Below are 118881 nucleotides of genomic sequence, written 5' to 3'. Positions count from 1 at the left end.
AATGGCCCCCTCAAAGGACCAAGACAGAGTGAATTGGGAGACTACAATACTATCCCATTGGGTTTTGAATATTACCATCTCTATTGTTAGATTTGATATCCATACATTTTGTTCTGGTACAGCTGTACCAGGAGCTCCAATTTTATTTGCTTTGTATTAAATGTTTGATTGCAGCCCTAAGTTTCAGGGACTCTGCAGATAGGTGGCTTCTTTTGGTTGCAGTCATAGGGCAAGTCATCTGTCCATCATCGTTAAGTTTGGTTCCGTCCCTTGCTCAGGGCAATTGGGAAGGGAGCCATTTTTTGTTAATCTCAGCAAGGAAAGCTAATGTATAGGATGCGTGCAAGCTTCCCCTGTACTAAAGCTTCAACCCTCAAGATTTCCGGGGGGAAACAGTTTTAAGAGCATCCAAGAATTTCCAGGAAAACAGCCCTAAAGACTAAAGAACTCCAGCTGGAGAACATCTAAGCCTTTACTGGTAGGTCCACTCGGCATTCAAGAAGCAGTTTGACCCGGTAGCGGAGCCCACATCAGTAAGGGTTAGATTACAGTCAGCCTGGGAGAAATTAAAAAGGGGATTTTCCTTTAAAGAAGAAGTTATTGAAGACAGTTGCCTGTCCTTCGTGGGCAAGATTAGGAATTCACCAGTTGCCTAAAAGCTTAGAATCATTTGCTTAACTTTACAGAAGACAAGAGAAGTTTCTGTTTGATTGTTCATTAATAAAAGACTTTGTTGTACTTCACAAGCCCTCTAAAGACTGTTTGTGGTGGAAAATTCCTAAGAGCTTCTCTTTGGGGCCCCTGGCTTCCCGCTGGGCAAAGGTTGCACGTCCTGTTCTAAAGGAAATTCTTTACAGGCCCAGCGCGCAACAGAACACATTTTTATATCCAAAAGGTGACCTGTTTATCTTACTAAAATTTACTTGTGGAGTTGGCTAAAATAGTTACCTTTTATGTATTCTCCATACAAACAGATCAAATATCATTAAGAGTAGTTCATCATTTTGATTGACAGGTATTTTATTTATATTTATTGATTGATCCACCAACTGTAACACATTGTTATTCATTTTATTTCAGCCACCATCTTGATGACAGCCTTAAAGTATCAGGTGTCATTTGGGAATTACTGTTAGTTTTACAAAACCTTTTCAACCTTGAAGTCAATAATAATTTTCTTCAGTGAGGAAATATTTAAAACATGGATTATGTAAAAGCGTCCTGTGATAAAAGCAGTGTTAGGAAAATATTTACAAAAATTTTGCTACCACAACATTAGCAGGTTGTTCTGTGTAATCCTCTCAGTAGAATTTACAGATTAATTCATTTGAATGATTATTTACTCACCAGTTCTGTTTCTTCCCACATATGTAAGCTGTTTTTTAAGTGCTGCATTTACATTGGTAAACATTCATTTGTCATCTTAGAAAATAGTAATTTGTTTCATTTTGCAAAACTGGCCTAGAGGTGAATTCATAGTGCCATAAAGCCAGTTTCCTGAATCTGACTTGAAAGAAGGAATGAAATTGGAAATTATTGCTCTCCCCTGATATTTTGTGTTGGAAGTAAAAGCTACCATGTGCTGTATCAGACCGTGCCTACACACTGCTTAAGCCCACTTAATTTTTTAAAAAATAGCACCATGATACTTTAGCTATTTATTTTTCATATCTTAATGTTTGGAAACAAGGGCTTACTCATGACTCTTTGCACATTTGTAACTATTGATTGGTCTGGCATTACTCCCAGTTTCTCTTGAGACCTCAGAATCAAGCCCAGCAAGTGCAGATGACTAATTCAATGGAGTGAATGAATCAGGGGCTAATTATGTAAATAAGCTACTGTGCTATTATGTGTTTCTGTGATCATTTTTATGCATGAGTGAATGACTAACACATCTATTCAACACACCATACATTTGTGTGGTCCTCTCATCAGCTTCAGAGATTGTGAGATAAATTATTATGTATCATATTGTGAACTATGGAACTAAGGGCAGCTTTCATAAAACTGTATATTTGATCTTCTCACTCATCCTGCATTGATAAAAGATTTTAATTTGGTTTCCCCAATTCAAAACCAACCTTTGCCACATTGTCAAGTGCCTCTACTACTAAACTATCTAAAGTTATAGCCCAGACTACAGTTCTAAGCATATTCACATAGGAAGAATTCTCATTAAATATTTTAGCAGTGGGATATACACTTTCAAGATACATTAGACCAGGAGTCCACAAACTTTTTAAACAGAGGGCCAGATCACAGTCCCTCAAACTGTTGGAGGGCCAGATTATAATTTGGAAAAAACATGAATGAATTCCTATGCACACTGCACATATTTTATTTGTAGTGAGAGAAAAAAACACTTAAATGCAATACAATAATTAAACTGAAGAACAATTTAAACAAATATAAACTTATTAGTATTTCAATGGGAAATGTGGGCCTGCTTTTGGCTAATGCGTTAGGATTGTTGTTGTTGTGTGCTTTCAAGTCGTTTCAGACTTAGGTTGACCCTGAGCGAGGGCCGGGTAAATGACCTTGGAGGGCCGTATCCGGGCCCCGGACCTTAGTTTGAGGACCCCTGCACTAGACTCTCAATTAACTGGCAACAATGGGAGTTGATAGATACCAGATGTAATTTCTGGTTGCTTGAGCGTTATTAAAATAAGCCTAATTAATACTGTACTATAACATAAATTCTGTACTAACTTGATATGAATATTGAAACAGAGCCCCTATGACCCACTCTACATCCCGGTGCTGTTTGGAGGAGGATGGACGATGGATGATGGGACTTGCAGTACCTTCAGTCACTTCCTGAAACCACAGCAACATTCATCCAATGACTTATCAAGACCAAACTTGGCACACAGAGCCCCCATGACCCACTCTTCATTAACCTTCATTAACTTCCTGAGACCACTGCAAGCCATATAAATAACTGATAAAGACCAACCTTGATACACAATTCCTTTCTCAAATAACCCGGGCAGCACCAGGTCCCCAAGCTAGTTTTAAATATAAACCAGGGAAATTCCTTTGTTCATCATCTTGTTTCCTGAAATAACAGCAGGGTCCATATCCGGTTGGCGCCAACCGAGAATAAATCGTGCTTTTACAGACCTCAAGAACTCTCTTTTGTCTCTTTTCATCAAACCACCTCCCTGCCATTTCAAAACCACAAAGTTTTTCAAGAGTGAGGAACATCCATTCTAGCTCAAGGGAAGCCCCCTTCCCAGCAACCCAAGTCACAGAACTTAGGCCATTCCAGAAGCCCAGTTTTCACCCACAAGGTCTTGGACATGAAAATTTTGAAGCCTTTTCTGCTAATGTTAATGTATTATCCTGTTGCTTGCTGTTTCCTGTATGTATGTATGTTTTGGTATGCAGCTTCCTTTACTCCTTGGTTCCTGAGAAGTTATAAAAGGGGTTGCAGACCATATGATCGCTATAGCAGACCACTTAAGACCTCAGATCACACGCTTGCTGTTTTGCTGTGAGAGACGCCCTGGCCAGACGGCACAGAGAATTATCTCAAACATATCTGAAATTGGACTGATAAGTTTTGGGTTTGAACACATGAAAGTTGTGAGTAAACCAAATATGTTATTTTTTTATCAAAGTCTACTTCATTTTTGCCTCTTGAGTGATATCAAACAAGTTGTTTTATGGGATAGTATATATTTTGAAAAAACACTTATCATCAGCTGTTGTAATTTTAGGTAGAAAAGTAGAATTTTTTAAGTAGAAACGCTCCTATTGAAAATGATTAGACTGCATTAAAACAAATTGCCAGATATCTAAAGACCATAGACTTACCATTAAGACTACTAGCAAATAGTGATCAGAAGTTGATTTGCTGCACTGATGCCGATTGGACAAATGATGAACGTGAACAGCTATTGAATAATTTCAGAACTGACGAATAAAAACCAATTAAAGTTTATGAAGATAGTTAGAGCTGTATGAAATTCAGTGGAAGCAAAAAGATGATGTTACGAACAAAACACATCAAAATCAAATACCACAATGTACACTAACTCCATGGCTGAGTTTGCCGGATTGCTCCTTAAGTTGGTAGCCACCTCTTCCTTTGCGGAAGTAGCAGAAGGAATGAGGCACTATACAGATTGCATATTCATGCTTGTGCCTATAGGTTTCCTTGCTGCAGCTATCCTGCATACTGAATTCCAAGCAGCCCTTACTGTGTCCCCTGAAGGCCTACTAAAAATTCCTGCATCTTGGATTTGGAATATATCCATTTTTCATATCATGGACTCTTGAGGTCTTTTCTGTGTACTCTAATGCCCTTAATCTTTATCTGAGATTCAGTTTTTGCTAGGCTTATACAAGGCACCAATATAGGCAGTCCCTGAGTTACAAATATCTGAATTACAAAGAATGGGGGTGAGACAACAAGAAATGAGAGAGATCTACTCTTCTGAAGGGAAATTCACTCCTGAAAGAGTTATCATGGGGAAAAGGTGTCTCTACTGAAGCTTTCTTGCCAGTGATTGCTTTCACAGCAAGCCATGTTTTTCAAAATTCAATTCTCACAGGGACGGAAAGTGAAGTGAAATCTTCTGAACAGGGGCACAGATAGCAAAACAGGGGTGTTAACCATTCCCTATGCCAGGGGTCCTCATACTTTTTAAACAGAGGGCCAGGTCACAGTCCCTCAAACTATTGGATTATAATTTGAAAAAAACATGAATGAATTCCTATGCACGCTTCACATATCTTATTTGTAATGGAAAAGACACATAAAAACAATGCAATAATTAAAATGAAGAACAATTTAAAAAAATATAAACTTATTAGTATTTCAATGGAAAGTTTGGGCCTACTTTTGGCTGATGAAATAGGATTGTTGTTGTGTGCTTTCAAGTAGTTTCAGACTTTGGTTGACACTGAGCGAGGGCCGGGTAAATGACCTTGGAGGGCCGCATCCGGCCCCCAGGCCTTAGTTTGAGGACCCCTGCCCTATGCTATCCAAAGCTTATGGGGAGGGAGAGGCTGGGGTTGCACTTAAAAATGTACCTGTTCCGACTTACAAACAAAGGAACTTGGGGACTACATATGATTATAATTCTCAGTACTTGGTTAGTATTTTGGTGAGAAGCCAAGTGCCAGAACAAATGATCTCGAGGGCCATATACAGCCATATACAGCTCACAGACCAGATAGTCCCTACCTTTTTAATATCAACATGAAACTGCTGGGTGAGGTCATCTGGAGTTTTGGAGTGTGTTGCCATCTCTATGCAGATGACACACAACTCTATTACTCCTTTCCACCAAAATCCAAGGAAGCCCCTCAGTCTTGGACCAGTGTCTGGCCGCTGTGATGGGCTGGATAAGGGCTAACAGGTTGAAATTGAATTCTGTCAAGACAGAGGTCCTCCAGGTCAGTCGTTCGGCCGAACAGTGTATAGGGTGGCAACCTGTGTTTGATGGGGTTACACTCCCCCTGCATCTTGGGGGTCCTCCTGGACTCAGCGCTGACGCTTGATACTCAGGTGTCAGTGATGGCCGGGAGGGCCTTTGTACAGTTAAGACTTGTGTGCCAGCTGTGACCACACCTTGAGAAGTCTGACTTGACCATGGTGGTCCACACCTTAGTTACCTCAAGATTGGACTACTGTAATGCACTCTATGTAGGGCTGCCCTTGAAGACGGTTCGGAAACTACAGCTGATGCAAAGGTCGGGGCCAGATTGTTAACTGGAGCAAGTTTCAGGGAGTGGTCAACCCTCCTGTTTAAACAGCTCCACTGGCTGCCAGTAAGTTTCCGGTCCCAATTCAAAGTGCAGGTGATTACCTATAAAGCTCTAAACCAGCGGCTCTCAACCTGGGGCTCGCGACCCCCAGAGAGGTCTATTGGCCATTTCCAAGGGGTCGTGATGCCACCTCCTTTGGCCCCACCCCCTCCGCCTCCTTGCAATGGCTGCCAGGCCCCAAGGGGCAATGCAGGAGGACCCAGGCCTGGGGGGGAGGCGAATCTGGTGGCGAGGAGGAGGAAGAAGAGGAGGCCATGCCCCCGCAGCAAGGCCTGTATCTCCAATTGGGGGCACCGCCAAAGGAGAATGGAGAGGAGAAAAGGCCTTTCTGCTGGTTCCCTGCCCTACACTCCTCGCGCTGCCCTTCGAGGCCTCCACTTTTTGTAGAAGCCTGGAAGAGCAGCGAGAGGAGCGCGGAGCAGCAGCAGCAGGGAAGCCTGCTTTTCTCCCTCTCCTCTGGCCTCTTCTTCCTCCTCCTCTCTGTTTGGGCATTCCAAACAGAAGAGGAGGAGGAAGACGCTGATGGGGAACTCCCAAATGTCAGGGTCTATTTTTCCCAGACTCCACTAGTGTTCAAATTTGGGCATATATGAGTAGTCCTGCCAAGTTTGATTCAGGCCCATAGTTATTTGGGTTTGCTCTCCAGATGTAGGTGAACTACATCTCCCCTAAATCACTGTTAATGTCTTCCAAACCCCTCCTGTATTTTCTGTTGGTCATGGGGGTTCTCTGTTCCAAGTTTGGTCCAGGTCTATAATTTGTGGGGGTCTTAGTGGTATGTGAAAGTCAGATCTGAATCAGTTGAAGGTATTGCAAATCCCATCATCTATTGTTCATACTCCCCCAAGCATATTGTTTTTGTGATGAATCACTATGCTTTAAGTATGTTCAATTTGTAACAGTAAAAATACATATCAGATATTTACATTACAATTCATAACAGTAGTAAAAGTAGCAACAAAAATAATGTTATGTTTGGGGGTCACCACAACATGAGGAACTGTATTTAGGGGTCACGGCATTAGAAAGGTTGAGAACCACTGCTCTAAACGGTTCAGGGCCTACCTATCTGCGTGACCGCCTCCTCTCTTACCAGCCCACATGATCCTTAAGATCTTTCTGGGATGCTCTTCTCTCGCTCCCGCCCCCGTCTCAGGCACGGCTGGTGGGGAAAGGGCATTCTCGGTGGTAGCCCTCCATCTCTGGAACTCCCTCTCTAGGGAGATTAGGCTGGCACCCTCCCTAGCCATATTCCGCAATGAATTAAAGACGTGGATATTTCGTTCTGCTTTCAACTGACGACTCCTATGACAAACAACCTGTATCGTGACTTGAATCATTATTTAATTTGAGTTCCTATATTACATTACTATTCATATTTTGTAAGTTAAACTGAATTGATCCTGATCCTGTTCAATTGCTCTGTTTCCATGATATTTCCTATGTTATAATATGTTTCTCTCCACCATTTTGAACCACTTATTCGTCAATCAGTTCGCATATTGGCCTTCTTCCCCCTTCCAAAACTAGTCTGCTGTTGCTTGATGCTTGTTTACTATTGCCATGCTGTTTTATGCTATTTTAATTTGTAATTTGTTATTGCTTTGCTTTTAATTGTATGTTGCCTGGGCTTGGCCCCTTGTAAGCCACCCCGAGTCCCTTCGGGGAGATGGAGGCGGGGTAGAAAAATAAAGTCCTTTTTCTTCCTCCTCCTCCTCCTCATCTTCTTCTTCTTCTGTACTAAATGATAGCATGTAATAAAAGAGTTCAGTAATCTAGATGATTTAAATGAGTGGAGAAACAGAAATACTATATAGATATGTATTGTTCAGTCACTAAATTACCACAAAGACATGTTGATTCTATTTTTAGATTTCTAACAACATACAAACGGATTGTTATAAACCAATGCATATTATTTAAGATCTTGCTTATTTGATCCACATACATAAAAGCATTCATATTCAGCTCTGCTGTTTTACATTGCTTCTCACTGGCCACAGAATGGAAGTATATTTGAATTTAAATTAAAGTCAGTATAAATTACATGACTTGCTCTACACCGTGGTTCAACTGGATTTTCTAGTTTTCACAGGAGCCACCCATCCGAACTGTAAAAGTCAGGAAAGGGCATGAATCATATCTTTAGATCATACATAAAAGCTGAAAATACCATCATTACAAAACTATAAGCTAGGCCAAATGTTATACGATTATTTCCATCCAATTACTATAGATTTTAGTGTATAGGTCATTCCACCAATACACACACTCAAGTGTGTGTTGTTATGTATTGTGTTCTGCAGTTGATGGTGGTTGGTGCTGGAAGGGTTAATGTAAGTATTAGTTCTAAAGGGTTGAGTAATCTGTAAGTAAGATTTAATGGGTAAAAGCAATTAAGGGTGGAGGTATACAAGATATAGGTTGCAGCTGGGTGTTTCTGGATATAAGGAGCGAGCCTTGGAACTGATCTTTGGGAGAAAAGTATTTGTCTTATTTTGGTGGTAGATGCTGCTGGTTTCCCCCCAGGTTTGTGGGTTTTTGGTATCCTGACCTGTCTCTTGAACCCTTGGAACCCTGGAACCTTGAATATTTGGACTGGCTTTTGACTACGGTATAGACTTTTGATCCCTGGACTTCGCTTATTGAACTCTCGGCATCTGACACTGGACTGGAACTTTTTACTACGGTGTTATCTTGAACTTGCAACAATGTTTGCTGTCAGCTTTGTTTTATATTCTGTGGCTGAGTGCTATCTTTATGTTTTATGTTTTGGGCTGAGAGTGGCGGTTAATAAGTGCAAATAATAAATAATAATAATAAATAAAACAGCCAGAAAGTAAGTGCTGCTTTAATTAAACTGTTTGATACAAACTTGGTGATTGTTTGGTTCATCTCTACCTGAATAAGGCAGAGCCCTGGCAATATGACACTGTGATTCCTTGAGACACTGCCACTTTTGTGTTGCATTTTAGGCTGAGATTGCACATTACATACCTATTTGGATAATAAATACTAACAGCTGCTGTTTCTTTGTAAAGCAATGTTTGGAGAGAGTAGCTGCGGTGGAAAATATTGAGAGGAAGCAGGCACTTTTGCAGGAAATGCATTCAGATACCCATAATGTGAGTTGTAAGAAGAAAGTAGTGAGTGGGGGAAGAAGTCATTTCCCTCCTTGTTGCCATCTGAGGGATAACATCTAGCTCCTTGGATGTTAAAGAAGAACAGAAAGAGCCATAGCCATAGGATTTAAAAGGGTACCACTTTCACCTCCCTGAAGGCTTTGGTCATTCCCCCTGATGTCACTTTGTAGAGATAGTACAGCTATCACTACAAAGCATTTTGTTTCATGTGCCATGAGTTAAAAAATAAATAAATAGATTGTCAGAATCAGTTTTCAATTATTACTGTATATACTCATGTATAAGTCAACCTCATGTATAAGTCAAGGGAAAATTTGGGCCAAAATTATGGATCTTGATATGGCCCATGGATAAATTGAGAGACATTTCATGGGAAGGGGAAAATGTTAGTGCCATTTTTGTGGGCTAGTTGCCCTTGTCCGACACCTCCATATTGCCAACCAGGAGTATTTAGAAAGGCCAGAAGTAGCACTACGGCAGAGAGAGTAAAGGGTGTCTTGGCTCCTTTTAGGTTCTCCTTTGACAGACAAAGCTCTCACTTTTCACCACTCTACTCAGGGGTTGGTTCCTTTCCTTTGACAAGAGTCACACTGTCTCATGGAGAACCTGATTCAATTTGGTGGGGTGGGGGGGTATATTTTGACGTAAAATTCTACACCAGGGGTCCTCAAACTTTTTAAACTGGGGGCCAGGTCACAGCCCCTCAAACTGATACAATTTGAAAAGAATATGAATGAATTCCTATGCACACTGTACTTATCTTATTTGTAGTGCAAAAAAAAATGTAATAATTAAAATGAAGAACAATTTTAACAAATATAAACTTATTAGTATTAGTATTTCAATGTGAAATATGGGCCTGCTTTTGGCTGATTAGATAGGGTTGTTGTTGTGTGCTTTCAATTCGTTTCAGACTTAGGTTGGCCTTGAGCGAGGGCCGGGTAAATGACCTTGGAGGGCCGGATCCGGCCCTCGGGTCTTAGTTCGAGGACCCCTGTTCTAGACTTATGCATAAGTATATACATTAAACTACTTAAATCATATTGAAACTAAGTTAGAATTATGTAGGGACTCTGAAGTAATTCCATTGCTCAAGGCTGTTTGATGTTTGCAACAAAATGCAGATAGAGTTTCAGAAAGTACTCCTCATTTTGCAGAAGCACATTAATCATGTTACCCAACAATCTTCCTTTTACACAGCCATATGTTGGTGAATATCATTTACCGAACATCCTCTGCATAAGAAAATGAAACCACCTACTTCTGTTTCTGTGCAGTATAATTAAAAAAAAAAAACCCCGAAGGCATTCAGAATTTAGTCTGATTAATCAAAACAGATTAATCAGCCTAAATTTATCGATTTTGTGTTCTATTATTTCTTAAAAGAGACTTCTATTCATAGCAGCTCAATAATGCAAAAATAATATTTCCATTCTGAAAAAAAATTACCTGCTTGAATTAGCAATAACCATTCAGGGTTGTTGTAGGTTTTTCAGGCTGTATTGTCATGTTCTAGAAACATTCTCTCCTGATATTTTGCCTGCATTTTTAGCGGGCATCCTCAGAGGTGGTGAGGACCTCACCACCTCTAAGGATGCCTGCCATAGATGCAGGAGAAACATCAGAAGAGAATGCTTCTAGAACATGGCCATACAGCCCGAAAAATCTTCAACAACGCAGTGATTCTGGCCATAAAAGCCTTCGACAATACAAATAACCATTTTGTAATCTGAGACTGAATCTATACCTTCAAAATAATCTTGGTCGTGATTGAATACATTATATTCCTCTGGTTTCAAAGTGAAAGCACTTCTTTTGGACACCTATTGGCTTCAATGCACGGGAGGAAAAGCCTTGTCAGAGCTCTAGAGCAAGTTCTGTTGCCGATATCTAATAGCTTTTAGTTTATTTTAAACTTTCAATTTAAACTTTTAAACTAAAAGGTTTTGTGAAGACTGTTCACCTGTAGCTTACTACTTTGTTGATGCAGGTTATGGAAAATTGACTCATAAGTAAACTTGAACAGCCATGTGGAACATATTATCAGGTAAAGTCATGAAATTTATTACAAGTGAATGATTTGTGATTTGTCAGATAGCTTACTTAGTCACCATCAAGAATTCCTGTTTATAATGCAACTATGGATTAATACGTAGTTCAAAATAATTATCTTTCCAGAAGAAAGATATTTCTCACCTCCATTTACTCTTTCATATCAGTGGTATTGTCCTCTCAAGGAGATACCAAATATGGAACAAGTTCTTTTTTTTCTGTAACTTGAAACCCTGTTTGCTAAGTGATTATCAATTCTGACTCATAGATGAGTCAGTACATCTATAAGGAGCAATCATTTCAATACTAGCACCTGAAATTGACCGTAACCCACAATTTTCTTTTTTAACACACTAGCAAATGAATAGAAATATAAAAATGCCCCTATTTAAGTTTCAAACCAAACCCACATAAAACGAGAAAATAAGTAATCCACAAACCTTTGAAAGGTTTGGAAGAACAATTGAGTAGATATCAGACACTCAGGCTTTGTGTTACTTTCGGTTTTAACTAAATTTATTGAGTCGAAATACAAATTTTGCTTGGTACTTTGAAGTTAAGAAGAAAATACAGGACCGACCACCTTGTCCAGATGCCCAACCACCGTCTCCCAAAGCAGTTGCTCTACTCCAAACTCAGCATGCTGGAAGAAGCAAAGACCACCAGCATTGAAGCGATGCTTCTCCGCCATCAACTCCGCTGGACCAGATGCCCGACTACCAGTTGCTCTACTCTGAACTCAGCATGCTGGAAGAAGCAAAGACCACCAGCATTGAAGTGATGCTTCTCCGTCATCAACTCCGCTGGACCAGATGCCCGACCACCGGCTCCCAAAGCAGTTGCTCTACTCCGAACTCAGCATGCTGGAAGAAGCAAAGACCACCAGCATTGAAGCGATGCTTCTCCGTCATCAACTCCGCTGGACCAGATGCCCGACCACCGGCTCCCAAAGCAGTTGCTCTACTCCGAATTCATGCACTGGGAAGCCCTGGCCCTTGAGTGCTCCAGCTGGAGGTCAGCTGTGACTAGCAGTGCTGCAGAATTTGAAGAGGCATGAATGGAGGGCGAAAGAGAGAAATGTGCCAAGAGGAAAGCGCATCAAGCCAACCCCGACCAGGACCGTCTTCCACCTGGAAACCAGTGCCCTCACTGGGGGAGAAGATGCAGATCAAAAATAGGGCTCCACATTCACCTACGGACCCACCAGTACACTGATCTTGGAAGATTATCCTACTCAGACAACAAGGGATTGCCTAAGTAAATATCCCTGATGGCTGGGGCTTACTGCTGCCTTTGCTGGTGCTCTACTGCCACCCATGATTTCAGGTATTCCCAGTCGTCCATGGGGGGAAAGGCTTTCACGACCTTAGACCAGGAAAACACTGGAATTCTCCATGCCTAAGAACTGGAAATAGTCTAAGCAAGGTCTTCCTGCTGAAGCAGAAATTTCTGTCTATAGCTGTGCAACACAATCTGTATAACAAGCTATTTATTTTATTTATTTATCGTGTCAGGAGCAACCAGACAGTTGTACTACATTTTTAACAAAACAAACAAACAGACAAAACACAAAGTTTGCAAGCTTGGTAGTTGATTAAATGTCCTTTGACCAGTAACTGGCCACTTGGAGTGCTTCTGGTGTTGCTGCAAGAAGGTCCTCCATTGTGCATGTGGCAGGGCTCAGGTTGCATTGCAGCAGGTGGTCAGTGGTTTGCTCTTCTCCGCACTCGCATGTCGTGGATTCCACTTAGTAGCCCCATTTCTTAAGGTTGGCTCTGCATCTCGTGGTGCCAGAGCGCAGTCTGTTCAGCGCCTTCTAAGTCGCCCAGTTTTCTGTGTGCCCAGGAGGGAGTCTCTTGTTTGGTATCAACCATTGGTTGAGGTTCTGGGTTTGAGCCTGCCACTTTTGAACTCTCGCTTGCTGGGGTGTTCCAGCGAATGTCTCTGTAGATCTTAAAAAACTATTTCTTGATTTAAGTCGTTGACGTGCTGGCTGATACCCAAACAAGGGATGGGCTTGAGATGTCACTGCCTTGGTCCTTTCACTGTTGGCTGCTACTACCCGGCAGATGTCAGGTGATGCTAGACAGTGTAATTTTTCCAGTGGTGTAGGGTGCAGACACCCCGTGATAATGCGGCATGTCTCATTAAGAGCCACATCCACTATTTTAGCGTGGTGAGATGTGTTCCACACTGGGCATGCATACTCAGCAACAGAGTAGCATTGCGCAAGGGCAGATGTCTTCACTGTGTCTGGTTGTGATCCCTAGGTTGTGCCAGTCAGCTTTCGTATGATATTGTCTCTAGCACCCACTTTTTGCTTTATATTTTGGCAATGCTTCTTGTAGGTCAGGGCAAGCTATAATAGCAAGGCATTGGATTTTCTTTGTACATTACTGCCATCTACTGTTTATTGACATCAGTAACTATATGGTGTCATAACTAGTGGAGATAGACGCATCCAGCTTCTGACAGGCAACATTTGGGATGAGAAAATGCAAAGTAAAAGAAAAAGACATCACATATGTTTTAGATTGCCATCATTTACTATTTATTTAATTTGGCAGCAGTCTTTGTTCCATTATCTGTAGAAATATTTCAACACATAAAAGCGAAGAGAAACTGCTGCTCAGGAACTCGCTTACATTTCCCATCATGCAAGTTTCTAAAACACAAATCCCTTTCTGTTTCTTGATTTTTACTAGTAAATGCAATCTAATCCAGTCAGTAGGCTGAGTGTCTGACACATTGTGAAAATCTTCCCAACCAATGCTACTTCCAATTGGCGTGCTACAAATTAATCATTATAACATTACAAAAACTCCATTTGCAAGCTATATATACAAGCCAAGCAAATTTTCCTCCTGGCTGGTCCGAAAGTAGTGGGTTACCACAGAAATTATTACAGTTAGTTTCACTAACCTTTCTAAGTTCCACCCCACTGCTAACCTTGACTGGTCTCCTTTTTTAAATCATTTTCCTCCTGTGTACACTTGGTTTTTTCCTGCCACTCTTGCTTGAAACCTAAGCTAGAATCAAACAAGTCAAACAAGTATAGTATATTATAAGTACAGGTTTTCCCTGTTTGATATAATATGCTTGGGGAGAATATATCTTTGATGCAAAAGGAGCTCTTGTGATGCAGAAAGTCTTGATTCTTCCCAGGCAAAGCTGTCATGGGTTTAATAAGTCACGATTTTTCATGTTCACAATACTGGTACATTTTTTTTCTTTGCATAAGGGTTTGTTGCACTCCAGGACAGGAATAACCCTCTGACTTTAAAACGCCACATGTTGAGTAGGGAAAAACAATCCTTTTATTGAAGATAAGTAAAAGCAGCAAAATAAAAAGCACTTTAAAGGTATAGGTAAATTCAATTAGGTAAGAAGATAAGCAGGAGCAAATTAGTCCAAGTTAAAGTCCAAAAACAAAGTCCACACTTCTCTAACAAAATCCGAAGAACCAGGAAACATTGATCCAAGGCATGAGTATGTAATCACAAGAGACAAAAAGCCAAACCAAGAAACAAGAAATCCTTTAGCACGAATCTTCTAAGCAAGGCTTCCATGAAACAAGGACAAGAACTTAGCAGGATTCTAAACAATGCTTCATCTGCCTATATTTCCCATGCTTGGAACTTTTCTCCCCTCATTAAGCCATTCCAAGCACTAGAATGATAGAATCAAAGAGTTGGAAGAGATCTCATGGGCTATCCAGTCCAACCCCCTGCCAAGAAGCAGGAATATTGCATTCAAACCACCCCTGACAGATGGCCATCCAGCCTCTGTTTAAAAGCTTCCAAAGAAGGAGCCTCCACCACACTCCGGAGTAGAGAGTTCCACTTCTGATCAGCTCTCACAGTCAGGAAATTCTTCCTCATGTTCAGATGGAATCTCCTTTCTTGTAGTTTGAAGCCATTGTTTCGTGTCCTAGTCTCCAGGGAAGCAGAAAACAATCTTGCTCCCTCCTCCCTGTGGCTTCCTCTCACATATTTATACATGGCTATCATATCTCCTCTCAGCCTTCTCTTCTTCTGGCTAAACATGCCCAGCTCCTTAAGCCGTTCCTCATAGGGCTTGTTCTCCAGACCCTTTATCATTTTAGTCGCCCTCCTCTGGACACATTCCAGCTTGTCAATATCTCTCTTGAATTGTGGTGCCCGGAATTGGACACAATATTCCAGGTGTGGTCTAACCAAAGCAGAATAGAGGGGTAGCATTACTTCCCTGGACCTAGACACTATGCTCCTATTGATGCAGGCCAAAATCCCATTGGCTTTTTTTGTCACCACATCACATTGTTGGCTCATGTTTAACTTGTTGTCCACGAAGACTCCAAGATCTTTTTCACACATACTGCTCTCAAGCCAGGCATTGTCCCCCATTGTGTATCTTTGCATTTTGTTTTTTCTGCCTAAGTGGAGTATCTTGCATTTGTCCCTGTTGAACTTCATTTTGTTAGTTTTGGCCTATCTCTAATCTGTCAAGATCGTTTTGAATTCTGCTCCTGTCCTCTGGAGTATTGGCTATCCCTCCCAATTTGGTGTCGTCTGCAAACTTGATGATCCTGCCTTCTAGCCCTTCATCTAAGTCATTAATAAAGATGTTGAACAGGACCGGGCCCAGGACGGAACCCTGCGGCACTCCACTTGTCACTCCTTTCCAGGATGAAGAGGAAGCATTGGTGAACACCCTCTGGGTTCGTCCATTTAACCAATTACAGATCCACCTCACCGTAGATTTGCCTAGCCCACATTGGACTAGTTTCTTTGCCAGAAGGTCATGGGGGACCTTGTCGAAGGCCTTACTGAAATCCAGGTACGCTACATCCACAGCATTCCCCGCATCTACCCAGAATAACCCTCTGACTTTAAAACGCCACATGTTGAGTAGGAAAAAACAATCATTTTATTGAAGATAAGTAAAAGGAGCAAAGTAAAAAAGCACTTTAAAGTAATAGGTAAATCCAATTAGGTAAGAAGATAAGCAGGAGCAAATTAGTCCGAGGTAAAGTCCAAAAACAAAGTCCACACTTCTCTGACAAAATCCGAAGAACCAGGAAACGTTGATCCAAGGCATGAGTATGTAATCACAAGAGACAAAAAGGCAAACCAAGAAACAAGAAGTCCTTTAGCATGAATCTTCTAAGCAAGGCTTCCATGAAACGAGGACAAGAACTTAGCAGGATTCTAAACAATGCTTCATCTGGCTATATTTCCCATGCTTGGAACTTTTATCCCCTCGTTAAGCCATTCCAAGCACTCAGGAACTGGTTTCTCTTTCCTTGGAACTGGTTTCACTTTCCTAATCTATATAATTAAAAATGTAATGTTTGTTGTGGTATTCACAGAACTCAAAAACCATTGGGGCAATTGGCACCAAATTTGGACAGCATACACCTAACAACCCAATGTATGTCCTTCACTCAAAAATTTTGGATTTTGTCATTTGGGAATTGTAGTTGCTGGGATTTATAGTTCACCTACAATCAAAGAACATTCTGAACTCCACCAATGATGGAATTCAATCAAACATGTGTCACAGGACTCCCATCACCAATAGATTCGAACCTGCGACCTTTTGGTCAACTAGCTCAGCAGCACAGTTCTTTAACCCACTGCGCCACCGGGCGTTCCTTTTGGATATGTAGATGATACTATACTACTGGCAGAAAATAACAAAGAAACTGCCTACGGAAGAAAGTCAAGGAACACGGATTTCCAGCTGAACCTTAAGAAAAGAAAGAATAACGATCACAGACTATTTACATAACTTTAAAACAGACAATGAAGACATTGGACCAGTTCGTGATTTTCTGTATCTTGGCTCAGTCATGAATCGGAATGAAGACTGTAATTATGAAATCTGAAAAAGACTCGAACTGGGAAGGGAAGCTGCGACGAGATCCTGAAGTGTTAAAGAGATATGATTGAATATTACAATTAGGATTGTCGAAGGCTTTCATGGCCGGAATCACTGGGTTGTTGTAGGTTTTTTTCGGGCTGTATGGCCATGGTCTAGAGGCATTCTCTCCTGACGTTTCGCCTGCATCTATGGCAAGCATCTCATCTCACTACCTCTGAGGATGCTTGCCATAGATCCAGGCGAAACGTCAGGAGAGAATGCCTCTAGACCATGGCCATACAGCCCGAAAAACCCTACAACAACCCACAATTAGGATTGTTCATGCTGCCGTATTTCCATTTCTCTGTATGGTTGTGAAATCTGGACAGAGAAGTGGGTAGCTCATTTGAAATGTGATGCTGGAGAAGGTTCCTGCAGGCATTAGGGACTTCTAAGAAAGACAAACCAATGAGCCCTAGAGCAAATCAATCCTAAACTCCCCTAATTTGAGACTAATTTGGCCACATCAGGAGAAAAAAGGACTCATCAGTTAACAATAACAAGTTGGATTCTCAGTTCAGAATCCAATGCAGGAAGTAAGGATGGGTTTAGGCTTCTGGCTGTCGCTCATTAGCATAGAATGTACCCACAATGCAGTGTGGTTTTGTTGTCGTTTCAGGAATTAATATGCAATCAAAAGGATTTATTTTTGTAATGACCAGCTATTATTCTTTAATACTTATAAGAAATCATCACAATTTTATTACATTTAAAAAATACCTACCATAACCTTAAAGAATTTTGTTTTTGCAGTGTTATATACCTGCTGAGAGATGTTAGGAGACTGGCTGGTCCGATTGCAGTGGTACTTATAATTAATTGATCACAGTCAGTTACAGGTTTCTTTGTTCTTTCTCCACTCCCACTGCTTCACTTGACTAGTCTTTTGCTTAACATGTCAATTCCTGGCTGTTAGAAATGCTTTAAAGCCATAAATGCTGGAGTTATTTTTTTTATAATGCTTTATAAAGATAAACATATAAAGATAAACTCTACCTTATATTTTTAATTTCTGTTTTTAAAGAACTGAAAATGAGTATTATTAATACAAAGAATGTATTGTCATTTCTTCAATCTATATAAATAAAAATGTCATGTTTGTTTGTGGGATTAACAGAACTCAAAAACCACTGGACGAATTGACACCAAATTTGGACACAAGACACCTATTGGGCCAACAAGTGACCACCACTCATAAAAACACTGAAAAACACAGCAAAAAGGACTTAAAGAGCCAAAAAACAAAAAGAAATTACAACGCACGCACAAAACCACATATATACACACAAACACACACATATACACACATATATGCATATACACATACAAAACACATACACAGGAAGGAAGGAGGGAGAGAAGGAAGGAAAGAAAGGTAGAGAAGGAAAGAGGGAGAGAAGAAGGGAAAGGCGGGAAGCAGAGAAGGAAGGAAAAAAGAAGGATAGAGAAGGAAGGAAGGAGAGAAGGAGGGAGAGAAAGAGGGAAGGAGAGAAGGAAGGAAAGAAAAAAGGGGAGAGAAGGAAGGAGAGAGGGAGGAGAAAGAAGGAGAGAAGGAAAGAAAGGTAGAGAAGGAAGGAGAGAAGGAGGGAGAGAAAGAGGGAAAAAAGGAGGGAAGGAGAGAAAGAAGGAAAGAAAGACGGGTAGAGACGGAAAGAAGGAGAGAAGGAGGGAGAGAAAGAGGGAAGAAGGAAGGAAGGAGATAAAAAAGGAAAGAAGGGTAGAGAAGTAAGGAAGGAGAGAGAGGGGGAGAAAAAAGGAGAGGAAAGAAAGAAAGGAAGGAAGGAGAGAAGGAGGGAGGGAAGGAGAGAAAGAAGGGAAGAAAGAAAGGTAAAGACGGAAGGAAGGAGAGAAGGAGGGAAAGACGGAAGGAGAGAAGGAAGAAAAGAAAAAGGTAGAGATGGAAGGAAGGAAGGAGGGAAGGAGATAAAAAGAAAAGAAAGAAGGGTAGAGAAGGAAGGAAAGAAGGAGAGAGAGGGGGAGAAAGAAGGAGAGAAGGAAAGAAAGAAAGGTAGAAAAGGAAGGAAAGAGAGAAGGAGGGAGAGAAAGAGGGAAAGAAGGAGGGAAGGAGAGAAAGAAGGGAAGAAAGAAGGGTAGAGATGGAAGGAATGAGAGAAGGAGGGAGAGAATGAAATTAAAAAGTGAAAGAGGGAAGGAAGGAGAGAAGGAATGAGGGAGGGAGGGAAGGAAGGAAAGAGACAAGGAAGGATGGAACCAAAGAGCAAAGAAAGCGAGAAAAGAAACAGGTAGAGAAGGAAGGAAGAAGAGGGAAAGAAAAAGAGGGAAGGAAGGAGAGAAAGAAAGAAGGAGAGAAAGAGGGAGGGAAGGTTAGCCACAGCAATGTGTGATGGGTACAGCTAGTTAAAAATAAAAATAAAAAAACCCTGTTATGGCTCATTGCTACGGATATTTTGTAAATACAATCTGATTGAAATTTTGAAATTGTTCACATTTCATTGTTCATCCCGATCATGATAGTAATCCTCTAAATGTTGCTATTCCCAACATTTAAAGTGTTTATACCCTATTTTCAAGGCAAAAAGTCTCCCAGAACAGCTTGCTAATGATGAATTGATTTCCAAGGAAATGTTTATTGAACATATGTTTGCTGATTGCAAGTTGGCACAAACAATTATATTAAGGCCATATTATCAATAATAGCAGTAGTAGTAGTTGCATGCTGATTGCCAATTTACGGTCTAGCAATTTTAGAAATATGGGTAGGAAAATTTAAATATGGGCATGTGGGCATTTCAGGCAAAAACAGCCAGCAATCGTGCACTGGCCACTACAGGCAATCCCCAAGTTATGAACAAGATAGGTACTGTAAGTTTGTTCTTAAGTTTAATTTGTATGGAAGTCAGAACAGGTAAATTTTTAAGTGTAATTTCAACCTCTCTCTCTCTCTCTCTCTCTCTCTCTCTCGCTCTCTCTCTAATATATATATCTCAGTTTTGGATAGCATGTTGTTACTTATTCGTTCAGTCATTTCCGACTCTTCGTGACCTCATGGACCAGCCCACGCCAGAGCTCCCTGTCGGCTGTCACCACCCCCAGCTCCTTCAAGGTCAGTCCAGTCACTTCAAGGATCCCATCCATCCATCTTGCCCTTGGTTGGCCCCTCTTCCTTTTTCCTTCCTTTTCCTCCAGCATCGTCTTCTCTAAGCTTTCCTTTCTTCTCACTATGTGTTCAAAATACTTCATCTTTGCCTCTACTATCCTTCCCTCCAATGAGCACTCAGGCTTTATTTCCTTAAGTATGGACTGGTTGGATCTTCTGGCGGTCCAAGGCAGTCTCAGAACTTTCCTCCAACACCACAGTTCAAAAGCATCTATCCTAACAACCCAATGTAGGCCCTTCACTAAAAAAATGATTTTGTCATTTGGGAGTTGTAGTTGCTGGGATTTATAGTTCACCTACAATCAAAGAGAATTCTGAACCCCACCAACGATGGAATTGAACCAAACTTGGCACACAGTTCTTCCATAACCAACAGAAAATACTGGGTTTGGTGGGCAGTGTCCTTTGGTTTTGGAGTTGTAGTTCACTTACATCCAGAGATCACTGTGGATTCAAACAATGATGGATCTGGACCAAACTCTACAAGAATACTCAATATGCCCAAATGTGAACACTGGTGGAGTTTGGGGAAAATAGAATTTTGACATTTGGGAGTTGTAGTTGCTGGGATTTATAGTTCACCTACAATCTAAGAGCATTCTGAACCCCACCAACGATAGCATTGGGCCAAACCTCCCACACAGAACCTCCATGTGGGCCACAGCAACGCATGGGAGGGGGCGGCTAGTATTTAAATCCTATAAGAGGGTTTTGTTCCAACACTGTAGCAACGATGAGATCACAGATCATATTTCAGTTCTTGCAGACCACTGGTGATCCATGGACTACAGGTAGGGCAATACTACCCACATAGTAGCAGAGGAGGGTGCCGTAATCTAGGAGAGAACAAGTGATCTTCCATTATGAAAGCTTACTTTCAGTTATTTACTTCCAAGTGACCACTACTCACCTCAAACTGCAATTTCATTCTGACTAGGCTGTTTTGCCAACCGCATAAAGACCTTCCACTATTTCTGTGTTCTACAAACGATTAGGTTTTATTGAGTTTACTTTTTAATGTAAAAATGGTAGATTAGGCGAAGACAGAGGTACGACATTAAAGACCTGAGGCATATAGCATTTAAGAGACTTGAAGTATTAATCTCAGTGAAGAGACGTAAGTATTAATCTCGGTCTGCCTCAGGGGATCATGCTTGCTCCATCCATGTTCAACATCTACACAAATGACCAGCCACTGCCAGAAGGGACAGAGAGTTTCATCTATGCTGATGATCGTGCCGTTACTGCTCAAACTGGGAGCTTTGAGATGGTTGAACAGCTCTCTGAAGCTCTAGGTGCTCATAGTGTCTTAGTTATAGAAGATGTGACAAGCTACAATATGCTTTTACAACTTGCACAGACACCCCTCACAACAAGGAGAAATATAAATGAATAAGCTTTCAAGACTCCAAAGTTCTTCATTCGGATATTGTTGAATGACAAAACAAACATTTCAAAAAAGACAGAAAACTAAGATAATAGGTTTAAGCCAGTGTTTCTCAACCTGGGGATTGGGACCCCTGGAGGGGTCATGAGATGGTATCAGAGGGGTCACCAAAGACCACCAGAAAACACAGTATTTTCTGTTGGTCATGGAGGTTCTGTGTGGGAAGTTTGTCCCAATAATAATAATAATGAACCTTTATTTGTACCCCGCTACCATCTCCCGAAGGACTCGGTGCGGCTTACAAGAAGCCGAGCCCAAATACAACAATTAAAACAGCAGCAACAATAACTCAAAAAACAAAGCAATAACATTAAACAACACCCAATGACACAATTAAAAACAATGGCCGGGCCAAGTGTAATAATTAAAATTAAAAGTGCTGGGCATGACAAGGTGGGGTGTTTGGAGGGTGATGGGCATGCAGATATCCTGGTCCAGAGTCGAGGGGCCACCACCGAGAAAGCCCTATCCCTCGTCCCCACCAATCGTGCTTGCGATGCCAATGGGATCGTAAGCAGGGCCTCTCCAGATGAACGAAGAGATCGTGTGGGTTCATACACAGAGATGCGGTCACGCAGGTAGGTGGGTCCCAAACCGTTTAGGGCTTTGTAGGTAAGCACCCCACCAGTGTTTACATTTGGGCATATTGAGACTTCGTGCCTTTGATTGTAGGTGAACTATAAATCCCAGCACTTACAACTCTCAAATGTCAAGGTCTATTTTCCCCAAACTCCGCCAGTGTTCACATTTGGGCATATTGAAAATTCGTTCCTTTGATTGTAGGTGAACTATAAATTCCAGCACTTACAACTTACAAACTTACCCTTCCTTCAAAGTAAAACACTTCTTCCCTCTAGCACAGTATTTCTCAACCTGGGGGTTGGGACCCCTGGTGGGGTCGCGATGGGGTGTCAGAGGGGTCACAAAAGACCACCAGAAAACCCAGTATTTTCTGTGGGTCATAGGGGTTCTGTGTGGGAAGTTTGCCCCAATTCAATCGTTGGTAGGGTTCAGAATGCTCTTTGATTGTAGGTGAACTATAAATCCCAGCAACTAGAACTCCCACAGGACAAAATCAATACCCTCCCCCAATCCCACCAGTATTCAAATTTGGATGTATTGGGTATTTGTGCCAAATTTGGTCCATTGACTGAAAATACATCCTGCATATCAGATTACATTACTATTCATACTAATTTTATGGTTGGGGGTCACCATAACATGAGAAAGCATATTAAGGGATCGTGGCATTAGGAAGATCGAGAATCACTGGTTTAAGCAGTAAACGTAGGAAGTTTTACTGTGAATCAATACTGATTCATTCACATAAAATATCTGCATTGTAATATCCAACAACCAACCTGCTCTTGTTGAGCTACTCAAAACAGATGGGAGATACAGTAAAAACAGATATTGTGATTGCTATGAAATCAGTGATTAAAATAAGGCACAAACACCATTTTCATTTACAATTTCTTCTTTTGTTTTACCAAAAAACATACAAAATGCCAGATCTGAAACCATCAGTTCATATCTAGGGTCAAAAACAAGAGAAGTCATCTTTCTTTCTAGAATACAAAAACAAAAATATTTTTGGAGGAAAACTCTCAAAGCATTTTAATCTGTAGAGTGGGAAGAATCAAGCTATTAAACTAATAAAAAAAGCATTCACATCAAAAGTTCAGTGTTCAGACTTGTTTGGTAATACAAAAAAAAATCCATACTGCATTGTTTTACTCTCCCAAATTTGCTCCAAATGCTTCCGATTCCTTTGCAATGATCTTTTAATTGGATTCAATAATTGTTCACTGTGTGTAACCTCTATCTTTCCCTTAAAGTTCTTCTTTTCTCCTACTTAGTTTAGTGGCATGTTCTTCTACAAATTTGCTCAAGTTCTCCAGATCTCGTTCTCCACTTTCAAATTTAATAGGATTCTTCTTGTTGTTGCTGGGAGCAAAATAGATGGTAGGGAATCCTTCCACTTTGTAATTCTCGCCGGGAACATCATTGGCGGTGGAATCCATTTTGGCGATGACCAGATTTTTCTGATTTTTGTACTTTTTCCCCAGCTCAGTATAGATGGGCTCAAGTTTCTTGCAGTGTCCACACCAGGGAGCATAAAACTCAATGAGGACATCCTTTTTGGGATCCATCACTATAGACTCAAATGTTTTTCCAACTACAATCTTCACCGCACCCTTGTTATTTTTTGGTACAGGCTGCGATTTCACAATGGGTTTCAGTTTTCCTAAAGGAATGAATAAGATAAAAAAGCATTATTATATACAGTTGTTTTTGTGGTTTCACCCACCTATGATATTGGCAACAGGAGTCCTTCCTCATCATTTGTTCAGCTATAAAAAGGGCTAAATTATAAGCTCTTTGACTGAAAATGCTTTTCACAAGATTTGACATATAAAATTTCTTGATATGCCAATCCTTAAATCAGGGGTCCTCAAACTACGGCCCGAGGGCCGGATACGGCCCTCCAAGGCCATTTACCCGGCCCTTGCACAGGATCAACCTAAGTCTGAAATGACTTGAAAACACACCACAACAACAATCCTATCTCATCAGTCAAAAGCAGGCCCACACTTGCCACTGAAATACTAATAAGCTTATATTTGTTAAAATTATTCATTTTAATTATTGTATTGTTTTAAAGTGTTTTTGAACTACAAATAAGATTTGTGCAGTGTGCATAGGAATTCATTCATTTTTTTTTCAAATTATAATCTGGCCCTCCAACAGTTTGAGGGAATGTGATCTGGCTCTCTGAGGCGAGGGAGAGAGATTATTTCCTCTGTAAAAACCTCTTTGCTGCCTTATACTGATTCAGTTTCTTCTTTTATATTGGTTGGGACCTTCTGTGTGCTGTTTAACCTTTGTACTTTATATCGCAGGCAATGAAACACTCTTGTGTATAACCAAGTAACACAGTTTATTTATAACTTCTGGCTCCAACGCTTGTGGTTACATTTGTGTTTTGCTGCAATCTTGAGGCTTACAGTCAGTGTTAACTTTTCTGAATAAACTATCAATGTTTCAAATTCACAAACATGTTACTTGCTTCACACACTCTTGGCTGAATTATATTCTGAACTAAGGCAACTAGCCTTCTTTATGTTCCTTAAAACTCGAGCTCTATTTAACTAACTGCTTCTCTATATTAGAAGTCTTTAACACATCTTCATAACTGCTTATTTCTATCAGGTACTCAAAAACCAACTCTCCTCTTCACACACAGATTCCTAACTCTCATTTTTAAACTCCCTTACTCTAACTGCCTCTTTCAGAACCTTGGCTCTGCCCCCTTGGAATGTTCAGCTCTGCTCTCCCCAACTGTCATTTTGGCCTAGCAGCCTTTTCAAATCCTGGGCCTACACTAATCTGCATATGACCAATCGGCTTCACATATTCAAATGAATCCTATCTCTGCTGTTACTACCCTGTCTGTGCCTATTCTTCCCTATCTGCCATATGTAAGCATAAAGCTGTACACCAAACTTTAACATAGAGTAGCAATTTCACTACACCCTCTGTTTAAAAAGTTTGAGGATGCCTGCCCTAAATCGTGGCGTTTCCCACCTTCTGCTCAATATCCAGCCCAGTGAAGAATTGCAAAGAACTAAAAAGTGTGCCCAGTATTTTATGAAATTTTACCTAGCTGCCTTGAAAGATCTCTCCACCGACGTCAAAGATAACTACCTGAAGCCTAACTCTGCCAAGACACAAGTGTGTGCTTTCCACCTATGTAACCGTGAAGCCAACAGGAAATTGAAAGTTGGAAGAGCTCGAACACTGTTTCCTAAATATTTTGGTGTCACCTCATGAACACTATCATTTAGGAAACACTGTATGAACACCAAGCACAAATAGCTGCACGCAATAACACCCTGAGGAAACTTACTCACAGCACATGGGGTGTAGACCCAAAATTAATAAGAACATCAGCCCTGGCCTTGTCTTACTTGACTGTTGAGTATGTCTGTCCTGTTTGGCACAATTCTGCCCACGTGAAACAAGTAAACACAGCATTGAATGAAACATGCAGAATAATTACAGGATGTCTGAAACCTACAACTATTGATAAACTCTACAAGCTAGCTGGCAAGGGGCTATATCTGTTTGAGTTTGTTTATGTTTTCATCTCTGCTGAGTGAAGAGTAAAGATTTTTCTGTTCACTTTTACTCTGGTCTGTGAGTCTTTTGCATTTGGGTTTTGGGCGCTGGGCAAAATACGTCGCTGAGTAATAGAGTGTTTCTACATATATTTTCACAAAACCTAATATACTCCATCTGATACTCAAGAGTTAGTACCCTTGTCACATGGTGTTACATGTGTTTCATTTAACTTTTTGGAAAGAATGTACATCTTAACACTCAAATCTAAGAAATCTAAGAAAGACTTCCCCACCACCCCAGCCATTTACCTTTTTTGAATGACAAAACAAATTGCCTCAACACATCAGAATCAAATTCTTCTGGTTCCATTGCGTATTTCTTGCCACCTTCATCAAAGATGGCAACGTTAACATCCTCTCCACTATCAATCAGTTCAAGGTCCTTTAGCTCTGAGGAATAATCTTCTTCGTCAGCTACTGCAAAAGTATATTCTGGGAAGTCCTTAGCTACTTCTAAAACTTTATTTCGCCAGTACTGTGTAGCTGAAGACAAATACATAACAAAGTTAAGACATTCCTTGTTCTTCTGTAGCATCTCTTTAAAATACAACAGTTTGTTACCTATGCTTACCAACTCGATAATCAAAGCTGAAGTCTACTGCATAATAAACTACCACCAAGGGTTTCTTATTGTACTTCTTAGCATCATTAGCAGTCTTGCGATGGCCTACAAGAGGCAAAGCATGTTTCACCACATGGCTTTTCACTTCCTCAATATCAGTTGATTCCTGTTTAGAGCAACAAAAAATAGAGAATGTGATGCTTGGAAGACTTTGCACTGAGAAAAAGATAATTGATGCACAGAGCCTAACTAAAAGAACATCTGAAGAACCTTACAATCTATGCAGAATACTGAAAATATTATACAATGAACTTTAGGAATCCTGAGTGGTTATAATAGACTCCAAGCAAATTTTCACACAATCTTACATTGATTATATAATGCAGTTTGAAGCTAACTTGAGGCCATTTTGGCCACAAAATGCACACTGCCAATACGCTCTGTAGCATAGATTAAACAAGAAGTGGCACATTTAAGCCCTCCAATGTGCTGCAGCTGATCCAAGAATATCCCAGATTCAAGGCAAAATCAACTGTATAAAATATGGAGCAAGGTGTAGACACCCAACCTTGCTGCTGCACAGTGAAGAATCTTGAATGGAGGATACTAAAAAAGGAGGATACTAAAAAGAATCTCAAATGGGGGGTACCAAAAACTGAAAGGAAAGAGGTAGAGAACGAAGAAAGGAGAGAAAGAGGTAGGAAAAGAAAAAGGGAGAAGGAAGGAAAGTTAGAGAAGGGAAAGAAGGAGAGAAGGAAAGAAAAAAGGGAAAGAAGGAAGGAAAGAGGGAGTGAAGGAAGGGGGGAAGATGTAGAGAAAGAGGGAGGGAAGGAAAGAGAGAGGGAAGAAAAGAGAGACAGCAGAAGAGAAAGAAAAAGGGGGGAGGAAGGAAAGAGATAGAGAAGGAAGAAGAGAAGGAAGAAGAAAGGAAAGACAGGAAGGAAGGAAAGAGGGAGTGGAGGAAGGAGGAAAAGAAGGAGAGAAAGAGGGAAAGTTGGCCACAGCAACGCATGGGAGGTACAGCTAGTTTTAAATATATTTGCCTATCTTTAACAGAAGCTGAAATGCAATTAAATAGAATCAAAATAGAATAGTTTTGATAGTTGCATTTGCTTGATGAGAGGAGAAGTCAATCAGGTTTTTAATATTAATGTTAATTTATATTTTTTTTAGGAAAAGGGGAGATAAGGGTTTGTTAATTTTAATTGGCAGGGGTGGGGGAATGTAATAGAGTGGGAATACTATAGGGTAATTTAGTAATTGACTCTTTTGTTTTGTTTTTTGTTTAGTTTCTGTGTTTTTTATTTTGTCAGTTTTAAATTACATTTTTGAAAATCTAATAAAAAATCAAATCAAAATGCCAATGAAGTGGGTTGTTAGAGCTTCCCTACCTGCGTGACCTAAACGGTTTGGGACCCGCCTACCTGCATCTCTGTTTATGAACCCCCACGATCTCTTCGATCATCTGGAGAGGCCTTGCTCATGATCCCACCTGCATCGCAGGCGCGATTGGTGGGGACGAGGGACAGGGCCTTCTCGGTGGTGGCCCCTCGACTCTGGAACTCTCTCCCTAAGGACATCAGCCATGCCCCAACGCTGGCAGTTTTTAAGAGGAGCTTGAAAACATGGTTGTTCCAGTGTGCCTTCCCAGAATAAGGAAACTCCAAGCAAGATGTCCCCAAATGCACTTTACTAGAGATCTGGGATATCTGCATGCCCCATCCCCCCTCCAAACACCTATCCTATTCACCTGGTCATGCCCAGCATATTTTTAAATTTTAATTATTACATTTGGCCCTGCCATAGATTTTAATGCGTCGTGGTATGTTGTTAATGTTTATTGCTTTGTTTTGAGTTCATTCATTGTTGTATTGTTGTCGTCGTTATTTTTACTGATGTATGTGGGCTCGGCCTCTTGTAAGCCACACCGAGTCCTCCGGGAGATGGTAGCAGGGTATAAATAAATGTTTATTATTATTAATATTATTATTATTATTATTATTATTATTTTATTTTTTTCAAGGAGGAGCCAGGAATTAATGCAACACACCCTGATAGCAGGCATTCCGCATACATTGAATATTAGAGTCTTTTGATTGAGTACTTATTTTTTCCTCATATCCACGCAGAATACTTTCATTTAAATTATAGATCAAGTCAGCCCAATTTCATCAAGGAACTTATGCATATATACAGTTCAGACACAGGATACATGACAGTTCAACATGTAAATCAATTCAACTAAGGTCATTAATTAGGATCTGGATCGCTATAAACAAATTTCTATACTTAAACAGAAAGTCCTCTAAATTTAAAATGCAATCTGAAATATCAAGTAGCAACAGGCAAAATGGCACGCAGAAAGAATAAAGGTGACCTATTTGTTTCCAATCTAGCTTTGACACAACTCACTTTAATATCCAAAAGATGCATTTTAGGTTCATATTTTGACTGAAATTTCTCAGGTTGCATCACTACCACGTTCCCAGGATCCACTTTCAGAAAGCTCGAAATTTCTTTGCTGAAAGTATGGTAGAACTTGTAATCTTCTCTTAGATTGTTAGCTGTAAGACAAGCAAAAAAGTGAGAAAGCGGGATTTCTGATCCAGCAATTTGTTTGCACAGCACCTTTAGCCTAAAGCAATGTAAGACATTACAAAACAAAGCTTTTCAATATGTATTTATAAATGCAAAAGAATACCAGTGGTTTGTTCCTAACATTAGTGATCAGAGATCTTAATCAGAATGTTGATTAATTATTTTAAAGAAAGCAATTTGTTAATCCTTGCCTGCTGGTTTTTAGTAACTCATTAGTTTTGTTTGTTTTAAGAGTGGTATGCTGATAAAACATTACTATGTTTTTGGACAACGAGATTAACAGCGAAGACATTAATTTTTATATTATTTTAAAGCTCTTTGTAGGGTTTTTATAATTTTGTTTTAAATGTTTTTAAAGTGTATATTGTTAAGGCATTGAACAACTCTTGGTTGTAAGCCACCTTGAGTCACGTTCGGCTTCGAGAAAGGCAGGATAATAATAATAATAATAATACTTTATTTATACCCCGCTACCATCTCCCCAAGGGACTCGTTGCGGCTTACATGAGGTTGAGCCCGCAATACAACAATACAAGCAATAACAATAACAACACATGCAATTAAAATAAATCACATAGACAATGACATAAGCATCGACAATAGTACAGAACACTTTAAAATCTATGGCTGGGATAAAAATATTGTAAATAAATAAATAATAATAAATACTAATACATTATTTTTCATACACAAATGGCTAAAAATCTACCTCCAAGGAAAAGTAACACTACAAACAGAGGTTATCTTCATTTGCAAAAACAAAGGAGAAAAACATGGCTGTACCCTCAGTATCTCTAAAAGTAAAGCATTTGTGGTTCTCTGCCTAGAGCTATTAAGAGATGTGGGTAACACAAAAAAGTTGTTGTTGTTGTTTTTGTTTTTGTTGCGATTATTATTGGTAATGTTGGGTTAATATATAATAAGTGAAAATATGTTTGTTTGTATGTTTCTACCAATTTTTGCATGGCTCCTACTTCTAGAGGGGGGAATGGCAGAGGATGATGGGAGTTATAGTTCACCTATATGTGAACCCCATTAATGATAGATCTGAACCAAACTTAACACACATACACAACATGACCAATGAAAAAAATTCTCGCAGGACTTCAGGAGTATAGACCCTGGGTGATGGGAGTTACAGTTCACCCACATCCAAAGACCGTGAACCCCAATGTGATTGATCTGAACCAAACCTGGCACCTATATGTGATTTATTTAATTGTATTGTTGTTATTTTTTGTTATTGCTTTCTTGTTTATTGATGTGTTGTTGGGCTTGGCCTCATGTAAGCCGCTCCGAGTCCCTTGGGGAGATGGAGGCGAGGTATAAAGTTTTTATTATTATTATTATTATTATTATTATTATTATTATTTTTATTATATACCCATCATGACCAACTTTAACTACCAATGCGATTTGGGGGAATGACCAACTTTACATACAGATGATCAAAGGGATTGCAATTTACCTTAACAATTTTCCAATGGGACCATTCATAATATCCAAAATTAAATAATGATTTCTAATAATTAACATTACAGAATCCCTAACCCAGCCATCCCCGGGTACCTAAGCTAGTCTAATAATGAAGAAAAGGCTCACCAGCATCTTGATAAAGTTGGTAGGCTGGATCTTGGTTTCCTTGGAACACTCCTATGATGATGACATCATCTCCATCTTTCACAAACTCTTGTACCTGTTTGATAGCCTGTATTTGTTTGGATGGAGGACCAGCCTGTTCGATCATGTAGTCAACAATTCCTGTTAACAAAAGAAACCGTTTCCAGATATTGATGGGGGGAAAGAGGATAATAGGTCACAGTTTAAAATTAAATAATATTTACTGCTTTTATAAGAAGGGGAATTAATTCCCATCAACTGAAACTTGCATTTGTTCTTCTAGAAAAGCGATTACCATATATACTCAAGTAGAAGCTGACTCAAATATAAGCCGAGGGACCTAATTTTACCACAAAAAACTGGGAAAACGTATTGACTCGAGTATAAGCCGAGGGTGAGAAATGTAATCGTCAGTAGGTTGAATGTTTTTGAGTATTTACCCAAAACTGTAATTTAAGATAAGACTGCCCAACTCTGATTCAACCATTATTCTAACCTCCTTCAATGTAAATGTGCTTACCTATTACCTATAATGATAGAATAAAATAAATGTAATAACATGTAATAAAAATAATAATAATGGAAATAAATAAATGGAAAATAAATAATGGAAATTTAATAATAGTAATAATAATAAAGTAATAAATGTAATAATAACAATAGTATAGTAAAATAATAAATGCAATAAATACGAGGGGTATTTTTTAAGCAAGGTCCGTTTTGTTGTAGACACTAGTAGTTCGCGCGCATACTGCAATGAGCGCATGCGTCGTGTACCGGCATGCCTCGGGAACAACTATGCTCAGTTTCCGGTCTGTAGCTAACCTGTACGGTTCTGTTCTGTGCTTTAAAAATGTTTAAGACTATCAACTCATCCGCCGCATGTGAGGTTCGCTCAGTGATATGGTTTTTGTCAGCAAGGAACCTGCCTGCTGCAGAAATTCATCGGCGGGTGAGTTGATAGTCTTAAATATTTTTAAAGCACAGAACAGAACCGTACAGATTAGCTACAGAGCGGAAACTGAGCACAGTTGTTCCCAAGGCATGCCGGTACACGACGCATGCACTCGTTGCGGTATGCGCACGAACTACTAGTGTCTACAACAACATGGAACTTACTTTAAAAATACCCCTCGTATAATAATACAGTAAAATAATGTAAATGTAATAATAATAGAGTAAAATATAGTTGTAATAAAAGTAATAATAGAGTAAAATAATGTAAATGTAATAATAATAATAATAATAATAATAATAATAAAGTAAAATAATAAATGTAATAAAAATAATACTAATAGCAGAATAAAATGATAAATAACCTTGACTCGAGTATATGCCAAGGGGATTTTTTCAGCCTAAAAAAGGGGCTGAAAAACTAGGCTTATACTCGAGTATATACAGTACTTACAGAACTGAATTTACTCTATTATTATTTTATGGAATGAAGCATTCCCAGAATAATGGCTGAGACTGATTACAGACCAAAGTGAGTGACCACATATGCAGACTGAGTTAAACATGATTTTACTTTGGCGATTTGGTTTATATGTATTTTACCTATATGTATTTTAATCTTGTATTTATTTATTTATTTGCTTTATTTCTATACCACATTTTTCAGCCCAAACAGGCGACTCAATGCGGTGTATTGTTGTATGATGTTTTAACTTGTATTAGTAGCATTGAATACTTGCTGTAAGCCGGTCTGAATTCCTCTACGGAGGTGAGAAGATTGGTATACAAAAGTTTTAAATAAATAAATAAAGGACATTCCTTTCATTTGAATGGTCATGTATGTTTTCATGCTCTTGTCGTCTCAGAAAAATGTCAACTGAGTCTACATACATCAAGTCAGGTAGCTGAATAGGGTTTTTTGCATGCCTCGCTGTGACTTTTGTTATGTTGATGACACGTTAAGGTAAAGTATGGTTATGTACATAATACATGCAATTAATATAATAGGCAAGTGATCAATTGGGAAGTATCCCAATTGATGGGATAAACTGGCTGAATGTTTGGATGAGATTTTTTAAAGGCAAGGTTCACATCAGTCAGAGAACCTCTGTTTAATAAATTAATTTTGTACCATATATTTGTGCCTTTGAGAATGCGACAATAGGGTGTTGGTTGGATGAGTTTAGACACATGACATCTGTGGTTAAGGGGTGGCAGTATCCAGGGGCGATATTATACAAATGAAGTCTTGCACTGGAATGACTAGGTCATCTAGAAGAAGTAACAAATGCTTCTGTTGTCCACAAAAATGACAACCATTGGGATTAGCAGAGGTGCCTCCTGAAATTCTTCTGGTGAGCAATGAAGGCCCACAACCCTGACATGGCTGTTTCTGTCTTTTAAACACAATTCAGTGACTTCTGATTTACTGGGCCTTTTCAACTGTAGAATTAGTTTCACATTTACTGTCCAACTCTTGATTAAATGATTATTTACCTTCTTCAATGTAAATGTGCTTAAGTATCCTTCCAATAATAATAGAGTAACATAATAAATGTAATAATAACAATAATAAAAAAGAGTAAAATAATGAATGTAGCAATGACAACAATTATACAGTAAAATAATAAATGTATAATAGAGTAAAATGATAAATGTAATAATAATAAATAGAATAAAATAATAAATGAAATGAAAATAATAATAATAATAATAATAATAACAGAGTAAAATAATAAGTAACCTTGACTCGAGTATAAGCCGAGGGGGAATTTTTCAGCCTAAAAAAAGGAAATGAAAAACTAGGCTTATACTCGAGTATATACAGTAATACTACTACTAATAATATGATATTATAATTATATATTTATATTACATGTAACATAACTAATAATATTATGATATAGTGGTATGGTGCAATATTCCAATGTTTAATTTTGATATTGTACTATGCTAATGATGTAATGCATTGTACGTATATATACCTTGTAAGCCGCTCTGAGTCCCCTTTGGGGTGGGAAGGGCGGCATATAGATGTCGTAAATAATAAATAAAAAATTCTCATAGAAAAGATTTCTGGAAAAAGATGAGTATCTGAATGCAAGAGTATATTCTGTCAATCATTCTAATATTGTGTTAAGGAGAAATCTGGTATCCTTTTAAAACAAACTTCAGCATATCGCAATGAGAAAACCAGCTGTTGGTGGATCAATTTCTCAGAAAATGCGAACATATTCCTGTTCAAGCCTTATTAAAAATATTATAAAGAAAGGCACTTCACCATACCATACTTTTCTCTTGGACCATTGTACTCGTACGGTTTGCCTTTGCGGAAAATCTTGAGAGTCGGATATCCTGACACATCAAACCTCTTTGCAAGATCTGTTTCAGCAATAGCATCAACTTTTGCAAGGGAAATAGGGGGAGAATGCTTCTTAAGCTCCTTAGCTGCTTTCTCATATTCTGGAGCCAATCGTTTGCAGTGTCCACACCTACATTGGGGAAGAGGGAGAAGAGAAGGAGATTAAATGAATAGTTTTGGTATTGTATATCCAAATAAAAGAACAAAAAAGAGAACAAAAAACAGCAGGGAATTGAAACTAATAAACCAAGTGATGTCGACTATAATTTTGGATCCATACTAAGAAAGAATGAGTAACAGGAAATCACCTTTCTGAAGGTAAGAGATTATGAGAGTTAGCCCAAAACATTAAGCCATTCAAAGTTTTCCCAATTCAATCTTCATATTTGCATGAATGTATTTTCATGCTTCTTTATCAAAGGAACCAATACATGGAAAGTGCGAAAAGTCAGAAGGATAGGCCGTTCCATATTACCATGGAGCATAAAATTCAACCAGAATTATGTCAGCCTCATTCACTGTTTCATCAAAGTTTTCTTTGGTCAACACTAATGTTGCATCTGGTGGAGGGATCCAATCGGGATTTGAGACTTCTTTCACCTTTGCAACCATTTCTAAAAAAGAGAGTGTGAAGAGAGAGTCAGAGAGAATTAATATTAACAGCATCCACCCAAACATCCAATTCACCATGGAAAAAGAAAATGAAGGAAGACTGCGTATTGTCAAAGGCTTTCATGGCCGGAATCACTGGGTTGTTGTAGGTTTTTTCGGGCTATATAGCCAATGGTCTAGAGGCATTATCTCCTGACGTTTCGCCTGCATCTATGGCAAGCATCCTCAGAGGTAGTGAGGTCTGTTGGAACTAGGCAAAAGGGTTTATATATCTGTGTAATGACCAGGGTGAGACAAAGAACTCTTCTCTGCTGGAGCTAGGTGTGAATGTTTCAGCTCACCACCTTGATTAGCATACAATTCCCAGAGATTCCCAGAAGACATCACAGCTCTGTTTCACCATTGCCTCACCACCAGCTACTTTCAGTGGGACAATGGGTTCTACGAACAGAAAGATGGAGTAGCTATGGGGAGCCCTCTCAGCCCGGTCATAGCTAATTTCTACATGGAACACTTTGAAAAACAAGCCCTGGAGACAGCAGCAAAAAAGCCCACGATATGGTTCAGATATGTGGATGACACTTTCACCATTTGGAGCCACGGAGAAGAAGAACTCAACAGGTTCCTGGACCATCTTAACAGCATCCACCCAAACATCCAATTCACCATGAAAAAAAAATGAAGGAAGACTGCCTTTTCTAGATGTCCTAGTCATCCGCAAACCAGATCAACAGTTGGGTCACACCGTTTACAGAAAACCCACACACAGAGATAGATATCTACATAAAAACTCCAACCATCACCCAAGTCAAAAAAGAAGCACCATTAAAGCCTTGGCAGACCGTGCAAAAAGAATCTGTAAACCCCACCTTCTCCAAGATGGACCGAACCACCTAAACTGGGCTCTACAGGCCAATGGATACTCAGACATCAGAAGAGCTGCAAGACCGAGAACAAGCCACGAGAGTAAAGATGAAGATCCACCCAGAGGAAAAGTGTTCTTGCCATACATTAAGGGAACCACTGACCGCATAGGGAAGCTGATGAGGAAACACAACATACAAACTACCTACAGATCCACCAAGAAAATCCAACAAATGCTACGTTCAGCAAAGGACAAGAGGGATCCTCTCACCTCTGCAGGAGTCTACCGTATACCATGCAGCTGTGGACAGGTCTACATAGGGACCACCAAACGCAGCATTGCCCAAACACAAATCAAGGAACATGAAAGGCACTGCAGACTACTTCAACCAGAGAAGTCAGCCATAGCAGAGCACCTGATGAACCAACCTGGACACAGCATTTTATTTGAGAACACAGAAATGCTGGATCACTCCAACAACCACCATGTCAGACTACACAGAGAAGCCACTGAAATCCACAAGCATGTGGACAATTTCAACGGAAAGGAGGAAACCATGAAAATGAACAAAATCTGGCTACCAGTATTAAAGCTCTAAAATTACAACAGCAAAACAACAGAGAGGAAACAATCAGAGACAGCAAATCACCTCTCAACAAAAGACTGCCCCAGGCACTGCCAGGCCATCAAATGCTAATGAAGGTGGTCAGTTGAAACATTCACACCTAGCTCCAGCAGACAAGAGTTCTTTGTCCCACCCTGGTCATTCCACAGATATATAAACCCTTTTTCCTAGTTCCAACAGACCTCACTACCGCTGAGGATGCTTGCCATAGATGCAGGCGAAACTCAGGAGAGAATGCCTCTAGAACATGGCCATATATCCCAAAAATACCTACAACAACCCAGAATTAATATTTGTTTTCAACTAGAAAAAAATTCATCCCACCCCACAAACTTCAGGAAAGCAGAGTCGAAGTCATCCTTTGGCAGGTTTGGCATAACCATTAATGTGATCTCAAAGGGAGAACTTCTCACTCCAATGAGACAATAATTGAACAACTGTTCACTTATGTGGAGGTAGAAGGATGTCACTGGCTTTGGGAAACAGCTGTTTGGTGACTTTGCAGTGCAGCTTCCCTTTTCTCATAAAAAGAGCCACTCAAATTTTTCAAACACTTTCGAAACCATCTTTTTTTCAGAAATAAACATCATTTAAAATATAAAAATTGAGTCTGCATTTTGTTTATGATATGTAGATAAAATTGATCAGGGTGGATATATTTTAAAGATACAAGATATATTTGTTTCAGAAAATAGCACTCAAGAAAGCCTTATGAATGAGGATTAAATACAGGCTAAATCCATGTTGCAGCACAAAAAGTACAAAAATAGCTATTTGTATTTAAAGTAGAAAATCAGTATATCTCCATTTCACCTCTTACAAAGATATACAATATATATATTTTATATATGTAGCACTGCTTGCCTGCTTCTGTTCTTGAGCCTTCATAATCCACAGGTTGCCCCTTCTTCAAGATTTTGATGGTTGGGTAACCACTAACATCAAAGCGACCAGATACAGTGGAAGCTGATGTAGCATCTATCTTAGCAACTGGGATGGGAGGATCATTTTCACTCAGTGTTTTGGCTATTTTTTCATATTCTGGAGCAAATTGCTTGCAGTGCCCACACCTGGGAGGGTGGAGAGAAAGAAAATTCAGTTAAGCTTTCAACTTTACTACTCAGTTTCTACATCAGAGAAAGGAAGGAGATGAACATGACTGATTTTATTTCGATACTAGCCGTCTCCTGCCACGCGTTGCTGTGGCTCGGTCTGTGTATATGTGTTTTGTGTGTGTATATATGCGTCTATGTGTGTGTGTATATTTGTGTGATTGCGTATATATATGTGTGTGTGTGTTTTTGTGTGTGTATATATATGTGTACATATATTTGTGTATTTATATGTGTACGTGCATATTGTGTATATGTGTGTGATTGTCTATATGCATATTTGTGTGTATATATTTATGTGTGCATGTGTATATGTAGCTATGTGTGTATGTATATGTATGTGTGTATATGTGTATATTTGTGTGTGTTTGTGCATACATATAAGTGTGTGTGTATGAATGTGTGCATGTTCATATGTATATGAGGGTATGTGTATATGTATATATAGTGTATTTTTTGGGCTTTTAAGTTTATGCCGCTGGGGTTTTGTGTGTGTGTGTGTGTGTGTGTTTATGGGTGATGGACACTCATTGGACTGTTAGGTGTATTGTGTCCAAATTTTGTGTCAATTCGTCCAGTGGTTTTTGAGTTATGTTAACCCCCCAAACGAACATTACATTTTATTTATATAGATACACTGTTTGACTATATTGTTAACTCAGGGGTCCTCAAACTACAGCCCGAGGACCGGATACAGCCCTCCAAGGTCATTTACCTGGCCCTGGCTCAGGGTCAACCTAAGTCTGAAATGACTTGAAGGCACACAACAACAATCCTATCTCATCAGCCAAAAGTTGGCCCACACTTCCCACTGAAATACTAATAAGCTTATATTTGTTAAATTAATCTTCATTTTAATTATTGTATTGTTTTTAAGTGTTTTTGCACTACAAATAACATATGTGCAGTGTGCATACGAATTCATTCATGTTTTTTTCAACTTACAATCCGGCCCTGCAACAGTTTGAGGGACTATGACCTGGCCCCCTGTTTAGAATATTTGTGGACCCCTGGTCTATCTACTCCAAAGGTATGTCTTGGGGTCAAATATTTACATTGCAGGTGCCCAATGTTATTTATGTTTCATGTACCTCTACATCTGTTAGACCTGTCCCCCTATATCCCCCATTGCAGGTGCCCAATGTTATTTATGTTTCATGTACCTCTACATCTGTTAGACCTGTCCCCCTATATCTCAAGCATTTGGACATGATTGGAACAGAAGTTGCGTGCTTCTAGTTCTGGAGAGCAGCCAAAACAGATTTCCACTCAGACACTGCCACATTCCTACACATGATCAACTACACAGCTACATGAAGCAAAGCATGGGTGCAAGTAGATTTTCAGTTTTTAAAATGAATGCAAACTGAACTCTTGAGGTGAGCTATCAATCATTTCTTGTGACTACGAGTGCTGGAAACAGTGGAATCCTGATTCTTATCATTCTTTTTTTTTTAAAGCGAGGAGAACAAAAACTGTGTGAGTTGGCATAGATGCCTAACGGTAACTAACACAAGTCCTCTCAGATACGGCCTGCACAATCGGAAGAGTCATGTGGTACAGACTTCTTGGGACTCAATTGCTTCCAAAAAGTGCAATACAATGTGTGATTGTTCCCCACTCAAAGGTACCTTGCTTCAGAAAGGATCGTTTGTCAAGGACCCAGAAAACAAATCAGGCAGACATTATCTTACTAGTTTGATTGCAGGACCGTGTGCATAAATTTCCCCCACTACTGTCTTTTTTTCTTGATAGGCTGTAATATTACAAAGGTGCAAACCATTACAGATAATCATCATCATCATCTTTATTTATACCCCGCCACCATCTCCCCATTGGGGACTCGGAGCGGCTTACATGAGGCCAAGCCCAAACAACAATTACAATAAAGAAAAACCGAAAATGCAAATAATAAACAACAACATCATAGTTACATAAAACAAATCAGAAAACAAGACATGTGGATACATAACAATGCAAAATTACGCTAAGCACAAGTTCAAGGACAATGGGACAATGAACAATATCATACGAAAGCTGACTGGCACAACCTGGGGATCACAACCAGATATAGTGAAGACATCTGCCCTTGCGCTGTGCCACTCTGCTGTTGAGTATGCATGCCCAGTGTGGAACACATCTCACCACACTAAAGCAGTGGATGTGGCTCTTAATGAGACATGCCGTATTATCACGGGGTGTCTGCGCCCTACACCACTGGAGAAATTACACTGCTTAGCCGGTATTGCACCACCTGACATCCGCCGGGAAGTAGCAGCCAATAGTGAAAGGACCAAGGCAGAGACATCTCCAGCTCATCCCCTGTTTGGGTATCAGCCAGCACGTCAACGACTTAAATCTAGAAATTGTTTTCTAAGATCTACAGAGACACTCGCTGGAACACCTCAGCAAGCGAGAGTCCAAAAGTGGCAGGCTCAAACCCTCAACCAATGGCTGATACCAAATGAGAGACTCCCCCCTGGGCACACAGAAAACTGGGCAACTTGGAAGGTGTTGAACTGACTGCGCTCTGACACCACGAGATGCAGAGCCAACCTTCAGAAATGGGGCTACGAAGTGGGATCCACGACATGCGAGTGTGGAGAAGAGCAAACCACTGACCACCTGCTGCAATGCACCCTGAGCCCTGCCACATGCACAATGGAGGACCTTCTTGCAGCAACACCAGAAGCACTCCAAGTGGCCAGATACTGGTCAAAGGACATTTAATCAACTACCAAACTCACAAATTTTGTATTTTGTCTGTTTGTTTGCTTTGTTGTGTTAGAAATGTAATATAATTTGACTGGTTATCCTGACACGACAAATAAATAAATGGGCGGGCTACATGTAATGATTAAAAGATGAACTGATTAAAACTAATTGAAACTCAGGTGAGATAAAAGAATCTTATTTGCGGGGGAGGGCTAATGTATATGTGTAAATGACTGAATAACCTGTGGCTATATAAACATATATCATTTTGGGGATGTTGTGGAAAGAAGCATTAATTACCTTATTATGCAACACACACACACACAGGCCACACACTGGAAGGCAGCCTCATAGGGTTGTAAAGATAGATAGAAATAATTAAATAAAGGATCGCTATAGGATGGACTTGTGTGGCCTGTCAAACACACATATGCCAAGAAATGTGACCTACTAATTATTGATGTAGTTGTTATGGATTATGGTATGCTTTGTAATTTATATACATAAATGATGCAGAATGGGATATTGATCAGATTGCAGGTAGATATGGGAAGGATGAGAGACATGACAGTGAGAAATGAGGAAAAATGGAATGGGTTTGGGGGAGCCAGACATTATTAAATAGGTATAAGTGTGTGATCGAAATGTATCGTAATAAAGGTCTACTTGTTATTCTTTTTACAATGATATGCTTACTACAGCAAATTCACCAATCCACGTATTTACTGATCCATACTATATGGGGACAAGAGACAGGGCCTTCTTGGCAATGGCCCCCGTCTGTGGAACTCTCTCCCCAAGGACATCAGATTGGCCACCTCTCTCTTATCCTTCGGAAGACAACTGAACACCTGGCTCTGGGGCCAGGCGTTTGACCAGAGGACAGAGACAATAGGAAAAGGAATTTTTGAATTTTTGCGACATTGGATTCTCCCGGCTTGGTTTTGGTTTTACTGGCACATTAATTTATTGTTAAATGAATTTATTGATAATTTTGTATGTTTTAAAAATGATTTTACTGCTTTAATTGTAATTCTTATGGTGTATATGTTGTTAGTATCATCTGATACTTATGTGAGGCCGCCCTGAGTCCCTTTGGGGAACTCTGGGGAAAAGGGTGGGGTAGAAATGTATGAAATAAATAAATAAATATATTGGGGGCCCTGGTGGTGCAGTGGGTTAAACCCCTGTGCCGGCAGGACTGAAGACTGACAGGTCGCAGGTTCGAATCCGGGGAGAGGCGGATGAGCTCCCTCTATCAGCTCCAGCTCCTCATGCGGGGACATGAGAGAAGCCTCCCATAAGGATGATAAGAACATCAAATCATCCGGGCGTGCCCTGGGCAACGTCCTTGCAGACGGCCAATTCTCTCAAACCAGAAGCGACTTGCAGTTTCTCAAGTCTATCCTGACACGATTAAAAAAAAAACCTTATTAATTTATTTATGATATTTATAGCCCGCCTTTCTCAGCCATACAGTGACTCAAAGCGGGTTACAGATTGGCACAATTCGATGTCAGGCATTCATAAAAGTTCCATTAAAACAACCAACATTAGAATATAAAACATAAATAAAAACCGTTAAGGCATATAATCATCGGTGTCATACTGTTAAAAACGTTATCCAGTAACATCGTCTGGCCATTCCATGTTCATCATTCATAGTTCTGTGTTTTCTATTCTGCTGTATTCTCAAAAGCTTGTTCTAAGAGCCGGGTCTTTACTTTTTTTTGGAAAGTCAGGAGGGAGTGGGCCGATCTAATATCCCTGGGAAGGGAGTTCCATAGCCGGGGGGCCACCACTGAGAAGGCCCTGTCCTTCGTCTCTGTCAATCGCACTTGCAAGGCAGGTGGGATCGAGGGCAGGGCCTCCCCACATGATCTTAAGCTCCTAGATGGTTCACAGGAGGAGATACGTTTGGACAGGTAAGCTTTGAGGCCCAAGTACTTGTTCTAGAGAGGGATCCTGAAGTAAGTGACAGGAACTCAAGTGTTTGGTACTTCAGGGTCATCATAGTCATCACAAGAGACTACAATATGCCTTCTGATGGAGATGTGCAACAACATAAGCAACCACAGGAAGGGTCACACTCTCCCCTTAGAGTACAGGATTACATCCATATTATACTGATTCAAAAATCTCAGCAACATCATACTTTGCTAATGTTGAAAGAAAATCTATAAAATATAACTGATGCAACGAAAGTATACCAATGACTCAGAACACAGTACATCCTTATGCATTACAGATGCATCCGTCTTCAGTATATATTTATCAAAAAATCAAAGTTTACTCTAAATCAAGATTTAAAAATAGAGCCTGAAATAAATTAGGAAAACCCAAGAAAGAAAAAAACCAGATTATGTAAACCTTGACAGTGTTGATACCATCGTTACCTGTGCTTAGGTTGACGGGAATTCATAATGAGGATAAGAGAAAATGATGCCCAATATTCACCAATGTGCAGATATCTCTTCAACAATATGTGTAAATCCTTTTCAAGATAAAGGATGAAAATTCGGGAATTATTAGGCTTACCAAGGAGCATAGAACTCCAGGAGCACCGTATCTTTGCCCTCAACAAATGTATCAAAGTTTGCATCATTCAGCACCAATACACCATTTTCCTCTTTTACTTCTGTATCATCGTCGTCGTCATCATCGTCATCATCATCTTCTAAATCAGACTCTGTTGAAAGGAAAGGAATCACACTTGATACATGAAATCTGACATTGCAATATACAAGAATTGCACTAAAATCAGCCTATTTTAATAAAACCCAAAGATCTGGAAGGAAACTATCTATATAAATAAAAATGTAAAGTTCGTTTGTGGGATTAACAGAACTCAAAAACCAGTGGGCCAATTGACACCAAATTTGGAAAGCATACACCTAACAACTCAATGTATGTCCTTCACTCAATTTTTTTTAAATTTTCTCATTTGGGAGTTGTACTTCTTGGGATTTATAGTTCACCTACAATCAAAGAGCATTCTGAACTCCACCAATTATGGAATTGAACCAAAGGTGACACACAGGACTCCCATGAGCAACAGAAAAGACTAGAAGGGTTTGGTGGGCATTGACCTTGAGTTTGGGAATTGTAGTTCACCTACATCCAGAGACCACTGTGGACTCAAACAATGATGGATCTGGACCAAACTTGGCACAAATATTCCATATGCCCAAATATGAACACAGATGGAGTTTGGGGGAAATAGACCTTGACATTTGGGAGTTGTAGTTACTGGGATTTATAGTTCACCTACAATCAAGGAGCATTCTGAACCCCACAAACGACAGAATTGGGACAAATTTCCTACACAGAAACCCCCATGACCAACAGAAAATACTTAAGGCCATCCAGTCCAACTCTCTTCACCAGGGCAAGAAAATCTAATCAAAGCCTTCCTGACAAAGAGCCATCCAGCCATAGATATAGATAGATAGATATGATTCACACACACACAGATATAGTATCATAGATTTGAAAGGGAACCCGAAAGGACAGTGATATGTTGCATAATCCAGTGTATGCAAACCAGACACTCTCCACATCAACACTGACAAAGAAACAAGAAATATTGTTTACCCACAAGCATAAAGAACTTACATAGATTAGAAACCATTACTTTCTTTTCCAGCTCACGAGACTGGGCCACAGCAACGCGTGGCAGGGGACAGCTAGTTTCCAATATAGTTTTTAAAGTGTTGGGAGAATTCCCTTTTCCTTACCTCCTCTCTCCTTTACTCTTTTTTTATGATGCAGCAGAATAATATGGCAATATTTGTTTAAAAAACAGTGCTACTCTTAAACACGTTATTTGCACAAACCCCTGTGTCGGCAGGACTGAAGACAGACAGGTAGCAGATTCGAATCCGGGGAGACTGTGGATGAGCTCCCTCTGTCAGCTCCAGCTCTACATGCAGGGACATGAGAGAAGCTTCCCACAAGGGTGGTAAAACATCAAAACATCCGGGAACCACCTGGGCAACGTCCTTGCAGACGGCCAATTCTCTCACACCAGAAGCAACTTGCAGTTTCTCAAGTCGCTCCTGACATAATAACAACAACAAAGCTACTATGAGATTTCTTGCATGCTTTCTGCCTGATGTTCTGATTGGAACAAAATAACAAAGCGTAAGCTTGAAAAGCTCCAAGCAGACCATTATTATCATGACAATGAGTAGACTTTGTCTTGACAGACCAGTCATAGAAAAAAAAAAGGTGACACATATTTGTGACACACTGAGATGTTACAATGTGGTTCCTAGTGGGTGAAAACAAACAAGTGTACCTCAGCAAAAAAAACAAAAAACAAAAAAAAAAAACACCAAAAAACCCCCCACAAATGACAGAGACTAGAGAACAGATGATCAAAGCAGATAATCCACACCATCTGCTTTGAATTGGATTATATGAGTCTACACTGCCATACAATCCAGTTCCAAGCAGATAATCTGGATTTTATATGGCAATTTGGAGAAGGAGCCACAGTCTATTGTAGTGATAATCCATCAAGTTTTGGAGTATCTGGAGAAACAATGGCTTCAAACTACAAGAAAGGAGATTCCATCTGAACATTAGGAAGAACTTCCTGACTGCGAGAGCTGTTCAGCAGTGGAACTCTCTGCCCCAGAGTGTGGTGGAGGCTCCTTCTTTGGAAGCTTTTAAACAGAGGCTGGATGGCCATCTGTCGGGGGTGATTTGGATGCAATTTTCCTGCTTCTTGTCAGGGGGTTGGACTGGATGGCCCATGAGGTCTCTTCCAACTGAGAGCACATCATTGGCCTATTTTACAAAGTAGTATGCGCCATACGATTCCCACAAAGAGGCAACCGTAAGAATTCCTGCAAATATCATAGAATCATAAGAGTTAGAAGAGACTGCATGGACAATCTAGGCAAGTGTTTCTCAACCTGGGGGTCGGGACCCCGGGGGGGGGGTCATGGGGGGGTTTCAGAGGGGTCATCCAAGAACATCAGAAAAACATGTTTCTGATGATCTTAGGAACCCCTTTGGCAGAGAAGGCTGAAGACCTCTCCACCTGTCCTTCTTGAAGGGGAGAGTAGGCATGCTGTGCATGCGCAGATGAGGGAGAGGATACGAGGCTGGAAGGAGGCTTGTGCCAGCAAGTCCCTTCAAGACATGGGGGTTTTGTGTGGGCCCAATTCTATCGTTGAGGGGGATCCGAATGCTCTTTGATTGTAGGTGAACTATAAATTCTAGAAACTACAACTCCCAAATGTCAAGGTCTATTTTGGGCATATTGAGTATCTGTGCCAAGTTTGGTCCAGATCTATCATTGTTTGAGGACAAAGTGCTCTCTGGATGTAGGTGAACTACAACTCCAAAATTCAAGGTCAATGCCCACCAAACCCTTTCAGTATTTTCTGTTGGTCAAAGGAGTTCTGTGTGCCAAGTTTGGTTAAATCCCACCTATGGTTGCCATTTATTTTCTGGGCCTTCCGATCTCTTGCTCCCGCCCGCATCTCAAGTGCAACTTGCGGGGACGAAGGAGGGGGTCTTCTCTGTGGTGGCCCCCTGGCTATGGAACTCCCTCTCCAGAGATATTAGGCAAGCCCCCATGCTAGCAATCTTCAAGAGGAACCTGAAAACCTGGCTATTCCAATGTGCCTTCAGTAATTTAATGTAAGAAACACCCTGACCAAACTTTGCACTAAACGTCCTTAGAAGCACTTTATTTATAGTTCGTGCAATTGAATCCTCCCTCATTCTCGGATCCTCATCATGATGATCTTCACTGTCCTATCTCCCAGAGTTTTTTAAAATTTTAGCCTTGAAGGTGGACCTGCCCAGTGAAATCCTCTGTTTTTAATTGCATATTTTATATTGTCTATTGTCGTCTATTACATTTCTTTGCATTTTATTTTCTGGTTATTGCTATGTTTTTGTATTACAATGTATGTACTGCACTGATGGGCTTGGCCTCATGTAAGCCGCACCGAGTTCCCTTGGGAGAGATGGAGCGGGGTATAAATTATTATTGTTGTTATTATTATTATTATTATTATTATTATTATTATGTTGGAGTTCAGAATGCTCTTTGATTGTAGGTGAACTATAAATCCCAGCAACTACAACTCCCAAATGACAAAATCACCCCCCCCCCAAACCCCACCAGTTAAACCCCTGTGCTGGCAGGATTGAAGACCGACAGGTCGCAGGTTCAAATCCGGGGAGAGGCGGATGAGCTCCCTCTATCAGCTCCAGCTCCTCATGTGGGGACATGAGAGAAGCCTCCCACAAGGATGAAAAAAACATTATTTATTTATTATTATTAACTTTAATTATACCCTGCAAAATCTCCCAAAGGACTCGATGCGGCTTACAAAGGCCAAGGCCACCAACAAACAACAGCATACAAATACAACAATAAAACTCATAAGCAAATAATAAAACATCAAGCAAAACAATAAAACACTAAAAACAATGACACCATGACGCATTTAAAACCTAAAGGCCGGGCCAAATGTAATGATTAAAAAATTTAAAAAGTGCTGGACTTGACAGGTGATATGTAGAGGTTTTTTGGATGTAGGTGCAATGTGCAGACAATCCTAAAACTAACAAAGTGCATTTGGGACATGATGCCAGGAGTTTCCTAATCTGGAAAGGCACACTGGAACAGCCAGGTATTCAGGCTCTTCCTAAAAATTGCCAATGTTGGGGTTTGTCTGATGTCCTTGGGGAGAGAGTTCCAGAGTCGGGGGCCACCACAGAGAAGGCCCGGTCCCTCGTCCCCACCAAACGCGCTTGCGACGCAGGTAGGATCGTGAGCATGGCCTCTCCAGATTATCGAAGGGAACATGTGGGTTCATATATGGAGATGCGGTCACATAGGTAGGCGGGTCCCAAACCGTTTAGGGCTTGGGAACATCAAATCATCCAGGCGTCCCCTGGGCAATGTCCTTGCAGACGGCCAATTCCCTCACACCAGAAGCGACTTGCAGTTTCTCAAGTCGCTCCTGACACGATAAAAAATACAATTTGCAATAAAATAAACAACGTAACAATAAAGTATAAAACACCAAAGCATATAAACAATACACACAAAACAATATACACAAAACATCTCAGATATTTACATTATGATTCATAACAGTAGCAAAGTTACAGCAATGAAAATAATGTTATGGTTGGGGGTCACAATATGAGGAACTGCATTAAGGGGTCAGGGCATTAGGAAGGTTGAGAAACACTGCTCTAGTTCAACCCCTTTAACATGCAGGAAAAGCACAATCAAAGCACCCCTGGCAGATGGCCATCCTGCCTGTTTAAAAGCCTCCACTTGGAGCTGGCAATTGCCCTGCAGTCAAACACCCTTACCTTCCCCTTGAGCTTCCTCCTCCTCCTTCCCTTCCTCTTCCTCCTGGCACTTCGCTACAAGAACCAGCTGCGCCAGGAGAAGCGTCAGCAGGCACACTCGCCTCATGTTCATCTTTTCCTCCCAAGCCTTCCCTTCGCCCTTCCTTTTGGGTGCCTTCTTCACTCCCTTCTTTCCCAGCAGGCGAGAGTCTAGGAAGTCCTTCCTTCTGATTGGCTAGGAGAGGAACGGGACTCGGAGAGCGGAGGGAAACCAGCCAATCAAAGGCAACGGGGCTGAGGGAGAACGCCGGGCGCGCGCCTCCTCGCCGCCTTCCCAGGTGCAGTTGCTTCACTCTTCCTCGGCGTCCCAGTCTCTCTCCCTGTTAGAATGCGAGGGGCGTGTGTGCAACGTGGGCGGGGTTTCTTATTATTAAACTTCACGCTGGCTCTGAGGTGCGTTTTTCTGATTGGCCCGTCAGAGAGCCCACCAATCACAGCGTGCCACTCAGCTGGAAAGGCAAACACACTCTGAGGCGGAGGTCTATCTCAGGACAAAAGGCACTCAGTGGGCGGGGCCGCCGCGTCCGCGAGGCCACATCACGCCTTGTGATTGGCCAGAGGGAGATTTGAGAAGAAGGCGGGGCTATTCACTAGGCTCTTTCTTCCACGTCAGTGCAGCTGGGGAGTTGTTCCTGAGTTAATGTGTCCAGAGGAGGGCGGCTAAAATAATCAAGGGTCTTGAGAACAAGCCCTATGAGGAGCGGCTTAAAGAGCTGGGCATGTTTCGCCTGAGGTCTTCCTCCTACACTGCCAGATATTCCAGTTCAAAGCAGACAGCTGTGTGGAAGGGCCCCGAGAAGCCCCCCAGTCTTCCAGGATGTTATCATATTCCATATACCTGGAATATTGCGTCCAATTCTGGGCACCACAGTTGAAGGGAGATGTTGACATGCTGGAATGTGTCCAGAGAAGGGCGACTAAAATGATCAAGGGTCTGGAGAACACGCCCTATGAGGAGCGGCTTAAAGAGCTGGCCATGTTTAGCCTGAGGTCTTACTCCTACCCTGCCAGATATTCCAGTTCAAAGCAGACAGTCTGGATTTAATACAGCTGTGTGGAAGAGCCCCGAGAAGCCCCCCAGTCTTCCAGGGTGTTATCATTTGCCACACCTGGTGTCCAACTCGGCATCACAATTGAAGGGAGATGTTGACATGCTGGAATGTGTCCAGAGGAGAATGACTAAAATGATCAAGGGCCTGGAAAACAAGCCCTATGAGGAACGGCTTAAAGAGCTGGGCATGCTTAGCCTGAAGAAGAGAAGGCTGAGAGGAAACATGATAGCCATGTATAAATATGTGAAGCCACAGGGAGGAGAGAGCAAGCTTGTTTTCTGCTTCCCTGGAGACTAGGACGCGGAACAATGGCTTCAAATTACAAGACAGGAGATTCCATCTGAACACGAGGAAGAACTTCCTGTGAGAGCCGTTCAGCAGTGGAACTCTCTGCCCCGGAGTGTGGTGAAGGCTCCTTCTTTGGAAGCTTTTAAACAGAGGTTGGATGGCCATCTGTCAGGGGTGATTTGAATGCAAATCAAGCTTTATCACCAACAAGCCAAAACTTTCAATTGTCACGGGGACAGAAAGTGAAGTGAAATCTTCTGAACAATGGGTCACACAAAAGAAATGTTATAGAAGTGTTGACCATTCCCTATGCTATTCTTACTTACTTAGGCGATCCCTCATTGTCCGAGTAGGATGGTCTTCCAGGGTCAGTGTGCAGTGTGCAGTGGGTCTGTAGGTGACTGTGGAGCCCTATTCTTGATCTGCATCTTCTCCCACAGTGAGGGCATTGGTTTCTAGGTGGAAGGCGGTCTCGGTCGGGGTTGGCTTGACGCGCCTTCCTCTTGGCACTTTTCATTCACCCTCCATTCGTGCCTCTTCAAATTCTGCAGCACTGCTGGTCACAGCTGACCTCCAGCTGGAGCGCTCAAGGGCCAGGGCTTCCCAGTTCTCAGTGTCTATGCCAGAGTTTTTAAGGTTGGCTTTGAGCCCATCTTTAAATCTCTTTTCCTGTGCACCAACATTCCGTTTTCCGTTCTTGAGTTCGGAGTAGAGCAACTGCTTTGAGAGACGGTGGTTGGGCATCCGGACAATGTGGCCGGTCCAGCAGTGTTGATGGCGGAGGACCATCGCTTCAATGCTGGTGCTTTTTGCTTCTTCCAGCACACTGACATTTGTCCACTTGCCTTTCCCTATCCTATCCAAAACCTTTTTAAAAGAGGGGGGCTGGGAGCTGGAATCACACTTACAAATGTTTCAAGTTACATGCAGATTTAACTTAAAGACAAATCTACAGTATCTACCTTGTCTGTAACCCAGGAACTGACTGCCTCTATTAAATTAATAATTTTATGAGAGAGAATCATATCTTTCTATATTTATGACTGGATGGCTCTTTGTCAGGAGGGCTCTGATTTCATTTTCTTGCCCTGGTGAAGAGAGTTGGACTGGATGGCCTTAAGTATTTTCTGTTGGTCATGGGGTTTCTGTGTGGGAAATTAGTCCCAATTCTGTCATTTGTGGGATTCAGAATGCTCTTTAATTTTAGGTGAACTATAAATCTCAGTAACTGCAAATCCCAAATATCAAGGTCTATTTCCCCCAAACTCCATCTGTGTTCATATTTGTGCATATGGAATATTTGTGCCAAGTTTGGTCCAGATCCATCATTGTTTGAGTCCACAGTGCTCTCTGGATGTAGGAGAACTACAACTCCCAAACTCAAGGTCAATGCCCACCCAAACCCTTCCAGTGTTTTCTGTTGGTTATGGAAGTCCTGTATGCCATGTTTGGTTCAATTCCATCATTGGTGGAGTTCAGAATGCGCTTTGATTGTAGGTGAACTATAAATCCCAGCAACTACAACCCCCAAATGTCAAGGTCTATTTCCCTTAATCGCCATCTGTGTTCATATTTGGGCATATGGAATATTCGTGCCAAGTTTGGTCCAGATCTATCACTGTTCGAGTCCACAATGCTCTCTGGATGTGGGTGAACTACAATTCCCAAACTCAAGGTCAATGCCCACCAAACCCTTCCAGTTTTTTCTATTGGTCATGGGAACCCTGTGTGCTAAGTTTGGTTCAATTCCATCGTTACTGAGGTTCAGAATGCTCTTTGATTGTAGGTGAACTATAAATCCCAGCAATGACAACTCCCAAATAACAAAATCAATTTTTTTGAGTGAAGGACATACATTGGGTTGTTGGGTGTCTTGTGTCCAAATTTGGTGTCAATTCGTCCAGTGGTTTTTGAGTTCTGTGAATAGCACAAACGAACATTACATTTTTATTTATATAGATTGTTTTTGTATTTTGACGTTTAAAGTTTGTATAATAATAACAATAATAATAATGTATTATCGAAGGCTTTCATGGCCGGAATCACTGGGTTGTTGTAGGTTTTTCCGGGCTACATGGCCATGTTCTGGAGGCAATTTTTCTCCTGACGTTTCGCCTGCATCTATGGCAAGCATCCTCAGAGGTAGTGAGGTCTGTTGGAAGTAGGAAAAATGGGTTTATATATCTGTGGAATGACCAGGGTGAGACAAAGGACTTTTGTCTGCTGGGGCTAGCTGTGAATGTTTCAGCTGACCACCTTGATTAGCATTCAATGGCTTGGAAGTGCCTGGGGGGAATCTTTTGTTGAGAGTGATTTTATGTGCCTGTTTGTTTCTCCTCTTGTTTTGCTGTTGTAATTTTTGAGTTTTTCAATACTGGTAGCCAGACTTTGTTCATCTTCATGGTCTCCTCCTTTCTGTTGAAATTGTCCACATGCTTGTGGATTTCAATGGCTTCTCTGTGCAGTCTGACATGGTGGCTGTGAAAGTGGTCCAGGACTTCTGTGTTCTCAAATAATATGCTGTGTCCAGGTTGGTTCATCAGGTGCTCTGCTATGGCTGATTTCTCTGGTTGGAGTAGTTTGCGGTGCCTTTCATGTTCCTTGATGTGTGTCTGGGCAATGCTGCGTTTGGTGGTCCCAAATAATAATAATAATAATAATAATAATAATAATAATAATAATAATAATAATAATAAAGCAACTTTATTTATACCGTCACCATCTCCCCAACGGGAACTCAGGGCGGCTGTATATCCTCCATCCTATTGCATTAACCTTGCTATCATAGTTTATATATAGTGAAATTTGTGGCTGCATATATGCTAAATAGTATGTTTGAAATCAATTATAAACATTTACGTAGGGGAACAAATAGAGACTATTGCTTTTTACAGTGGGAACAAGCATTGTTCCAACATTGGTAATGATTTTTCTGGTTTTTAAATCATAAAGCCTATGGAAATTAATAACTTTGGGTTGTTGTAGGTGTTTTCGGGCTATATGGCCATGGTCTAGAGGCATCTAGATCATCAAGAATGCCTCTAGGCCATGGCCATATAGCCCGAAAAAACCTACAACAATCCAGTGATTTCGGCCATGAAAGCCTTCGACAATACATTAATAACTTTCTCCCGAAGAGACATAGAAATGGGAGATGTCATGCCAACACAAAAATTGAATAATGGATTTTTTTTCCTCGAAGCCTGCCTCTTTGTGAAATGCAGCATGATCTTTGAGACACATTCCCAAGTGGTTTCCTTTTCTGGTATTTTCTTTAGTGTGTCACTTGAAATTATCATGGTGTGTGATGCTTGGTTGTACTTTTTTCCTCCATCTTTTACTTATAACAGACAGACAATCGTCAGCATTTAATGCTTTTCCCCTGAAGCATGCAGATACATTGAATACATAAAGGTCACTGAGCAACCACAGACAGCTGGGGGATGTAGCTCAGTGGTAGAGCGCGCGCTTCGCATGTGTGAGGTCCCGGGTTCAATCCCCGGCATCTCCAGAATGTTTTCCCAGGCTTGTGCATTTTTTCCCCTGATTTTAATGTGTAGCAAGCAGTCAGTTTTCTCTACTTTGTAGCTGAATCTCTAGACTCTCAGAACTGTTTCTTAAACAACAGTTGCTTGTTTTGATTGCAATAATTTTAGACAATAATGTTGTTTTTGAAAATATAAATGTAATCGAAAGACTAACATTACTGTTAATTCTTAATTCCAATCCCCTGGTTTGTAATATACTGAAAAGTGTTATGTATACATTTTCATGGCACTTGCAGACTTTTGCCGCCCACAAAAGATAAGTTAACTGGTAATGTTGGTGTCAGAAGGTGTCATTGGGGGACTCCTGTTCAACACCACAGCCTTTGACCTGTGGAGTTCCTCAGGGTTCTATACTGTCTCCCATGCTGTTTAACATCTACATGAAGCCGCTGGGTAAGATCATCCGGAGTTTCGGGGTACGGTGTCATCTGTACGCAGATGATGTCCAACTCTGTCACTCCTTCCCACCTGCTACTAAGGAGGCTGTCGAGGTCCTGGCCGCTGTAATGGACTGGATGAGGGCGAACAAACTGAAATTACATCCAGACAAGACAGAGGTACTCCTGGTCAGTCGCAAGGCCGAGCAGGGTATAGGGTTACAGCCTGTGCTGGATGGGGTCGCACTCCCCTTGAAGGCACAGGTTCGCAGCTTGGGTGTGGCCCTGGATTCATCGTTGAGCCTGGATCCCCAGGTTTCAGCGGTGACCAGGGGAGCATTTGCACAGCTTAGGCTCGTGCGCCAGCTGCGCCCGTACCTTGGGAAGTCTGACTTGGCCACGGTTTGTACACGCTCTGGTCACATCCCGCCTTGACTACTGCAACGCTCTCTACGTGGGGCTGCCCTTAAAGACGGCCCGGAAGCTTCAGCTAGTCCAGCGCGCGGCAGCCATGTTACTAACAGGAGCAGGACGCAGGGAGCACACAACGCCCTTGTTGTTCCAGCTCCACTGGCTGCCGATCTGCTTCTGGGCCCAATTTAAGGTGCTGGTGCTATCCTACAAAGCCCTAAACGGTTCCGGCCCAAAATACCTTTTGGACCGCATCTCGGCCTATGAGCCCACGAGGACCTTGAGATCGTCTGGGGAGGCCCTTCTCTCGATCCCGCCTGCCTCACAGGCACGTCTGGCGGGGACGAGGGATAGGGCCTTCTCAGTGGTGGCCCCCCGGCTGTGGAACACCCTCCCTGTTGACATCAGGCAGGCGCCCTCCCTTATGTCCTTCCGGAAGAGCCTGAAGACCTGGCTTTTCGAGAAGGCATTTAACTAAATGCTACGGTAACTGGAAATGACAACTGGAACGGAATGTAGACTACGAGATTGGTTATGATTCTATGATAAGACGAAGCGGATTATTTTAGTGTAGTTAGATGATAGTATATTAGTATGTTGTTGATAGTGTCATGGTAGTTTATTGTATAATATGTTTGTTGTGTGTTGTACACCGCCACGAGTCGCCCTAGGGCTGAGAGCGGCGGTTAACAAATGAAGCAAATAAATAAATAAATAAATAATAAATAAATAATGTTCTGATTTTATTTTGTTAATTAATTGCTTTCTTCATTTTGCTGTATTATTTTGGGCTTGGCCCCATGTAAGCCACCCCGAGTCCCCATTGAGGAGATGGTGATGGGGTCAGAGGCGGCCCTAGGTAATTTTCAACGGGAAGCAAACAGTATTTTGCCCCTCCCCCCACAACCAATCATTGATATATATTTTCTGTTCGTTGTGGGAGTTCTGTGTGCCATATTTGGTTCAATTCCAACATTGGTGGAGTTCAGAATGCTCTTTGATTGTAGGTGAACTATACATCCCAGTAACTACAACTTGCATATGTCAAGGTCTATTTTCCCCCAAGAGCGCCCCTGGGCAAAATCAACTATACTGCAAATGCTTACTTTGCATAATGGGTTGAGCTGCCCCTGGGGGGAGGTCAAGCAGCACCCCTCCCCCTATCCCTGTCTCTCTCCCCCTCCCTTCCCCATAAGGGAAAGGGGGGCAGGTTAAGCAGCACCCCTCCCCCTCTCTGTCTCTCTCTCCCCCCTCCCCTCCCCTCAAGGGGGAGGGGGAGGTCAAGCAGTACACCCCTTCTCTTTCTGTCTCTCTCTCCTCCTCCCCTCCCCATAAGGGAAAGGGGGAGGTCAAGTAGCACCCTCTCCCTCTATGTCTCTCTCTCCCTCCCCTCCCCTCCCCTCCCCTCCCCTCCCCTCCCCTCCAAGGCGCGCTCCCCTTTTGTCGCCCCTTCCCTTCTCCTTTGATAGGCTGGCCCTGAGCGCACAGTGCACACGCGAGCAGGCACCCACCTACTCGTGCTCCACCTGCCTCGCACTCCTCTCCTCTCCCCAATCCACAGATGGGCCAAGGGCCGGAGCCGCCGCGCTGCACTTGCTCCCTTGCCTGGCCTGCTTCGGGTCCTGGGGCGTGTCTGAAGACCCCGGAGTGCGCACCAAAAGTTGCCTCTTCTCCTGACTTTCTCCTCACCCATGGGACCAAGAGAGAGAGAGAGAGAGGCGGAGATGCCCTCTTTTCCTGAAGGTAGGCGCAAAAACAAAGGCGGGAGCGGAGGTGGGAGATACCTCCAGCCAGAGGGGCTCTCTCTCTCTCTCTTGGTCCCAATGGCTGAGGGGAAAGTCAGGAGAAGAGGCGACTTTTGGTGCGCATGCTGGGGTCTTCAGACACACCTCCGGACCTGAAGTGGGCCAGGCAAGGGAGCAAGTGTGGTGCGGCAGCTCCGCCCCTTGGCCCACCCGCGGATTGGGGAGAGGAGAGGAGTGCGAGGCAGGTGGAGCGCTGGAGGCTCGGGAAAGGGAGCCGGTCATGGGGAAGGGATTGAACGCAGAGAACGTTTGAGTGCCTGCTCTGTGCACGCACCTGGCGGCCGGGTGGAGCAGGAACGAGAGGGGCTACGTGAGGCTCAAGGGCCTGGCCCCTTCGGGAAGAGGATCACCCAGCAGTGAGGCAAGGAAGCCAAGGCTCCCCCCCCCCCCCGGACTGCTGGGGCTGTTGTGAGCCGAGGGGGAGCTCCTCAAGTGGCGGTCGAGGGGCATTTACAGAGGCGCCTCGGCGCCCCTGGCAAAAAAAGTGTACTTTGACCGCTTACTTTGCGTAATCGATGAGCCGCCCCTGGATGGGGTACAAATAAAGATAATAATAATAATAATAATACTTTATTTATACCCCGCTACCATCTCCCCAAGAGACTCAGTGCGGCTTACGTGAGGCCGAGCCCACAATACATCAATGCAACCACAATACAAAGCAAAATACAATACTAATACAAAGCAATTAAAATAAATCTCATACATAAATAGCATAAACATTAAACAATAGCACAACACACATTTAAAATCTATGGCTGGGCCAAAGGTAATTAAAATTCGTTGGACCATTTGAAGCTTCCGGACAGTCTTCAAAGGCAACCCCACGTAGAGCACGTTGCAGTAGTCTATACGGTATGTAACCAGAGCATGGACTACCATGGCCAAGTCAGACTTCCCAAGGTACGGGCGCAGGAATTTGGTGTTAGGAGACTAGAGTAAATGGGACCTCAACTTGAATATTAACGTGAGCTCTCTCTGGTTTGTTTGTTTATTTATTTATTGCATTTATATTCCACCCTTCTCACCCCGAAGGGGACTCAAGGCAGATTACAGAACACATACACGGTAAACATTTAATGATGTTAGACATACAGGACAGACAGACAGAGATATGTGTCGGCTTCGGCGTCTCAGAGGTTATGCTCGATTCCAGCCAAAGGAGAGTGCTGTCGCTCCATTCTTTCTGATGATGAGCCTTTTATGATCACCGACTTTCCTCCTGTTCTTTGATTGTAAATGTCTTACGGCGCTTAAAATACCTCCCCACTTAAGTGGTACCTAATTTCTCTACTCACAGCAAAGCTGCCTTCGAACTGCTTAGGTGAATAGTAAGCTAGACTGAAGGTCGGGTGCTCAACCTGACCTGGGCTCGAACTACTAATCTTTCGGTTCGGAAAGATCTATTGCTACTCGTGATTAACCAGCTGTGCTAAAGCCCGGCCCTAAGTTAAAATCAGTTAAGCATCTGGGACCCATAGTTAGATAGGAGATTGACAAGGGAAGAGTCATAGGTTCCCAGTCGAGAGTTTCCCCATTGGGTTCTGGCCCAATAAGACTCCTGGTAAATACAGACTTACTTATTATGTACATTACCCAAAGGAGATTACACAATCTCCCAGGAACATTGCTTTGAGAGAGCTGTTCAGTTTATCAGATTCTGTGGCAGAAGCAAACTGGCAAAAAGTGATATTAAGTTGGCCTATTGCTTTCTCCCAGTTCACACTAAACATTTTGTACTTCTGGGCTTCTTGCAAGATGGTGGCTTCCACATGGACCATGCTCCATGGATGGCCTCCTTCTGATTTTGGTAAATTCATTTCACTTCCCACCTATCTTACCAACTTGGGTATACAAATTGAATCTTTAAACGTTGTCATTTCACCAATGGCAAATTGTAGGAACTTAGTGAGTGACAAGACTTGCAACATGTAGTTGGTCATCTAGATTTCACATCTAGATGGGACGTTCGTGCATTGTTTTTGTGATACAAAGCAGACGTTGCACAAATTTCACCACAGACATAGGACCAACATGGAAGTTTGTGCTGAACACAAAATAGAAGCTTCGGAAGACCTTTACACACTAGTTTACTTTATAGGAAAAAGAGGCTGTAAGCCATATGTTATGCTGGTCTGCTTTAGAGAAGAGGATTATATATATTTCCTCAATTTATTTAGAGAGCATGGTTCTGAATGTATATAGTTGTATATAGTTGTTTTGAATTTCAACTACCAGAAATCCCAGCCAGCTTATCAATTGTTAGGAATTGTGGGAGCTGAAGTCAAAAACACCTGGAGGACCAAAGGTTGAGAACCATTGTTATATATGCTCTTCAGGGTCCATTTTTTAAAAAAATGCTTTTGCTCTGAAGTGTCTCAAAATAACCGTTAGGGATTGTGGAAGACACTCAGGCATCATGAGAATGCCTGTTTGTCTTCTAGATGCCATTTAAGGGTACGTACGAGGGTGCAAAATTCTTGCTCTTGGTCCCACCGGCCTCTCAGGCGCATCTGGTGGGGACAAGGGACAGGGCCTTCTCGGTGGTGGCCCCTCGACTCTGGAACTCTCTCCCACTGGAGATCAGAACTGCCCCCTCCATTCCGTTCAGAAAACGGGTGAAAACCTGGCTATTGGGTTTGGCTTTTGACGAGTGAATCAATATTTCTGTGATCGGATAGATGACAATGAATGATGGACAACGAATTCACTATGACGACTGACCATTGTTATTATGTGATTGCATTTTGCTGTTATAACGTTTTAATTGAATATGTTATATGATGTTTTTAATGATTATTTTGTGATTTTATTGTTGGAAACCGGCCCGAGTCCCCCGATAGAGGGGAGAAGACCGGTATACAAAATTGCTAAATAATAATAATAATAATTGATTTTGGGTGGTGGAGTTGTGGATACTGCTGCAATGCAGCCTCTCAAATAGTTCTGGAATGCTAATGCAGCCTCCCTAGCCATCCACAGTTGCCCACTCCTGATTTGCTTAATAGAGTAGGTCAAAATATTAAAATACACCATTTAAAACCGTCCTAGTCATCCGCGTCAAGTCTAATTGGCCTAGTCATCTTTCCCACTGCCGCTTCATTGCCCTGTCCCAAAAGCTTGGTCCCACAGCCAAGTTTTTACCATCCTTCTAAAGGACAGAAGGGAGGGGGTCGACCTGATCTCACCAGGAAGGGAGTTCCATAGCTGGGGAGCAATCACCGAGAAGGCCGTCTCTCGTCCCCACCAATCATGCCTGTGACAATGGCGGGACGGAAAGCAGGGCCTCCCCGGAGGATCTTAATCTTTGTGATGGTTCATAGGGGGAAATGCGTTCGGACAGATAATTTGGGCCGGGGCCGTTTAGGGCTTTATAGGCCAAAGCCAGCACTTTGAATTGTGCCTGGTAGCAAACTGGCAGCCAGTGGAGCTGGCGAAACATGGGAGTTGTATGCTCCCTGTATGCCGCCCCAGTTATTAACCTGGCTGCCTCTCGTTGGACTATTTGAAGCTTCCAAGCAGTCTTCAAAGGCAACCCCACGTAGAGTGCGTTGCAGTAGTCTATCCTTTAGACATCACTTTTACCTGTTTAGGTTGTATGTTTTCTAAAAGAAGGAAAAGCAACATTAAGGCTGTAGTATTAAAAGGTGTTCTGAGTTTGCTGCACTTGTGGCACACAATGATCCATTACGGGCCGAGAAAGATGACCTGAGTGTTACTTCATCTGAAAAGACAAATACATATAAAAAGACAACTGTTATTAACTTTGGCATGCTATGTTCATAAAATATTCTGATATGTAATTAGATTTAGAGAACATACAAATGTAGCAGTTTCCAGTGTTCAGCAAAATACTCAATTTGCTAAACAATATCTCATAGCAAATTTATTCTCACTGTTGATAGATGGATAATGATATTGGAACGATCATTATCTCCGTAGCAACAGTAGTATTTGTGTTAGAGGAACATTGCACATGGAGCTGCTGTTACTTTTTACAGTCCTGCCTCGGCTTCCTCAATCAAATGCTCTTTCTGCAAAGCTAACATGCCCATAGTACAGAAGCAACTAAGGACAGATTGAAAGCTGCAGACGTATTGGAAACTGACAATTTAAGATGCCATGTGAACACTGCAAAGAGTTCTCTGATACCTTGATAAGGAAACTCATACAAAGAAGTGAAATGCAGGTCTTGGATGCCGACCTTCTCTGGTCTACACCATCAGATATTCATCTTCAATATCTTCCTGTTCCCCTGTTGTCTTCTACCTTTCGCTGGTAGAACTTGCCAAGAATATCACCTGCCCAGATCTTCATAGCCCAAGGTGATCTGCTCAAAAACGTTCCCCAGAAGACAGGGGCACTGCTATGTATGATTGTTGAGCTTTGACAACTCTTTAGCCACTTTCTGGAAGACATACATTTCCTGATTCATGTCTGGCTGGTACAGAGTTCCTTCTACACCCTCTGAGTCACCTAACTTCAGCAATGTCCTCTTATTCTTGCCACAGTTGAGGGTTACATTAACTCCATCTTGGTGTTGGGGTTCAGCCTCCGTGTGAACCTGACCCTGATTCTTTGATTGTATTTCCTGATGCAGCTGAACAGGCTACTGAACATGTAGTTTTCCCTGATGGTTTGGAAACTGTTGATTCTGAGGGCAGTGGCTGGGAAAGTGAAACTAAACATCCTGATGAGAATGTTTCAGAATCAAGCGGTGATAACTATCCAGAGGAGTTAACACCTGCCTTTTTTAATGAGGATAGAAGAAGGCAGATTTGGGAAAACAGGAGTGAATCACAGAGTCTGTGAAGGTCAAGTAGATTAAAGGAAAAGGAGGCTTCCAAGCCTGGAGGCGTGTCCTGAAACAGTTTCTTTAGTTTAAAGTGTCTTCCCCTGGGCTGTCTTGTTAGATCAAGCATCGTTTAGACTGAGGCATCACCTTGGCTGAGTTCCCGTTTCCCATGGCCTGCATTCCCAGAGGCTTCTAGTTTCCAAGTACGGTTAGTGAGATACTAACAGGTTCCAGTTTTTTCTAGTGTTGCTTTTGGAATTTTGATCTAGTTCAGAGATATTCCTGACTGCTGAATTTTACTGTGGCCTTTTGACTTTGCATTTTCTTCTATTTTGCAACCATTTTTTTCATCAAGAAAAAAGGATTGTTTTTCCCACAGTCAAGTGTGGTGGATTTAATCTTATGGTCTTGTTTCCTGATCTGGGTTGCAACAATTGGGTATGCAGCGTCTCTTCCTACTGTCATCCTGTTTGTGCCTCTTCGCTCACTGTTATCTTCAGGAAGATAGAGGAAGTGGTTGGTTATTTACAGCAGTCCCAAAGCCGTTGTGTGTAAACTACTCCTGACTGTGTCTGTCCTCCAGGATGCTCCATGTTACCACCTTCTTCATTTGAATTGCTCCCTGCTGGCCCTGAAAGATCTGTTCTTGTTCTATCCAGGAGGTTCTCATGTTCTCTAAAGCACTGAAGAGTCTCAGGACTTAGCTGCAGCGTGTTGACCTTCATTTCCAAGAGTTTGTACTTGCTGCAAGTGGAGTCAAGGTTATCTAGACAAGAAGACAAACATTGCACACATGTTGCAGCAGTAGATAACTAAGCCACTTGCTTCCAACCACCCAGTTATCATTCACCTCTTTTAAAGTGACATCTCTAACCTTGAGAGACTGAGCTCCAAAGACTGAGGAGGCAGCTATATAGACCCACTAGTTCTGATCTAGAACTGACATAGAAAGAGCCCCACACCCTTAAGATCAGGGGCCCTCAAACTTTTTAAACAGAGCGCCAGGTCATAGTCCCTCAAACTGTTGGAGGGCCGGATTATAATTTGAAAAAAAAAAAAAACATGAATGAATTCCTATGCATACAGCACATATTTTTTTGTAGTGCAAAAAAACACTTAAAAACAATACAATAATTAAAATGAAGAACAATGTCAACAAATATAAAATTATTAGTATTTCAATGGGAAGTGTGAGCCTACTTTTGGCTGATGAGATAGGATTATTGTTGTTGTGTGCTTTCAAGTCGTTTCAGACTTAGGTTGACCTTGAGCGAGGGCCGGATAGATGACCTTGGAGGGCCGTATACAGCCCCCGGGCCTTAGTTTGAGGACCCCTGCTTAAGATCATTAATCAATCACTCTTTTTTGTCATTTACTAATACTGTAACCTCTTATGCCAGAGCAAGGCAACTTGAGGCACCCTAAATGTTGATGGATGCTACTCCCGAAATCCATTACCTAAAATGCTGACTAGGCTTTATAGGAGCTGCAGCGAAATTTAGTGAGAAAGACTCTTCTTGTGTTTCCTCTGCCATGCTCCCGGCAACAGATATGTATAATAATAGTACTGTCTTTCAATTGTAAGACTCCATTTAGTGATCATAAATATAAAAGTGCTCTGGACAAAGTAGTGTCTATCATTTGAAAGGGAAAATGTCCTATATGAGCAGGAAGACTCAAAAAGCTGCTTCAAGAATGGATTCATGGAGATCAAAATGGGTTTCTATCTAAAAGGCAATTGAGAAATAACATGAGGAAAGATATAGAAAATATCTCAGAATATTTAGGTAAGCAGTGCTAAACTTCGTGGATGTGGAGAAAGCCTTTGATAACCTGAACTGGGGATTGTATCCATAATGGAAAAGATGAATGTTGGAACCAACTATGGCCCCTTCTACACTGCTAAATAAAATCCAGATTGTCCATTTTGAACTGGATTGCATGGCAGTGTAGACTCAGACCCCTTCTAGGCAAAAGTATGATAGCTGGAACCCTATGCTGGCTGCACACAGTCTTAATTAATGAGGGGAACACATGTGCAAGACAGCGCAGTGAGTGAGAGGCGCAGCTGCGTCAGAGTTGTGGCAAGATAGTTCGCCAGAAAGCAGGAGAGGAAACATTTCTATCTCATTTACCCTCTTCGTAAGCCGTTGTTTATCATTTAACAGTGAATAACTCTAACATAACTTCACTTGCCTTAAGCACTATGCTTGCCTATTTGTTGTCCCCCCTCTTTCTGGCTTGGCTGTTTGTTGTCCCCCTCCCCCTTTCTGTCCCTTCCCACCATTCTGGCAAACTATCTTGCCACAACTCTGTCGCACCTGTGCCTCTCACTCGGTCCACTGTCTTGTGTACGCCTTCCCTTAAAGTATGATAGCTGGGACCATATGTTACGCAAGTAGCGTAGCATAGGGTCCCAGCTATCATACTTTTGCCCCCTTCTACACTGCCATGTAATCCATATTATCAAATCAGATAATCCACATTTTCTTCTTTGAAATGAATTGTATGAGTCTGCACTGCCATATAATCCACTTCAAAGTGGATAATCTAGATTTTATATGGCAGTGTGGAAGGGGCCTCATATAATCCATTTCAGAGTGGACAGTGTGGATTATCTGATTCGATAATCTGAATTATATGGCTGTGTAGAAGGGGACTACATATCACGGAAAAAGTCAGTTGACAACACTCAGTATGCAACAATCCAAGTAAAAGGAGATCTAACAAACTCATACAAAACCCAGAAAGAAATAGACATGATTGCCCACATTCCCCACAACTGCAACGAAAAAATCTTAATGAAAAACAAAGGCAACGACCAGCAGGTCCCTCCCACACAGAATATCAAGGCAGACAATCCCACAATAACTGCATTGAACTGGGTTATATGAGTCCACACTCAGATAATCCACACTCAGATAATCTGGGATTGTCTGACTCGATATTCTGGGATATAGGGCTGTGTGGAAGGGCCCTGGGTTATCTGGGCCCTTCCACACAGGGCCCAGATAACCCAGTATCCTGTATTTTCTGCCTTGAACTGGAATATATGGCAGTGTGGACTCAGATAACCCAGTTCAAAGCAGATATTGTGGAATTTTATTCCTTGATATTCTGGGTTATATTCTGTGTGGAAGGGCCCCGAGTCCACACTGCCAGATATTCTAGTTCAAAGCACACAGCTGATTACACTCAGCTGTGGAAGGGGCTCCAGTGAACACAGGCCCCTTCCTCATTGCCCTTATATCTCAGGATCGGATCCCAGATTATTTTCTTATCCCAGATTATCTGATTTAAACTGGATTATAGAGTCTCCATTGCCAGATAATCTGAGATAAGAAAATAATCTGAGGCCCCTTCTGCACTGCCCTATATCCCAGGATCGGGACCCAGATTATCTGATTTAAACTGGATTACAGAGTCTCCATTGCCAGATAATCTGAGATAAGAAAATAATCTGAGGCCCTTTCTACACTGCCCTATAGCCCAGGATCAGATCCCAGATTATCTGATTTAAACTGGATTACAGAGTCTCCATTGCCAGATAATCTGAGATAAGAAAATAATCTGAGGCCCCTTCTACACTGCCCTATATCTCAGGATCGGATCCCAGATTATCTGATTTAAACTGGATTAGAGTCTCCATTGCCAGATAATCTGAGATAAGAAAATAATCTGAGACCTCTTCTACACTGCCCTATATCCCACGATCGGATCCCAGATTATCTGATTTAAACTGGATTACAGAGTCTCCATTGCCAGATAATCTGGGATAAGAAAATAATCTGAGGCCCCTTCTACATTGCCCTATATCCCAGGATCGGATCCCAGATTATCTGATTTTAATTGGATTATAGCGTCTCTGTTGCCAGATAATCTGGGATAAGAAAATAATCTGAGGCCCCTCCTACACTTCCCTATATCCCAGGATTGGGACCCAGATTATCTCATTTAAACTGGATTACAGAGTCTCCATTGCCAGATAATCTGAGATAAGAAAATAATCTGAGGCCCCTCCTACACTGCCCTATATCCAAGGATCGGATCCCAGATTATCTGATTTAAACTGGATTATAGAGTCTCCATTGCCAGATAATCTGGGATAAGAAAATAATCTGAGGCCCTTCCTACACTGCCCTATTTCCCAGAATCGGATCTCAGATGATCTGATTTAAACTGGATTATAGAGTCTCCATTGCCAGTTAATCTGGGATAAGAAAATAATCTGAGGCCCCTTCTACATTGCCCTATATCCCAGGATCGGATCCCAGATTATCTGATTTTAATTGGATTATAGCGTCTCTGTTGCCAGATAATCTGGGATAAGAAAATAATCTGAGGCCCCTCCTACACTGCCCTATATCCCAGGATTGGGACCCAGATTATCTCATTTAAACTGGATTACAGAGTCTCCATTGCCAGATAATCTGAGATAAGAAAATAATCTGAGGCCCCTTCTACACTGCCCTATAGCCCAGGATCGGATCCCAGATTATCTGATTTAAACTGGATTACACAGTCTCCATTGCCAGATAATCTGGGATAAGAAAATAATCTGAGGCCCCTCCTACACTGCCCTATATCCCAGGATCGGATCCCAGATTATCTGATTTAAACTGGATTACAGAGTCTCCATTGCCAGATAATCTGGGATAATAAAATAATCTGAGGCCCCTCCTACACTACTCTATATCCTAGATTATCTGATTTAAAGTGGATTATAGAGTCTCCATTGCCACATAATCTGGGATCCGATTCTGAGATATGGAGCAGTTTAGGAGAGGGTCTCAGCCTGGTTTGCTTTCAGATATATACTTACACGAATGTAAATAACTTCAAGCCAGGCCGGTTTGGGAAGGGAAAACAGTCCTTTCTGTGCCATCTCCTCTCTGCATCTCAGTCGCTTCTCCAGAGTCCACCCACGTGCTTCACCTCTTCAAGGCTGGAGCGCCCTCTGTCGGCGGTTCAGACTAGACTAGAATCACCCATCTCGCCTCAAGGATTTTTAAAAGACCGGAAATGGCGTAGATGCAAATAGCTGGCGAGATTAGCCAATTGCGACTGAGATACCGAATGTGCCTTCGCTGATTGGTCTGCGTTGCAGTTCTCTTGGCGGTCACAGGCAGCGCGAGGGTGATTGACAGAGGCATCCTCCTCTCCTAGGACGACGTTGGCAGGGGGGCGTGGCGCTCATGAGTGTCGCGCGCAGAGAAGGGCGTTCGTGAGGCCCTCAGGTCTGACAGGCTTATTTCGTCGGAGAAACGGGTAGAAGTGGTGTCTCTGTCCGCCATGAGCGGGTCCTTTTGCCGACTGCCGATGGCGCTGGGACTGTGGCGCGGCCCGCGGGCCTGGACTCTCCTCGCCCGGCCGTGGAGCCAAGGCTCTGGGGCTGGGGCGGCCGGCGAGGGGGGCGGGTCGAAGGAGGCCATGGAGCGGCTGGTGCGCGCGCACCCTGTGGTGGTCTTCATGAAGGGCAGCCCGGCCCAGCCTCAGTGCGGCTTCAGCAACGCCGTGGTGCAGATCCTGCGCCTCCATGGCGTCGAGGGCTACCAGGCCTACGACGTCCTCCAGGATCCCGACCTCCGCCAAGGTGAGCGCGGCCTAACAGCAATTGACACTTCTGCTCTTGGCTGATATACATTTTTCGGGCTGTATTGCCATGTTCTAGAAGCACTCTCTCCTGACGTTTCGCCTACATCTATGGCAGGCATCCCCAGAGGTTGTGAGGACTGTTGGTAACTAGAAAATTGGGTTTATATATCTGTGGAATGTCCATGGTGAGAGAAAGAACTCTTCCAGAGGAGGGCGACTAAAGTGATCAAGGGTCTGGAGAACAAGCCCTATGAGGAGCGGCTTAAAGGGCTGGGCATGTTTATTCTGAAGAAGAGAAGGCTGAGAGGAGATACCAAAGCCCTGTATAAATATGTGAGAGGAAGTCACAGGGAGGAGGGAGCAAGCTTGTTTTCTGCTGCCCTGGAGACTAGGACGGGATATAAATGCCCTAAATCTATATAAATAAAAATGTAATGTTGGTTTGTAGGATTAACAGAACTCGAAAACCACTGGATGAATTGACCCCAAATTTGGACACAATACGCCTATTAGGTCAACGAGTGACCATCATTCACAAAAACACTGAAAAACACAGCGGAAGAGAGTTAAAAAGCCAAAAAATAATAATGCATTACATTGCATGCGCAAAACCACATATATTATTTATTATTTATATACTTTATTTATATACCGCTTTTCTCAGCCCTCAGGCGACTCAAAGCGGTGAACAACATCGATACAAAACATCACGAGACAAGTGTAGGGCAATTAAAAACAATTGTAACATAAATCATTAAACATTAGTATAACAATCATTAGCGCCTCAACAGTACAATCAGAATCCAGTCTCGTCATCCATTATTCCGTATTCCTATGTTCAATTACACTGTTTAATCAAATGCTTTTTCGAACAGCCAGGTCTTCACTTTCCTCCGAAACGCCAGCAGGGAGGGGTCTGATCTGATATCTGCAGGCAGGGCATTCCACAGCCGAGGGGCCACCACTGAGAAGGCCCTGTCTCTCGTCCCCGCCAAGCGCGCCTGTGATGCAGGTGGAACAGAGAGCAGGGCCTCCCCAGATGATCTTAATGTCCTAGCCGGTTCATAGGAGGAGATGCGTTTGGAGAGGAGATGCGTTATGTATACACATATACATAAATATATACACACAAAAAACGCATATACACAGACTGGGCCACAGCAACGCATGGCAGGGGACAGCTTGTTGTTGTTCATTCGTTCAGTCGTCTCCGACTCTTCGTGACCTCATGGACCAGCCCACGCCAGAGCTCCCTGTCGGCCGTCACCACCCCCAGCTCCTTCAAGGTCAGTCCAGTCACTTCAAGGATGCCGTCCATCCATCTTGCCCTTGGTCGGCCCCTCTTCCTTTTACCTTCCACTTTCCCCAGCCTAATTATCTTCTCTAGGCTTTGCTGTCTCCTCATGATGTGGCTTCAACTTTGTTTCTAGTATCCTTCCCTCCAGTGAGCAGTCGGGCTTTATTTCCTGGAGGATGGACTGGTTGGATCTTCTCGCAGTCCAAGGCACTCTCAGAACTTTCCTCCAGCACCACAGCTCAAAAGCATCTATCTTCCTTCGCTCAGCCTTCCCTAAGGTCCAGCTCTCACATCCATAGGTGACTACGGGGAATACCATGGCTTTGACTATGCGGATCTTTGTTGCCAGTGTGATGTCTCTACTCTTTACTATTTTATTGAGATTGGACATTGCTCTCCTCCCAAGAAGTAAGTGTCTTCTGATTTCCTGGCCACAGTCTGCATCTGCAGTAATCTTTGCACCTAGAAATACAAAGTCTGTTACGGCCGCCACATTTTCTCCCTTTATTTTCCAGTTGTCAATCATTCTTGTTGCCATAATCTTGGTTTTTTTGATGTTTAGCTGCAACCCGGCTTTTGCGCTTTCTTCTTTCACCTTGATTAGAAGGCTCCTCAGCTCCTCCTCGCTTTTGGCCATCAGTGGTGTCATCTGCATATCTGAGGTTGTTAATGTTTCTTCCAGCAATTTTCACCCCAGCTTTGCATTCATCAAGCCCCGCCCATCGCATGATGTATTCTGCATACAAGTTAAAAAGGTTGGGTGAGAGTATGCAGCCTTGCCGTATGCCTTTCCCAATCTTGAACCAGTCTGTTGTTCCGTGGTCAGTTCTTACTGTTGCTACTTGGTCCTTGTACAGATTCCTCAGGAGAGAGACAAGGTGGCTTGGTATGCCCATCCCACTAAGAACTTGCCACAATTTGTTATGATCCACACAGTCAAAGGGTTTAGAGCAGTCAATGAAGCAGAAATAGATGTTTTTCTGAAACTCCCTCCCTTTCTCCATTATCCAGCGGATATTGGCAATCTGGTCTCTCGTTCCTCTGCCTTTTCTAAACCCAGCTTGAACATCTGGCAACTCTCGCTCCATGTATTGCTGGAGCCTTCCTTGCAGGATCTTGAGCATTACCTTACTGGCATGAGAAATAAGGGCCACTGTACGGAAGTTTGAGCAGTCTTTCACATTTCCCTTAATTACCTCATAATTACATAATTACATAAAACATATTGGTTACCAATTGAGCACCGGATCACTTTCAAAGTGATGGTACTCACCTTTAAGGCCTTGCATGGTCTGGGGCCGGTGTACCTGAGGGACCGCCTCTCCCCCTACGAACCCCAGAGATCCTTCCGTTCTGAGGACCAAGATCTATTGGAAATTCCCAATGTCAAGACCTTGCCAGACACTGAGCCTTTACAGCAGTGGCACCATCACTCTGGAATACTCTGCCACCTGAAGTCCGTGCCTTGCGGGTCTTCTCAGCTTTCCGCAAGGCATGTAAGACATATCTGTTTCGACAGGCCTTTGATCTTTGATATTGCTGTTTTTAAATTGTTTTTAAATTGTGTTAGATTTTAGCCTGTTTTTGTAAGCTGCTCCGATCCCCAGGGGCGTGGCGGCATATAAGTTTGAATAATATAAATAAATAAATAACAATATAATAATTACAATAGACACAGGCACAGAGACAATGGGTGGGCTGCATGTAATGATTAAAAAAAAACGAATTAAAACTGATTAAAAACTCAGACAAGATAAAAGAGAGAAGCAGATAATATGCAGAGTAGGACTCATTATGGCCGGAGTTGTGGAATCAAGCTTTCCCACAAGGGGGGGGGGGGATATCTACTCCAATGACAGAACTTTAAGCTAAACAGTCATGTGAAATTGTATACCTACTCATCAAAGGCACAGTGGAAGAGAAAGAACTCTTCCAAAGGAGGGCGACTAAAATGATCTGAAGAACAAGCCCTATGAGGAGCGGCTTAGGGAGCTCGGCATGTTTAGCCTGAAGAAGAAGTTTGAGAGGAGATTACTTACTTACTTAGGCGATCCCTCATTGGCCGAGTAGGATAGTCTTCCAGGATCAGTATTCTTGTGGGTCTGTAGGTAGCTGTGGAACCCTATTCTTGATCCGCATCTTCTCCCAGAGTTAGGGCATTGGTTTTCAGGTGGAAGGCAGTCTCGGTCGGGGTTGGCTTGATGCGCCTTCTTCTTGGCACGTTTCTCTCTTTCGCCCTCCATTTGTGCCTCTTCAAATTCTGCAGCACTGCTGGTCACAGCTGACCTCCAGCTGGAGTGCTCAAGGGCCAGGGCTTCCCAGTTTTCACTGTCTATGCCAGAGTTTTTAAGATTGGCTTTGAGCCCATCTTTAAATCTCTTTTCCTGACCACCAACATTCCATTTTCCATTCTTGAGTTCAGAGTAGAGCAACTGCTTTGGGAGACGGTGGTTGGGCATCCAGACAACGTGGTCGGCCCAGCGGAGTTGATGGTGGAGGACCATTGCTTCAATGTTGGTGGTCTTTGCTCCTTCCAGCACGCTGACATTTGTCCGCCTGTCTTCCCAAGAGATTTGTAGGATTTTCCAGAGGCAGCGCTGATGGAACCGTTCCAGGAGTTGCATGTGACTGTAGACAGTCCACGTTTCGCAGGCGTACAGCAGAATTGGGAGGACAATAGCTTTATAAACAAGCTCCTTGGTCTCCCTATAGATGTCCCGGTCCTCAAACACTCTCTGGTTCATTCGGAAAAATGCTGCACTCGCAGAATTCAGGCGGTGTTGTATTTTGGTGTCGATGTTGACTTTGGTGGAGATGTGGCTGCCAAGCAGGAAAATTGCATTCACAGCACCCCCGACAGATATCCATCCAGCCTTTGTTTAAAAGCTTCCAAAGAAGGAGCCTCCACCACACTTTAGGGCAGAGAGTTCCACTGCTGAACAGCTCTCACAGTCAGGAAGTTCTTCCTAATGTTCACATAGAATCTCCTTTCTTGTAGTTTGAAGCCATTGTTCCACATCCTAGTCTCCAAGGCAGCAGTAAACAAGTTTGCTCCCTCCTCCCTATGACTTCCTCTCATGTATTTATACATGGCTATCGTGTCTCCTGCCAGCCTTCTCTTCTTTAGGCTAAATGCAGTCATGCCAGCCACATGAACTTGGAGGTGTCTACGGACAATTCTGGCTCTTCTGCTTAGAAATGGAGATGAGCACCACACCCCAGAGTCAGACACGACTGGACTTCATGTCAAGGGAAAACCTTTATCTAATACTGGTGCAGGCAAAATGTCAGAAGAGACTGCTTCTGAAACATAATAATAATAGTAATAATAATAAACTTTATTTATACCATCGGAACGACTAACATGAGGCCAAGCCCAAAGATACAATACAACAAAATAAAATACAGAATGCAGACAACAAAAATTTACATCAAAATAAAATACGTACAGTAGCAAAATAAAACAAATTAACACAATATCTAACAGAATGTGCAGGCCAAATGGACAAGGGAAAATGATAAAACCCTGGATGAGGTAGGAAAAAAATGTAATTGACAGGAACCCAAAAAGAATAAACAGTGGGGTAAGCATACAGCCCAAAAAACTTAAAGCAACCCAGTGATTCCAACCGTAAAAGTCTTCAACAATACTTTTGCTCTTGCTGAAAGGAAGTTACTTTTATAGGTTAACATACATCCAGATGATATTGCATGTACTGAGTGACCCGGTATGTCTCAGGGCTCCTCCAGACATGCCCTGTATCCCAGGATCTGATCCCAGGTTTTCTGCTTTCTGTGAGTCCCCACTGCCACATAATCTGGGATAAATAGGAAACCTGGGATCAGATCCTGGGATATAGGGCCTGCCTGGAAGGGCCCTTAATCTCCCATATTGCTGTGAAGGAAATAATAATAATAATAATAATAATAATAATAATAATATTTATTTGTACCCTGGCCCATCTCCCCAAGGGACTCAGGGCCCCTCACAAAATAAATAACTATAGTAAGGTACATACAAATAAACAAATATTGACAAATCTAATCAATATAAAAACAAGCATGACAAACCAAAGCACAAGTAAACAAAATTAACAATAAGAATGATAAAACATCAGTTAAAAACACAGTCATTCCTGAGTTAAAAAGGGACCTACTACCCAAATCAAGGTATATCCATATAAACAGAGGCCTTGTGCACATTAAAGTGTTGACTAGTCATTGCCAAAAGTCAACAGCCGTATCTTTAAATCCCTCCTAGATGTTGTAAGGGTGGTTGCTTGTCAAATCTCCCTGGGGAGGGTGTTCCAGAGCCATAGGTGACTATTGAGAACTCCCTCTCCCTCATCCAGACAAGAAGTCCATAATCCAGGAACAGACTGAATATGACAATCCAAGATCCACGAGTTTAGACACCAGGAAGCAAAATATGCAAATGGACAAGAATTATATTGGAATCAGATCTGGGGATAAAAAAAAGAGTGGAAAAAACAACGAGACTCAATATGGAAAATGCCCCCCTACAAATCAGTATTTACCCTGATAAGAGGAAATGCATTAACATCTATATAAATAAAAATAGGATGAAGTGACACCAAATTTGGACACAAGACACCTAACAACACAATGTATGTCCTTCACTCAAAAAAATTGATTTTGTCATTTGGGAGTTGTAGTTCCTGGGATTTATAGTTCATCTACAATCCAAGAGCATTCTGAACTCCACCAATGATGGAATTGAACCAAACATGGCACACAGGACTCCCATGACCAACAGAAACACTAGAAGTGAGCATTGACCTTGAGTTTGGGAGTTGTAGTTCATCTACATCCAGAGAACACTGTGAACTCAATTATGGATCTGGACCAAACTTGGCACGAATATTCCATATGCCCAAATATGAACACAGATGGAGTTTGGAGGAAATAGACCTTGACATTTGGAAGTTGTAGTTACTGGGATTTATAGTTCACCTACAATCAAAGAGCATTCTGAATCCCACCAGCAATAGAATTGGGCTAAACTTCCCACACAGAATCCCCATGACCAACAAAAAATACTTAAGGCCATCCAGTCCAACTCTCTTCACCAGGACAAGAAAACGTAAACAAAGCCCACCTGACAAAGAGCCATCCAACCATATAGATAGATAGATATGATTCACACACAGATATAGTATCATAGATTTGAAAGGGACCCCTAAAGGAGGACAAAAATATGTTGCATGTTCCAGAGTAGGCAAGCTACACAATCTCTACATCAACACTGACAAAGAAACAACAAGAAGTACTGTTTATCCACAACCATCAAGACATTCCATTTATTAGAAAACAACACTTTCTCATTACTTTATTTTCGAGATCACCAGACTGGGCCACAGCAACGCATGGCAGGGGATGGCTAGTTATTCATAAATGCATAAAAGGTTAAAAATGGCATATGAAAGGTTAAAAATGGCATCCACAAAAATTAAGTTTCTAGAATATAACAACTACTTTCAAAATAAGTAATGCATAATTAAATGGGAAATAACCCTTGCAAATCAGAAACAGAACATTTTCCAAATGTTACATAATCATTATATGTAATGCACATCTTAAAACATATTTATACAGAATTCATATTAAAATACACAGAACAAAGAATCTGATTAACATGAAGGTTGTGTTATGAGTGCATTGCTTTTCTCTGTGTGTATGAAGGAGAGAAAGCAACAGTGTGAAGGAAGAGAGAAGCAGGACACGGAGAGAGGCTGCACACTCAAATGTCTTTAGTGTGAGATCTTTGCATTAAACAGATCCCAAACACTTATAGAATATTTTCAGGGAATTATTTCAAAGTATGTGACATTCGTCTTCCCAAATAGGTCTGTGCCAGTTCTGAGAGCCACTGTTTCTGAAGCTATGTTTTGATCGACCGATTTAGAACTCGAAAGTACTTCTTGAATACTTAGTCTATCTCTCAAAAAGTAAATTATGGGACTTCCACATACATTATGCAGAATGTTTCAAATAGATGGGCCCAAGTTGAAATCAAGATATCTCTGCAACCACAAACCGCCTGGGAATGAACATCTTATCCCTTAAAAGGGTGAGGCTTAGAGTTTCCAATGATTACAACTCATGCCTCTCCCAGCACAGAGACAGTCCCTAGCCTCAGTAATTTGCAAGATGGCGATCCCACAACATAAAGCATAATGAGATATTCTCCATTTGTGGAGTTATTTTTTAGATTTCTTTCTGGCTCAAAATGGTGAGTAAAACTTGATAACTCATTAATCCGTTTGTACCTTTTTGTGTGATTGTAACATGTTGCCATCATGAAATATGCTGCTTTGAAATTGGGTCCATCATTTTGAAACATGTGGTATTAGCTGCTTTGGTAGTTTACATCACTCCTTGAACTCACAATATCTGTTAGGATGAGATAAAGGCTTTGCGCTGTTAAGTCTTTTTTTTTAAAAGAAAACCTCTAAACCAAAACTTTTCTTTACACATTAAGTAGTATATAGTTCCTGTGGATAATGCTCGTTTTGTTGCTGCCCAAATCTAATTACTGAGGAGGAAGGGGAGTATTTTTATGCTCTCTAGTAATGGCCTGTGATTGACTTGTTTGGTTGTGATGTGCTAAGAACATGGTTTGTAACCACAAAATGTAAAGCAATTATTTAAAAAACCCCTAATAAAATGCTAGAAATGAAATACTTGGAAAAAATGAATGGTTGGAACCTTGAACAAGAACCTTCCAGGAGGGTTGGTAGGATGTATTTGAATAATATATGATAGGTCACTTACAAATTTATTTATTTATTTACATCATTTTTACCCCGCTCTTCTCACCCCTGCAGGGGGACTCAGAGCGGCTCACAATGGCAGCGATTCCATGCCGCAATACTTACAATTATAAAAGCAGAATAAAATCATACCAATACAACACATTAAAACAAAATTAATTATCAGTCATAAAAACGTTTTCATTATAATGATCGTCATCTGGTCCAATTCATTGTTCAGGTGCCGTTATATCCATTAGCTAAAAGTCTGGTTCCACAATCATGTTTTCAGTTTTCTTCTGAAAGAAAGGAGGGAGGGCGCTGATCTATTTTCGCTGGAGAGCGAATTCCACAGGTGGGGGGTCACTACCGAGAAGGCCCTGTCCCTCGTCCCCACCAGCTGCGTTTGCGAAGTTGGTGGGACCGAGAGCAGGGCCTCCCCGGCACATCTGAAACTACTAGGCAGAACGTAGAGGGAGATACTTTCGGACAAGTATATTATTATTATTATTATTATTAACTTTATTTGTACCCCGCTAGCATCTCCCGAAGGACTCGATGCGGCTTACAAAGGCCAAGGCCTCAAAACACAACATAACAATACAAAACCGAAAGCAAATTAAAAACAGTTAAAGCAATATTAAACAACAACAATAAACAATACAACAAGACACTATAAAACTGGGCTGGGCCAAAGTAATGGGTACAGGATTAAAAGTGCTGATGTGACAGGCGATATTTAAGGATTATAGGGTAAGTGCAGTGTGCAGTAATCTTAATTCTAATAAAGTGCTTCTGGGACTTGTTATTGGAGTTTCCTATTCTGGAAAGTAAGCTGGGCCGGAGTCGTATAGGGCTTTATAGGCCAATTAATACAGTAGGTCCATGTAGAGTTAATATCCATTTATTTATTTACGACATTTATATGCCACCCTTCTCACCCAAAAGGGACTCAGAGTGGCTTACTATATACACACACACACATATAAAATATATTATATTATTAGCATTGTACAATATCAGTATTAAATATTACTATATTATACTATACCGTTATATTGTAATATTATTAATAATATTAGATGAAATATAAATATATAATTATAATATATTATTATTGTTTTTATATTGCATTACATTATAATATTATAAAAATTATATGTATATACAATATATTATATTATAATATTAGCATAGCACAGGAGACAAGATGGAACTGTCCCCTGGCCCCCTCTCTCTTCACTCTAGCCCAGAGCAGCAGTTAGTGCTGGGGTGAAGGGTCCCCAACTGATGTCATCCTTCATCAAAACCCTTCACAGAGTTTGATTTTGACATGATCTGGAATCCTATATCTCTTATCTGATTTGAGGAATGTCATGGCCTTCTGGTCAAAACATACGGTAGTATTGCTGCAAAGGAATAAGAAAGCTCACAGAGAAGTGTTCTCTAGTGGAATTCTGTGATAAACTTCCAGCAAAACCTCTTAACATAAGTTGATAACAGAATCATTCTGGCGGTCTTGAGAGAATGCTTCATTAGACATTGCTAGGTCCTCCAGTGCGATTTTATGATTTTCAAATCTTTTTGCATATTCCATCTTGTCTTTACTAATAATATAATATTGTATATACATATAATATTTATAATATTATAATGTAATACAATATAATACTTGTAATAATAATACAATATTATATTTATATATTTACACATGGAATATTACTAATAATATTAAAATATAATGGTATAGTGCAGTGATGGGCAACCTTTTGAGCTTGGTGTGTCAAAATTTGCCAAAAAATGGAGCATAACTCGGGTGGGGTGTTGCTTCGAGAGAGAAAAAAACATAATTTTGTCATATTTATAGTTTAAATAACAAAAATGTATAATTGTAATATACAACTGAATTTAATAAACAAAAAACTAATTATTTAACTTACCTGCTTAGTGACTTCTTTGTTCACCCCTTCAGTTGGTTTCTTTTGTTGGTCTTGATATTACTTAACTTGTGTGGGGTGCCGTGAGCTAAGATAAGTCAGGGGGAATTCTTTAAGTCACCTGCCTATGTGTGACATTTTTGTTGCTGAATTTCATTGGCTAAATCTTCAATTGAAGGTTGGTATTTTGTACACTTCAAGCCCAAGCAAGTGCTACTAACTTCATCTGCTGCTATTTCTAATGGTGGGAAACGGCACCCATAGCACAGGCCCTTGCCTCTCCCAGTCTCCTCCTCACTTATCTCAGTAGTGATGGTCAATTAGAAATCCACGACACCCCAGAATAGTAGATTGGACGATGGATGCTGTGGTTATGTGGTTGCTGGCAATGGCGATCACAGGACCCCCTAGAGATGCGTCCTCCGTGGCATTCCGCTGCTCCCTGCTTTGCCGGCTGGTAGTGAGGTCAAAGCTCCCCTAACGGCCTAATCAGAACATCCCAGAACAAGACGCTCTTGCAGAAGTTCTGTTGTTTTGGCCTACAAACTTCCGATACAGAGTGTCTACACTACACTACAGCAAATTTTAATCCTTATCCACTTCACCTGGCCGTGCAGGAACCGAGGATGAAATGTCTTTCTCAGCATGCAGCCCCATACTTCTCTGTATGCGGCCACGTGTCATCGAAAATGGCTAAGCATGTCAGTGCTGACACGGTGTCATAGGCTCGCCATCATGGGTATAGTGCAATATAGTAATATATACTACTGATATTGTACTATGCTAATAATATAATATATTGTATGAAAATATATCTTGTAAGCCGCTCTGAGTCCCCTTCGGGGTGAGAAGGGTGGCATATAAATGCCATATATATGTGTGTGTGTGTGTGTGAAAGAAAACCGTAATTAAAATCTTGTTCTGTGGTTTGTTTGGACCCAATGTTATCTTAACCTTCTGCCTCATGCGCTTGCAAAAGACATTCCTAACATGTTTGGAAATAACCCATTAATATGCATTTCTTTATTCAGGAATTAAGAACTACTCCAACTGGCCTACTATACCTCAAGTCTTCCTCAATGGTGAATTTGTGGGAGGCTGCGACATACTTCTCCAAATGCATCAAAGCGGGGATCTAGTGGAAGAACTTAAAAAATTGGGAATTCGCTCGGCCTTGCTGGATTCAGAAAAAGATCATGGCAAAAAATAAATAAGCTGATGTGATGTTGACAAAGACAGATTTGGATAATTTGGTACCAGAAAAGCCTTATGTAATTCAGCTCAAAAAGTAAACTTTTTGAATGAACACGATGAGATTTACCATTGAATATTTTGTTCTTCATGTACAATATGATAGGCTCATATGTAAATATTCTGTATTTTTATAACCCCATCATTGTAAATCAAATATTTTGCAAAATCCTAAGGTTTCTTTTGTTTTGTTTTTTAATGAGCCAGGGTTGTGATGAAAAGTAATATGTGTAAAGTCTATACCTGCTTCTATCCAGGTACATACAGAGAAGGGAAAATTCTCTCCCTGAAAGTAATCAACTCAATGTGAAGTAGCAGTAATTGATTGATCCACTTACAAGAAGTTGGGAACCAAATGAATAACTGTTAAGGATGATATGCATTCCCACACTGTAGAAAGTCAGTTACAATTCACCTTGTAAGTAATTGTGGGAGAACTATATTGGGTGATGTATTGTCGAAGGCTTTCATGGCCGGAATCACTGGGTTGTTGTAGGTTTTTCCGGGCTATATGTCCATGTTCTGGAGGCAATTTTTCTCCTGACGTTTCGCCTGCATCTATGGCAAGCATCCACAGACCTCACTACCTCTGAGGATGCTTGCCATAGATGCAGGCGAAACGTCAGGAGAAAAATTGCCTCCAGAACATGGCCATATAGCCCGGAAAAACCTACAACAACCTATATTGGGTGATGTTAGAAGCTGTCCATCTGGAGACACCTCAGATCATCTTTGAATTATCCCTATTGAGTTCTTTGTATAACCTATATTATATTTTGATTTTCCTTTCATCTCAGTGAAATATGGTAGAAGAAAAGAATAACTGTTCTTTACTTGAATCAACCTGTATGTGTCGGCATATATCAACACTGCATTAAATATATTAAAATGTTGACTTTGCTGCTCAGACAAAAACCACAATGGCCATTATTGTTTTTCTACCCACATTTGTTAGTATACTTTGAGGAACATTGGACTGCTAGGATTAGAAGTTAGAAAATAGCTTCCACATCTGCCCACAGGACTGCCTCAGCTAATATGCATGGCTATGGATACCATATCCATGATCAATGCTGTAATGTATCTACACTTTTAAAAATAGTGACTTCGAAAGAGGGTTTGGAGGGTGGGTTTTAGTTTTTCTGTGTCCCTTTTATCAAACTGCACACATTATTTGAAATACTGACTTTTGAAGTATTTATCAGATGTTATACATACTGCAGTATTTGTGAGACATTGTGCGTAGACACAGGTAATTCTGCTTTTTTGACAAATATTGTCATCAAATGGAAATAATTAGATAAAATTGTTTCATGTTCAAGAAAGGGCAGAATAATTGCTGTGATATCTTTTGAAACCTGTGTATATCAAGCTCCAGAAAAAAATAAAATAATGAAATATGTTTTGTTTGAAAACATAAGATATTGTACAACCATAGTAACAACCCAGTAAAATGCTCACATTTTTAAAGTAATACCACTGGATGTAAACAAGTTTTCTGAGAAACTGTCATTTTGTGATCTGTATGCAAATTTCTTTGAGATAAAGGACATTTATAAACAATTAAGAATGTTGTGTGTTTACGTTTCTTATGATTTTTTTTCCAGCCTTCAATATAATAGAAAGCTTTGATTGGAATTGGCAAGTGGTAAGGACCAAAGCTGAAACTTGATGTTTCATGCAGGAATTGCTACCAAATAAACTCATTTAAATGGTCCTTTCAAAAAACTTTTCAGAAGGGTCCTGCCTGTGTTGCTGTCGTGCAGAAACTTAGAATGTGATGGTAAGTGCAAAATTAACATTCCTGAAAACCTCTGTTTCTAAGTACTATGCCCTAGCGGCTCTTTTGCTCTGATGTCAGCAACAACAGATGAAGTTTAAAGTTTCTAGGCCCAATTCAGGCCCAAAGTTTCTAGGCCCAATTCAAAGTGCAGGTCACAGGGGGGATCGCATCTCCCCCTGTGAACTGGTGCAGGCCCTAAGATCTGCCAAGGAAGTTCTCAATTGTGTAGCTCTCCAGATGTTTTGGACTGTGGCTCCCAGAATTCCTAGTCATTGGACAAGCCGGCTAAGGCTTCTGGGAGTTGGGAGTCCAAAACACCTGGAGGGTCACAATTTTGACACCTCCGGCCTAAAGTAATCTATGTATTATGACTGTAGATTGTCAGACTCTGAATAGTATCAGCTTCCTTAACTACCATGTCAAAACAAGAGACCTCTGCAAATTACAAAAGCTGTGTATCTCTGTCATATTTGAACCCACATAATAAAAATTGGAACCAAGAAAAATACATAAAAACTTTATTAAAGCTCATATAGCATTTAGACTTTTGTGAACTATATTGTCCACTCTATTTTTAACAGCAACACAATTTAAAGCTGAGGACACCATGTGCATGTAGATAACACAAACATAACTTTTCTTCAACTCAGGAGATCAGGTTTTCTAGCTTGTTAAAGACACTGTAATGTAAGCTAACAAGGCATATATCTGAAAAAATGAAGAGGATACCAAATTGTAATAAACTGGCAAGGAAAACATATATTTAGAGAAAGAGAAAAAATAAAAATAAGATCGCAACCTGCCAAACTACTGTATCAAGGAATTTAAACTCTTTGAATCAAACTTCTAATAATTTCTTCTAATAATATACATACAGGGTGCAGCAGCATAACTTCCTTTTTTCAAAACTTAATAAAACCCATTGTATGAATCAGAATTTTTTATATATAATGTAGGCGCATACCTAAAGTTTTGTTTTACGTAGTTTTGAAGATCAAATTAGGAAGGTGACGTCCCCCATTCTCCATACACTGAGTAAACCGATTTCTGGTGTTTGTCCTGACTCTTGCCAGCATAGCAGGCGTTACGGTGGCAATTTCTTCCTGGAAATCTTGTAGGGTCCTTGGACGGTTCACATAAACAGGAGATTTCAAAAACCCCCATAGAAAAAAATCACAAGGGGCCAAATCTGGAGAGCGGGCCGGCCACTCCAAATCCCCCCTAATTGAGATGAGGGGCTCTCGGAAGTGTTCCCTCAAAATAGCCATCGATGCTCTTGAAGTGTGTGCAGTTGCACCATCTTATTGGAACCAAATGTCCACTAAGTCCAACCCATCTAGCCGTGGGAAAAAAATCCTGTAACATGTTTACATACCGGTCCGAATTCACTGTCACTGCAACTTCATTTTCCTCAAAGAACCAGGGACCAATAATTCCAGCTGAGGAAATTGCACACCACACTGTGATTTTAGGTGAATGCAAAGGCCTTTGATGCAATTCTCAAGGATTGTTGTCAGCCCAGTAGCACATGTTTTGTTTGTTGACGGATCCACACAAATGAAAGTGGGCTTCATCACTAAAAAAAAATATAGCTTCCTCAGGAACGACTTCAAGAAGAACCTCACACGCATTCCTCCGAGAATTGAAGTCACGTTCAGAAAGTTCCTACACAATCGCCATCTTGCAAGGATGGAAATGAAGATCATCATGAAGAATTCTCCTCACAGAAGTCCAAGGGCAGATGCATGTTTGCGCGTAGAACTCCGTGATGATCGTAACACTGAAGCTCTCAATGTTCTCAGGTGATCTAATGGGTCGAAGGACTCCAGTTCATCTTGTCGCACTTGCAGTTTGTCTGAATGTAGTGACCCACATCACAATTGATTTCTGGTCTGGGACAGGGGCAAATGGGGCTAAATTAAAGCGATTCCGAAAGGCGCGCTGGGTTGCGATCACAGAACATCCGCTCGAAAAGTAGGCCTCAGCAGCAAAAGCATTCTTCTCACTGTTCCGACGCATGTTGGCAACTGAACTGTGTCACGACAAAACTTTATACTCTCGCCTCTCAAATGAGACTACTAGCGCTCCGCTACGTCTTCAACCGACTGAATGGCACACATTTAAAAAAAGGAAGTTATGCTGACACACCCTGTACATATATATAATATAATATATATATACACACACACCCTTTCTGTAAAGTCTAAACAATATAATACAATTAAAATAATGCTTTCAAAAGTCAGAATATCTAAATATTTTGGTTGTCATGCAGGCCAATTGTCAGTGTTCCCATATTTTCCAGCTCTTCTCACTGTACAATGTGCACTCCTTAAAGCTCAAACACGGTCCAGTAAACACAGTGGGGCATAATTTCTCAATGGTTACTCTGTCAATCCTAAAGAGTCCACATCTTTATGACTGGCTTCTACATACCTGTCTACAGTTATCCCTAAACATCTGAGGTTTTGATATTTGTGAGTTTTGATTATTCATCTTGGAATCTCTAGGTCCTCTGGTGTGACTATCTCATCATAAGCAGAAGAACTTCCTGACTGTGAGAGCTGTTCAGCAGTGGAACTCTCTGCCCCAGAGTGTGGTGGAGGCTCCTTCCTTGGAAGCTTTTAAACAGAGGCTGGATGTCCATCTGTCAGGAGTGCTTTGAATGTGATTTTCCTGCTTCTTGGCAGGGGTTGGACTGGATGGTCAATGAGGTCTCTTTCAACTCTATGATTCTATGCGTCAAACTTGTGCCCCCTCCCACAGATGTTTTGGACTTCAGTTCCCAGAATTCCTGGCCACTGGACAAGTTCTTCTGGGCGTTAGAAGCCCAAACATTTGGAGGGCCACAAGTTTGACGTGGCTGACCTAGAAGGTTCGAGAGAATCCTCTCTAGGAATCTCTAGGTCCTCAAATCTGATTCTATGACTAGCTTCTAGTGGAAGTTGACCATAGTGTTGTGCTGAAAGACCTAGAAATTCCTAAAGTGATGTCAACAAATTATGTCTTGATGTTTTATACCTTAATGTTATGTTGATTATTTTACTGCAATTTGTATTTTATATTGTTGTTTGTTGTTTGGGCTTGGCCCCATGAAAGCCACTCCGAGTCCCTGTGGGGGGGAAATGGTGGCAGGGTATAAATAAAGATTATTATTATTATTCACAGTTTTTCACTTTTATAGTGGGCCTGTGTTCCTAACCCCTGTGAATCTGGGGGGTTGACTTTGTAAGACTTAGAATCATAGAATTGTAGAGCTAGAAGAAACCTCCAGCCCAATCCCCTGCCAAGAAGCAGAAAAATTGCATTCAAAGCACCCCTAACAGATGGCCATTCAGCCTCTGCTTAAAAGCCTCCAAAGAAGGAGCCTCCACCACACTCCAGGGCAGAGAGTTCCACTGCTGAACAGTTCTCACTGTTAGGAAATTCTTCCAAATGTTCAGGTGGAATCTCCTTTCCTATAGTTTGAAGCCATTATTCCATGTCCTAGTCTCCAGAGCAGCAGAAAACGGCCTGCTCCCTCCTCCCTATGATTTCCCCTCACATCTTTATATATGGCCCCCATCATGTATAAAGCTGCTCTGGCATAGTCACTGAGAACTGGGAAGCCCTGGCCAGTAAGCACTCCAGCTGGAGGTCAGCTGTGACCAGCAGTGCTGCAGAATTTGAAGAGGCACGAATGGAAGGCGAAAGAGAGAAACGTGCCAAGAGGAAGGCACATCAAACCAACCCCGACCGGGACCACCTTCCACCTGGAAACAAATGCCCTCACTGCGGGAGACGATGCAGATCAAGAATAGGGCTCCATAGTCACCTACGGACCCACCCTGGAGGATTATCCTACTTGGACAACGAGAGATCACCTAAGTAAGTAAGAAAGATAAAGCTGCTTCTCTCAGCTTTCTCTTCTACAGGCTAAACATGCCCAGCTCTTTAAGCCACTCCTCATAGGGCTTGTTCTCCACACCCTTGATCATTTTAGTCACCCTTCTCAGGACACATTCCAGCCTGTGAACATCTCCCTTCAAATGTGGTGCCCAGAATTGGACACAATATTACAGGTGTAGTGTCACCAAAGTAGAATAAAGGGGTGGCATGACTTCCCTGGATCTAGACATTATGCCCCTCTTTATACTTCAGTTTCCAAAACCCTATTCGAACCAATAAATAAAAATGAACGTCACTTTAATTTAATACTGAAATAAAAAATAGAAACAGTATAAAATGATTGTCCTCGTATGACAACTCTATATAGTAGATGCCACTGAGACATGGCACAAATAGGCAGATACTTGAGCCCTCTTCACAAATTACCTGGTTTTTGTATTGCAATTTCATTCCAAAATTTGACTGCCCTGCAGTTGAACTACATACAAATGCTCCCCTCCCACCCCGGGCAAAGTTTCAAAAAAATATTGTGCTCATTGCAGCAGCGTATATACATATTATATAAAAGTTAAAGCTACTTTTGATGTAAAGGCAACGCATAGAACAAGGAGTTCAGGCCTGTACGGGTGTGTGTGTGTGTGTGTGTGTGTGTAAGGGTTCAACCCCCTCCCTGAGATGTTTCAGGTTGGAAGAAGAAAAAAAATGGTTTTGGTTAACCAGGGCCCTTCCAGACAGGTGCTATATCCCAGGATCTGATCCCAGATTTTCTGATTTAACCTGGATTATATGAGTCCGCACTGCCAGATAATCTGGGATAAACCTGGGGTCATATCCTGGTATATATGGCCTGTCTGGAAGGACCCTAGTTAACCAATTCATATATAAACTGGGATCTGATCCCAGGTTTTCTGATTTACCCTGGATTATATGAGTCCCCACTGCCAGATAATCTGGGATAAACCAAAAACCTGAGGTCATATCCTGGGATATAGGGTCTGTCTGGGTTAACTAATTCATAAGGGCTTTCTTTAATCTGAAACATTTCGGGGAGGGGCTGAACTCTTATTTTAGTACTGAAATAAAAATAGATACAGTATAAAACAATTGTCCTCATGTAACAGCTCTAAATACAAAGGTTATCTGGAAAGTAAGGTTACAAGGCATGTAGCTCTTGCGGGGAATTTTCGTAGGGCAAGTTGGTATCACTACCGTGTAGCGGGAAGCCAGGGGAAGTGAACGAGCAGTGCCAGTCATCAGTAGCTCATCAATTGTGTTGTGGAGAAGGTTAGAGATGAGCATCCTCGTTCCGTTTCTCTTCTGTCTGCCTCCTTCATGACAATGTGTGTCATGACCAGGGCCATAGCCAGAATTTTTTTTCGGGAGGGGTTGAAATTTTCAGGGGGGGGGGTTGAAAATTGCGTGTGGGGGGGTTGAAACCTGCCTCCTAGCTCACGCTGAAGCAAAGAGCACAGCAGGAGGCAGAGCAGCCTTCAATAGCCTGCAGCTCCACCCTTGTCAACCACCTCTACCAAGTCTGGCCTCCTTAATGAGAGCATTGAATCTTGCCCACGAAGGACAGGCAACTGTCTTCAATAACTTCTTCTTTAAAGGAAAATCCTCTTTTCAACTTCTCCCAGGCTGACTATAATCTAACCCTTACTGATGTGGGCTCCGCTACCGGGTCGAACTGCGTCTCCAACGCCGAGTGGACCTACCAGCAAGGCAGTAGATGTTCTCCAGCTGGAGTTCTTTGGTCTTTAGGGCTGTTTTCCTGGAAATTCTTTGGAGACTCTTAAGACCTTTCTCCCCCGGAAGGTCTTAAGGGTTGAAGCTTTTGTACAGGGGAAGCTTGCACACATCCTATACGTAAGCTTACCTTGCTGAGACTAACTAAAAATGGCTTCCTTCCCTTCCCAATTGCCCTGAGCAAGGGGCGGGACCAAAACTTAACAATGATGGACAGGTGACTTGCCCTATGACTGCAATCAAAGAAGCCACCTATCTGCAGAGTCCCTGAAACCTAGGACTGCAAGCAAACATTTAATACAAAGCAAATAAAGTTGGAGCTCCTGGTACAGCTGTACCAGAACAACTACATCGGCTATTGCTGCAAGTAATGACAGTGTGAATAAATTGCTAATATTTGCTTGAGATAGTGCTTACAGTTCTGGAGGGACTCTTGATTTTTTGCATCTTATAGACTTAGCACGGGGATTTGGTTAACCAATTAAAATTCATGAGTAAACCAGGTTTTTTTAAAAAAATCTGAAACATTTCGGGGGGGGGGTTGAACCACTAACCCCCCCCCCTCGCTACGGGCCTGGTCATGACTTCATTTGGTTGGGATGTTTGAAGCCACCCCTCTCACAGCCCTGATCTTGCACCCAGTGACTATCATCTGTTGACTAAATTGAAGGAACACTTGGGTGGAAAACACTTTTCTGACGACGATAAAGTGAAAATCGAAGTCACAAACTGGCTGAAAAAGGCGACAGGAGACTCCTATGACACAGGCATCAAAAAACTCATCGCACGGATAACAAAATGTATTGAACTGAATGGTGACTATGTGGAAAAATAATGTAATACCTATGCTACAATCCATGTAAATTTTCATAGAATCATAGAGATGACTTCGTGGGCCATGCAATCCAACCTCCTGCCAAGAAGCAGGAAAACTGCATTCAAAGCACCCCCGATAGATGGCCATCTAGCCTCTGTTTAAAAGCCTCCAAAGAAGGAGCCTCCGCCACACTATGGGGCAGAGGGTTCCACTGCTGAACAGCTCTCATGGTCAGGAAGTTCTTCCTAATATTTATTTCGTATCAAAAGCATTGCATAAATTAGTATAAAACCAATAAAAATAGAAGGAGAGCGGGTAGCTAAAAATCTTTTGACCAAAAACGGGCGACAGCAACGGCATTGTCTGTAGCCTCCAACAATTCTTCCTCTGTACATGAGGCAGGGCATAGTGGACAAGCATACAGATGCGGAGTTGTCTGTTCTGCTCCACAGTCGCACAAGGTGTGGAATTCTTTTAGGTAGTGCCCTTTTGCCGGGTTGATCTGCCCACTCCACTTCTGAGTCAGCTCAATCTTGGTTTCCCCCTGGAGGAAGACCCTTGTGTGGGGCCATCCAGTTGGGATTTCCTGGTTTAGCTGCCCAGAGGAATACCCTTGCTGTTGCTGGGGGGACACCAAGAGGAGTGACAGTTCTCATAAAGCTTCTCCTTGATTTGAGTCTACTGGGAGGAGGCTGGTAGCCATGCAGTGGATGGCTTTCACAGTGTTCAACCTTATTTCTCTCACATTTTGCAGCAACTTCCCGGCGCACAACTTCCTAATGTTCATGTGGAATCTCGTTTCCCGTAGTTTGAACCCATTGTTCTGCGTCCTAGTCTTCAGGGCAGCAGAAAACAAGCTTGCTCCTTCCTCCGTATGACTTCCTCTCACGTATTTATAGTTTTATTAAAATATATTCATTCTTTGTATTTTAAAAACATCATGTAACCTTACTTTCCAGATAACCCTCGTAGTATACAGGCCTGAAGGACTTTAGTGTCGGGAATATTTTCACAGAGTTACGAAGGTGGAGGCATTACTTTTCATTCAATCCTAGTATATTCACCCTTTGTATTTTAAAAACATCATGTAACCTTACTTTCCGGATAACTCTTGTGGTATACAGGCCTGAAGGAGTTTAGTGTTGGGAATATTTTCACAGGGCCTGAAGGAGTTTAGTGTTGGGGATATAACTGGAGAGGAGAGTCTACTGAACAAGGCAGTACCTGCGGCATACCAGTACTGCCATCTTTTCATTCAATCCTCATATATTCATTCTTTGTATTTTAAAAACATCTTGTAACCTTACTTTCTGGATAACCCTCGTAGTATACAGGCCTGAAGGAGTTTAGTGTCAGGAATATAACTGTAGAGGAGAGTCTACTGAACAAGGCAGTACCTGCGGCATACCAGTACTGCCATATTGTCATTCAATCCTCATATATTCATTCTTTGTATTCTAAAAACACCTTGTAACCTTACTTTCCGGATAACCCTCGTAGTATACAGGCCTGAAGGAGTTTAGTGTTGGGGATATAACTGTAGAGGAGAGTCTACCGAACAAGCCAGTGCCTGCGGCATACCAGTACTGCCATCTTTTCATTCAATCCTCATATATTCATTCTATGTATTTTCAAAACATCTTGTAACCTTACTTTCAGGATAACCCTCGTAGTATACAGGCCTGAAGGAGTTTAGTGTCGGGAATATAACTGGAGAGGAGAGTCTACTGAACAAGCCAGTACCTGCCGCATACCAGTACTGCTATCTTTTCATTCAATCCTCATATATTCATTCTTTGTATTGTAAAACATCTTGTAACCTAACTTTCTGGATAACCCTCATAGTATACAGGCCTGAAGGACTTTAGTGTCGGGAATATAACTGTAGAGGAGAATCTACTGAACAAGCCAGTACCCGCCGCATACCAGTACTGCCATCTTTTCATTCAATCCTCATATATTCATTCTTTGTATTTTAAAAATGTCTTGTAACCTTACTTTCCGGATAACCCTCGCGGTATACAGGCCTGAAGGAGTTTAGTGTCGGGAATATAACTGGAGAGGAGAGTCTACTGAACAAGCCAGTATCTGCTTGGTGTAGGGAATATTTTCACAGGGGTAATTGCATAGGATTTACAATGGGAAAAGTTCATTGCCTGCAAGATTCAGTCGTAATGTTCGGAAGAGGGTACGCAAACAAAGAGAAATCCAGTATGTACTTTGGAAATAGTTGTTCGATAAGGTCCCTTGGCGTGTTACACAGATAATAATGCAGGGTTTCAGGAGTGACCGGTTTGTACCACGACTGCCGCTCTGGGAAGCGTACGAAAGAAGGCGCCTGGATCCTTTCCAGGACGTAATCGGCATCTTCCTTCAGTCTTTCGTAGGATCCGATAAAGTCGTACCTCACCGCGCAGGGCTGGCACAAGTTGTAAATGGGCATCCAGTGCTCGTTCATCCTCTCCGGCTCCTCGTCCAAGAGGAAGCGGAGGAATTCGGAAAAGGTGACGTCGTCCCCGGCGGTCTTCCCGGGGTTTTTCCGGTACCTTTTGACGATCTCCACGCCGTACTTGAGCTGGTATTCCTTGATCTCTCCGAATTTGTTCCTGTAGGCGGAGAGCAGGCGCTCCATGGGGTCCCGCACGAAGAGGAACTTGAAGTAGTGCTTGAGGCGGTAGCGGATCTCGTCGGGCTTGAGGTCGCCCAGGAAGACCAGGTCCCGCCGGTGGTCCATCTTGAGCTTGACCTCCACGCTCTCCAGGGCGCCGCCCAAGACCTTCAGGATGCGCTTCCAGTTGGAGCAGGCCACCTTGGGCACGTAGCAGTAGAGGAAGCGGTGCTTGTCGCTGACCAGGATGTGCTTGAGGAGGGTCTTCCTCTGCCCCGCGGGAAGGTCCCAGGCGCTGCCGGGCATGCTCTTCTGCCCGCAGACGGCGCGCAGGGTCCGGTTGCGGGTGTCCCGCAGCACCGCCTCGCCCTCCTCCTCGCCCTCTGCCGCCGGGGCCCTCCGCCAGGACACTTCACCCCGCGAGGGAGGCAGCGGAAGGGGCTTCACCGCAGACAGGATGCCCTTCTCGATCATCAGGAGCAGGCCGCTGGAGGCCACGATCACGCCGAACATCAGCATGGAAGGAAGGAGCATCAGGCCGGCGCCGCGGGAGCGGGTCCCTCGGGCGCAGGAGGCCGGCCGGCGGGCGGAAGCAGGCCCCATCGCCACTGCCCCGGCTTCCCGCAGGCGGCACGGCCCTTCTCGGATGCCAGAAGGACCACTTCTCCTTTCCCTGTCCCGCCTCTTCCAAGAAGCCACGCCCCCTGCTCTCCCCGCGCATGCGTTGTGGAAAACTGACAGGACTTGCCTCTCCTCATCACTTTGAGAGGAAAAGAGCATAGGCCACTGCTCGGCCCCTCTGAAGAAGCCACGCCCCCTGCTCTCTCCGCGCATGCGTTGTGCAAAACTGACAGGAGTTGCTCCTCCTCATCACTTTGAGAGGGGAAGAGCATGGGTCACTGCTCGGCCTCTCTTAAGAAGCCACGCCCCCTGCTCTCCCTGCGCATGCGTTGTGGAAAACTGACAGGACTTGCCTCTCCTCATCACACTCAGAGGGGAAAAGCATGGCCACTGCCCCCTGCTCTCCCCGCGCATGCGTTATGGAAAACTGACAGGACTTGCCCCTCCTCATCACTTTGAGAGGAAAAGAGCATAGGCCACTGCTCGGCCCCTCTGAAGAAGCCACGCCCCCTGCTCTCTCCGCGCATGCGTTGTGCAAAACTGACAGGAGTTGCTCCTCATCACTTTGAGAGGGGAAGAGCATGGGTCACTGCTCGGCCTCTCTTAAGAAGCCACGCCCCCTGCTCTCCCTGCGCATGCGTTGTGGAAAACTGACAGGACTTGCCTCTCCTCATCACACTCAGAGGGGAAAAGCATGGGCCACTGCCCCCTGCTCTCCCCGCGCATGCGTTATGGAAAACTGACAGGACTTGCCCCTCCTCATCACTTTGAGACGGGAAGAGCATAGGCCACTGCTCGGCCCCTCTTAAGAAGCCACGCCCCCTGCTCTCCCCGCGCATGCGTTGTGGAAAACTAACAGGACTTGCCCCTCCTCATCACTTTGAGAGGGGAAGAGCATGGGCCACTGCCCGGCTACTCCTAAGAAACCACGCCCCCTGCTCTCCTTGCGCATGCGTTGTGGAAAACTGAAAGGACATGCCCCTCATCACTTCGAGAGGGGAAGAGCATGGGCCACTGCTCGGCCCCTCTGAAGAAGCCACGCCCCCTGCTCTCCCCGCGCATGCGTTGTGGAAAACTGACAGGACTTGCTCCTCCTCATCACTTTGAGAGGGGAAGAGCATGGGCCACTGCCCGGCCCCTCTCAAGAAAACACGCGCAGGCGCTGTGGAAACCTGGCAGGAGTTGCTCCGCCTTATCACATATATTTATTTATCGTGTCATCAGCAACCATACCATTGTATTACATTTCTAACAGAGCAAAACAAACACACAGATTAAAAAAAAAAAACCAAAAACACAGATTTTGCAAACTTGGTAGTTGGTTAAATGTCCTTTGACTAGTATCTGGCCACTTGGAGTGCCTCTGGTGTTGCCGCAAGAAGGTCCTCCATTGTGCTTTTGGCAGGGCTCAGGGTGCATTGCAGCAGGTGGTCAGTGGTTTGTTCTTCTCCGCACTCGCATGCCGTGGATTCCACTTTGTAGCCCCATTTCTTAAGATTGGCTCTGCATCTCGTGGTGCCAGAGCGCAGTCTGTTCAGCGCCTTCCAAGTTGCCCAGTCTTCTGAGTGCCCTGGGGGGAGTCTCTCATCTGGTATCACGCATGGATTGAGGTGCCGGGTTTGGGCCTGACACTTTTGAACTCTCGCTTGCTGAGGTGTTCCAGCAAGTGTCTCTGTAGATCTAAGAAAACTATGTCTTGATTTAAGTCGTTGACGTGCTGGCTGATACCCAAACAAGAGATGAGCTGGAGATGTTTCTGCCTTGGTCTTTTCACTATAGGCTGCTACTTCCCGGCGGATGTCAGGTGGTGCAATACCACCTAAGCAGTGTAATTTCTCCAGCGGTGTGGGGTGCAGACACCCTGTGATAATGCAGCATGTCTTATCACACTGAGAGGGGAAGAGCATGGGCCACTGCCCCACCCCTCCAAAGAAGCCACGCCCCCTGCTCTCCCCTCGCATGCGTTGTGGAAAACTGTCAGGACTTGCCCCTCCTCATCACTTTGAGATCCCCAACCCATCTAAAACACAATGTGCCTTTCATCTCAAGAACAGAGAAGCATCCCGAGCTCTGAAGATCACCTGGGAAGGAATCCCACTGGAGCATTGCAGCGCACACAAATACCTGGGAGTCACTCTGGACCGTACTCTTACCTACAAAAAGCACTGCCTGAACATCAAGCAAAAAGTGGGTGCTAGAAAAAATATCATACGAAAGCTGACTGGCACAACCTGGGGATCACGAGCAGATACAGTGAAGACATCTGCCCTTGCGCTGTGCTACTCTGCTGAGTACGCATGCCCAGTGTGGAACACATCTCACCACGCTAAAACAGTGGACACGCCGCATTATCACGGGGTGCCTGCGCCCTACACCGCTGGAGAAATTACACTGTTTAGCCTGACAGGAAGTAGCAGCCAATAATGAAAGGACCAAGGCAGAGACATCTCCAGCTCACCCCCTGTTTGGGTATCAGCCAGCATGTCAACGACTTAAATCAAAAAATAGTTTTCTAACATCTACAGAGACACTTGCTGGAACACCTCAGCAAGCAAGAGTCCAATAGTGGCAGGCTCTATCCCAGAACCTCAACCAATGGCTGAAACCAAATGAGAGACTTCCCCCTGGGCACACAGAGGACTGGGCGACTTGGAAGGCGCTGAACAGACTGCGCTCTGGCACCACGAGATGCAGAGCCAACCTTCAGAAATGGGGCTACAAAGTGGAATCCTCGACATGCGAATGTGGAGAGGAGCAAACCCCAGACCACCTACTGCAATGCAACCTGAGTCCTGCCACATGCACAATGGAGGACCTTCTTTCAGCAACACCAGAGGCACTCCAAGTGGCCAGATACTGGTCAAAGGACATTTAATCAACTACCAAACTCACAAATTTTGTATGTTTGTTTGCTTTGTACTGTTAGAAATGTAATATAATTGACTGGTTGCCCTGACACGACAAATAAATAAATAAATCACTTTGAGAGGGGAAGAGCCCGGCCCCACCCAAGAAGCCACGCCCCCTGCTCTCCCCGCGCAGGCGCTCTGGAAACCTGGCAGCAGTTTCCCCGCCTCATCACACTGAGAGGTAAAAAGTATGGGCTACTGTTCCTTTAAGGGAGAGAATCGTCTCTTAAAGGGACAGAATCGCCCCCTTTGGAGTTCTGCCTCCCCATCAGACTCACAGAGCTGGCAATACATTCATCTTACATTCAGAATTCAAAACGATTTTAACAGATTAGAGCAGTGCTTCTCAACAGTATTTATACATGGCTATCATGTCTCCTCTCAGCCGTCTCTTCTTCTGGCTAAACATGCCCAGCTCTTTAAGCCGCTCCTCATGACTTGAAAGCACACAACAACAACAGTCCTATCTCATCAGCCAAAAGCAGGCCCACACTTCCCATTGAGATACTAATAAGTTTATTATATTTGTTAAAATTGTTCCCTTCGAAGACCCTGCCTGAATTTAGCCCAATCGGATTGGCTCTTCTCCGGTCACGTGCTCTGCCTGGTTGGGTTATTATACACCCGGAAATCTTCGCGGGGCCGAGTGGGCGGGGCTAAGGTGACGAAAGACGACTCCCGCCCGGAGTGAACCCGGAAGTGGGACAGACTCCGCCGGCAGGTGAGTGAGGGACCGCGTGGGGCGTAGCAGAGGGAGAAGTCCCTGAGTTTCCTTTTGGGTTTACTAGTGAAACACTCCAGTAAGAATCAGAACAGGATGTGTGCTTTCTCAGTATGATTTTCTACTGGAAAAAAGCAGCTCAATGCACAGTTTCTTGTCTTTGAACTGCATTAAATGATCAGTGTAGATGGGCCCTAAGATGACCCAATTCTTTATCATCTTTATATAAAGTACTTCTTTCCTGTAAGCAAAGAGATCCCTCATATTGTGCTGTTTGAGCTTGATTTTGTGTTAGCATTGCCCTGTGGTGTTTTTTGTTTGACAGCCAGAGCCCTTCCACACAGCCATATAACCCAGAATATCGAGGCAGAAAATCCCACAATATCTGCTTTGAACTGGGTTATCTGAGTCCACACTGCCATATATCCCAGTTCAAAGCAGATAATGTGGGATTTTATTCAGTTGTGTGGAAGGGGCTCAAGTTAGGGAGGAATGAACATGTCACATAATTATCTGTGGGAGAGAATGTATTATCCTTTTTTAATATCAATTCAATTTATTTTGGGTTGTTGTAGGTTTTTCCGGGCCATGTTCTGGAGGCAATTTTTCTCCTGACGTTTCGCCTGCATCTATGGCAAGCATCCTCAGAGGTACTGAGGATGCTTGCCATAGATGCAGGCGAAACGTCAGGAGAAAAATTGCCTCCAGAACATGGCCATATAGCCCGGAAAAACCTACAACAACCCTCAGGAGCAAATTGAGAATACAGTTATCTATATAAATGAGGAGCCCCCGGTGGCGCAGTGGGTTATAGCCCTGAGCTTGTCGACCGAAAGGTTGCAGGTTCGAATTTGGGGAGCGGCATAAGCTTACACTGTCAGCCCCAGCTTCTGCCAACCTAGCAGTTCGAAAACGCTAGAAACAATATCATACGAAAGCTGAATGGCACAACCTGGGGATCATAACCGGACACAGTGAAGACATCTGCTCTTGCGCTATGCTACTCTGCTGCTGAGTATGCATGCCCAGCGTGGAACACATCTCACCACGCCAAAACAGTGGATGTGGCTCTTAATGAGACATGCCGCATTGTCATGGGGTGTCTGCGCCCTACACCACTGAAGAAAGGACACTGCTTAGCCGGTATTGCACCACCTGACATCCACCGGGAAGTAGCAACTAATAGTGAAAGGACCAAGGCAGTGACATCTCCAGCCCACCCCTTTGTGTATCAGCCAGCACGTCAACGACTTAAATCAAGAAATAGTTTTCTAAGATCTACAGAGACACTCGCTGACCAGTAGCTGGCCACTTGGAGTGCCTCTACTTGGAGTGCCGCTACTTCCTGGTGGATGTCAGGTGGTGCAATACCAGCTAAACAGTGTAATTTCTCCAGTGGTGTAGGACACTGACACCTCGTAATAATGCGGCATGTTTCATTAAGAGCCACACCCACCGTTTTAGCGTGGTGAGATGTGTTCCACACTGGGCATGCATACTCAGCAGCAGAGTAGCACAGCGCAAGGGCAGATGTCTTCACTGTGTCTGGTTGTGATCCCCAGGTTGTGCCAGTCAGCTTTTTTATTATATTGTTTCTAGCACCCACTTTTTGCTTGATATTCAGGCAGTGCTTCTTGTAGGTCAGAGCACAGTCCAGGGTGACTCCCAGGTATTTGGGTGTGCTGCAATGCTCCAGTGGGATTCCTTCCCAGGTAATCCTCAGAGCTCGAGATGCTTGTCTGTTCTTAAGGTAAAAAGCACATGTCTGTGTTTTAGATGGATTAAGGATCAGCTGGTATTCCCTGTAATAGGCAGTATAGTAATAATTAGAACCCAGTTGGAACTCTAAAGCAAGACTAAAAATTGTTTTTGTATTGTCAATTTGTATTGAAACCATTTTCGTTACATATACTTCAGATAACCCCCAATAATTGTAATGGGCCTTCTGTATGTATGACTGAATCTAACCCACTCACTAGAGGTAAAATCAACTCTTGAACAGGGTGTTGTATACTTCTGAATAAGCATGCATAGGCTTGTACAGCTAAATGTTGTAATTTTACCTAAAGATACCTGCAGGGGTTTTGAGTTTTATGATGTAATACGTTTTGCTCTGTTTGCTGTCATAGGTAATGAATGGGGCCTGTTCTTCATACTGAATGGCTGTCACGTAGGTGGATTGCTTATCTAATATGGCCAGTAGAAGGAGAGGAAATCACAGACAGTTTCTCTCCTCCACACCCTCTCCCACTGTGAACTCTCATAAGCCTTCAACACACCCGTGTCAAAGCCATAGTATATGCATGGTGTCGGACTTTTTTTATCCGAATATGGGAGGAGTAGAAAGCCACATCTACCAACTGTCACAGTGCCTGATTGAAAGAGGACACAAAGTGATCATAGTCACCCATGCTTACGAAGACCGGAAAGGCATTCGATACCTCACAAATGGATTGAAAGTCTACTATTTGCCATTAAGAGTTATGTACAACCAGTCTACAGCAACAACTCTATTCCACAGCTTGCCTTTGCTCAGGTATATATTTGTCCGGGAAAGAGTCACCATCATCCATGCCCATAGTTCCTTTTCCGCTATGGCTCACGATGCACTCTTCCATGCCAAGACAATGCAGCTACGGACGGTTTTCACAGACCATTCTCTTTTTGGATTTGCTGATGTCAGTTCAGTGCTCACAAATAAACTCTTGACTGTATCGCTGTGTGATACAAATCACATAATATGTGTTTCGTACACTAGCAAGGAGAACACTGTGTTGAGAGCGGCACTGAATCCTGAGATAGTCTCCGTTATCCCTAATGCTGTTGACCCTACTGACTTCACTCCAGATGCATCTAGATGGGATAATAAAACAATAACTATTGTTGTTGTCAGCAGGCTTGTGTATCGAAAAGGTAACAAGATTTATAAGCTGCATCTAAGTGTGGTTTCTTTTTCTCTGACATGTTATGGAGATGATAAAAATGAAATACTCTTATGTAGTGATTTGCATTATAAATGCTTTAAGTCAGGGGTCCACAAACTTCTTAAACAGAGGACCAGGTCATAGTCCCTCAAACTGTTGGAGGGCCGGATTATAATTTGAAGAAAAAAAAAAGAATGAATTCCTATGCACAGTGCACGTATCATATTTGTAGTGCAAAAATACTTTAGAACAATACAATAATTAAAATGAAGAACAATTTTAACAAATATAAACTTATTAGTATTTCATTGGGAAGTGTGGGCCTGCTTTTGGCTGATGAGATAGGATTGTTGTTGTGTGCTTTCAAGTTGTTTCAGACTTAGGTTGATCCTGAGCGAGGGCCGGGTAAATGACCTTGGAGGACCGTATTCGGCCCCCGGGCCGTAGTTTGAGGACCCCTTCTTTAAGTAATTTGGAAGTTGATTTTAAGGTTTTGTAGTTTTACTTAATTATAAACCTAAGATTCTGGTCAGATTTTTGATTTTTTTTAATCGTGTCAGGAGCGACTTGAGAAACTGCAAGTTGCTTCTGGTGTGAGAGAATTGGCCATCTGCAAGGACGTTGCCCAGGGGACGCCTGGATGAATTGATGTTTTTATCATCCTTGTGGGAGGCTTCTCTCATGTCCCCGCATGAAGAGCTGGAGCTGATAGAGGGAGCTCATCCGCCTCTCCCCGGATTCGAACCTGCGACCTGTCGGTCTTCAGTCCTGCCGGCACAGGGGTTAAACCCACTGCGCCACCGGGGGCTCCAGACTTTTGATAGAAACCATACAGTTGGTGGAAAAACTTGCAATTGAATCAGAAACTTATGAGAATGCTAATTGTATGGATTGAAATTTGTATGTGGGGCTTATAAACAGACCTTTAGACTTCATGGGATCATGTTGATTTGAGAGTGCCCTGTTATATGTAGAATCCCTAGAAAAGGGCTATGGAAGAATTTTTTGGCCATGAAGGCCACCACGCATTCCAATGATTCTGATACTCAATGTGTTGGTGGCCGAAGAGAAATCTGAATGGGAATAGCTGAGGAAGGGCTTTCTTTTCACTCCCTCCGCATTGATGTTAATGTTGCTACCTTTCAATTGCCTGGTGGCTATTTTAGCTGCAGCATCATAGAATCATAGAGTTGGAAAAGACCTTGTGGGCCATCTAAACCAACTAACTGTCAAGAAGCAGGAAAATCACATTCAAAGCACTGTTGACTCGTGTTCTGCATGTGGTCTACTAAGAATCTAGATCCTTTTCATGTGTGTTGTTTTCAAATGTCACCCATCCTATACATGTGCATTTTGCTTTTATTTTTTAAGAGTAGTTTCATACATTTATCCCTGTTGAAATGAATTTTATTATTTTTGGCCCACCTGTTTTTTTGTACTTTTTCATGTATTTAAAAGGTAAATGGTTATACCTGAAGGCTTCCAGGAAAATCAATCCAGTCTGTTGTGGTGGAGGAGGTAGAAAAAGACTGGTCTGGAGGACCGAGGGCTACATAGACAACTTGGGAGAATGATTATTTTTATTTATTTATTTAGAGCTTTTATATCTCAATCTTCTCTAACCTCCATAGGGGGACTCAGACCGGCTCACAGCAAGGATTCAATGCTAATAGTACAATCTAAAAAACATCATATAATAACAACAAGTTAAAATACATATAGATTAAAATTACAAATAAGCCTAATCTGATTGTCTCTCTAGGGCAGTGTTTCTCAACCTGGGGGTCGGGAGCCCTGGGTGGGTCGCGAGAGGGTGTCAGAGGGGTCACCAAAGACCACCAGGAAAATACAGTATTTTCTGTTGGTTATGGGAGTTCTCTGTGGGAAGTTTGGCTCAATTCTTCATTGGTGGGGTTCAGAACGCTCTTTGATTGTTGGTGAACTATAAATCCCAGCAACGACAACTCCCAAATGTCAAGGTCTATTTTCCCCAAACTCCACCAGTGTTCACATTTGGGCATATTGAGTATTTGTGCCAAGTTTGGTCCAGATCCATCGTTGTTTGAGTCTACAGTGCTCTCTGCGTGTAGGTGAACTATAACTCTCAAATCAAATCAAAATATTTATTTCGGTCATTGACCAGCACAGGAAATAGTGTCACATTTCCAGACAACTCTAAATCTCAAGGTCAACGCCCACCAAGCCCATTTCAGTATTTTCTGTTGGTCATGGGAGTTCTGTGTGCCAAGTTTGGTTCAATTCCATCGTTGGTGGGGTTTAGAATGCTCCTTGATTCTAGGTAAACTATAAATCCCAGCAACTACAACTCCCAAATGACAAAATCAACTCCAGTATTCAAATTTTGGTGTTTCGGGTATTTGTGCCAAATTTGGTCCAGTGAATAAAATACATCCTGCATATGAGATATTTACATTATGATTCATAACAGTAGCAAAATCACAGTTATGAAGTAGCAACAAAAATAATTTTATGGTTGGGGGTCACCACAACATGAGGAACTGTATTAAGGGGTCGTGGCATTAGGAAGGTGAGAACCACTGTTCCAGGGCCACTCTTTTCCCAGTGGTTTTTTGGGGGATGAGGCGTATCCATAATACATATGCATGGTGTTTTCTTGCATTCGTTTTGGTGTGGCTGGACTGTGTCACGTCAGGAATAATCTAGGATGTTTTAAATTGACCTTGATAGTTGCATAAGACACACAAGCAAGACTCTGAATAATTGTTACATAGATTTGTACTTTAAGAAAAGTAATGAATGTTTACTTCATTAGCTAGAAGTAAAAAAATCTCTTCAGCATTGGTATACCTCAGCTTTGAATGGAGGAAACCTTTAAATAACCTATCATAATTATTGATCATGAAGCGAGAGAGACATTTACATTCAAAGCTGTTTCTATTGTGTCATTCATTTGTCATTTGAAGGTTGTAGTTGCTGGGATTTATAGTTCGCCTACAATCAGAGTTTGCATTATGTTATATTGTATTGTATTTTATCTGGATATAACGAGCCCCCGGTGGCGCAGTGGCTTAAACCCTTGTGCTGGCAGGGCCACTGAACAAAAGGTTCGAATCTGGGGAGTGGAATGAGCTTCTGTCTGTCAGCTCCAGCTTCCCATACGCGAACATGAGAAAAGCCTCCCACAGGATGGTAAAACATCTTGGCATCCCCTGGACAACATCCTTGCAGAGGGCAAATTCTCTCACACCAGGAATGACTTGCAGTTTCTCAATTCGCTCCTGACACAAATAAATACATAAATTCAATAGAATTATATTGTATTATTTCATATCATACTATACCATACCATACACTCAGTTTTGATGTTATTATTGAAATATAGTAATTAAAAACCAATTAAGACAAATAAAGGCAAACTTAATGTAAACATACATTTCTGCTAAAATTGTTTATGATTTTTAATGTATTATTTCTTCAATTTTTGTCAGTTGCTTGAGAACTTGAGTTTCGGTTAACTGAGAATCTGTTGTATATATTGACTCCAGATTAACAAATGTCTCATTCTTATAAATCTGATTTATGAGATTAAACACTTCATTAAAAATGTTTATACTGTAATAGCAATGTTTTTTATATTATGCATACAGGTATAGATTTACTTAGTGGCATAATTCCTGAGCTTTGTCAGAAGTATCCAGATCTACACTTCTTAATTGGAGGAGAAGGGCCAAAGCGAATTGTATTAGAAGAGGTACGGGAAAGGTACCAGCTCCATGACAGGTATATCCTATGTGACTTGTTTTAGTGTAGATAATATGTTAATTGAAAGGATGGGAGAAATGGGGAGTGGGGTGGGGGGATGCCTATGAGGAGAAGAGGCATGCAGTTCATATACATTTCTATGATATTGCCAGATTCAGTGTTGCACTTGATAGGATGTTCTGCTTTGTGGAATATCTTTCCCTTGAAGACCTAATTATGATTTGTTTAGTTTTTATTACATGTTATGTTTTTAATTGTATTTATGACATTGTAAGCATTGAATTTTGCCCTGTTAACCGCCTTGAGTCACCTGCGGGCTGAGAAAGGCGGCATACAAATACAGTAAACAAACAAACAAATAAATAGCACTGATGATGGCTTCATTTGGGCACCAAGTAAAAACATAATAAAGTCTTTTGTGCCTTACTGATTTATTTTACAACACGCACATAGCTTTGACATTTTTAACTGGTTACAGTATTTACTATCTTTTTAGACTATTTAGATCTTAAATAGTCAAAGCCATGGTATTCCCTGTAGTCACCTACGGATGTGAGAGCTGGACCTTAGGGAAGGCTGAGCGAAGGAAGATCGATGCTTTTGAGCTGTGGTGTTGGAGGAAAGTGCTGAGAGTGCCTTGGACTGCGAGAAGATCCAACCAGTCCATCCTCCAGGAAATAAAGCCCGACTGTTCACTGGAGGGAAAGATACTAGAGACAAAGTTGAAGTACTTTGGCCACATCATGAGGAGACAGGAGAGCCTAGAGAAGACAATCATGCTGGGGAAAGTGGAAGGCAAAAGGAAGAGGGGCCGACCAAGGGCAAGATGGATGGATGGCATCCTTGAAGTGACTGGACTGACCTTGAGGGAGCTGGGGGTGGTAACGGCCGACAGGGAGCTCTGGCGTGGGCTGGTCCATGAGGTCACGAAGAGTCGGAGACGATTGAACGAATGAACAACAACAAGATCTTAAATGCTTGCATTTTAACTGCTAACAGTGATTTTGTTTTTGCATCACTCAGATCCTGTGATACACGATGGGATGTAAATATTTTAATAGATACTGTATCCCTTATCAAAAATTCTGAAATCCAGAATACTCCAAATTCATTCCCAGATAGTGACACCTTTTCTTTCTGATGTCTCAGTGTACACACACTGTTTCATGCACAAAATTATTAAAAACAGTGTGTATAAAATTACCTTTTATATTTTATATGTATATGAAACAGCAATGAATTTGTATTGTCGAAGGCTTTCATGGTCAGAATCACTGGGTTGTTGTAGGTTTTTTCGGGCTATATGGCCATGGTCTAGAGGCATTATCTCCTGGCGTTTCGCCTGCATCTATGGCAAGCATCCTCAGAGGTAGTGAGGTCTGTTGGAAGTAGGAAAAATGGGTTTATATATCTGTGGAATGACCAGGGGGAGACACTCTTGTCTGCTGGAGCTAGGTGTGAATGTTTCAACTGACCACCTTGATTAGCATACAATGGGCTGACTGTGCCTGGAGCAAACTTTTGTTGAGAGGTGATTAGACGTCCTTGAAAATGAACAAAATCTGGCTACCAGTATTAAAAAACTCTAAAATTGCAACAGCACAACAACAGAGAAGAAACAAACAAGGACATCTAATCACCTCTCATCAAAAGATTGCTCCAGGCACACAGTTCTCCCATGACCAACAGAAAATACTGGAAGGGTTTGGTGGGCAGTGTCCTTTGGTTTTGGAGTTGTAGTTCACCTACATCCAGAGAGCACTGTGGACTCAAACTCTACACAAATGCTCAATATGCCCAAATGTGAACACTGGTGGAATTGGGGATAATAGAATCTTGACATTTGGGAGTTGTAGTTGTTGGGATTTGTAGTTCGCCTACAATCACAGAGCATTCTGAACCCCACCAACGATAGAATTGGGCCAAACCTCCCACACAGAACCCCCATGACCACCAGAGTGGGCCACAGCAACGCATGGCAGGGGATGGCTAGTTAATAATAAAATAGTACCTATAAAACAGTAAAATGCCTATTAGTGGATCCATTGTTCAACTCTTACTGATATGACTGCAGGGGCCTTAATATGTGTGCTGCTGGATCTCAGGTAGTGATCTCAAAGATTGAAGCAGTTTCTGTCCCCAAACAAGTCAGTGGCTCAGTACAAGCCCCACCTTTGAGCATGTGCTCAAGAAAGTACATGGCCTAAATCACACAAAGGTCCCCACACAAGCCTTTAAAAATCAATCAAGAATGACTGCCAAAACACAGCTCACCTTCTGCTCTCTCCTCAGACACTTAAGGTTGAATGCTTGATTATAAGTATTACGATTTGCAGTGAAAGCATTTTTGAAAATCATCATACAACTTTGTAGTTTGGTACAATGGATCACAGTTAAAGACCTTACAGTATCAGGAATAAAACAAAATACAATATGCACATTCATAAATTTGTTGCATTAATATGAATGAAACAAAATGTGTTTAACATTGGCTGTAATCATGCTCCATGTCAGGAAGACGTCTATAAATATTACTTTTAAATTTTGTTTCCCATAACTATGCAGAGTTCGCCTTCTGGGTGCTTTGGAACATCAGGATGTTCGGAATGTCTTGGTCCAAGGACATATTTTTCTAAACACTTCTCTCACTGAAGCGTTTTGCATGGCAATTGTGGAAGCTGCCAGTTGTGGGTTACAGGTAAAAACTAGTCTCCGTATTTCATAGAAAATATTTAAAGATATGTTCTTAAAATATTCTTGTTGAGTTAGATTTAGTTAAGGGAGACTCTCAATCTCACTTCAATAGGAGCAGAATTTTTGTAACTGTAAATAGTGGTTGGAGTAATTACAATTTTTACTTGTGTATTAATCATTGGAAGGTGGTGGTGGTGGTTGCCAAAAAGGTGATTTCAAAAAATGGGGTCCGCTTATACACAGGTCAGTGCAGCTTCTCTTGTCTATTCTGGCACTGGTTTTAGCCTTTTGTAATACCAGTTTGAAAAAATAGTGGCAGCTTTTTGGTGCTTCCCTGTTGCAGCAAGGAATTAAGAAGTGGCCCGTGCTTCTTCTAAGGTAGGCTCTTTCCAGACTGACTGAGCTCTTGCTGTAGACCATCCAAGGACAGCAAACAAGTAGTATTTATTTATTTATTTATTTCATTCACTTATACCCCGCCCTTCTCACCCCGAGGGGGACTCAGGGCGGCTTACAGGGAGGGCACAATTAGATGCCCAATCACACAACAAGTAATCCAAAAAATATAACAATTCAACAGTCAGATTAAAACATCAATACATCATAAAAACATAATACCTAAAACCATCTCATGTCAGAGTCCATATATCAGAGTCCATACATCCGTTCTACTCCGATTATCTTTGTCTATCGCCAGGTCCTTGAGTTAATTGTCAGAGTGACCAAAAGCTTGGTCCCACATCCAGGTCTTTAGTTTTTTCCTAAATGCTAGGAGGGAGGTGGCCGATCTAATCTCCCCGGGGAGTGAGTTCCACAGGCGGGGGGCCGCCACTGAGAAGGCCCTGCTCCTCGTCCCCGCCAGCCTCACTTGTGAGACTGGCGGGGTCGAGAGCAGGGCCTCCCCAGAAGATCTTAAACTTCGAGGTGGGATGTAGAGGGAGATCCGTTCGGACAAATACACTGGGCCGGAACCGTATAGTACCTCTCCTCTTCACTCTTCTCATGCTTGGTTGTATGTAGCTGGCCTTTAAATGAGATAGAGTGGTGAAGAGGATGAGAAGTAAAGCAAGCAAAAGGAATGAAAAAAGCTCAACAAGTTTGTCTCCTCCTCCTCCTCCTCCTCCTCCTCCTCCTCTTTACCTTTCCTGAGAAGACAAATGGGTCAAGGATCCCTCTACTGCAGTTGGAGGGATGATGGGTTTTTGCCTTCTCCAGATATTCAGTGTCTGACCTCAGTTTTATGTAGCCAGTAGGCTTGGTTGAGCCAAAAAAATAGTTAAATACTCATTTCGGATGTAGAGGATGGTGGTGGTTCGATTCTAAAGTCACTTATGATTTTTTTTTTAAAAAATTGAAACTTCCAAATCGATTCGTTAATGCGGAAAAAAGGGGGAAAAAACAGCACTGGCACTGGGGAAATTTCAGGGGATTCTCCCTCCCTCATTTTTAGACCAATCCTGATGAAACTTGCTACAGTGGCAGAACACGTGGACCACTGTTAGCTGACCAAATTTCATAGCCTTTGACTTCTCCATAAAGTTTTGGCAAATTTTCAATGTTTTTATAAAAAAAAACATTTTTTAATAATAAAGAAATTCTGTTCCTGGTTTGAAAGTGTTATTTCCTGCTTCATTGGGTGGTCTTTACTTTGAAAATAGTTGTTCTACTCCAGACACTTTGTTTGTGTGGCACAAACTGTGTTAAATTGATGGAGAACAGAAATCATAGTATAGACCCCATCAAGAGACATCTAGACTGACCCCCTTCTTCTGGACAGAAAGGCACCAAACTCTCCTGACATCCATTTGCTTCCTCTACTGAGTTGGAGGAGAACCTCAAGACACATCCATCTGTTTATTCCTTTTTGCAAATGCAATCAATCATTTTATTTAATCATTACTTACTGACTGTAAAGGGCTGGCTGTGGCTGGCTACCCCAGTGCTTTGCCCATGGGAATCAGGCAAAAGTAAAATGATTGGTTTTTAAGCAGTTTATGTTCTGGGTTGTTGTAGGTTTTTTCGGGCTATATGGCCATGTTCTAGAGGCATTTTCTCCTGACGTTTCGCCTGCATCTATGGCAAGCATCCTCAGAGGTAGTGAGGTAGAGGTAGCAAGTTTATGTTTTCTTGGCTTTGCAAAAGTTGCTTATTGCTTTGCTGCCTTCTTTAGACACCTTTGTAGATTCAATCAGTTATTTTATATTTAGATGAAGATGGCCACAGACAGCTATTATTGGGTCATTCAGCCATTTTGGCTAATGAGCAACAGGGCAGTGTGGGAAATGTAGTTTAACAGCAGGGCCTTTTGCAATCTCTACCATTGGGGGCCTGGTCTTCACAAATTACACTTAAAGATGGCTGTGATTAGCCATGTCCACCTCATCCCTCCTTGCATTGCCGGTGGAAAGCATAAGATTGTAAAAAAAAAAAAAAGGCCTTACCAAAGTTGCTTAATGGTTGTGAAAATTAAAATAACATTGGGAGACATCCACACATCTTATAATTTTTTTTTTAAAAAAAGGTAAATGGTTCAAATTCGGACCCCTCCCCCCCCCCCCCCCACCTTTCCTGCATGGTTCAAAACTGCAGCGGAAGTCCAAATTCGTATGTTTTCTTCCGACTTTCAGGTTTTTCCAAATCAACCTATCCAACTCTAGTAGCCAGTCCACTAATGAGGTTAGGAGGTGAAGAGAATCTGAAGGAAGCAGGCAAAAGATGAGAAACTAGCTGTCTCTCCTGCTGTGGTAGAGGGATCCAGAGGCCAGTAACTAAGACAGATTGGCAAGATAGAAGGACAAGTTATAATCTTGCTCAGGGCTATTCCATGAGTCGATTAATGGGTAGAGCTCAACTAAATTTCCTGTTTCCAATACTGTAGAGAATCACCCCCTACTGTGAAGAAAATCACAGGAACGTGTCCTAATACGAGGGGTATTTTTTAAGTAAGGTCCGTTTGAACATAAGTACACAATGAAAGTTTATTTCAAAAAAGTAAATTTATTTTCAGAAAGTACATACTTCACTCTATTTTTCGACATAGTTGCCAAGTTTGTTCAAACACTTACCATACCTCTGAACCAATTTTAAAATACCCTCTTCATAAAAACTTGCCACCTGCTCCGATAACCAAGAGTTCACTGTAATCAAAGAAGGGCGACCGGAGCTGTCCTCATCATGGACGTTGTCACGGCCATCTTTGAATTGTCGTACCCACTTACGCACTTTGCTTTCACTCATAACAGTATCACCGTACACTTCACAAATCTGTCGATGAATTTCTGCAGCAGGCAGGTTCCTTGCTGACAAAAACCGTATCACTGAGTAAACTTCACATGCGGAGGGTGAGTTGATAGTCTTAAACATTTTTAAAGCACAGAACAGAACCGTACAGGTTAGCTACAGAGCGGAAACTGAGCAAAGTTGTTCCCGAGGCATGCCAGTACACGATGCATGCGTTCATTGCGGTATGCGCGCGAACTACTAGTGTCTACAAAAAAACGGACCTTACTTTAAAAATACCCCTCATATATGTAAACAATCAACATTGTGTTGAAGATTTTCATGGCCAGAAGCACTATGTTGCTGTGGGTTTTCTGAGGTGTATGGCATTCTCCAGAAGCATTTTCTCCTGACATTTTGCCCACATCTAGACATGACTGGACTTAATGTCAGGGGACTACCTTTACCTTTTTATGGCAGGCATCCTCAGGAGAGTATGTTTCTGAAACCTGGCCATACACTCCAGAAAACTCACAGCAACCCAACAATCAGCATTCTCTACCTGTGTTGATTGGAGAGATGTTAGTAGTAGAAGCTCCATCCTGAGCATTTTGAAAACTCATTTTAAGAACAAAGAGAAAGACAGTGTGAGGACAAGATACCTGTAGAAGACTAAGGTTAGTAGAACTGAATGAGCAAAAAGTCACAAGTAGTAATGTTTTGTAATGACAGATTGAAAATGTGGGGGTGAAAGAAGAGAGAGAGAGAAAAAACAGCCAACAAGCAACAGTTTTGTATCTGAGGGTCTACTTCAGGTAGGCATTTTGTGACCCTCTCATATCCTTGACTATTGGTTATTCTAGGTAGGACTGATAAGAGTAGTCGTTCAGCAACACCTGAAGATTCCTTGCCTAGTTTGATCTGGAACCAGAAAGGTTCTCTGTTATTAAGCATTAATGTTGGGCGTTTATATAGTGTCAAACTAGCCTACCTCACAGCTAGTGTTTTTTATTTTTTTTAAATAACATTATTTTCTTAGATGAAACAAACGTTTAAGTCTTGTTGATATTTTTTAGATATTATTGTCAATATAAAGACATTTTTCTTTCCCATATAGGTGGTAAGCACAAAAGTTGGTGGGATTCCTGAAGTGTTGCCTGATGACTTCATAATCTTATGTGAACCTTCTGTGAATTCTCTGTGTAATGGATTGGAAAAAGCTATTAGCCAGCTGAAGTCAGGATCACTTCCGTTGCCTGAAGTCATACATAACAAAGTTAAAACTTTCTACACTTGGAGAAACGTTGCAAAGAGAACTGAAAAAGTAGGCAAACTTTCATGTTTGAAACTCCTATACCTATACCTTTCTCCATCTTTAGAGTGTCATTTTAATGAGGTCAGCAAGGCCAACTAAATATTTTTAGACTGGAGGAGGAACAGAGCATACTGTATATACTCGAGTATAAGCCTAGTTTTAGCCCTTTTTATAGGCTGAAAATGTTCCTCTCAGCTTATACTCGGGTCAAGGTTATTTATTATTTTACTCTGTTGTTATTATTTTTATTACATGTATTATTTTACTCTATGTATTATTATTATTATTATTATTATTATTACATTTATCATTTTACTCTATTATTACATTATATTTTACTTTATTATTGTTATTATTACATGTATTATTTTACTCTATTGTTGTTGTTATTATATTTCCATTATTTTACTCTATTATTATTATTATTATTATTATTATTATTATTACATTTATTATGTTACTCTATTATTATTGGAAGGATACATAAGGACATTTACCTTGAAGAAGCTTAGAATCAGAGTTGGAAAGTCTTATCTTAAATTACAGTGTTATGTAAATATTCAAAAACATTGAACCTACCAATGCCTCAATTAATGTAATTTTATTTGTATCTGTTTTATTTTGAAACTAGCTATACCCGCCACGTGTTGCTGTGGCCAACCTTCCCTCTTTCTCTCCTTCTTTCCCTCCTTCCTTCACTCCCTCTTTCCTTCCTTCCTTCCCGTTTTTCCTTCTTTTCTTCCTTCTCTCTTTCCTTCCCTCCCTCTTTCTCTACATCTTCCCCCTTCCTTCACTCCCTCTTTCCTTCCTTCTTTCCCTTTTTTCTTTCATTCTCTCCTTCCTTCTTTCTTTAACTTTCCTTCCTTCCCCCTATTTCTTTTCCTCCCTCTTTCTCTCCTTTCTTCCTTCTCTCCTTCCTCCCTCCCTCCCTCCTTCCTTCCTTCCTTCCTTCCTTCCTTCCTTCCTTCTCTCTTTACTTCCATGCTTCCTTCTCCCTTTCCTTGTTTCTTTCCCTCCCTCTTTCTCTCCTTCCTTCCTTCCTTCCTTCCTTCCTTCCTTCCTTCCTTCCTTCCTTCCTTCTCTCTTTACTTCCATGCTTCCTTCTCCCTTTCCTTGTTTCTTTCCCTCCCTCTTTCTCTCCTTTCTTCCTTCTCTACCTCCTTCCTTCCTTCCTTGCTTCTCTCTTTACTTTCATGCTTCCTTCTCCCTTTCCTTGTTTCTTTCCCTCCCTCTTTCTCTCCTTCCTTCCTTCTCTACCTTTGTCTACTCAATATTACAAGTGGTAGACTGTTAGATGAGACAGACTAAATGCTGTAGAGAAATCTTACACCTATTTTTTTCTTTCTTAGGTGTATGACAGAGTGGGAAGTGAAACTGTCTTGCCAATGTCGAAACGGCTTGACAGGCTTATCTCTCACTGTGGCCCTGTGACAGGCTGTATTTTTGCTGTTTTGGCTGTGCTTAGCTTTCTTTTCCTTGTATTCTTGAGATGGATGATACCGGATGACCATATTGATCCTGCAGTAGATGCCACAGGCCCGAATGGAGCGTGGACACAACAACTTTTTCCCAATGCTAAAAAAAAGGAAAGACTTCAAATTCCTAGAGATGCTACAATATGAGAGAGGACGTGGTTCTCCTACAGTTTTCGCACTGAGTGTTGGATTGATGTTTACCAAATGAAAATGTTTCAGAATTATTGGACAGCTTTTCTAAATAATTGGGAGGAAAAATGGCCACCTTGGATCCCACTCTGTCCACAAGGTGGTATGTAAATTAAATAAATAAAATAAAAATAAAATGTTCTACCTCAAATTAGGATAGTCTAAAAGTGGCTTAGGATTAACATGATTGCAAAGATTTGGAGCAATGGCTGTTCACGTTTATTTTAACTTTAGTTATCTTGTATAAATGGGCAGAATATTCTTGTGCCTGCCAATGAAAGAAAAATGAGAGAAAGTAAGGGGTAAATAAGTGAGCAGATTTGTTTCTAGTGTTGTTCCTTTTTATTTCCCGTTGTCAGCATTCATTATTGCTCTTCCTGTCCATCATAATACAATGGGATCAGAACTGTAAATCTAAACATCAGGCCTGTAGCCAGGATTTTGATTGGGGGGGGGGGGGGGGCTGAGTCTGAGTGAGAGAGGATCTACCCTAGCAAACCTTTTCTATCATTATCCCAATACCCCCATGAATATGGGATATATTGAGCATAGTGATCAGATCATGATATGAATAAACATAACAGTTTAAATAATGTATTTGTCAAAGGCTTTCATGGCCGGAATCACTGGGTTGTTGTAGGTTTTTTCGGGCTGTATGGCCATGGTCTAGAGGCATTCTCTCCTGACATTTCGCCTGCATCTCAGGCAAGCATCCTCAGAGGTAGTGAGGTCTGTTGGAACTAGTGTTTCAACTGACCACCTTGATTAGCATTTGATGGACTGGCAGTGCCTGGTGCAATCTTTTGTTGAGAGGTGATTAGATATCCTTGTTTGACAGAGAAGTCAGCCATAGCAGAGCACCCGATGAACCAACCTGGACACAGCATATTATTTGAGAACACAGAAATGCTGGACCACTCTCACAACCACCATGTCAGACTACACAGAGAAGCCACTGAAATCCACAAGCATGTGGACAATTTCAACAGAAAGGAGGAAACCATGAAAATGAACAAAATCTGGCTACCAGTATTAAAAAAAACTCTAAAATTACAACAGCAAAACAACAGAGAGAAAACAAACAAGGACATCTAATCACCTCTCAACAAAAGATTGCACCAGGCACTGCCAGACCATCAAATGCTAATCAAGGTGGTCAGGTGAAACACTCACATCTAGCTCCAACAGACAAGAGTCCTTTGTTCCACTCTGGTCATTCCCCAGATATATAAACCCTTTTCCCTAGTTCCAACAGACCTCACTACCTCTGAGGATGCTTGCCATAGATGCAGGCGAAACATCAGGAGAGAATGCCTCTAGACCATGGCCATACAGCCCGAAAAACCTACAACAACCCAGTTTAAATAATGTACCAGTAAGCCTCTCAACCCCCCCCCCCCCCCAGCTACATGCCTGCTAAACATCATGCCTTTTTCTAGAATGTAGGGCACTAGAAAAGTGAGGCCCAAAGATGAGATGAACGCCTTATTCCAGTGATTTTCCCTACAACTTCCAGAAATCCAAGCCAGTTTACCAGCTGTAGGATTTCTGGGAGTCAAAGGCCAAAACATCTAGGGACCCACAGGCTGAGAACCACTTCCTTATACAATGGGTCAGATCTTGTCTGTATTTAGACAATCCGTGCTTCATGTTCCAACATATTATATTTTTTAATGCTTCCTTAAGTTTATATTTAAAATTCAGCTTTTGGTGAAATTGCTTCTTGCTTATTTTCTAGTCTGGTTTGAAGTTGATTCAAATATAAAGAAAGCATAGTATCTTACTATCAGAGGAAGTTCCAGTAAATCGTGGGCTCAGTCATTCTGACCTGCTGCCTCTTTGCTCACAGTAAGAGATTGGAAACTTCTGTCTTTAGTTGAATTGCAACTCTTCTTTACTTGTGAACAAACCCAGGATCAAACCATGATTTATATCAACAATGTGTATCAACTTACATGTGAATCTAATTTGAATTAGTAGTACTTATTTTGACATAAGCATGAATATGATTGCAACCAAGGTGAGTTAACATAAACCATCATTTTGTGAATTCAGTAACAAAAAGGAGCTATACCAGTTTCTCTTGTGAGAGAAAGAAATTTTATTAATATTTATATTCCTTATACATTTGAACTGATCTTATGTTTTGACTATGGACATGAAAATTGCTTCATATTTTAGACTGTGGGACTATGCTGATTCATGTGATTGGCTCTTACTGTCTTCTTCTGCAGAAACAGATATAATAAGGCAGGCAAGTCTCATTTCTGTGAAAATTAGGTGCCTTTTTACCAGCTAAGATAGGAAAATGTCCATCAAGTTTATGCATAGATTTTTTTTTTTAAAAAAATGGCTTTTTAATTCAGAATAATGTTTTTTCCATAGAGTTTTTTATTCTAAGCACACAGTAGTGAAATTATATGTGAACAAAGGTTACCACAAATACTGGAAAAATAATTTTCTATGCACTTCCACAATAAGAACACATAGCAGCAAATTATAGATGGTAGTAAAAGTGATGCATAGAGACAAAATAGCATTTCTTTCATTATATTAACTTCAAACATATGTATCTTGGGTTGTTGTAGGTTTTTTCGGGCTATATGGCCATGGTCTAGAGGCATTCTCTCCTGACGTTTCGCCTGCATCTATGGCAAGCATCCTCAGAGGAAAAAGAGTTTATATATCTGTGGAATGACCAGGGTGAGACAAAGAACTCTTGTCTGATGGAGCTAGGTGTGAATGTTTCAACTGACCACCTTGATTAGCATACAATGGCCTGACAGTGCCTAGAGCAAACTTTTGTTGAGAGGTAATTAGATGTCCTTGTTTGTTTCCTCTCTGTTGTTGTGCTGTTGTAATTTTAGAGTTTTTTAATACTGGTAGCCACCATGTCAGACTACACAGAGAAGCCATTGAAATCCACAAGCATGTGGACAATTTCAACAGAAAGGAGGAAACCATGAAAATGAACAAAATCTGGCTACCAGTATTAAAAAAACTCTAAAATTACAACAGCAAAACAGCAGAGAGGAAACAATCAGGGACATCTAATTACCTCTCAACAAAAGATTGCACCAGGCACTGCCAGACCATCAAATGCTAATCAAGGTGGTCAGTTGAAACATTCACACCTAGCTCCAACAGACAAGAGTCCTTTGTCCCACCGTGGTCATTCCACAGATATATAAACCCATTTTCCTATTTCCAACGGACCTCACTACCTCTGAGGATGCTTGCCATAGGTGCAGGCAAAATGTCAGGAGAGAATGCCTCTAGAACATGGCCATATAGCCTGAAAAAATCTACAACAATCCAGTTAGTCAAGTTGTTTTCAAAGCCAAATAATTGCTTCATTTTTTGAAGAAATCATCTAGGTGAGCTAGCTGCGGCCAAGTTAAAATCTGAAAATCCAATTTTTTATGTTCAGTATTGACAAAGAACACTCCGGCACTCCATTGTTACTGATATGGTTGAAGCAAACAAGGTTAGGTGATACTGTAAAGCATGTCTTTTAAACCATCAAAATTTGAAATACTTTAAAAAAGAAAGAAAGGTAGAATAAAAGTTTCCTAATGCATGCCTAATGCAAGCTATCAGAAGGACAGGTTTTAGACACATGTTTGAACTATGTGAACCTTGCTAGGTGATCTCAGTTGACTGTATTTTTAAGTTGATGTCAGTCATCAATATGAATTGGCTGGTAGCATTAAACATAAAAGAAGAAGTGTAATTTTCTGGGTGCATCTGGTTACTAATCCAGTATTTTCTGTGTGATAAGTGCTATTCCATAACGTAGCATTTAGCCAAGATATTTATAAGTAATCATTTTCTACCCACTATTTAAACTGTATACACTCCCATTACAGTGGTGTCTTGATCAAATGGCAGTGTTATAAGCTTGTAGTGTATCAATTGAAAAATTTGAAAAAACAAGTTCTCTACAAGACTTAATATTCCTTTTGCATCCTATCTTGCTTCACTGTTTTTAACACAGTCTTAGAACATCTTAACTAGAACTCTTTCCAAATGATGTACTTAGAGTTATGATGTTCTAAGATACATAATTAGACAATATTTTCAAATGTATGGTGATAATACTTTGATCACATTAAAACATTAACAATTATGAAATGTAAACCAGTATATTCTACTTACATGGTTGACTCCATCAGTTTGAATTATGCCATATTGGGAATATAACTTGCCAAAACAATGTCAGGTTTTTTTTTCCAAACAAGGAAAATCACTTCTCTGGAAATTTAACAGGCTGGATAGGTGGCAAGGAATGTCTGTGGAAAAAAATGATGATTATGATGATGCATTATCACCAAACAAACTACTGACAAAATTATATTTGTGGCATAATGATTTATTATGAAATATTTACTGACTTTACAAATGTTCCATTGTCTTTTTCAAATACTTTTTTTAAAAAAATTGCCTGCCAAAACCCTTTTCACCTTCATTTTGCTACTGTTTATCTATTTTCCCCCTAAAGGAACAATATTTTTAAGTATGTATATTGATTACCATATATTTATGAGAATTCTGTAAATATGTTCAGATATATTTCTCCATGACTAAAAAGTGTGTTTTGCCATATTTGCTATGAAACAATATCCCAAGACCTTCTTTTTCATGTGTAATTGGCAGTTGCCTATTTCTCTTCCTAATTCCAAACAGATTAAACATCACAATTAGCTGTAATATACACATCTGTATATTTTTCAGTGAATTTGAGAAAAAAAGACAAAGAGTTTTCTAACAAAAAGATTTGAAACAATTTGTGAACAAATGGATTAATCATAAGTGTACTCTATTCCTATAGTAAAAAATTATCAATTCTTATAGGCTACAGCAGGGATCCTCAAACTAAGACCCGGGGGTCGGATACAGCCTTCCAAGGTCATTTACCCAGCCCTCGCTCAGGGTCAACCTAAGTCGGAAATTACTTGAAAACACACAACAACAATCCTATCCCATCACCCACAAGCAAGTCCACATTTCCCATAAAATACGAATAAATTTACCAACATATATATAATCCTGCTGGAGTGGGCTACGGAAACGGAAGTCATAAAGGAGTGCATGATAAAATGGGCCACCAACATTGGGAGATCTATCAACTACAAAGAATGGGATCAACTGTGGAACAAGAAGATGGAATATGTCTATGCGACGGAATTGAAGGAAAACCATTACAAAATGATATACAGATGGCATATGACGCCACAGAAGTTAAGCTTAATGTACAAGAAAACTTCGAATAAATGCTGGAAGTGTGAATCTCAAGTGGGGACATACTATCATCTCTGGTGGACCTGCCCCATAGCCCAAAGCTACTGGAAGGGAATCCAAGATCTATCCCAAGAAATACTTAAAACCAAAATCCAAATGAAACCGGAATACTTCCTGCTGGGCATCACAGACAACGACATAGAATTGGACTCCAACCAAGATATCCTTTTTACCTACCTCATGACAGCCGCCAGAATCATATACGCCAGGAGATGGAAATCAAAAGAATCTAGCTCAGTGGAGGAGTGGTTACAAAAAAATTGGGACTTGAAAAACATGGACAAGCTAACCTACTATCTAAAAGATTACACAGGTACCCCTTTAAAAGAACAAACTGGAAGCAATTTGAAGATTTTATGAGTATTCACTAAGAAAAAAACAACAGGGCCCTACTAGAAGAATAATAGGACAAAACAAACCATAAACTTATACGAACAAACGTTAAAGGAAGAAGAAAAAAGGAAAAGAAAACGAGCCGAGAAGAGATTTCAAGACAGAACGAAAGGAAAGAAAGTGTGAACGTCGGAAGGAAGACTGGGAAGTCAACTCCCCCCCCCCACCTTACCCCTTTTCCTTCCCAACCCTATATCCCATCCCCCCTACCCTCCACCCCTACCCATCACGCTATCCTATCCAGTACCCCCCCCCCCACTGTATATCTATTTTGTAAAATTCTAATAAAGATTTATAAAAAAATACAAATAAGTTTATATTTATTAAAATTGTTATTCATTTTAATAAATATAATTATTGTATTGTTTTAAAAGTGTTTTTGCACTACAAATAAGATATGTGCAGTGTGCATAGGAATTAATTCATGGTTTTTTTTCAATTTATAATCCAGCCCTCCAACAGTTTGAGGGACTGTGACCTGGCCCTCTGTTTAAAAAGTTTGAGGACTCCTGGGCTACAGATTCCCAATGACAGTTTTAAGATTGGATTTGGTAATAATAGTATTAGAAATACAGCCAGGCCATTAGAAGTTAGCTGGAAGTTGGAACATACACAGACACACTTGTATGTTCTTCATAGTATTTGCACAAATAAGTTTTATTGCACTTGTGCAGTGCACTTTGGAACCTTCTAGAGCAGCGGTTCCCAAACTGTGCTCCATGGAACCCTAGGGTTCCACAAAAACATTGTAGGGGTTTTACAAAAAAATCTTTAAAATCTAATTAAAAATAGATTTTAAACTAAAACCACTCAAGGCCAACTATTTAATTGTATCTAATTCTAAGAAAGGGAGAGTGTGGGTTATCACAAAAAATGGGGAGCTGGAGCTGACAGATGGGAACTCCCCCTGCTCCCCTGATTCAAACCACCAACCTTTCGATCAGCAGTCCTGCTGACACAAGGGTTTAACCCATTGTGCCATCGGGGGCTTTAAAGGTCAAAACCAACACCTTGTACTTTGCCCGGAAACAAATTTAGATACATGTAATTCTGCTTTCAATGTATTCAGTACTCTCAGTTCACAGTTGTGTGCCTTTTCTTTTTAAAATACAATTTAGAAATGCTTGGCAGTCCTTCTTGATGTTGTTTTGACTTTTTTCTCTGATCATCATTGCAGTATGGTCCACAAGTGAGTGCAAACACTAATCAGGTTTGGGGGGGGGGGGGGTCAATCGACCACCTCCGGAACGTGCCCTTGTGAGGTTTACTATCCCAGAGGTCAATGATTTTCCATTCTCTGGTTTCAGACAGGATAATGTGGCCTATGGATTTGGGAGATCGGTCAACAAACTTGCTCCAGCATCTCAAGCTTATGTTTAATAATGTCAAAGTATGTGAAACTACTGTTTCAGGGACAAGACAATATCATCCACTGGCTAATATAAGCACCAAGTAAACACATTAGGATTAAGTGACTACTCCACAAACTCACCTGAAGCACCCTCAAGTGAGGCTCCATTGTTTCAGAGGCAAGAGAATTAGGCACATTGGGGTTAGGTAACTATTCACAAACTTGCCCTAGTAACCCGAAGGGAGGCTTAATTGTCCCTGCTTAGCTTCCAAGATCTGACAGGATCTGATGCCTTGAGTAGTTGTTGTTACTGTTGTGTGTCTTCAAGTCATTTCCAAATTATGGTGAACCTAAGGCCACCCTATCTCAACACCAAACTGCCCTTGACCTTGTTATTTAGGAAATAATAGAACCATGGTTTGAGCATTCATTAACCCACCCTGCTGGACACAGATGGCCTTGATAAGCCGGAGGCTTGCCAGACCCTCCCCTGCCTATTTGCGTCAACACTCCCTTGTACATGGTGGGTTTAGGAGGAAGAGTTCCTACGGATAAGAACTAAACAAAGGGAGGGTGCAGGGCAGAGGATACAGACCATGATGTGAAATTGCCTGATTGTTTTTTAACCAACTGAGCCTGAAAATAATAATAATAATAATAATAATAATAATAATAATAATACTTTATTTATACCCCACTACCATCTCCCCAAGGGACTTGGTGCGGCTTACATGAGCCCGAGCCCGAATACAACAGTACAAGCAATAATAACAACAACAACAGTACAAGCAATTAAAATAAAAACATAGACAATAAAATATACAACATTAGCAATAAGACAACACACAATTAAAAACAGTGGGAAGGCTAAATGTAAAGTTAAAATTGGGAATAATGCTGGGACATGGGCGAAAAGGTGATAGTGGCGTTTGTGGAAGGGCATACGAGCAGACCTAAAAATGTAAAGTGCTTGGAGGACAAAGTGCTATGGGATCATTATTCCAGGAAAGCTCACTGGAACAACCACGTTTTCACGCTCCTCCTAAAGACTGCCAGAGTTGGGGCCTGTCTGATATCTTTAGGGAGAGAATTCCAGAGTCGAGGGGCCACCACCGAAAAGGCCCTCTCGTCCCCACCAATCATGCCTGCGAGGCTGGTGGGATCGAAAGCAGGGTCTCTCCGGATGATCGAAGGGATCGTGTGGGTTCGTATACAGAGATGCGGTCACGCAGGTAGGCGGGTCCCAAACCGTTCAGGGCTTTGTAGGTAAGAACCTGACCTTGAATTGGGTCCGGTAAATGAATGGCAGCCAGTTGAGCTCCTTGAACAGGAGGGTTGACCGCTGACCGTTGGATCATCTGAAACTTTCGGGCCGTTTTCAAGGGCAGCCCCATGTAGAGTGCATTGCAGTAATCCAGTCTAGAGGTGACTAAGGCGTGGACCACTTTGGCCAGATCCGCCTTCCCGAGGTACGATCGCAGTTGTCGCACGAGTCTTAATTGTGCAAAGGCCCTCCCAGCCACCACCGACGCCTGAGCCTCAAACGTAAGTGAAGAATCCAGGAGGACCCCCAAACTGCAGACCTGTGACTTCAGGGGGAGTGCATCCCCATGATTAAGTGATGCCCCAAAAGGGTGGCACAGCCCTATGAAACTATAAAAGCAAATGTACTGTCACTGCTCAGGCCCCCCTATTTGGGAGGTACCACTGCGAGTTCCAGTTCTCTGTATTTTCTACTTTTAGTTTTTCAAAATAATGCTTTCTTTCTGAGAGCAAGAAACGCCTGGTTATTTTTCTGGCTGTGAAGCTGCACTTTTTAAGATATTGGGGTGCCATCTAGTTCAACAAGTGCCATCTAGTTCAACCCTCTGCCATGCAGGAACACACAATGAGAGCACCCGACGGCCATCCATCCTCTGCTTTAAAACTTGCAGAGAAGTAGACTCCACCACACTCCAAGACAGCATGTTCCACTGCCAAACGGCTCTTACCATCAGGAAGATTTTCCTGATGTTTAGGTGGAATCATTTTTCCTGCAATTTGAATCTATTGCTTCATGTTCTAGCATTCCTTTAAAATATTTAAACATGGCTATCATGTCCCCTCTCATACTTTCTTTCTCCAAGCTAAAGATACTGTGCTCCTTCAGCCGCTCCTCGTAGGGCTTAGCTTCCAAGCCTCTGAACATTTTGGTTGGCCTTCTCTGAGCAGACATTTAATAAACACACCTATTCTGTCATCCAAGTCCTTGATAAAGATAACTGAATAACACTGGAACCCGGAAAGAATCTATATAAATAAAAATGTAATATTCATTTGTGGGATTAACAGAACTCAAAAACCACTGGACGAATTGACACCAAATTTGGACACAAGACACCTAACAACCCAATGTTTGTCCTTCACTCAAAAAAAATGATTTTGTCATTTGGGAGTTGTAGTTGCTGGGATTTATAGTTCACCTACAATCAAAGAACATTCTGAACCCCACCAATGATGGAATTGAACCAAACGTGGCACACAGTTCTCCCATGACCAACAGAAAATACTGGCAGGGTTTGGTGGGCAGTGTCCTTTGGTTTTGGAGTTGTAGTTCACCTACATCCAAAGAGGACTGTGGACTCAAACAATGATGGCTCTGGACCAAACTCACAAGAATACTCAATATGCCCAAATGTGAACACTGGTGGAGTATGGGGGAAATAGACATTTGGGAGTTGTAGTTGCTGAGATTTATAGTTCACCTACAGTCAAAGAGCATTCTGAACCCCACCAACGATAGAATTGGGCCAAACCTCCCACACAGAACCCCCATGTGGGCCACAGCAATGTGTGGCAATGGGACGGCTAGTAGAATAATAGAATCATAGAGTTGGAAGAGACCTCATGGGCCAACCCCCTGCCAAGAAGCAACAAAATTGCATTCAAAGCACCCCTGACAGATGGCTATCCAGGCTCTGTTTAAAAACTTCCAAAGAAGGAGCCTCCACCACACTCCAAGGCAGAGAGTTCCACTGCTGAACAGCTCTCACAGTCAGGGAGTTCTTCCTAATGTTCAGATGGAATCTCCTTTCTTGTAGTTTGAAGCCATTGTTCCGCATCCTAGTCTCCAGGGAAGCAGAAAACAGGTTTGCTCCCTATGAGTTCCTCTCCCATATTTATACATGGCTATCATGTCTCCTCTCAGCCTTCTCTTCTTCAGGCTAAACAGGCCCAACTCTTTAAGACGCTCCTCATAGGGCTTGTTCTCCAGAACCCTGTGAAACACCACTGGTCATTTCTCACCAATATGAGAAGCCATGGGAAAGCACCCTTTGTCAGCCAATTCCCAATTCCCAATCTACCTAACAGTAGCATTGTCTAGCCCAGTGGTTCTCAACCTGGGGTCCCTAGATGTTTTTGGCCTTCAACTCCCATAAATCTACCTCATATTTTCCTAGGTTCTTTCTGAGAATGTCATGGGGAACCATGTCACACATCTTAGTGAAATCGTTATATGCTATATCCACAGCATTTCCTTCATCTACCAAACCTATCTCTAGCAAAATCTTATCTCTATCAAAAGAAGAGATACAATTAATCTGACATATTTGTTTCTGAGAAACCCATGTTGACTTTTTGTGAGTATGGCATTCCCTTTTAAGTGCTTACAGATTGTCTGTTTAATGATCTGCTCCTGAATCATTCCTGATATTGATGTCAGGCTGACTGGGCAGTAATTGTTTGAGTCCTCTTTCCCCCCTTTTTTTGAAGATGGGGACCACATTTGATTTTTTTCTAGTGTGCTGCAACTTCTCTTCCTGGGGATTTATTTATTTATTTGGGGCATTTATATCCCGCCCTTCTCACCCCGAAGGGGACTCAGAGCAGCTTACATGAGTGGCATTATTCCATGCCCGAACAACAACGATTAAAAGTAGTTAAACAACAATGTAAAACAACATTAAAATAATATATGTAAACATTAGACAACTATTGTACATAGATCCAAAGCCAGATAATCAGATAATTATATTTATCAGTCCAAAGCCAATTCCAACTATATTGCACAGATAATTATGCTGGGCCAAATGCTTGTTCCCAAAGCCAAGTTTTCACTTGTTTGAGAAATGACAGGAGGGAAGTAACCAATCTAATTCCACTAGGGAGAGGGTTCCACAGCCAAGGAGCCATCACTGAGAGGGCCCTGTCTCTCATACCCACCAGTTGTGCCTCAAAGGTATATAGTTTAGTGATTACATTAGAAACTAATGCTTGCCTTCTTTGTGGTATCGGGCAGTTTGAATCAGGTGAGCAGGGGGAGCTCCCATCTGTCAGCTTCAGCTTCTCATGCAGGGACTTGAGAGAAACCTCCCAAAGGATCACCATCACCTGCTTCTACTGTTATCTGCCTCTGGAGGCCCTTCCAGACAGGGCCAAATCCTGGGAAGAATTGGAATATTCAAATATTCAAATTCTTCCCCCTAGTTTGGTGGTGGCTACATGCCGTTCCAGAGGTTGACCCGAGAGGGCATCCATCCAGCTCCCTGCCCCCTATTTTCCCCCAAAACAAAAATTCTCAAAGATAATTGCCAGTGGTTCTGAAATTACTTCTGCCAGTTCTTTCAATAGCCTTGGATAGTTCATCTGGCTCTGGAGAATTGAATTCATTTAGATTAGCCAGATATTCCTGTATTGCCTGTTTATCTAGTCTGTGCTGCATTTCCCCTACTGCATCCATTGCTCCATCATCCTCAAGCTGAGCACTGTTTATTCTTTCGGAGAAGACTGAGACAAAGAAGGTCTTGAGTAATTTTGCTTTTTCTGTGTAACCTGTTAGTATTTCACCACCACCTATACACATCCACTGTTTTAGCGTGGTGAGATGTGTTCCACACTGGGCATGCATACTCAGCAGCAGAGTAGCATAGCGCAAGGGCAGATGTCTTCACTGTGTCTGGTTGTGATTCCCAGGTTGTGCCAGTCCGCTTTCGTATGATATTGTTTCTAGCACCCACCTTTTGCTTGA

At 41.9% G+C, this 118881-nt stretch overlaps 4 protein-coding genes, 1 long non-coding RNA gene and 2 other non-coding genes across 8 annotated transcripts; 3 read left to right on the top strand and 4 right to left on the bottom strand.

Annotated features, from left to right (window-relative positions):
• Positions 1–22904: 22904 nt before the first annotated feature.
• On the bottom strand, positions 22905–47394 carry PDIA4 (protein disulfide isomerase family A member 4). Its single transcript, XM_060781547.2, has 10 exons — positions 47008–47394; positions 42193–42343; positions 36692–36897; positions 34201–34339; positions 33650–33855; positions 30392–30550; positions 28604–28755; positions 26201–26357; positions 25879–26112; positions 22905–23693 (listed from the first exon to the last, which is right to left on the bottom strand). The coding sequence occupies exons 1-10, from the start codon at positions 47117–47119 to the stop codon at positions 23278–23280; spliced, it is 1932 nt and encodes a 643-aa protein (XP_060637530.2). The 5' UTR covers positions 47120–47394; the 3' UTR covers positions 22905–23277.
• Positions 47395–51825: 4431 nt separating this feature from the next.
• Positions 51826–51897, top strand: TRNAA-CGC (transfer RNA alanine (anticodon CGC)). Its single transcript has one exon. It is a non-coding gene; the product is annotated as a tRNA-Ala (tRNA).
• Positions 51898–55509: 3612 nt separating this feature from the next.
• Positions 55510–64347, bottom strand: LOC132778516 (uncharacterized). Its single transcript, XR_009631752.2, has 3 exons — positions 64145–64347; positions 58680–60088; positions 55510–58251 (listed from the first exon to the last, which is right to left on the bottom strand). It is a non-coding gene; the product is annotated as an uncharacterized lncRNA (long non-coding RNA).
• LOC132779865 (small Cajal body-specific RNA 13) lies at positions 58350–58622 on the bottom strand. Its single transcript, XR_009631854.2, has one exon. It is a non-coding gene; the product is annotated as a small Cajal body-specific RNA 13 (non-coding RNA).
• Positions 64348–64494: 147 nt separating the features above from the next.
• GLRX5 (glutaredoxin 5) lies at positions 64495–77745 on the top strand. Its single transcript, XM_067470159.1, has 2 exons — positions 64495–64915; positions 75956–77745. Exons 1-2 carry the CDS (start codon positions 64615–64617, stop codon positions 76132–76134), a joined length of 480 nt encoding a protein of 159 aa, XP_067326260.1. The 5' UTR covers positions 64495–64614; the 3' UTR covers positions 76135–77745.
• A 4381-nt stretch (positions 77746–82126) lies between these two features.
• On the bottom strand, positions 82127–87821 carry CHST14 (carbohydrate sulfotransferase 14). The gene has a single exon (XM_060781546.2). It carries the CDS (start codon positions 87795–87797, stop codon positions 86559–86561), a length of 1239 nt encoding a protein of 412 aa, XP_060637529.2. The 5' UTR covers positions 87798–87821; the 3' UTR covers positions 82127–86558.
• Positions 87822–90933: 3112 nt separating this feature from the next.
• On the top strand, positions 90934–106979 carry PIGA (phosphatidylinositol glycan anchor biosynthesis class A). 2 transcript variants are annotated; one of them, XM_060781545.2, is made up of 6 exons: positions 90934–91268; positions 93398–94181; positions 97822–97954; positions 100502–100634; positions 104582–104664; positions 104967–105058. In XM_060781545.2, exons 2-6 carry the CDS (start codon positions 93461–93463, stop codon positions 104971–104973), a joined length of 1077 nt encoding a protein of 358 aa, XP_060637528.2. In that variant the 5' UTR covers positions 90934–91268; positions 93398–93460; the 3' UTR covers positions 104974–105058. The 2 variants fall into 2 exon arrangements, with proteins under 2 accessions (XP_060637528.2, XP_060637526.2); XM_060781543.2 differs by lacking the exon at positions 104582–104664 and adding an exon at positions 106514–106979 and having other exon boundaries at positions 91127–91268; positions 104967–105173.
• Positions 106980–118881: the final 11902 nt, after the last annotated feature.

The sequence above is a fragment of the Anolis sagrei genome, chromosome 6, assembly GCF_037176765.1.
Source record: "Anolis sagrei isolate rAnoSag1 chromosome 6, rAnoSag1.mat, whole genome shotgun sequence".
Taxonomy (NCBI): domain Eukaryota; kingdom Metazoa; phylum Chordata; class Lepidosauria; order Squamata; family Dactyloidae; genus Anolis; species Anolis sagrei.
This window is presented reverse-complemented; position numbering and strand designations above follow the sequence as displayed.

Coding starts and splice junctions, on each gene's coding strand:
- CHST14 (XM_060781546.2), bottom strand. CDS start 87,797: ATGCTCTTTTCCTCTCAAAGTGATGAGGAGAGGCAAGTCCTGTCAGTT.
- PDIA4 (XM_060781547.2), bottom strand. CDS start 47,119: ATGAACATGAGGCGAGTGTGCCTGCTGACGCTTCTCCTGGCGCAGCTG. Junction 36,898..42,192: donor CTGGAGTTCTATGCTCCTTG/GTAAGCCTAATA, acceptor CCACCCTCCCAG/GTGTGGGCACTGCAAGCAAT. Junction 33,856..34,200: donor GTTGAATTTTATGCTCCATG/GTAATATGGAAC, acceptor TCCCCAATGTAG/GTGTGGACACTGCAAACGAT.
- PIGA (XM_060781543.2), top strand. CDS start 93,461: ATGGCCAGTAGAAGGAGAGGAAATCACAGACAGTTTCTCTCCTCCACA. Junction 94,182..97,821: donor CAGGCTTGTGTATCGAAAAG/GTAACAAGATTT, acceptor TTATGCATACAG/GTATAGATTTACTTAGTGGC. Junction 97,955..100,501: donor AGGTACCAGCTCCATGACAG/GTATATCCTATG, acceptor ATAACTATGCAG/AGTTCGCCTTCTGGGTGCTT.
- GLRX5 (XM_067470159.1), top strand. CDS start 64,615: ATGAGCGGGTCCTTTTGCCGACTGCCGATGGCGCTGGGACTGTGGCGC. Junction 64,916..75,955: donor GGATCCCGACCTCCGCCAAG/GTGAGCGCGGCC, acceptor TTCTTTATTCAG/GAATTAAGAACTACTCCAAC.